The sequence below is a fragment of the Balaenoptera ricei genome, chromosome 3 (assembly GCF_028023285.1).
Source record: "Balaenoptera ricei isolate mBalRic1 chromosome 3, mBalRic1.hap2, whole genome shotgun sequence".
Classification (NCBI taxonomy): Eukaryota; Metazoa; Chordata; class Mammalia; order Artiodactyla; family Balaenopteridae; genus Balaenoptera; species Balaenoptera ricei.
In genome coordinates, this window is record NC_082641.1 from 141,316,861 (window position 1) to 141,461,039 (window position 144,179).

The window sequence follows — 144,179 nt, forward strand, 5'->3', positions numbered from 1 at the left end:
GAGACTATCCCCGTTGGCTGGTTGGAGGACCACTGGGCCTAACAGAAGGGCTGTGGGAAGCCTGGACTCCACTCATGAGGGGCCTACATGCTAGCTTGCCCCCGAGGCAGGGTGGAGAGAGGTCTGTTCTGAAGGCTACTGTATTTCCAGCAACTACTTCTCTGTGTATCCCAGTCTGAGCTGAGCAAACACTTCGGCCCCACTCACTCCACGTCACAGAGCAGCACTAGATCTGGGGTGGCTATGACAGGGGAAAAGACTGGACCATGGGACGCAGAGGTGACCCGGTCCTGAGACAGAGCCTGAGTGGGACAGTGGCCATGGTCGGTGCTTATTCAAGCAGTGTCTCAGAAGCAGCCCAGATCTCTGACGGCGGCCGCACAACCACAGCTCCCCTCCTGAGGCATGCTGAGAGCCCACGTGGGCCCTGCCCACACTGCAAAGCAGCTCTACAATGGGGCAGGGGCAGCAGAGGCTGGGGTCAGCGATCAGCTGTGCTGGACAAAGGGGACTTGCATCCAAGGACACATCTGAGAGAAGGCACCGGTGCCTGCACACTGAACCTCTGTCTGTGGCTGACACAAGCTGAGAACCTGCAGGGGCCCCACTTACTTCAGCACTACCCTCTCCGGGGCAAAGGTCCCGGTGCTGGGAGAGGGAAAAACACACAGTTCAAGGGAACAGAGCCTGCTTGGGCTTCAGACCGCACCCTGATAGTGTGGTGATAGTCACTGAGCAGAGAGGAAGTCTCACCTCACACCTGGCTCCAGCTCTAGCCCCGCCACCTCCAACGCCACCTCCTACCAAGGTGATAGCTCTAGCACACCCTGAGGAAAGATGTGACTTGCATCCGCATCAAATCCAGCTCTCCCACCAAAGGCACTGGGCACACATGGTCTGTACAGGAATGCTCCCACATAAGACACACATTCAAGACCACAGTAAGTAGCTGTTTCACTCAAATTCATAGATGCAGAGAAAGTTAAGCAAAATGAAAAGGCAGAGGAACTACTCTCAAGTGAACAAGTATGAGAAAACTCCTGGAAAAAATAAATAATGAAACAGAAATAAACAATTTACCAGATAAATAATTCAAAGCATTGGGAATTAAAATGTTAACTGAATTAGGGAAAATAAGCGATGTAATCAGGGAATACTTTAACAAGAAACTAGAAAATAAAAAGACCCAACCAGAAATGAAGAATTCAATAGTGGAAATAAAAAACACACTAGAAGGAATGAATAGCAGACCAAGTGATACACTTTGCTTGATTCCCAAAACAGCAACGCTGTAAAACGGTCTCAGTAACTACACATTTTAATCCGGGAGCACTCCAGTATTGTTTCTGGATTGGTGCTTGCTGACATTCTGTCTGCCCCTAATTTTACTTTACACCTAGTGTAAAGAGAAACATGGCATTGTTACTTTGCTAAAATGCCGTTTCTTAAGAAAGACAGAATTTTCTTGATCAAACTGTGGAAAACAGGCTCCACCCAAGTTATATCACTCCTGGAAATTGTAATATATACTTATAAACTGTAACTCCCATCGTCAATAATGTGGAGGTATTGTCTGCCTCAGGCACTGCTTAAACCCCAGTGTTTAGAACAGTGCCTGAATGAATGAATGAACCTGTGAATGCAAAACAGAATAAAGGAGGCTAAGATAAATGTATTTTTAAGGAATTTATCCAAAGACTCACAACTTATAAGTTGTACAACCAGAATTTTAACTACAGATTTCAGTCCAAACCCTGTGGGCATTCCACTGGGCCAACTGTTTCCGTCTTGCTTCCAACGGTTAATGTCACCATGTCCGTGGAGAGCAGCATAATGTAGTAGTAGTTTGAGCCATATGGAATTTCCTTTCTGAGTTGAGTGCCATTTAATCTATAACATGAAGTATATAAAGGAGTCACTCTGCTAATAGGTACGCTATGTTATGCAGAAGAATCAGTAAGTTCAAGGGCCCATATGTCAGGGAAGAGTACGGATTATTCTAGAAACTGACAAAAGGCCAACATAGTTGGAATTTGAGTGACTGACAAGGAAAGTGTTTGAAATGAGACTAAAGAGTAGGCAAAGTCTAGATCCTACATGGTCCTGTAGGTTATATAAAGGAATTCAGATTTTATTCTAAGCACAGCAGGAAGCCACTGCTTTTAAGTTAGAAGAGTGACATGATCTAATGTGAGTTTTTGAACAGTCACTCTGGCTATTGCATAGAGAAAGAACTAAGAATGGGTGAAATCTACACACATGAATACATCTTCACACCCCACATGCCACCTGTGGAAGGGTGTAAAGGATGGGGAAAGAGTATTTTGCACAGCATTAGGTACATGGTGACAGTGGAGTTTATGATAGCATTCCACGTCTCTGAACACCAGATATAGGTGTGTCTCCCTCTCTCTCTGTCCAAGCTGCCTGCCCCTGCAGCAGTATGAGAAACCTCACGGGGAACGGGACCCTACCCTACAGATGGCAACTCTGATATGAATGGAACACTAAACTAGATATAATTTCATATGCAAAACATTCAGTGCGTAACAACTTACATATTTTCTATTGTTAAGGTGCATTTTATTCCTGAATGCTATCCAATTGTTAACGATGGTTTTCTTTAATTTTTTTCTATGGCCAGGTAATTCTTACCTCTAATTTTTTTTCTTTTTTTTTTTTTTACCAGCTCTCTGTTTTCTTTTATTTTCTAGGATAAAATTCAGGCATTTAAAGTTGCTCATGGAAAAGGGAACCTTCCTACACCGTTGCTGGGAATGTAAATTGGTGCAGCCATTATGGAGAACAGTATGGAGGTTCCTTAAGAAACTAAAAATAGAGCTACCATATGACCCAGCAATCCCACCCCTGAGCATATATCCAGAGAAAACCATAATTCAAAAAGAAACATGCACCCCAATGTTCATAGCAGCCCTATTCACAACAGCCAAGACATGGAAGCAACCTAAATGCCCATCAACAGATGAATGGATAAAGAAGATGTGGTGCATATATACAATGGAATAATATTCAGCCATTAAAAAGAATGAAATATGCCATTTGCAGCTACATGGATGGACCTAGAGATTATCATACTAAGTGAAGTAATTCAGAGAAAGACAAATACCATATGATATCACTTATATGTAGAATCTAGAATATGACACTAATGAACTTATCTACGAAACAGAAACAGACTCATAGACGAAGAGAATAGACTTCTGTTTGCCAAGGGGTGGAGTGGGTGGGGAAGGGACCGACTGGGAATTTGGGATTAGCAGATGCAAACTATTATATATAGAATTGAGAAACAACAAGGTCCTACTGTGTAGCACAGGAAACTATATTCAATATCCTGTCATAAACCATAATGGAAAAGAATATGAAAAATAATATATATATGTATAACTAAATCAGTTTGCTGTACAGCAGAAATTAACACATTATAAATCAACTATACTTCAGTAAAATAATTTTTTTTAAAAAGTTCCTCATGATCTGGTCCCTGTACCTTTCTCTATCCTCACCTTTGTAAGCAATTCCCATTCATCCATCACACACATACAAACATGCATACACACATACTTTGTGCTGAAGCAGTAATGAATATAGTCATTGCATTCTATGATTTTTTCCCATGCTTTTATATCTTTTGGGATGTTTGCTTTTTGATTTGACAAACTTGTATTCAATCTTAAAAGCTCATTTGCTGTCGTATTCCCAGAAAGCCATCCCTGGTACTCCTTTAACTGGAGGCAGTTATACTTTTCTCTAAATTTTCTCTACACCTTATTTATGGATATATTAATGAATTCACTTATCAAATTGGTATTTATTTATTACCAGAATGAATTTCCTGTTAAGGGATTACTTTTCATTTGTTTTATGCTTCTTGTGTCTAGCAGCATTGGGCTTGAGGCAGTTTGGCCATTCAAGGAATATGTTCTAGATTGAATTCTACTTTTCATCTATACAGATTTTCTGAATAACTACTATGCATGTGCAAATAAAGTAAATTCAGATTATGAAGTAAAAGTGGAAACCAGGATAATTATTATTAGTCATTTGTCCAGTCCCCCTTGCAAAAAAGTATTGCAACTTGACAAAAGGAAACACAACATAAATTCTTAGTGAGATTGCAAACGTTCTTAGGCATTTTATTTTTTTTTCTTCGTGGTTTTGTAAGTCTATATTTATGAAAGAGATAATGAAGAATAAAGGATAAATTAAAAGTCCAAAACAAGCTTTACTATTTAAAAAAACTGAACTTGGAAGAAATATGTCAGTATACTGTGGATACCACCTTTTTATGGTTTTGATTTAAAGCACTTTAAAAATAATGTTTCCACTGAAGGCCTCTACCACAATTTATAAAGGTTTTTGGTCTTTACTCTTTTGTTCAGAATGCTGCTGACCTTTGAAATTCAAGGAACTGGGAGGGAATCAGTATTTATTATTTGAGGTGGCAGTGCACAACCCGGCTGATTTTAGCTCTGACAAAAGAGATCAGAGCTTGTGAAGGTACAGGAAAAGTTAAAAAAACAACCAAACCAAACAAACAAACAAAAAACCTCATCCATTCATAATCCTGGTAATAATAGAATATAACATACTTTCTAGACTCAAGATCCCAGAAATTAAAAAAGAGAATACGTTTGCCATAAAGAAGAGGTTTAGGTGGATAGAGTTTTCTGTTGAATGTTATTTCTTCCTCAGATTTCCTCATCTCCTTTCACAAGGCCACTGGAATGTCTAAAAATAATATAAATAAAAATAATGTTCTAATGAATTAATTACTTCAGAAAAAGAATCACAGACCTCACATGGTTATGTGAATTCCACTAGATTCTAGATATTTGTGGGCGGGATCTTTGTTTATATCTTGTTCCCCCTATAGATCCTGTACCTAAAATAGCGGAACAAAGTGGAATCTCAGTATTTGTTGGACTAATGAATGATATATTGAACACCCAACTTAAATATAAATGGAGATAACTCTATTCTTTCCAATGGTCATGCAAATATATACATATATATGTATACATATATATTTTTTAAAGTTTTTTTGTTTTGTTTTTTAAATTTATTTTATTGAAGTATAGCTAATTTACAATGCTGTCTTAATTTATATTGCACAGCAAAGTGATTCAGTTATATATATTTATACATTCTTTTTCATATTCTTTTCCATTAAGGTTTATCACAGAATACTGAATAGAACTCCCTGTGCTATACAGTACGACCTTGTTGTTTATCCATGCTATATATTCATAATAGTTTGCATCTGCTAATTCCAAACTCCCAGTCCATCCCCCCACCATCAGTTGAATGATTCTTATCTCATCCCCCACATCTACTTTGTCACCAAATCTTGACTATGTCTTCCCGTTTCCATTGCTACCTTCTTAACTCATCATCTCTCCACTGTAGGTCCTCCAACTGAACCTTTTCTTCCTACTGCTGAAAGAGTGTTTTTATTGAAAACAGCTCGGATATTTCTCTTACCCAATCCTCTGATTGTTAAGTTTTGCCACATTTTGTTCTATCGCCCAACCTATATATAAATATATAGCTATTATCGTTCATCTTTTCCTAAACTTTTCAAGAGTAAGATGTAGGCAGAATGTCCCCTCACTCCAAACAATACAGTATTTATGTTCCCTAAACAAGGATACTTTCTCGAATAAAAATCATATAACCCTCCCTCAATTTAAGTTCCTCAATCAGGAACCTAAAATTGGTACAAAATTCAAGCCCACATTCCCATTCAAATTTTATCAGCTGCCACAATTATGACTCCTTTCCCATTCTGGTTCTCATTCTTATCCAAGACACCATAGTGCACTAAATTGTCAGGTCTCTTCTGATTCCTCCATCCTGAATCAGTTCCTCAGTATTTTCATGTCTTTTTGTCTTTGATGGGTTTAAAGGGGACAGGTCTTAAACTCTATAGCATGACCCTCAACCTGGGTCCACCTGATGATTCTTCATGTCCTGACGGAGGTCATGCATTTTTGGTAGGAATTCCACAGAAATGATGTTACACACTTCTTGGTGCATCACTTCAGGAGACACTTGATGTGTAACAATCCTTCCTTTGGTCACTTTAACTACCTGGTAATACTGGCCTCTGCCAAGTTCTTCCCCTTTACAGTCATCATTTCCCCAGTTTAATTGATTAGTAGTATATTGTAGGAAAGTATTTAAAAATAATTCCATAAACCCATTCATCAAACTACCACCAAATAATTTTGGTATCCATTAACAGCATCTTCTTAATTAACCATGATTTCTGATGTTTGCCAAATGGCAATTCTCTATTTCCATTATCCCTACAAAATTTGTTGGCAATCTATTGTAAGGAAGAATTTTATCTCTACATAGGTTTATTTATATAGCTATAACATAATATATAGGCTATCTATAATAGAACCCACAATTCTATTCATTCATTCATTCGTTCATATATTCTATCAGTATAATATCATGAGTTAACATCTGATTCAATGGGGTTGCAATCTATCATTATTGTTATTTATTTTGATGCCAAAATCATCCCAAACTGTCTCCTATGTGCTTTGACATGTCCCAACATTCACTGAGCATTACATTAATTTCAGGTACAATATGATGTTCAAGGCTTATCTCATCCTTTCCCTGCCTAGTCCTACGAATAGTTAGTTCTCCAGGAAGCCCTGGCTCCTTTTAGTAAAGACATCATTGAGATGTCTTGGCACTCACTGTATTCATTGTTATAAGATTGCTGTTGCCCTATTAATTAATGGGCAGAGCTTGGAAATATATGTATATGACTCCATATAAAACTACAATTACTTATATGTATAGTTGTATGTATATGTTACAAAATCATGAGTCCATAGTGAAATCTCCAGTTTTAGTCTAACACGTCATGCTTCTTTTCATGCTTTACTTTTCTTTGTTAATATCTTCTTTTGCTTCCAGAGGCTTCATATTATTCTCAATGCATGTATTTATTTGCTCAACGTAACCACACTCTAGCCATGCAGGTCATCTCTTCTGTCATCTCCAACCTTCTCACATCACTCTCATTCTTGGTCATCAAGTCTTCCAGTCTGCTGAGCAATGTGTATCTCTAGCCCTTCCCCAGTGCCCTGCCTCCCTGGTCACCATCAATCCTACCATCCCACAGCTCCATGCAGTTTTGCAACTCCCTCTCCCCTCACCACCTCACATGCTAGGTGACATATGTTCTCCTTTACACAGGGAAGAGAAGGAAAAGAAAAACTACACATGAATTTTTAATAGCATTTTTGTCCACTAATGAGTACTTCACAAAAGATTCATCATAGCTCACACTGTACATTCTTATAATACCAACAGAAAGAGAAAGGAAAAGAAGAGGGAAAAAAAACATAGCTCTTTCTGTTTGCTTTTGGGGTTATATACATAAATTTGAGTCAACTAAAGAAATAATTCTACAGTGGTACCTAAGACTTTGTCTCTTTGCAGTTCTATCCCCAGGGGAAAAAATTAAGTTAAATTAAAAGGTGTTTATTTTAGAATTCAAGAACTCTATCACTTGTAAACCCTGAAATTAGAATAAAAAAGGTTGTGGTGCAACACTAATTATATAAACAATTCTAAGTTTCTTTATAGAGAATACTCACGTAAAATCTTATGATTTTAATTCAATAAAGGCAACTATATATATTATATGCAAAGTACAGCCCTTATATAAGACCATACGTAGGTAGGTCATATTTACTGTCACTATTCAACAGTAGTTTTATAAGTTCTCAGAAGTATCAAATTCTCCCACTTTCACTATACCACGCAACTGACTTTAAGACAACGTAAAATTACACTTAGAGTATTTTGCTCCTCTCTTCCAAAAATACACAGTATTGTGATAATATCTTGATGGATGACTTGAGCCATAAACAATAAAATATCCCATGTCTAGAAAACATCCTGACTACAGACCTACAAAATTAGTAAGAATCATGAAATCTCACAGATCCTGAGATGAATCAGTTTATGGAATGATGATTCTTAGAGGGCATTTAATCCAATGCCTGAAATTCACAATAAGGGGTAATCATCGGGGGATTATACTACTTCACACAGCAGGAAGCTTACTGTCAATAACTGTAAAGGGTCTGAGATTTTGCTCTACCTGTAAAAAAACTGGCCTGTAACAGTTTCATGAATGCAAGTGAACACAAGACTCTGGGTCAGAAACAGAAGGCTTTATTAATCACAGCAATAACACGGGCCACAGTATCAGCTTTTGCACCACTCCCATGAGTCCCACTTCCACAGGGAAAATCAAAGGGCTGGGTGATGCCTGTTCATAAAGTTGGTTGCATTACAGGAGAGAAATTCTAAGCTTAGGAAACCAGAATCTTTTTTAACAGGCTGTAATCTTGCCTAAGCTTTATCTTAGAGGTAAATATTATCTTCATCATACTGAAAAGTAAACAAACCAGCTCTTTGTTGCAGAAGGAGACTCAATTTCTATCTTCCAAGCCTGTTCATTATACAAACATCCTTGAAAAATTAATAAGAAACAAAGGCTGTCAGTACCACTGCTTGCAAGATAGGCAGAAATGCAGGAGACCCATGGGAAATTGTCTCTCAAAGCTTAGCTTCAGGTTGATTCCAGGATGGCTTTAGCAAGTCAGCAATAGCATCATGGACCCAGGGCCCAGAGAACTTTGGTTCTCTGTTATCCTTAGCAAGTTGATGTTTTTACTCATGGTTGTAAGATGTTTACAGCAGTTTCTTGGTATCATATTGATGTCTGGCCTGATATAGTGAAAAAGAGATGTTTCTACTCTTGCTTCTCTTTTACTGGTGAAGCCACATTGACAGATTTACATGCCTGTTCTTTTGGTCAAGATTGGGTCGCTCATTCATGCCTAATTAATGACTGCCAAGGGGTAGAAGACCATCAGAATTCTTCCCCTCTATTTTCTTTTGAGTCATATGAAGGGGAACATCCAATCAAATGGAGATTCTGCAGCAAAGAAATAGGCAGATGGGGCAACCAACTGAGACTGCCAGGCTCCTGGATTCCGGGAACATTTCTACTTCTCTGCTTTATAAATTTTAAACTTTTTTTTTTTCAGTGCAAAGGAGGAATGTGGTCTTTCTCTTCCATATAGAATAATAGGATATAAGCAATTGCAAAGTTTTTACATTTTGGGAAAATCATAATGGTGGAGCTAAGCAGAACACACACTTTCATCCTATTATCTGAGAGTCTGTGATTCTTACTCAATTTATGAGATTGTAGTTCAGAGATTTCCTTTTTTTTACCCTGAGGATTAGAGACAATGAATATCAATGTTACTACACCTTTAAGGAACCCTTCTCAAGCTTCTATTCCGAAGTGTTTCTTCTTATTTACAACTTGAAAAAAATATGAGTAGGATTGCTCTTAAAAATTGAATTTTCTTAAATTCCTTTGAGAGCTTATCATTATTATCTTCATCAAGAAGTCATCTCCTGAATTACCAGAGAGCCAATTAGCATGATTATGAGAGCAATTTATATTTGAATGGTACCTAAATATGTATTTTATGGAAGGAAAGTGAAAAATATCTATTTGATTAATTTAATTACTAAAGGTGAAATTCAAGAAAAGAGAGTACTTTCCTTCCACTAGATTGGCTTTTTTTTTCCCCTAGGCTAAACTTTTACATCCAAGAGCTCTCAAACATGCATCCTGCTGTGATGTAATGGAATCTTATGAAACTGGATTACCAAGTACTTCTAGAAACCTAGGGAAGATTCTTTAATCTTTTAACTGGTGGAAGCTTAACTGAATATAATAAAGGCCTTTTTTAAATTATTATTATTTGAAGGAATGTGTTCTCATGTCTCCCTTCTTTAAGAGAAGTAATTACATACAGTGTTCTACCTAGTTTTTAAAATCTGATTTGAAATATGTCACATTTAGTTTCTAAACGGAGGACGCTTCAGTCTTTGATTTCTGACACTGGTTCAAATGTTGTTTCTTTAGTTGGTTTTAGTTAGTTTTTTTTTTCTTTTTTTAAACCAGGATTGTACCTTCTATCAAAAATTCAGGAAAATAAATGTATCCTAGTTCATACATACACCAGTCTACATGGTAGAAGGGGCAAAACTAGAGTCCTGGACCAGGGCTTTCCCCCTAGAATAAGTTGCCTGGGAGCACTTCACATAGTAATAAATTTGAAGTAAGGTTCAGGAAGCCCTAGTTAGCCTCTATTACTCTGTGACATTGGAAAATTTGCTTAACTGCCCTGGGATCTTTGTTTCCTTATTGTGAAGTTCAGGTACTGGATTAAATGCTCTCTAAGAATCATCATTGCATAAGCTGATTCATCTCAAGATCTGTGGGATTTCATGATTTTTACTAATTTTATAAAACTGTAGTCAGGATGTTTTCTAGACACAGGGAAATGCCTTTAATCCTTGAAAATTTTTGTTTTATAAATGTTTTAAAGGTTCAGTTCCATGATTTTTTATCTCATTGTTTTTCCATTTGTGAAAAACAAACACTAAGCTTCCTGGCTCTTTATCTTCCTAATTTCCAAATTATCTAAATATTATTGTCTTTTTTTCTCATTGAATATATTTCTCTCATGGAAATAAAGAGATGAATTTAATTGATATAAAAAAGAAGCTTCTACCATGTGCAATAATGTCCTCTTCTTCTGAATTTGTGCTCTAGGACATCAGTAAAACTTTTAACAGAATAATGATAATAAAGCAGAGGCAGTGAACACCACAAGCCATGCCATATTCTCTTTGAGAACTAGGTGGAGTCCATATAAAAATAAACAAAACATAAGTAGACTATGTTCTTATATTATGTTCAATAAGTAGGCTACTTTCTTGAAATATATGTCTAATCTACCTAATCATTATTTTCTAGTTAAACTATTTATTTATTTATTAAGTCCACTGGGTATGCAACAGCATGATGCAATTTTCCACTCACTCAGCCTCTGCCATAATCTGATGGAGGTTAGTGTTGCTTTCTGCCAAAAGCTTTGTGAGTAGTGGTTCTTGGATACATACTCTTGCATGAGGGTATGTATTTCATGAACTCAAAAGGAAAAAGTTTCCTAAGGGAATAATGTCAGAGGTAGAACTCTTTTTAAAGGAAGATAGATGGTAGGCGAAAGCAGCATTGATGAACTTGAGTTCTACTTCTTCATATGCGGACTGATTTCTCCCAGAAATCTAGCTGGCAGGGTGGATGGAGGTGATGAGAGTTGTGGATGGGATATAAATAATTGCAACATTGTTGTTTTAATTTTAGAAAGGCTAAGGGATCCTAAAAATGTTATTGTCTCCCAAGGAAATAATCATTTTCTCTGAAATTGGGACTGTGCAGATTTTTGTTGATGCTGTGGTCACTGGTTCATTAGCTTAAATGGTACTACTTCAGTGGAAAAAACCCTGGCTTCAGTCACAATGCTCAAATGCCACAGTGGCCTGTTTCTCAGCATCTTCTCAATACCAGGAATGGTGAGCCCTGGAAAAATGGAAGTCTCCTTGACTACAGATATGAAGAGATGCGTAGATTCTGTGCTCCTATCCTGGGATCATGGGAGGTCTGCAAAGTGGCAGAGAAATCAAACCCATCTTCAGCATGGAGCAAGCTGAGTGTTAGTGGGAGAACCAGTTTAGATCAAATAAGCATCAGCATTTTGTGCTCTTAAAAAAGAAAAAAAAAAGTGGTTTTTTAAAAAATTGGAGAATGGAATTTTTTTAAAACTTTTATTTCATAGAATCAGTTTCCTCAAACATGGGATTTCTATTGGTAAAATGAGTCAGCATGCCTTTTTCTCCTATGACTGTTGGTTAGGTTCATGGAACTGGCATTGCTCCATGAATAAATACTAGTGGCCTGTTACTAGCCCGTCAAAGAAGTTACTACTGCAGCGGTTTGTCCCCTCTTGATATCTGCTCTGGACCATTCCAGTAGATTCCAACTTGGCTTTCTAATATCTAGTTTCGTACCCCACCTCACTTACCTCCTCAAATTAGCCTCTCTTATGCATTCTTCACAGTGACGTCAGAGAGGTCTTTCAAGAACACAAATTTGATCATGTTTGTTTTGCCTAAAATTGCTTAAGAGTGCCACATTGCCTAGAATATAAAGCCTAAGTTCCTTAGATTTGCATTAAAAGTCTTTCACAGTTTTGCCTTTGTCTACCTCTCTAAATGTGTAATTCTGTCCCAGGACCAGGTATCTACTTAAAGACCAACTCACTTTTATTCTCTAGCTACAGCAAAGATGCTGAAGTTCTTGGGAAACACCATACTGCTGTCTCTTTTCACTTACTACATTTTCTACCCATCCTGTATTTCCATTTCTTCTCTACTTGCAAAATTCCTATTCAACCCTCAAAACTTAAGTGAGCTTCTTTTGGAAAAACTTCCACGACATACTCAGAGTCAAACATTCTCTCTTTTCCCACATCCTCAACATTCGCACAGTAGCCGGTACAGGGTAATTTCTTTTTTTTTTTTTTTTTTTTTAATTTTTATTTATTTATTTATTTTTGGCTGTGTTGGGTCTTCGTTTCTGTGCGAGGGTTTTCTCTAGTTGCGGCGAGCGGGGGCCACTCTTCATCGCGGTGCGCGGGCCTCTCATTATCGCGGCCTCTCTTGTTGCGGAGCACAGGCTCCAGACGCGCAGGCTCAGTAGTTGTGGCTCACGGGCCCAGTTGCTCCACGGCATGTGGGATCTTCCCAGACCAGGGCTCGAACCCGTGTCCCCTGCATTGGCAGGCAGATTCTCAACCACTGCGCCACCAGGGAAGCCTGGTAATTTCTTAATAGTTGTTTTATTTATGTATGTAATGTTTATGACAGTAATTTTCAGGATCTTTAATAAACAAATGTGCCTGCAATCCTTTAAGAGGAGTGTGGAACGTACAGGGTGTATCAGGAATTGCATCCAATTGCTGGTAACAGAGACCTGGTTGGAATGGCTTAAACACATTAGGGTTTTATATTCTCACTGAAATCAAGATAAGAGGTAGGGCTGATGTGGTAGTGTCACAAAGTAAACTGAAGTTTCATTTATAGAGTTTTGTAGAAAAGAAAAAACTCCGGCAGTTTTCCTTTTTGTAATGCAAGTGCGTGATTTAAAATCTGCCTAGGCATCCACTTCAATGATGGCTATCTGGAATGAACACAATGCCACCCACAGGGCCAGATAAAGAGCCAGGCCATGCCCCCTACCCGCTTTGTTTTAGAGGTATTGGTTAATTTCAATAACCGACTATTTGGGACATTGTTTTTCTCTTCCTGTGCCTTAAATTTCCACATTTAGGTTTTAAATTCACCAATACAGAATGAGCCTTTGAAACCATAGGCCCTCACCCTAGACCCCAATCAAGCTGAACTCCAAGTGTGCTGGCGCTCTCTCTCTCTCTCTCTCTCTCTGAGACCTGCCGTGGGGCCCTAAATGTGCCATGTAATTTCCATGACTTGTAAGTAACAAACATTTTTTTCCCCCTAAAGTTTCCTGATGGTTATTGCTGGGGGTGTCTTGCGTAGGGAAGCAAAAGTGGCACCCCAGCGTGTGTCTCTTTGACATGAGGATGATTTTAGGTTGATTATTTTTAAGAGAAAGAAGACTCAGGAAGTCTTTCTTTCTACTTCACCCTTAGCTGCCTAAAGAATTAGATAAAAGGGGCTGCAACAGGAATGGAACTATCACCAAAGATATCTACCAAGAACCGGGCTATGTGGGGAGAAGGAACTTGGCAGGGCCTGGAGAGTCCTTGGCAAAGTCCTGCCTGTGTCCCATTGTCTCTGCGTGGCCCAGCAAACATTTGTTTATCAAACATTTGTTTTTCCATCTCCATGTGAATCGCCTTCCTTCCCTTTGAAGTCCCAATCCAATACCCCCAAAGTTCCCTTTTGTCTTTAGCTGTAAATAGATGGTGTTTAAGGTGAGGGCTTTGGCCATTTTAGTGAGTTACTTGGTTTTCCTGGGTCTCTTGCATGTGAGAGACCCAGGAAATGAAATTAAAATTATTAAATTTTTTGCTCATTTTTCTCCTGTTAATCTGTCCCATGTCAATTTAATTCTTAGATCAGCCAGAAGAACCTGGAAGGGTAGAGGAAAGTTTTTTCCTCCCGCAAACTTGCAGTCATAATAAGAACCACAAGGGCTGGTCCAGCCACAACCCTGGTTATCAGTAGGCTGATACTGGCACAAAACAGTGCTATCATGCTAACTTCTTGGATTTTATCCTAAAAACAACCCAATGTCACACGAGTGTGAACTACTGGAACTCCAGCCATCACATATAACTACCAACCAGAAAAGTAAAACAAGAAAATGGCAAAATGGATCCCTTCCAATCTTACTTACAGCCCTCTCTAAAGAACTTTTCTCAAACACAATCCAGAATTAGATTTACATTTCATTGGCCTCCTCAGTGAAACAGAGGCTGGGAAATATAGTCACCTGGTTTTAATATATATATATATATTACCCTAGTTCTACTCCTTCTTCAACTAAAACATAAAAAACAGTGTTCTGTTACTAAGAAGGAAGAGATGTGGATAAATAAATTCTGCTAGAGGTGTTTCAAACTATGAAACCCTAATTTCATAAAACACTAGCATTTCTAGAAACGTGCATTCTTTGCAACACAGTTTCAGAAACAATGGTCTAGATAATCTCTTTTAAACATTTTTCCCAGTGTAAAAATATGTCATTAATTACTAGGTACCCTAGGAGTGAATTTCAGATCCCCTCAGATTTGATATTCTACTCTTCTATTAGATCAAAACCTGCCTTTTTAGTTAAGATAAATTTTTGTGTTTCCTTTGGCTCTGTGCATTTGTGAAGCATTTTCTCTAGGATGATAATCTTTTCTCTTTAGAGATATCTTCCAGAAATGCATCATTTTTCTTCCAAAGGACCATAGTCTAGAAGCACCTGGAATAAAGCATGGGTCAGCTATTTTCTTATGCTAGATGATCAGTTTTGGCACTTCTGCCCATCTTATTATGTAGACAATCTGTTGTCTGCTATGGCATCCACTGGAAGAAAAAATGTTATGTGCTGTATTTCAGCTGCTGTATAGAGCCAGGCTTTTCAAACAATGCAGATAAAAACCACCAATCATCTTGTCCCATGACTGAACCTAACAATCGTTGGGATACTACAATTCTCTACCAACTGATGACAAAGCTGCCTGCTTTATAAGGGAAGAAACATCTGCAGCATAAAAGATGCTGCATTAAAATACAGGCTGCTTATTCTGCAAATATCCTGGCTCTGGAGCCAGATTGTTCCAAGGTTCAAATCCTGGCTCAGGCATTGGGTAGATGGAAAAATCTCAGGCAAAGAGCTTTACCTCTATGAGCCTGAATTTCCATCTCTGAAAGGAGCATCAAAGCATTTTGCAGAGTAATTTCAAGGTTTAGAAAAAAGCCAGTAAAGCATTGAGCATGGTTCTTGGCACACGTGCTCCTCCATAATTTGTTGTTTTCCTTGTCTTCTTGTTCATTCCCCATCCCTTCTCATCCTTTTCCTCATCTTTAGATTATTTTTAGTAGCAGTAGAAGTATTAGTGTTTTAGTAGTAATAGAAAGTTAGTTGCAAATACACTTCATCCTGTTCTACAAACATTTCCAGGTAAAGGCATTTTTTTTCTCATTTTTTTTCACACTCCGTACACCTGCATTCCACTGTGCAAATGTATTCCTTATTTTCAGAAAACTCATGGCATCAATAGACTTTGTGCCTTTTTAAAAATAATGAGGAACGTGAGCAAATTTAACTTCACAAAGGAACAGAGACAGCATCTATCCCACCTGACTGCCTACTGTAGTCTATAATTTTCAACAAGATCTGTCTCCTGCACAAATGGCTCAGTTCATCCCGTATCCCTTTTCTAATCACTCATCATGTTCCAGCCACACTGCCTTTCCTTCTCTCTTTCAAGCTTCAGTGTTTACTCTTGCTGCTTCTCGCTCTCTCCCTCTATCTCTTTTTCCCTCCTTCTCACTCTCTCTCCCTGTCCTTTTCCCTGTCCTCCCGGAATGTTCTTTCCCCAAAACTCTACATGGCAGATCTTATCCTAAATGCTATCACTTCAGAAAGGCCTTCCCTGACCTCCCTAATTAAAGAAGCTGTCCTAGTGACATTATCCTTTTCATTTAGCTTCATAACATTTATAACCATCTGGGATTTTAAAATCTATTTATTCACCTATTTATATTTGTCCCTGCTCACTAGTAGGCATGCAGCGAGAGGAGGGATATTGTTAGCCATGGTTAGTGCTCTATTCCTGGTACCTAGAATAATACCTGTTACCCGCAATGTGCTTGATATATGCTTGAATCAATGAATTAATGCTAAGTAAACATTTATTAAGCATGAAGAAAGGGAATCACAGGGTATTGTTTGCTCTTTTATCCTGCCACAGTTCTTTTATATGCCGTATCTCTTTATTTTTCTATGTTCTGTCAAGAACCATGAAGTATCTAATACTTTATCCTACTTGTAAGCTAACACTTTATTCTGCTGCAGTTTCATGGATGCTGGCAGAAGACATAAGACTCCTAAATCAAAGATGAAGGACTTTATTATTCCAGGCACAGCAAGCAGCACGACCATCACGTTTGCATCAGTGCTCCATGCCCCAATTTCCACAGGGTGACACGAAGAGGGCCAGGTAACATCTGCAAATGGAATGGGGTGCATTATGGGAGAAGATCTTTCAACTTAGGGAACCCACATCTCTTACTATGAGAAGTGAGCATGCTTGCCCTTTGTTCCAGATGGAAACACTATCTCTACCTTCCAAGGGTATAAGAAAATATGCTTTTTGCTCTGAAGAGAGACACTCTCTTATAAGGATGTTTACTAAAGAAACATCCATGAAAAAATAATTTGGAATAAAGCAACGATTGTCCTCTGCTCATAAGATGTGCAGAAATGTTAGAAAACAACAGAGGATTGTCTCCCAACAAGTCCGTCTAACTCGTACTCACATTTCACCCCAATGTCTATTTTGCTCTTCTAGCTTCTATCTTATACATGACTTGTTCAATCCACTTGTCTACTCTGAAAGCTTCTGGTTCTCAGGGAGCTTATAGTCTAATATTAGTGAGTAAGGAAACCCAGGTTTTCCAGCTCCAAAACCAGTATTACCTACCCCACCTCATGAGTACAGCCCCCTAAATAGTTGAAGTGGCGGCCACTGTTTCTCAGGGCTATCTCCCTAGGTATACTAGACAAAAAGTAGTCATGTAATGCTTTTCAGTGAGAATAGAAGGCTGGCTATCTTCTGAAGCACTTAGAAATATTAAACTCAGCAGGAGAAGTTTAAGAATGATTGCACTGAGGGAATTCCCTGGCAGTCCAGTGGTTGGGACTTCGCCTTCCAATGCACGGGGTGTGGGTTCGATCCCTGGTTGAGGAGCTAAGACCCCACATGCCTTGTGGCCAAAAAACCAAAACAGAAAACAGAAGCAATATTGTTAACAAATTCAATAAAGACTTTAAAAATGGTCCACATCAAAAAAAAAAAAAAAAAATGACAAAAAAGAACTGCTTCATTAAAAAAAATAATAATAATTGCACTGAGAAAAATCCCCTCATGTGAATTGTTGATATTTGTAATAATCAGAATATCCCTAATCAGCATGGCTCCAATACTTTGGAGCTGGAAATATGCCTGTCATAGTTTGCAATGTAATCTGTCTGTATTTGTAAGGACAGGATTAGGGGAGGGAAGTTTTTAGTCCAGTAGAAGCCTAGGCACCAATACCTGAGTGTCAAGTTTTTGAAAATGCTCAGTAAGGTCTTTTGCCTTATACATAAGGGATACATGGGCTGATATATAGGAAAACAATCTTCTTGCCTAATAATTGCAATGAGGGACATAGCCTTTAGAATTCAAAAAGTAGAGAAGGGGATGGGGGCATATACAACTTGAAAACTGCAACATTAACATACTTTTACTTATGCACAGATTCATGGAGCCAAGGAGAAGTAATTGTGCATTCTGACTGATCTAACTTCAGTGTTCGTATGATCTTGATCTTTCTAAACATTTATCACTAGAGTGTAGTCTTTAAAATAGGGTTATCTAAAGCCTATGACTGCCCATGCTGATATACATTAGCATCACTTCTAGGAATCTTGAATTCATCCATTAAATCCTAAATTGTACAGTGCATTCAGAGACATGTGTTCCTTGATGTGTGGCATTTTCATGCTTATTTTGTAAATTCTCAAGCGATGGTGACACAGCTGTGTTCCTTAAATAAAAATCTTATAGTGTCAGTGTCTCCAGTAATGGTACCTATGGTGAAATTTCCCTCAGATTATTGATTTCTAACCTCACTGTGAAGAACAAATATTAATCTCAGTCTACAGAGAAACTGAGTCTCAGAAAGGTTTCTTATAGTAGTGATAATAATAATATTAATAAGAATAGAAATAATATCAGTTACCTCTTTTAAAATGTTTATTGAGCATTTATTATGTGCTAGGCACTGTGCTAAGCACTTTATCTATCCAATCTAGGCCTCATAGGAAAAAATTTGAAGTGGCTCTTATTCCTAATTATCAGGCAAATAATCAGAGACACAGGAAGGTTCAGTGACTTAGCTCAGTAATTAGCTGAGCCAAGACATGACCCCTGTTTCCCTGAAACTGCTCTGCTGTACCTCTACTTGGACATTTATTTCATGGAGTTTATTTTGAACAAAACCTCTAAGCCACCTTTATGCCCCTCCAAGATTGGACATGTAGCCCCTACCTGCAAACTCTACTCTATCTTCATCTGAAGAGCAGAAGGGAAGTCCTCTTTATAACCAGTCTGGAGACTGATGCACGCCTTACTTTCCTGGACCATGCTATTGTTGACTATCAAGCTAAGCTTTACTCACTTAAACTCTTTTGAAATGTAAATTTATTTAAGTTGGGTGGGAAATAAGAAATGCTAGTCTCATCTACCACGATGCAATAGTAAAATGTAATAGAGTTTTAAACTTAGAAGTGTTTCAATAAAATCCTGCAGATATATTTATCAATGATTAAGCCTGATCCTTTCATCCTTTAGACAGAAAGCTATGCTTTCAATCCATAGAAAATAGATGCCCAAAATGTAATGTATATGCATTATGGAAGAATTGTTTTCTTTCCTTGTACCAAGATGCAAAGCAGAATTATACTTTTCTCTTGACCATGAGGTTAACTTTTTTAAAATTTCCATAAGAAATGAACTTATGATGGTACATATTTTAGGAGTGAAAACAAAGAAACTTGAGACATTTAAATTTACTCTCTGTTTTAAAGCTTACTCTCTTTGCTGAGGCTATGTGAAAACAAAAACAAAAACAAAAATAAAACCTTCCATATGAGGGAAAAGAACATGCTTGATAGGGATTTGGAGTTGTTTACTCACATACCTGTTATGCAAAACCACAGAACCAAACTTACACATCTTTCAAAGTAAGGGATAAAAGGGGATTTATTTAACAATAAGCCTATGAGAATTACATACTAGTGAAGAGTTCCAAAGTCTGCAGACAGAGAACTAGGCGAAGAACTCTGGTTCCCATCAATGTGATGCTAACATATTTAAACATAATGCTCTCTAGGGTAAGTGGCAAGCACAAAATAAATTCTGCCTGAAACCCTGAAACCAAAAAAAAAAAAAAAAAGAAAGAAAGGCTGGGGGGCTGTAAGTCTCCATATTGGTGACACTGTAAACTGATCTGGTATTTATAGCATGAACCCCAGCATCTTTCCTACTCAACCATGTCTGTTGGTTGATTGACAGCCTCTATCTTTCCATCATTTGTTATGGAGTTTACAGTAAACCTATAAGCACATTATTTGGAGCAGTGCCTAAGATTCTGAACAGGTTATCTTATTTCTGAAGGGAAGTGTTACTCCTGGATAACTAGGTAATTAGGAAAACGGAGAAAGTGAGTTTGAGCTTCTAGCACTAGACTGCCACTTCCTCCTCAACTTCTAAGAGAAGTGAATGAAATCTCAGCAATTCTGAGAATCCAACTCTTTCTGGGTGATAATTATAATAACAAACCTGTCTCTGTAAACACATAAGAGTCAGACTTCTGGGGTTTTAAGTGAACTCAGGTGTTGTTGATTTATTTCTTCTGTATCCAGGCATTTGTCTTACCCTTTTTCTTTTGGTTATTGTTTTATTAAAAATTTTACAAAAGATGTACACACTTACTTAAAAATTGTACTATGTGGAAAGGACAAAATAAAAAGGTGTGATCTCTGTTGATGGTTTTAGGTATCTGAAATGTGTGCCATTTCAGACCTATATTTTATCTTGTTTTTATACGTATTTTGCAAAACAGAAATCATACTATTTACATGTTTGCTTTTTGATTCAGCAATACATTGCAAGTATCTTTCTGTGTCAATGGGTAAAGATTTACTTAGTCCTTTTTAAACATTGCATATAATTTCATGATGTGAATACACCAAAATTTATTCAACCATTCCCCTATTTTTGAACTTTTAAGATGCTTCTAATTTCAGAGGTATTTACAGATGATTCTACATTAAATCTCCATCTACATATACCCTTTCCCACTTGCACTAAAATATCTAAAGAATGAATTCCTAGAAATAGTATTATTTAAATTTTGTATATATGTACTTATCATTTGATATATACTAACAGAATGCTTCCAATTTTATTACCAGCAACGTTTCAGATGAACATTAAATAAGAACATCAAATTCTTTAAAACATTTTTATTAATCTGGTAACCAGGACATTATCTTGCTTTAGTTTGTATTTTCTTGATCACAATTGCAGTTAAATATCTGCTCTCATGTTTCTATTAGCAGAATTTCCATACTGATGTACCATTTCATCCTCTGTACTCATTTTTCTGAGGTGTTTGTGTTTTATTATTGATTTAATTGATTTATAGGATTTGTAGATTCCTCCCTTCACCAGGAATCCATTTTTATTTACAGTTGGAGGTGTAAATCTAATTTAAAGGTTTTTGTTTGATTTTAATGTATGATTCATAATCCTGTTCATGTATTAAATAATAAACGATTTCACTGATTAGGAATACTACCTTTTCATATAAAATTTCTCATATGTGCATGAATCTGTTTCTGGGCCAGACATTTTGAGTTTATTTACTATAGCTATTCATGTATATTTTTCTATGTGGTAGAACAATCTCTATGCCTAGACTTTTTCTCCCCCCCAAAATTCTTGATGATTTTGTTCACATATACTCCTTCAGAAGAACTTGTGAATTGACTTCACCAGTTCTAAAAATAATCTGACTAACTATTTAGTACATTTGTGAAGATTTTATATGAAATAAACTCTGGAAAGTCCAAGGCAGTAATATATATAGATTGAATTCTGCAAATGGGCATGAGAAAGCGAAACTAGTAGTCCTAAGCAGATGTGTCCTTCAACAGAGTATGCTGTTAAATAAAGAATCCTCAAATTTGAATTTGGAAACTAAATAGAAATTATGATTTGTAAAAAGGGTGGTTACTGAAGCCTCTTCAGATAAAAATGGCATGAACAAGTCACTACTTAATATTGTCCAGGTGTCATTTTTTAAAATTTTATATAAAATTTTATTTTTCCATATATTTGATGTGTTTAGCTCTGAAGACATTACTTATCTTTATGTCTTAATCACTGTTTCAAAAGAGAAGGGATTTTAGCAACTTTAGAGTAAGAATGATATTTGAAAGGGCTACATTTTCAAATTTTACAAACACTTTCTCTACCTGTATCCCTGCATTATAGTAGAGGAGTTACTATAAGGTTTAAACAAATTTAGTCCTAAAATGTTTGGGTCTTTTTCCTCCTACATTTTCCTGGTGCCTCACAAGCACTTCTCAAGGAAGGTATTAGCCTGTCTCCTGTTTTTATTTTTTATTTTCCTTTGTTCTTATATATTGCTCAGGGCCAAGTTATACACTGATGTGGAGAAATGTGAGGGGAGGAGGCCACAGTTTGTAATGGATTTTTTTTCATAATTTATGGGGCCTCCCATGAGCATATATATGGGCTATAGATGCCACTCTGTCTGAGAACAGGGCTTGTATTTGCATCCTCCTTAAGCCTTTGACAAAGGCTTTCTGAACCCTGACTGACCTTCCCCAGCCCTCTTCTTCCAATGCCACGGGGCAGTTCTGAATTCGCTGACTTGCTTGGGAGCCTGACAAAAATTTCTCTAGGCAATGAAATCATGATTTAAACATATGGCTGTCAGACTAACTTAGGACAGTTCAATCCCTGAAATAGCTAGTTTTCCTAGAGGTATGGAGTCTCTCAAGGTCACCTAAAGTGTAACTATAGTATTTTTTTTTTAATTATTTATTTATTTTTGGCTGTGTTGGGTTTTCGTTTCTGTGCGAGGGCTTTCTCTAGTTGCGGCAAGCGGGGGCCACTCTTCATCGCGGTGCGCGGGCCTCTCACTATCGCGGCCTCTCTTGTTGCGGAGCACAGGCTCCAGACGCGCAGGCTCAGTAGTTGTGGCTCACGGGCCCAGTTGCTCCGCGGCATGTGGGATCTTCCCAGACCAGGGCCCGAACCCGTGTCCCCTGCATTGGCAGGCAGATTCTCAACCACTGTGCCACCACAGAAGCCCATAACTATAGTATTTTAACCTGGTTCACCGAACTAATAATGAAGGATAAGAACAGAACATCTGTCTAGTAAGCTGCTTTTCAGACACTGTTTCTATGTTCTGGCTTTATACCACTTGGCTCGTTTAGAAGCAATATAAGCACGCTTTTAATTCAGATGGATCTATTGAAAATTGTGAAACAAAACAAAATGTTTTGCATGATTTTCAATTCAATAATAGTTGATATTTGTGTTTAACTTGAATTTCAGAACATCGATATGATTTGTTTGGTTTATCAAGGAATGAACTTCCCTGCTGAAAGATTCCCACACACATAAATAAAAGAAAAAGCATGGTATAAAAATAGATCTTCATAAGAGTTTTCCCTGATTCCTTATTTGCCTAGTAAAGGTTGCTTTTCAATTTCAGAATTTGCTGAATCCATAATAGATGGCTTGTCCTTCAATGTTTCCTTCTAGAGTTTCTGAACTGCTTCCTACTTCAGCAGCATCTACTCCAATTATCAGACAAGAGTAAAACATAGCAAGAATAGATAATTTTCCTCAACCTTTTATTCATTAATTTTCACCCCATTTATTTTGTATTCCATTTCATCTAATTTCAATATTAAGCCATCTTATATTTTCACTAAACGTACATTGTCTTACTGGCAAAATAGTTGAGCAGAAGTTGGATGGGGAAGAATTTTTCATCTCCTGTTGTGGGGTTATGGCTGAGTCTTGCAGATGCTTCAGCCTTAAGCATTTTATGTCTCATGTCCTACCACCTACTGAGTCTAATTTCTCTGAAATAATGAATTCACTTTCCTTGCAAAGGCCAATGGTTTCTTACTACAGCCTCCAACTATATGAGGAAAAAGACTGAATGGTCAATCTGGTATTTGATACACTTTGGCTGTACTGGTTCAACTGCAAAGCTTCCACTTAATTGTTTGCCATGTGCAAAACCTTAATTTCAATATTTGAAAAACTACGTTACTGGAAAAGTCATATGTTATCACAGATTATTACATTGCAAAGACTGTGTTAACTACAACTACCAATTGTTGAAAATATTTTGTAGGTATTATATCATGAATGTTCCATGTAAAATAAAGTTATTAATCATTAATACAATACAAATAAAGAAACTGAAGTTTAGAGAAGTTAGGTGACCAAACAGTAAGTCATTGACAGGGAAGGAAAATGTCCGACTCCAAATTCTACTTTCTTTATATTATTCTGCTTCTCTATACCAAACATTTAAACATTTTACTTCATAAGAACTACATTTCACTGTCACAAACATTTGTGGTCAGAAATATTTTCATCAGTCTCTCATGACAGTTCTACCCCCAAGCTACACAGAAGGGACCTACCTTCATTGCCTTATAATTACGAATTTTTGGAAGCCACAAAATCTATGCCTCGGTTCAAATCCAGGCTCTGATTTATACCCCATGTGTCTCTGGGAAAGTCCCTTATTCTTTTTGAACCTAGGTTCTCTATCTGTAAACAGCATTATTGTGAGAATGCAGTTGCAAAGATTATGTTGAGGGGGGAGAAATTAGTACAGTGTCTTATATATTATAGCTATTAAATAGGCGATAATCTCTATTGTGAGGGGAGAGAATAGTATTGTGGAGCTCATTATCTCATCTCCTTAAATGAAATTTATGAAAGGTCTACTTTATGTTGAAATTCTAACACTGAATATGAGTAGTGACAAACAGTAAGCCCACTCAACTGCTTTCAGAATCACACTTTACATCTTTCAAAGGCAATTAGGAGCTGTCATCTTTATAAGCAGTTGAAGTGTAAGACAAATAAATATTTCTTCATTTGTCATCTTGAGTCTTTAAGTTGGTATTGGACTATATGGTTTCTGATGTATCTTTTCACTCATCAAGAGCAATGCTCACTGGGCCAAGTTTCTAGTTCTCATGGTGAACAGCCTATATTTACAAGATTTGCATGGGTTTTTTGTTTCATAAATACAATTACTCAAAAGTGTTTATCATTCTCCTTTAAAACTCTTTAGTTCCTCCCTACCCCTGCCCAAGCTCATATGTATACATGTGTATATACATACATATAACTGAATATATATAATTGAATATATGTATAATACAATATATATAACTGAATATATATTATATTACAAGAATACATATAATTAAAGGAGGTTTTGAAATATTCTCTTAGAAAAAGCTTGGTGAATGTTATTTTAAGCAAAATGGAAATGGGTTAGGTTGAGATTCTTTAGTTGTAAACGATAGAAAAAAAAAGTCTAATTAGTTCTATTTTCTACATTTAATACAAGGACATAAGTTACATTTGGATACATTTATTAACAACCTAATAAAAATGCGTTCATATCTACAGACTCGTTTTCATTTCACTGTACAGAGCACAATTATTATAAACATCAAGAATTGGGAGCTATTGAACAGATGGGGCATTAGTGTCTTAATTCTTGATCTTTGTTTTAGTAAATCCTTCCGTTTCATATCCTTTCCACAAATCCTATGGCCATTCAGGGCATGATGAATGATTTTTTAAATGCTGCTTTAATGTTCATGTCACTTTTTGTGTTTTACAATTTCAAACAAATATGTAAACACAGGTGATCAAACAGGATAATGAGGACACATTAAAATTTTCAAATATTCCAAACTAGGCATATCCTAATCCTGCCTGAAGATTCTGCATAAACTAAATGCAGTTTCTTGGCACCAACATGTCTAATGTTTTTTATTATTTCTGATAACTAATACCTGAAAATTGATTCCTGACTCAGATCTTTATTTTTCCATGCTGCATGCTAGATACTTAATAAATGATACTGATTATCTATTCATTATGTTTATCTTAAAGAAAAATAGGAATATATGAACATACTAATGGTTTATAGGACATTACACAGAGACCCTGTGCACACATGCACACTCTCAAAGCTTACTGAAGGAAACAGATAGACATCGCAAATGCCTTAATTTTGCCATAAAAATAGAGAATGCATGTTTCCTCAAGCAAGTCACATAGGATATAACATTTAAAAATATCGAATCTAGGGTTGTGACAGTATTTTAACAAACTATGTTTGTTTTCTTACCTCCCTCCTGGCTTACATTGCAATCTTCAAGCTGCAAATGGAATCTACAGACGCCAAAACCCTTGTTCAAAGTTTTAGAAATTATTGATACTTATATGACATTTGAAAATAATTTCTTTCAACTATCAGCATACTATAATTCCTCTTAACTTTGAATAAAACTGCAGTTTCCTGCTTGGATTGATGGGATTGACATCTATGCAAAGAAAAGACTTTGAAAGAAAATGAGTGAACCTGTTACACATGAGTTGCTGATAACTGAAAACTGCCACAGAAGAAAACTGGACAATGGTCGGTTCTATCTTGGACCATATTCTCTTCAAATCCTTCTGGTTTGGGTGAGAGCAGCCAGGATGATGGGGAAAGACTCTGAGCTCACCTCCTCTCACAAGCACACCAAAATCACAACTATCTGCAGAACAACCATCAATGAAAAAGACTGGAACCTACCAGAAAAGACCTTCTCCAACATAAAGAAGGAGCCACAATGCGAAGGCAGGAGGAGCAGACTCGCAAAGTAATCAAATCCCATCCCCCGCCCCCCAGCTGGGCGACACACACACTGGAGAATAATTACATTGCAGAAGTTCTCCCACAGGAGTGAGAGTTCTGAGCCCCACGTCAGGCTCCCCAGCCCGGGGGTCCAGCACCGGGAAGGCGAGCTCCCAGAGCATTTGGCTTTGCAGGCCAGCGGGGCTTCATTGCAGGAGCCCACACGACTGAGGGAAACAAGAGACTTCACTCTTAAAGGCACACATAAAATCCGGGGGCAAAAGCAGTCATTTGATAGGAGCCTGGGACCTACCTGCTGGTCTGGGAGAGTCCCCTGGAGAGGCGGGGTGGCTGTCCCTCACCCTGGGGCCGTTCATCCACGTGAACATGGCGGCTGCGTGTTGGCCTCGTCAGCACCGATACCGCACCTGGTCCCACGCAACAGCCTACAGGCGCCGGAGCTGGGAAGCCTCGGGGCCAAACAAGTAACGCGGGAACAGAGCCCAACCCATCAGCAGGCAGGCTGCTTAAAGACTGAAGAGCCCCCAGCTGTCTCTACAGGCGTCCCTAGACACGGCCCAGCCCACGTGAGGGCCAGGGCCCGGCTCCACCCACCAGGGGGCAGACACCGGCCCCTCCCACCCGGAAGCCCGCGCAAACCTCAAAGCAGCCTCGCCCACCAGGCGGCAGACACCAGAAGCAAAAATTCTACACTCTTGCAATGCAGGTTAGACCCTACCCTGGGACCACCTGGGTCCTCGCTCTGTCCACGATAAGACCAACGCAACCTTCGGGACACCCCCTACCCCTTACCCAACTGTGCAGGAACCATCTCCCACCACCAATTATCTGAATCGAGCTCTGGGATCCCTGAGCCCTGCAGCCAGACTCCAGGAAGCAGCTCTGCCTGCCAGTAGACTGGCACTAACCCCAGGACCTGGCTCTACCTGCCACTGGGTGTGCAACAGCCTGAGTCTTCAGGACCCTGACTCTGCCCACCAGTGTGCCAGCACTAGCCCTGGGACTCCTAGGGTTCCTCAACTGGCCCCCTTGTGACCAGGCCCCACTAAACAGCAGCCACACAAGGCAGGGCCTGGCAACCAACCAGACTAGGGGCCAAGCAAGCCTACCAGACAGCCCACATAGTCAGCCCCACAATAGAAGGACTCGTGCAGCCCTCTTAGGGGGAACCCCCAGAGCATAGAGCTTGGGTGACTGCTGGGACTCATAGAACGCCTCCTACAGAGGGCCACTTCTCCAAGGCCGAGAAACATAACTAACCTACCACAGACATGAAAATACAAATAGCAACTTAGACAAAATGAGGTGGCAGAGGAACATGTTCCAGATGAAGGAATAAGATAAAACCCCAGAAGAAGAACTAAGTGAGAGACTTCCCTGGTGGCACAGTGATTAAGAGTCCGCCTGCCAATGAAGGGGACACAGGTTCGACCCCTGGTCCGGGAAGATCCCACATGCCGCGGAGCAACTAAGCCCGTGTGGCACAACTACTGAGCCTGTGCTCTGAAGCCCACGAGGCACAACTACTGAAGCCCGTGTGCCTAGAGCCCATGCTCTGCAACAAGAGAAGCCACCGCAGTGAGAAGCCAGCACCGCAGTGAAGAGTTGCCCCGGCTCTCGCAATTAGAGAAAGCCCACGCACAGCAACGAAGACCCAATGCAGCCAAAAATAAATAAATTGATTAATTAAAAGAAATAAAGAAAAGAACTAAGTGATGGGGAGACAGGCAATCTACCCGAGAAAGAGTTCAGAGCAATGATAAGAAAAATGATCGAAGAACATGGAAGGAGAATGGATGCACAGAGTGGGAAGTCAGAAGTTTTTAACAGAGAGAAAATAAGAACAACTGAGATGTATGGTTTGGATTGTGTATAAAATCCTCTATGCCTAGGGCAGGAGTAGCGAGAAGCATTCTTTTTCTCGGAATACCTTAGAATTAAGAATATGGGCCTAGGATTTAAGGTGGCATGTGAGCTAGCTTGCCATAGTAGCTTGTCTGATAACTGAGAATTTTATGGTTCCGTTAAAGCTTATGGAAAATGTGGATAAAATAATCAGTATTGCGAGTTATATGAACATGCTGTAGATAATGCACTAAAATGTTTGATAAATAATAAATTTGTGTTGAGACAAAAAAGAGAAGGAAACTGGCATTCACTGGATACCTACTAGATGCTATGCAAGAGGACTATGTGATTTGCATTTGTTTTCCCATATTATGCCACAACCAGCTAATAATAGTACCTCATTTTAAAACTTCAGAAAATGAGATTCAGGAAAGTTGAGTAACATACCAATGGTCACACATCTATTAGGGGTCAGTGACTTCAGATCTATATCCATGTATGAGCACTCACGGTGCCATCCTAACCTGGGTTCTTCTTCTGCAAAAATCTTGGGGGAAATTACATAATCTTTTGGATTTGTCAGAGAGGTTGGAACAAACAATCTCTACATTCCTTTAGAATGTCAAACATTTATGACTTAAGTATGAGAAAAGTTTGGTTTTCTTTTTACTGTACTCACCAAGTCTCTCACTATGCTGAGATGTCAAACTAGCTTTCCAGCCTGGGAAAAAGAATTTGTCTAACTAACCTGATGACAAAGAAGTCTCGCTTAAGGAACAAAAATTACTCTATTACTTATCGCAGTTCTTTTCTTTTTATGAACTGAACTATTAGTTCAACATCAATTATAAGAGAAGGGCTAGCCCTCTGGACACATGTATAGTTCATTAACAAGATGGTCTGTATTATATACAGGGAAATTAGAAAAAGGGGAGCTAGTTTAGTGGGTGAAAATATTCCATATAAATATCCAAATATATATATATATATATATATATATATATATATATATATATATATACACACACATAAATTGGGGTGAAATCATATTTAACTGCCACGTGTACATTTCTTGTTACAGATTGATAACCATTAAAATGTTAGCATTAAAATATATTTTCAGCATATATATCTGAGCCATGCAAACACATTTAAAAAGACCACTTTATCCTAGATTTCAGCAGAAGCTTATTTGGTATTTTATCATTTTACTTATCTCTTCTCCCTCATCTCAAATTATTTTGTAAATGTTAAAAAGCCACACTGAATTAATGAGAACATGCTTGCTATTTTTTTCTCATTTGGTTCACATTTAGTTGGATAAAGTAAAAACATTTCTGTTGAAAAGAATCAGTACACTTCTTCAATTAGGTCAGGGCTTCCTGCCATTTAAAATTGACAGAAAAAGCAAAATGTACCAGTCTGCAACACTGGAAATAGAGCTATGAGGCCTCCCCAGGATCCCTGGTCCTAGGTTTGACCTCAAATCCCTTCTGCCCAAAACTAGTGACTGTTCAAAGGGCCTTCAAAACTGGCCTCATGAGACTGAAGGAAAACAGCAGGAAATTCCAAAATACTAAAGTCAGCCTGACACCCTGTTACAGTTGGATGCACTAGATCATCAAATGGAAGAATCTCATCATGAATAAATACCTTTTTTAAAAACTCAGAGGTAGGTTTTATGTGACTGCTATTAAGATAGTCAAACATAGATATAAGAAGAATAAAACAGATCTTAACATGAGCTCACAACCACATAGTAAGGAAATAAAGTAAGGTAGAAACATGGTTAAGAGAATAAGCTTTGAAGTCAGAAGATCCGAGTTTGCATTCTAGCATAAACACTCACTTGCTGTGTCACCTTGACCAAATCTCTCGCTCTCTCTAATCCACAAATTATTGAGTGATTTGTAAAAGAGGGATATAAGACTATCACAGACTTGTTTTGAGAATTAAATGGAATGATTTATGCAAATTGTTAGCACATTACTTGGCACTCAGTAAATATTTTAAGAATATTAAACATCATGGTTATTGTGATTTCAAAAACTTAATTCAATCAGATGCACACTTACTTTGAAGAGATTTATCAAGAATTTCAACAATTATATAAAAGAGTCAATTTAATAAGAAAATATAAAAAAGTGATTTCCTTGCCATTAATTTCTTATGGTTTATTCCCTAGTGTTATGTGCATATGTTAATGATACCTTAGATGGAAAATAATAAGCATACTCATAATTTAGATTTGCAATTGCTGTTTTTGGAATAGTCAAATTACAATATTTTAAACACCCACAATTTATTTATTAAATTTATTTATTAAAAACATACATGTCCCAAAACAAATTATATATACATCATCTAGCAAAAACTACCTTGTGAATATTGTATCTTAAATAAAGAATCAGAATATGGAATTTCCATTTCCATATTTGTACCATAGTTTTAAGATAAACCCATAACTATTTATAAATATTCATTTGTTTTAAAATGTATGGAAATGCTGTGCAATTGTATCCTGTTGGATAGTCACATAACACTTTTAGTCTCAAGTAAGATGTGACTGGCATTGTTTTCAGAGATTATTGTTCAAATGATAAAGTTTCAGCGATTGTGCTCGAAAAAACAATCAGTAGAGTGATTTAGTTGTATGTCATTAGGTATAGGATATAAAGTCATTCTCAATTTGTAAAGGGAAGTCAAATGAGCTGTGAGAATTTAGTCAGGAGGAAAAAAAAGTCTAAAAGGTCACTTTTAGGACTATTAGTCTTTGTTGAATCAAAACAAAACTATGGAATTGCATTTTATATTGCCAGGTAAGAAAATAATGTTTTCTAATTAACTCAGGGTTTCAAAACCTTACCAATGTGAGCTTTATTCTCAGAACTGCTCAATAAATAAGTAAATTAATGGATAAGCACATAAATAAATAAAAATTGGGTAATGTCACATAAGGAAGCTCTGATGTTCCTTCAATGGCTATCGTTAAGACTATATTACATGGGCTTCCCTGGTGGTGCAGTGGTTGGGAATCTGCCTGCCAGTGCAGGGGACATGGGTTCAAGCCCTGGTCCGGAAAGATTCCACATGCCCCGGAGCAACTAAGCCCGGGTGCCACAACTACTGAGCCTGCGCTCTAGAGCTTGCAAGCCACAACTACTGAGCCCACGAACCACAGCTACTGAAGCCCGTGTGCCTAGAGCCCTGCTCCACAACAAGAGAAGCCAGGACAATGAGAAGCCCGTGCACGGCAACGAAGAGTAGCCCCCCGCTCGCCTCAACTAGAGAAAGCCCATGCCCAGCAACAAAGACCCAACACAGCCAAATATAAAAACAAACAAATAAATAAATTTATTTTAAAACAATACATTACATTTGTTGTGTCTGAATAGAGTAGGCGACTAACCAAGGATATTATAAAATGATCTTCAAATCTCCCTTCCTTGAAGATTTATTTCTAAAATAATTTCCCAATGACACTTCCCTTTCAAAACTCAGAAAAAACAAGCCCAATTCTAAATGTGATCTTCAATTATATATTCCTTATTATTTCATTCACCTGTCTTAAGTTTTATTCATGTAAGCTGACTTCATTGCAGCACAAAGTCAACGAACACTTGTAGAATCAAAAACGCATGAGTGGTATGGACTGGCCATTTAGATTGTTTTCTTCCCTTAGCCAAGATCTGACCCTATCTGAAATGTCTCCTCTGGTAGAAATCCACGGAAAATGACTAGGGAGCTCACCACAGTTCAGCCCTTATTCACCAGAAGCACTGCACAGAGGCACCCCATCTTTTCTTTTCAGCACCTGCTACGTAGTCCAGGGGAAAGTGCTAAAGGGACAATTCCCAGAGCCTCAGGTCATTTCAGTAAGCGCTCGCAGGAACACAGTACCCATCTCCTCTCTGCTACAAACACCCATTCACAAAATCTGAGGAGAGAACTACAGTCGTCCCTGATTCCTTGGAAATTTAGTTAGACTGATGTTGAAACACACCCTCCTTCCCTCAGTGTATAATTATTCGTGGGTGAAGAGCCACCAGGGAGGGTAACAGAAGAGGAAAGAGGGGGAAAAAAGTAGAAGCGGGTTTTGACCTGACTTCTAAACGGCTTTCTGTTAATCTCTCGTCCCCCTCTCTCATTTTCCTAATCCTGAGGATGATGGAGTTATAGGCAACGGAATGATTCCGGAAATGCAGATATGACTCTCAAACCTAGAAATGATCTGGGCGATTTATTTAAAGTTAAACCCTCCTCGTCCTAGGAACCCAGCACAAGTCATATTTAAAGGAGGCCGTGTTTTCTGCATCATGACATAAACAAACAAACAGTTGCCTCCAAAGATGAAAAACCCGGTTCCGGAGCGCGTTCTTGCTGTCCTCTAAACTGCAGACTGAGGGCCGGTGGAGAGCGCTCACAACCTGTGAAAGTGCCGAAGACTCTCTCAACCCGGTGGCCAATTCCCCACCGGCCAGAACTCTTCCCTACCAGCCCTCATCATTCGTGACTCTGCAAGACGCAGGGACTCAGACGTGTGTGGGAGTGCGTGTGAGGGAGACAGGCGACAGGAGAGTGCGCTTTCCACATGTGGAACCCTGCATCTCCCTGTTTCATAGCTTGCGCCCGTTCATATGCGTGCAGTGGTTAAATATTTGATCAAAGGTGGAATAGTTACACTCATCAGTTGTATTTTTAATAGGCACGCCTTAAAATAGAGGGTTCATCAATTGAAAGCGTGAAAAGATTCTGAGTATCGTCCCTATGTCTCTAACCCTTTTCTACTCTTCCCTCCCCCATGTCTACTCCCCCCCCCCAAAAAAAAGGAAAGCTTGCAGCAGATTGTAGAAGGATTTGAGTCTGCAGCTAGAGAGAAGGGGATTAGGGCCAGAGCGGTGCAAGTTAAATTGTGCTGCCTATAAAAAATGGGCGGATTGGTCTCCAGATCCAGAGGCTGGTACCACCTTCCTTTCTAAAATAAAATCTCTCTGGCATGAAGTCACCGCCTATTTCACATCCGGTTTGCCCTGGGACGTATTACTACTGTCTTGGTAAAGAAAAATCTTTTGTTGTATAGCTGCAGATTGGATACTGGGAAGCAAATTTGGGTGTGAAATCTTCAGCAAAGGAGCACGCAGAGTCCATGATGGCTCTGACCGCTCAGAGCGAGTGAGCGAGCGGCAGAGCGAGGACGCCCCTGCGCTGCCGGCGCGCCGGGACTCGCGGACTCGCGCTGGCTCCCAGCTCTCCACGATTTTCTCTCGCAGACTTTTCTCGGGTCTTGAGCGATCCTCTGCCCAGAGGGGGCCCGAGGTAAGTGCGGCATCGGACCGCCACACACAAGCTTTGAACGTGCCTTTTCCTTGCTGGAGGGACAGGAATGCAATAGAAAAAAAGAGAAGGAGGGAACAGGACAAGAGCCTGATCCCACAGCAGGTAGAAAGAACGAATGTTTTTCTTTCAGGGTGAAAACCGCAGCGATCTAGGAGCATTATTATTATTACTATTATTATTTTCTCCGTCTCTCTTCTTTCCCTCTTTCTTAGGCAGATTTGAATGTATTCCGCGGGGTCGGTGGTGACATGTTGTTTTGGTCTTTTTTTGTTTTTTTTGTTTTTTTGTTTTTTGCAAGAGGGAGCTGGGGTGAGGTGGGGAGGGGCGTTGGGTGCATGGTCTAAAGTTAAGACGCTGGGATAGAAAACCTATCTCAATGTTCCATCGTAGGGAAGGCACTCTCTCTTTCTGGCTGCAAAAATGCTTCTTTTCTCCTTTCCAGTAGACGCTGCTGTAATGCCGTCTGGTGTAGGGGTCTCTCTCATTCCGAACACGAAAAACTCAAGTTATCATTTGCTGTGGGTGGCACAGATATGGGTGTTCGGAGTGTGTGTTTGATGGGGCGAGGTTGAAGGTGGAAAGGGGTAAGGAGACAGCTTAGCGTTTCTTTTAAACTATTAGGTTTGCATTTGCAAGAAACTTTCTTACTCAACAACTCAAGTGCCATGATAGGCTTGTTTTTCTCTTTTTAAAATGTCAGAGGAGGACAAAAAGCTATGGTATCTTGCTTTGGGGTTTTGTTTTGTTTCATTTACCCCTTTGGGAATTACCCTTTTTTATAAAGACCAACAAATATTAAAACGGTACGAGAAGTTGTCTTTCCTTCATAACGGATGTTGAAGGTTAATAAAAGGGTGAATTATAATTATGCAATTTAGGTGCAATATTTTAACATAAGGATATTTACCCAATATTTCTTGTCGTATTCAACTCATCTACGTCAAAAGCAGTCACTAAATTAGGGAAAAACTATGAAGCTCACAGTTCTTACCTCTAGGTCTAGACCATTTCACTCTAAACACTTTATGTTTCATTGCTTACATGCCTGTTTGGAATGGTTTTTACTGATATAAATGATCCTGGAGAGTGCGGAAAGCATTTGTGTAGATGTATTTAAAGGCATACCACATTAAACTATAGAGTGCCTAATGAAAAATATGCTTTAAAAGACTTGCAATCCATTAATCACTGACCCAACTAAGGAGTACAGATTCAGGGAAGTGCTAACAAATTTTACCTTGAACATTTCTCATATTATGACTGGAATCAGTTATAGCACATTCAAATAGTGTTACCATGTCTGCTCTTTCACCAGGTAGTGCTCTGATTTTTAAGAAGTAATTACACAAATAGATTATAATTTTAAAAATTCTCTAAGCTTTCCATGCTCCTCCATTCCTCCAACATCCCACTACCAAGTCTAAATTCAACAGAGGGTGATTGATTGCACTTTACCTAAGAGGGAAAAAAGATTCCCTTTTTCATGCATAGCAAAGCACTCCAGCTTCCATCTGTTTGAGATAAAACATTTTCTAGCAGCAACCTGGCAGAACTGGGAGGGCTTAAAAGACATGTGTGGGCATGCTTGTGTGCATTTATGTGAGTGTGGTTTGTGTGTGAGAGATCAGCACATGGCTTGACTATAAAGTGTGTCCTTTAGCCTCACAGAAGCATTAGCGAGCATATTTAACAAGGCAATCACAGGCAGAGAATTACAAGCATGATTTCGGCATTCAACTGAGTGTTTCCTATGATTTTATTTTAAAAAAAAAAAGATAAATAGCAGTTGCTTCTGAAATCAAGGTGCATCCAGAATCCAAAGATGAATTCAGTCATCAAAGCATATTAACCTACCCCCTCAACAGCCTCCAAACATGCTCTCCCTGTTGTAGACACCAGCTGAAAATTTTCAGTGCACAGTTCAGTTGTGGGAACTCAAATCAGAAAGGTCAAATTTTTCAGATGATAACAAGAAGAGAGTAATTCAAACTATATTGTAAATATAAAACCTAGAGAAAGAACAACTCACAGTTTTTATGTTGAGCAATATTGTCACCTGAGAGAATTTCAACTTGTATTCTTTTACAGGAGAAATTTAGACACTGATATTTCTGAATGGAGAAATGGAAGTGAAAGTGGAGAATGGATGGTCCAGGTTTCCATTGCTTCCAGTGAGGTGTCATATCCCAGTGAGGTCATTTCCTGACTTCAAAGCATTTATCTGAACTGCCTCAGTCAGCCCTAGTGGTTATAACCTGATGTTTCTTGCAAGAGACATTGATCTCTACTTGTTCTACTTTTCAGCTGCACAAGCCCGCAATGAAGAAAAGTCCGGGTCTCTCTGACTACATTTGGGGCTGGACCCTCCTTCTGAGCACATTGACTGGAAGAAGGTGGGGACCTTTATTTTAAATCTGCATGAGAATTTCTGTAACTTTTCATTTATTCTTTCAGGGGGAAGAAAATTGTCCTTGGATGAATTCATGACTAAGGGAATTCAAAAAACTTAACTGCAATAAAATTCCAGCTCATAAAGAAGAACAATATGAAAAAATAATCAACTTATTTGCATGTTGGTTAGAATACACTTAACACGCTTTTGTTAAGGAACATATTAATTCAACATTTAATTCTTAAATTGAACTTTTCACTGCTCAGTTGTAACTGAACAAAACATGTGGTTTCCTAATTTACAGAAAAAGTTACCCCAATTAATGTCAGCATACTATGTGAGTTGACTTTCCAACAAGAAAATTTCTAACCAGTTGCAAAGATCATAGAGTAACTTCTAACTATGTAGAAGTGGAAAGGTTAGAATAATATTTGTAATTTGAAAGTCATAAGTTTTTATAAATGCATGTGCATTATGTTTTGAAACTGTTATTTATATAACCAATAGAAGTAGAATATACTAGACACATATTTAAGAACGTTAGATAAAACTGAACTTCTCTATTTAAGTTTAACTACTGTGGAGACAAGTTATGAGAAAAAATGTAATAATATGATTAACCATATTCAAAATATTTGCTAATGATCCCATCAAATGTATAGACATATTATACTAGCAAAGATATAAATAACCAAATATTTCAGATTCTCCTTTATCTGCTTTTATATTTTTTTGTGTAGTCCACTCCTGTAGCCCCAAAGAAAGTCTTAGACATATTACAAAAATCTAAGATTCTCCATAATGTAATGAAAAGTGAACCCTTATGAGTTAAGGCAGAGAGATGGAATAGTCTGGAAAGATAAGGACTAAGGAGGATTTTTTAAATTGAGAAGTTGTCTATTTTTATTGTTTGTTATTGTGTATGGTAAATAATGACTGCCAGATGAACAGAAAATGCATTACTGCCAGATACTCTTAATCTGAGGAGTTAAATGTTCTTCACCGCTCTTGAAAAATTATATGAAGTGTTGCTATTGTAATGACCTGTAGATGGAGTTAGTGCACAATGTTTTATTATATAGTGGTTCATATGGAATCAAAATCACGTACTGTAACTGACATTTCTCTACAAATTATATATTCAGTTTAGGAAACATTACATTGGCATGAGTGTTTAATAGCAAATAAATAATCTTGATCTTTATCCTAGGGTCATTGTCTGACAATTACATAGTAAATTAGAATTAAAGATGAAGCATAACCTGATTAAGAAAAGCACATAAAAGAAAGATTATCATTCCAATTGGCAGAGCAGAACTGGTTCTCTGGGAGGGAGGGAAAAGTCTCTTTTGGCATTTGTATTCCAACGCAAACAATTGGTGAGTACAACATTTATAAATAAAACCAGGGGGAAAAAAAGCATTTCCTGAATTTGACATAAGCTATGAAAACAAAGAGAATGCAGGTAAAGGTAGTAGATCACCCCATATTTTGGGAATCATATCAACAATCTAGTTTGCTCTGTCATGTCACCCCACCTCAACTTTTTCGCCCTTCTTATTTTAGTGATTCTTCCTTAGACTACTTGGTCAGGCTCTCTTCACAACTCAAAGTGTGTTAGCATTTCTTTTCCATCTTTATCAAGATGACCTTCCAGTATCCTTGAAAGATGCATGCATGGCAGTAGGTTTTGTGACAAGGTGTTTTTATAAATAATTGTATTCAGAAAACTATTTTTGCTTTGCTGCTATCATCTGCTAGCAAGACATCCTGGAAGACACAGCGCTCGCTGAAAATTTGATTTCAAAAACTAGTAAGATCTTTAATTCTGCCAAAGGAGAGTAAACCCTCAATCTGCACAGTATTAATGTTGAATTTAGGAGAATGGAGAACTGTTTCATAGAGGTACATTTCATATATTTCATATCATGAATAACTTTTAGTTATAATAGCTATTAAATTAAAATTTTATCAGAAAAGTTTTGCATTTTGCCAGTATAACATTATTACCCAAACAATAGTGTTTGTTTTTGAATTGATACTTTGATTATATTTCTTGCTTCTGTCAAATCAGTGAACCCTGGTTTCAAATGCTATTATCTTTCTTAGATTGATCAGTAATATAAACACACAAGAGAGATGCCAAAAGCATATTAAATTGAAAGTATGAAAGTGACACTTTTGTGTCAGTTTTTTAGTTTACACTCTATATTCTTTTTTTTTTTTTTTTTCTTTTTTTTGCTCAAGGTCAGAGCTATCATTGAAATATATCAGTAAGTGTGATCCCTCCTAAGATAGAAGACTCTTCTCTCAAAGGATTTTGGAGCTGTCATTCTAATCATTACATAAATATGATTTAAGGAGCATAGATAATAATGTGATTGATGTAATAAATACATAATATGTGAACTGCAGTCATTATGTGGTCAAAATTCAAAGACTAGTAATGATTGGTAAGGGATAAAAACTAGACCTTCACATAGAAAGACTTAAATAGGAACAATTACTCTGATATAGAAGAATGAAAATAAAGTTTTAAACTAAAAGTTAAAGAAAGCTGGATTCTAGTTCAAACTCTACAAATGGCTGTGTTTTCTTAAAACGCTAATCCTACATTAGTTTAGTAAAACCATAAATTAAGAATACTGGACCATATTTTTTCCAAGGTATCTTTTACTTCTAAGACCAGAAATGACAAAATTCAATTAATTAGAGGTTTGAATAGACAAATTATAAAAATTGGTTCATAAACCTTAAGAAGAATGGAAATTACACACTGATGTGAACATGTAATTATCCTCAGAAACAAGTTTTATCTATTTTTCTCATCTAAATACCAGAAAGAACATCAAAAACACAAAACATAGATATATATGAAGTGGATAAAGGGATGGTTGTTGGTAGGTGAAATCTTAGGATTATGCTACGTGTTAAATTAAATGAAAACAAAGCTATTAAGTATTTTGGTAGCTCAGAAATACATTTTTTTTTTAATTTGGGAAGAAGTTTCCCAGATTTAGGTTTTTTACTAAAGTACATTAATGTTCTTGCTTGCCCAGAGAAAACATTCATTACAACATTGTATACACGCTGAGAATTATAAATGTAAAGAGACAACTCATTTCCTGTAATTTTCCTTCCATAGTTAGAAATATTAGAATAAAGAGCATATCATCTATGAGAACAAATATGAGAAAATGGTAAGAATTAAACTATGACTTTTTTTTTACTTTACCAGAAGAAATTTTCAAATTAAGATTCAATAGAAAGGAAGTTGGAAAATTGTGGAAGGTTTTATTTGGAAAAAGGTTTTAGTAGAAATGTATAATTTAGATATTGCCTCCCTTTACTTTTTTTTTCAGCTATGGACAACCCTCATTACAAGATGAACTTAAAGACAACACCACTGTCTTCACTAGGATTTTGGACCGACTCCTAGATGGTTATGACAATCGCCTGAGACCAGGATTGGGAGGTGGGTAGCATTATTGTGTTTTTATTTTACAGAACAATATTAAACATTTACTATTAAAGTATTGCTTCCCTCTACATGTTAAAGTAATAAGAATGGAAGCATGTAGTGTAATGACATCCTATTTTTAGTATATTGCTCAACATTAATCCAATTTTCCACAGTCATCCCATGCACATACCCATACGTAGTAGAAGCCAGATTCAAACTTCTCATAATGTCATGAAATAAATGTTACATTTACTTGACAATCAATCTTTTCCATGTATGATTTGATTTTACGAGGGAAAAAGGGGGGTAATATTATCTCTTCCAGCCCAAATACTGCATCTCTGTTTCATTAGGCATAGCTATGTTTGCATTGAATTCAAGTAGAATATCTCTGAATCTATTGCTCTAAACATTTATTTTGGAATATTACATATTGATCCACTATTTTGTGTTAGATTACCCCCACCTCTAGGATAAAAGGTGAATGAGATAGATGATAGTGTGTTTTTTTTTTTTGATTGTGAATTTAAAATTAAACCCTAATTTTCTATAGTTAAAATGTATTTTTTTTTTTTTTTTGTATGTCAGTTCATTGGTTTTACTAATGAATTTCTACTCAGGGAGAAGTTAGCACTTAATAATACAGTATTTATAACAATAAGAGTAAATAGTGCAAGGCATTACACACTTGTTTAAATAATCCTTGAGTAAGATAATCAACCTATCTTATTTAGTTAAACAAAGACTAATGAAGCCAAAACAAAATATTGATCTCAGAGTAAAACAAGTGAAGCAAGGGAATAAATTATTGTTCAAAGTCACATAGGAAACCAAGGATAGAATCTATGACTCCCAACTATAACTTATGCTGCACTTTCTCCAGAGCATTTGTTGAAACTATTTAATAGCAATATTTAAATTACAATGAAATAACAATATTAAGAAATTTATCTCTTCTTCATCTAGACAGCAAAGTTATGCAAAGAATAAGAAGGTTAAGAATTCAATTTTTGATTTTAAAACAGGATGGTAACATGGATTTAGGGTCTTCCTGTTAATACTCTGGGCAGTGTAATGACACAGATATGGATCATAGGTCTGTTTTGAGGCTGCCAAATGTCATTAGTGTCTCAGAGGTTTAAGGGAAACTCCCTTATCGAAGACATGACTCAGATATATGTCAACGGTCTTACCAGGTGTCCTTTCCTATCAATCTCAAGCATTCGTTCTAGGACACACTATACAAATTCCTCCAGGTTTGTATTCCACTTGGTTTCCTTTTACTAAGTTCTTTGAAAAAATATTAAGGAACAAAATGCATTGGTCACAAAATGGAGTGCATAAATGTGTATGTGATGTATTAATATAAGGTCTGTGTATATCTAAATCTCTGGAGTGGTTTCAGGAAAATTGTTCTTGGTTCATAAAATTTGAAATAAATTACAAAGACTGCAGGTAGGGGAGGAACGTACAAAAAGAAGAATTTCAGGACAGTGGTAATAACTTTTAAAAAGAAGACTTTTAAAGTACTAATGGGCATGCATCTGATTTCTTTACTTATTCTTCTTCCTTCTCCATGATATCAATCCTTAGAAAATCAGCAGAATTGTATAACACATCTAGAAAATCTTATCTTCATCCTAGTTTAGGAAATCCCATTTAATACTTTACCTTGTGAATGTGAGTACCCTCTATAAGTTCTGTGCATAGTTTTCAGTTTGTTAAACAATTTTACACACACACACACACACACACACCCCTTCTTTAATAATCAGCTGTTTGGTCGTATTGTTATTTGGAGTACAAATAACAAGCCCATGACTGCTCATTTACATTTAATTATGTGTAATAACTCTTTAATAAATGTATATATTAACTCTTTAATCAAATATTGTGTAAGCAGGAAGCATTTCACCTACTCCTCATATGCATACCTATGTCTTGGAGAGCCACAGACCTTGAGGATGTATAATATAGACTAAGAATGGGTCGAAAAGCTAATTTTCAAGACTCAAGATAATGGTGGATTTATTAACAGAAACAACTACATTAATTCAGGCTGCAGTTTTGGTGGAGTCTACTTTATTACCTACTTAATCCCTCAAAATAACAAAAATAGATATTTAAAGAACAGAAATAGTAGTTGGCTAAATATAGACAGGATATATTCTTTTTAATTGAAATGGATATAATATGCTACAGTAATAGAGAATTCAAGGGCTCAGGAAAATCAAAGAGAATGGATATGCTTTAATTTTTGCTAAAGATGATTTTTCTGATATTTATGATTTCTGGAAACAGTGATTTTGAGATTATGATAGACATGAAAACAAATTAAAAAGTAGCCCAAATAGTTTCCTCTATTTCTATTTTATGTATCATCCTGGAGCATACTGCAATTAAATCTGATGGATTTGAGATTTATGAAAAAACTTTAATACTAACTAAATGTTTGTCATTTTTTTGGCATGCTTTTTCAGTCTTAAGGGATATAATGGCATGTGTTTATTACATATATAGCATGTGTTTACTACATATATCTCCAGAATCATTAACACGTTTAAATACATTTTGAGAATGTTTATCTGTCTTCAGAAAACATCTTAAATATTAAGCACAGATTTTAGATGTTTTATAAAACATAATCAGCTACAGAATAGAGAAAAATGTTAACACCATGATTTTTGGATGCTATAAATTGAAATTATCTAATATATATATTTCTGCAAAATTATTTAATTTTATTTCTTTATCATAGATTTCTGGTAAGCTAAGTATGACATGCATTCTAGTAGCTCTCCATTATAAAATGGATTTTTTACATGATCCGTTTGCTTTCAGATGTAAAAACTATGTAGAGGCAATACGTGAAAGATTATCATTAGCTTATAAGGTTCATGATCACAGCTGGGATAATCTTCTCTCACAAGAGATAGGAGCCCACTCTCTTCTTTATTGTGATAAAAGTCTGGTTTTATAAAAATAACAACATTGTGCAGAAGGCAGGGATATTTTGTTCTGAATGTCTTGAGAAAATATAGAAATGTGATAAGCTAAGACTTGAGACTAATGTAAGAAACTCTTGTACATGCAGATTCATCATGACCTGTTTTTCAGAAACACAGCATCCAAAAGTGTAACATTATTCTTTGGAGATGTACACCCTGGATCCAATAACTAAGAAAACAGATATATAACATGGTTCATCCAGATGATAGGAATCAGTTGCAGATATTGTAACACTATTTAAAAAGGCTATCTTTTCAGGGTCAAGAGCAATCCTGAGAAAGTAGAAAGAAAAGGGCAACATAAAGAGAGATATCCTGGAAGACACTTATCTTTTTAAATGAGATAAAAGAACTAAAAAGGATAGACTGTGTGGAATTCTAATAATATACTCTATTCAGGGATGTAAACAGAAAAATATGTTGGCAAGTTCATATTTTAAGTATAAAATTAATGAAGAAACCTTTAAATAGACTTGAATTGAAATAGTCAGTACTCAGAAAATACAAATCGAAACTGTCAGTGATTGTTGGATTCATTCTCATTTAATATCTCTTTCTTTGAGGGCAAGATGTGGAGGGCTGGTTCTTCCTTGCAACCAGGGCCTGAAGAATTTGAAAAGCTCTTGCCTAAAGCATGGTCACTAGAGAAGAATAAAATGGTTGAGAGAGGGGAGGAGGTAAAATCCAGAAAAAAAAAAAAAAAAAGTGGCAAGAGAAGAAAGAAAAGGTTACAGAAGAAAGGAGAGCAAAAGAGGGTATTGAAAATAAGGAGAAAGAACAGAGAAAAGTGAGAGGGCTGGAGAAGGCGAAGGAGAGCAACTTAGAGAAAATGGAAAAGGCAGCTGTGGTAGGAGGATGGGTAGGCTCGGGTGTTCCTTGGTTAATCAAGATTCCTCTTTTCGTTTTAAATCAAGACCAAACCAACCACCTTCTGAGAAAATCCATTTCCTCAAGGTTTCTCCTTATTGACTCTGAATCTAATAAACGAAAGAAGCCTGAATTTTCTCCAACTTCCTAAAAAATTAAATGATGCTCCCCCTGAATTGCACCTATCTGGGTAAAATTTCAGCCACCATCATTTTGGCTTTCCCTGCACTCTGGGAGAGGGAGTAAGAAAAATCCAGAAACATAGATCCAAAACTACATTCTGAAGAAAGTTTTCAGATTTTTAAGAAGTAATGCCCTTCCAGTGACATCTTTCCCTTCCGTTCTGCCACACCATATATACAGGCTACATCTCTCTTTCTTTTGAAAGAGTGCACGTGTGTACTCATCATGTGACAAACCCAGATGGATGGGGGGAGAAGTAAATAAGTAAACAGGTAGGTAGGAATGTAGGTAGAGAATGGGCTTTATTCCTACTAGATGCTTAACACATTTAGTTAAGATTTTCTTCTTTCTCCTAGAAGTGTTATAGAATTGGGGGGAATTTTTTTGTTTGTTTTAGATTTTACTTAATTGAAGCTATCAGTTAGGTGAGTATTTGTGACTGGAATGTAGCTGGGATTTTTCTCTCAAGGTATTTTAGCAAGACATACTATTTAACAAACAATCTATGCTTCAAAGCAGACTTCTTAATTTTCCCAATTTTTGATTTTTTATGCCTGTATGCGACCTTTTAGACTTCATTTAGCCCAATTATTGCCAGAAATCTTAGCTTTAAGATATAAGCATCTCCAACAAGGCAAGGAGACTGGGTTGGATATGAGTGCTACTGGCAAGGCGGTACGGGCTCCTTGGGGAATTAGCTTGGGATATTGGGTTATGTTTCTTTAGGTCAAAATAAGTAAAGGTGGGAAACTAAGAGTGTTCTGGAGAAAAAAAATCAGATTAACTTGTGAAATTTTGTGCAACTCTAAACTTTAGGTGACTAGACTTTGTTCTATCTCAAGATGATATCTGATATTCATGTGATCTTTCATTATGTTTTTGTATCCTGTGTGATGTTGAGATCAGAGGCAACCATTTTATTCATGTTCACCTAACTTAAAACACACATTTTGTATTTATATTAAAAAGCCAGAATTTCTAAAATTTACAGGGCAAGATATCTGTGTCACAATGTGTTTGCCTTCAATAAAATAAAAAGATTCTAAATTACTGACAATACGCCCACCCAAATTTAAAAAGGTTAGATTTATCCAATATTTTTTTATTGTTGTTGTTACATTTTCTTTACCAGATAATGGCTTTTTGTATCAGCTTTTGAAATTCTACTCTGGAACTCTTCTTTTTGAATTTTCTATAGGTGTATCTGGTGCTTTTAATGCAAGGTGTGGAGCAGATGCTCAGACTTTGGCATAATGCAATCTATTTCCACTGAAATACTATATCTAGACATTCTATAATTCAGTTGAATTTTAGAGAAAAAGCAGTTACCAAAAACCCAAGAGGAATTGTTAAAATGAACAGAGAACACCTTTTAACCTTTACTGGCTGAGAAATCCAGTCAGCTCATGAAGCCAGCTCATCTAATGAATCCAACTGAGATGCCCAGAGGAATGTTCTAGCATATTTAGAAACTTTCTCCTTCCATCTTTTCCTATTGTATATAAATCATCTTGCCAAGCATTTCCTAAGATAAAATGTAGCCACTGAGATTTTGCTGAAGTTATAAAGGCCAAATTATTAGTAAACAGCTGCAGTTTATATTTTGTGCAGTTACTTTTGGACTTTTTATATAGTTTCCATTTCCTATCTTGATTCTAGAACCAATGTGAAATATTAAAAAATATACATATATATTTTTTCTGTATATGATTTTTTTTTGCAACCTGAACTTGAGTTCTTTATTTGAAAAAGAGTGTTTGTAATGTTTCTGAGGTAAGAATCTCATTGTTAATAGTCATGGACTCTGCCATTTTGAAAAACTTAAAACCGAGTCCTAAGTGGATGCCATATCCCTCCATAATATATATATAATATATAATGATATTATATTATTATTCTCATATAATTAAAATTCAATAATAGGAACAGAAAGTAGGATACCTTAAAGCTACTGCAGGTTAGGCAATTTTGATCAAGACTTCTACAGACCAAAAGAAACCTATTCCTCCAACACAGCAATCACATTCTTCTCTACAGCTTTGCTCTCTCCCAATAGAAAATGCCATGATATAAGGAGGGAAGGAGGCAAATTCTCAATCGAGATGAAATAAATGTCTCCTGTAATAAACTTTACCTTTTTTTCCCTGGGAGATTCTTGTATCATCTGAGTTCTTGGAATCTGAAAACACAAAGGACCAGGAATTGGTTAGACACCTCGAAATGTGATTTTCTACCCCATATCCAGGTTTAGTAGCTGAATATCACCAACATTAAGTTGCTCTACGTTATCAGGGAGGGGAAAATTGCCAACTATTCTAAAGAATTAAGGGAATGGAAATGAAGGACAAGGAGCAAAAAATGTTGCTCCAGGCAGACTGGCAGGGAGCTGAGACATTGTCCCATCCAGGAGTATAAACTGATGGTTATGTAGGGAGCTCAGGATATTTTCAATTTCCAAACAGGACCATTTCAAAGCAGGGTTTTAAGAAATACTTTATTATGATGACTAATGTTAGCCAATTCATTCTCCATATAGTGACTGCCTCTGTGAATTAATAGAAGCAAAGTAGTTTGAAGGAGGCAATAAACCTCCTTCATAAGTTCTGAGTACACGGAACTGGGCCCAGTGAATATTATTCTGAGTTCCTCAATAGACAGCATTTCCAGTGAAAATAGGGCCAATGCCATATTAAATAAATTGTTGTAATAGGGATTCCTAAGAAAACACCACCTACCATTCTTCACTATTGATTCCCTCTTCCATTATTTTTAAAATTACAGTCACTCTTAAAATCCACTCTTCACACATCAGCTGTCCTCTTAAACTGCAAGTAACATTCCTTTGCTTCATTACCCAAAGACTTCTTATTGCATTAGAACAAAGGTCAGCTGCTTCTATAAGAAGCTCTTTAGGTGTGACCCCTCTTTCCTCTAGAGTGTCATCTTGTACCGTGATCATCAGGATCACCAAGCTCCAGATGTACTGGACTTTCTGTTTCTTAAGTCAAGCGCATCTATTCTCACCTCAGATCTTTGCCTTATTCTTTCCTCTCCCTGAAATGTCTTTCCCTGTCTCTGTTCATCCTTGAATTTTTCTCACCTTTTAGGTTGCAGTTCAAATGTCATCTCTTCAAAGACACTCTTTCAGAACATTTATAATGATCTGACATTAACTAGTATAGTTTGTGCATATGTGTTCGTACACAACTACGTATGTAATTCTTCCTATCTATCTACCTACCTACCTATCTATCTATGTTTCTAACCTATTTACCTAAAATATGTTTTACCTAAGATTGTGAGATATGCTACAGAAGAAAAGGAGCAATTGTACTTTTGCTCACCAATGTATCAATATTACTATTACCTAGAACAGTGCCTTCCTGGCACATAGAAAATGCTCAGTAAACATTTGTTGACTAAATTAATGTACCCAGTAAATACATCTCAAAGTGTTTTTCGCATTACAATCTTATTTGACCCTCACTCTAATGCAATGGAGTTGGCTTTGCGGGTATTATTTCTTCATTGAAGAAGTGATGAAACAGTCTCAGGGACATTAAAGGACTGTACCTAAAGTCACACAGCTTGTTCTCTAGGAAAATCAAAGTTAAAATCCAAGTGTTTTGACTCTTAATCCAATGTGCTTATTACTCACTATACTGCACTGCTTTTCTCATTTCTGCCTCAAGCACTAATCATCTTTTTGAATTATCACTTCAAAACATCTGTTACTTCAATACTTATCAGCAGGATATCAACATTGTAGGAAATCCCCAGTAAAAACAGATTTACTGCTGTCTAGCTGTTATAGAGGGATATAATATAGTGTGTATATATATGTATACATATATGTGTGTTTGTGTACATATATGTGTGTGTGCTCATATATGTTATATAAATTATATATATATATGTTGTATGTAAAACATGTCTTTGAAGAGTGTGCTTGTTCAAAGACTGATTTTAATTAATTTATCATCATAAACTTCATTTACATTGATGTACTATCTTAAGATATTCTTAGTCACTGCAATAACAACCATCATCATCATAATCTCATTTTATATAATTCCATCCTATCTTTATCCTTTGAAAACTTGAACATGTGTATTCAGTTATACTAATTTGAAAGAATCTTGATTTTTTTACATTGGACAGAGAAGGATTATTGTGATGAAAATATTTGATTGAAAAAAATTATTTGCTGATTAATCTACTCTCTGAACATTTCTTCCAACTGAGTTATTTTAATTGATTTCCACTTGCATACAATTTCCTCATTACATAAGAGGTTCATTCATGTTTAACTTTGGCTAGGTGTATAATCTTCCTAGCTGAACTTCATCAGAAGTTCCTGACTCATGCTGTATGCTCTTAAATAGAATATATCGAAGCATAAAAATATTTTGACTTTTCCTCATGTGACCCATAGAAAGGCCTTGAGTACTTTATAGGTATTTCTAATAACACTTCAGAGTCTAATGCTAAGTCAATAAAGTCTAGTATTAGAGCACGTGATTTAAATTCTGTTTCAATGTTCCTTAAATAATAAATTATATATGTATATTATATATATATATCCCCCTACAACAGGGATTTCATGTTGGCGGGGGGGATGACAAAGTTTTTCTGGAATTGGGAAAAAATAAGTTTCCTCAGCAATTGCCCTAGCTCTCAGCCAAAGCACATAGGTATGAGCTCATCTTCCATTTAAGCCTGGTACACCTGAAGAGCACTTGATTTCAAACCAACATTTCTTTGTCAAAAAAGCAAGTTAACCATGCCTCTATTTACAGTTTGGTTGAAGTTGATTCACAACAACCCTCTATCTTGAACCTTTGCACTCCAGATTATAAACTTTCTATCTTAAAGCAGAACGACTTCACATGCCACTCACGGACTCCCTGGTGAGCTGGAGTGAAAGACACACTTTGGTCAAAGGATCCTATTCCTTGTCTCTGAGACTGTACTCAACTGAGTGAGAATGTGGTTTGAGGATAATCATTAAGTATATATTTGAATAGAAAAAAATATGTAAGGGAATACATCAAGATATTAACAGTGGATTTATGTGGAAGGTGGTATTTCAGGGAATTTAAATTTTTAAAAATATTTTTCTGAAGTTTCTGAACTTATACTATGAACTTTTAAAATTTTTTATAAACAACATAATATGTTATATGGGCCTCATGCTTACCCTAAAGCTTTTGCAATGTTTTAGAGTAGCATTCCCAAGTAAGTTTGGGAAACACAGGGGTAGATGATGTTGACCACATTTATTTAAAACATGGTTTCTTAGAGACATTAGCATGCTAATGTCCAAGACAAATCTTTCGGAGGCATACGTAATAAGCAGAGTTTTACAGCAATGGAAACTTCTTGCTCCACTGCATACTTACTAACAGCTGATGACAAATCAAAGAAAACTGTTTGGATGTGTGACAAGGGAAATATATTAGAAGGGAAAATATAGAAAGTGAGTGTTCTCCTCTTCTGATTATCTTACCCCCACAAGTTAAAGATGGAATCATCTGCTAACAATCTAAAATCAGCAGAGGGAAATAGTCCATATATTTGGCAAGTGGATAGCTCACTTCTTCAGAGCATTTTATCATGCTAGATAAAACAGATTTGTGGTGTGTATGTGTCAATCACAATCTCCCAATTTGTCCCTCCCCCACCTTACCCCCTGGTAACCATAAGTTTGTTTTCTACATCTGTAACTCTATTTCTGTTTTGTAAATAAGTTTGTACCCTATTTTTTAGATTCCACATATAGGTGATATATGGTATTTGTCTTTTTCTGTCTGACTTACTTCACTCAGTATGACAATCTGTAGGTCCATCCATGTTGCTGCAAATGGCATTATTTCATTCTTTTCATGGCTGAGTAATATTCCATTGTATATATGTACCACATCTTCTTTATCCACTCCTCTATTGATGGGCATTTATGTTGCTTCCATGTCCTGGCTATTATAAATAGTGCTGCTATGAACATTGGGGTGCATGTATATTTTTGAATTATGGATTTCTCTGCTGGATCATATGGTAGCTCTATTTTTAGTTTTTTAAGGAACCTCCATACTGTTCTCCATAGTGGCTGTACCAATTTACATTCCCACCAACAGTGTAGGAGGGTTCCCTTTTCTTCACACCCTCTCCAGCATTTAAAAAAAAAAAAAGATTGGTTGCCCCTAAAACATCTGGTAAGCCAAGTTTTGTAAAGCTAGCTACCTTGGGGAGTTACCTTAAAGTGCAGAAATTATACCCTCCTCACACCCCTGAAATGGATAATAGTGATAAAGGAGTCCAAGAGAACCATCCCGCACCACCAAGCACTTGCAAGTGTGCAAACTGAGATTCGTGTATATTTCCCAAATGATTATGCATTTAATGACAGATCTCTGCCGTAAAAATAAAAATGAAAGAAAGGACATAATTTTAATTCCATAAGTGTCACTCAAATCTGTAAGATATTCACCATAAATCTTATAGTTTATAATCTGGAGAGAACCAAAACTCAAACTTGGGAACAAAATGAGGTTTTTTGCTTGATCTAGAAGGGGAAATCTTGAAAGAGAAAGATGAAAGTGAGCTCAATTAATAAGATAGATTCTAGCTTTTGTGACTAGATAGCATATATTTTCTTTTCATTATGGTTTTTAATTGAAAGTCATTCCTGACATTCTAATAAAGTGTGAGCTCTTGATGGAGTCTTAAGAAATAACAGATATTTAAACTAAGAAAAGAATCAGTCTAGTAAAAAATATATATATATGGAAAGAGAGTGTGCAGTAGAGAGATGTATACACTGGGGAAGTGACTGCTGGAAGGGGTGAGAAGGGGGACTGGTATGAGAGGCAAGTGGTTATTACAGCTGAGACTTATTGCTGACAGCTGCTCTTCTTAAGCGACGCAGTTGCTGCAGGATGTTGGATGTTAAAGCTGAGGCTGGAAATGAGTTCTAAAAACATATCTCTATTCTCTTTGTCTCAAACTACCTCCTCTATTTCGAAGCGTTAAACAGTAAACCCCACATAACTATTATGTCAGGGGGCTCATTTAAGCATTTTGGAGCCAGTCAAATTGTTGGGGGGGAAATGGCCTAAAAATATTAGATTGGTTATTGAGGCGACTATCTCCACCTCAAAATTATTATATCATTTGTTGAGCCAAATTTATATTGAAAGTATTAACTGTTTAAAAGTGAATTGCTAAGGGATAAAAGTTTTGATTTTCAAAAGAATTCTTATTGCATGTATTGGATCACCTTTTTAATGTCCTATACCAAAGATACAAATGTCCTGATAAATGAAAGGAATTGCTTAAAATACTGGACTGTTATATCTCAGAGCTAAAGTTGAAAATTACGGAGTCATCTTTTTTCATTTTCACCTCTTAACAAAGTGTTTCCTTTTATACAGGCAAAATTTTTTTCTTTTTTTTTTTTGGTGAGTGACTGTATTTCCTTGAAAATATCTGTGTTGAGTTGTCACCAAACTATAATACATATGTTTTATTGGTTGAAATATATGCCTCAGAGACCAATAACATAAAATCTCATTGAGCTTGAAATGGAATCTATTAAATGAACTTTTGCTGTACCGTAATATGTTCTTCTCATCCTCAAAACTGAAGAAACTTATATAGGTTGTCAGATTTTTTTTTCCCAGGGAGTAATTTGGATAATTAAGTTATGATTTAGTGCCAGAAAGCAATCATTTATAAAACATACCCTTGAGTCCTTAAACAGTTAATAAAGCTCACTACAGTACACTATATACTTCCCAAGAGTAGCCGAAGTACCTGGAGCATCTGGAGAGCTGTATAAGACTATTTAAGCTCAAACCATATCCATACGCTAACATATTTTTATTATAATATGAAATGGCTTGGTATCATTCAGGAAAGTGTGTCTATTCTTAAAGAATTCATTAAGCATCATCTGACCTCTCCATAAAATCTGTCTCCCAAAGTGGCATATTTAGGCTCCGTTTTTTCATTGAAAGATATTCACTGTGAAATTTCATGTGTAAGCAGTAAATTATCAGGACTACACAGTGGACTAATTTTAGAAATAGCTAATCAAAGCCTATAAATTTCCCATTTGGGTGTGAGTTTGCGGTGGTGAGATCTAATAAGGGCTGTTGATAGACATTCACTGTCCCAATTTCCTGCTTCATTAGAGCGTGTAACTGAAGTGAAGACTGACATCTTCGTCACCAGTTTCGGACCCGTTTCGGACCATGATATGGTAAGTGACTGCATTTTTGGTTTTTCTGGGGTATTTTCTAAATTTAACTTTTGAAAGAAAAAATATAGATTAGGTATTTAGGAAGCAGCTCGCGATGCCTTGGCTATATCTTTGTGTCTCTCTGTGTGCACAATATGTAACATGTAATACATATAATATTTATGTAATAGAAAATACCCATTTACTTTCCAGACCAGGCCTATTATGGTTATCAACCACTGCAGTCTTCTTTTGTTCCATCCCTGAAATTATTCCTTTGCCTTGGTTTATGTTCTGCGAGACAAGTACTGTGAATTACCTTATATTTTAGTTAGGAGGACATACTGATTGAAGGATGCTAGGTTTCTGGCTAGCCACAGCTATTATAAAACAGCCATAAACACTGCAATTGCTGAATTATTTTTGGTTAAAAAGGAGAAATGTGTTTAAAAGCTGAATGAATACTTGACCAGAATTAGACAGAGAATGAAATAACACCTGTGGGAAAGGTTCAGCTTCATTGCAAAAGGCAATCGTTAAATTATTACCAAGAGTGAGAATAAAATGAATACATACCTGTTCTCTCTTTTCCCAACCCAAATGAACTAACATGAATTTCTCTTCTGTCTGATGGGAGTTGGTAAATCCGTAGAGCTCTGCAGATATTGTATAATATTTCTGAACTCAGAACAGCCAAGCTCCTGTATAAGCAAAAAATCATAAAGAGGCCGTGAAGATACATCGTTATGGATATTTTGAAGATATATTAATTAAATACTATTTTTGAAATGCCTTTTTGTTGATACCACCTTAACATTAAAGTCTTCTGATTTCATAGTAGCTCAGATGATTCAGAATAAAAGTTACAGAAAATATCAATTTAGACCAGCATTTCCCAAAGGGTGGAAATTCACAGGGCACCCAGCTTGGCAGGGTTAAAGCTCTGACCAGCCCTGAGGTAAGGTAAACCGTTTAACTGCATTTAATCTAGTGTGTTCCAATCGTATTTGTCCAAAACCCTTTCCTTCAAGTGATACTTGTTGACAGTCTGTGAGTCATACATTGGGAAATGCTGGCTTAGGATAAGAGAGGTTATGAAATGCACCAACTGTACAAATTAGAGTCAGTGGAGCATATGAGAGACAGCAGAGTGCTAGGTAAGAAGACAGATCTCTGAACCAGAATGCCTGGGTTTATAATCCCAGCTCCTCCACTTATAAGAGTGTATCCTTGGGGAAGTTGCTTAATATGTCTCTGCCTCAGTTTCTTCAGATGTAAAATGGGAGTAATCATAATAATACTTCATGGGGTTATCACAAGTATTAAACAAATTAATACATGAAAAGCACTTAAAAATCATTGGCGTATCATGAGCACTCAACAAATGTCAGCCATTATTATTATGTAAGAAATAGAAATATAAAAGTTAGCCATAATTGTGGATTTATTCCTCTGGCAATTCATTTTGTCAGTGTGGTCAGTCTGTAGACCACATTTATTGAAATACTGTGTGATACAATTATTTTTGCTAGATTGATTGCGGTCTGAGGACCTATTGTGATTCTCCCATATTGGAACTCAGTCTTTCCACCACCCTATTCTCTCATGCTACTTTTCTAATCAAGAACATTTAATAGATCCTAGTCAAGTTTAAAGTCAAATTTAAACTCCTCTTCCTGTATCCCATACAATCCATACACGATTTACCACTAGACCTCACTTGTTCCCAATATTTACTATTTAGTCATTTACGTTAGTACTACTTTCTGTGAGGCATAACACTGGGGGTTAGCAGGATTGGCTCTAGGATTCAGGCTGGCTGAATTCAAATTCATCACTAACAGCAGCATGACCTTGGGCAAATCAGTTAAGGTTGTAAGGCTCAAAGTCTCTAAAGTGGGTATATTATTATAATTACCTATCCTTGTAAGACTGTTAGGAATTTTAAATGAGATATGTAAATAATGGTCTATTGATGGCGCTCAATAAATAGTAGCTATTATTATTTTGCCTCTGAACCCTTTATCATGCCATGCACTCTTTGTGGAAATTTCCTCTATTCTCCACCCATCTAAATTCTGTATTTCCACAAAAGCCCTAATCAGGACCCAAATGCTTGATGAAAACTTTTTTTTTAATTAATCCAATAACAAGTTAACTTTTCCTTTCTGCATTATAATCACATTTATTGACTGTAAAGTACAATTTAGCTTTTGCACACTGCTTTGTAAAGTTATTTATCTTACATAAATATCTTATTTTCCTAAAGTGATGCCAAAAAACATAAAGGCACTCTTGTTTTGCATCCCTCACAGTAACAGTGCATTGCTGTTTTACAGTAAGTGTTGAATTTCTACTTATTTGGTGAAAGGCTTAGGAGTCTATATTATCTTTTAAAAATTAAGGTCTTCTGAAACTCAGTAAATAACACCCTCTTTCTTACCTGAATCCTGAACCTTTTGAGAAATAAGGCCACAGTGTAAGGGATATGGAAAATGAGAATATCATCTTTATTACTAATAATGATGGTATTGCAAAAGGTGGCTCATATCTGCAGACAAGTGAGTTTCCAGAGTGTAAACACCAGTCAGATTAACCCACCCCATCAGCAGGCAGTGTTGGCTTCCCTCTGCGAGGGTGTAGACTGTCCATGTAAAACTTCTAGCATAGAGGAACACAGCTGCATTTGTGAGCCTAATGGACAGCCAGCATCCAAAATGCAGAAGACAAGAGGAAGAGGCTGAGATAGGCAAGATTGATTTCTCCTTCCAAATTCTCCTGTCAAATTAAATTATTCCTCCTCTCTCCCCTCCCCAAATAGAAGAGTGTGAGATAAAGGAGAACTTTCGGAAGTTTTACACTGGTGAAGCTCTCTTCTCATAGATGGAAACACTGAGAGAGGGGATGAAGCATTACAAAGAGCACATACTGATAATGATATTACTCCTAATAATAATAATAAATAACTTTTCTCTCTCTATCTCTGGCACCTAGCATGATGTCTCACAAAGAGTAGATGCTTGATAGAAGTTGTTAGGGACAGTGCCCAAATAAAGCCACATGCAATCAAAAAGTTTTCTCTTAAAAATATTTGGCATACCTTTGAGTTATTGGTTCAGATTAAGTATGATCTTAGGAACCAATGATGTCTTTTGTCTTAGAGAAAAGATGCACTCTAGGATTTTGGATACACCATTAACCCTAAGATTATCATGAATTACTTTTTATTTACGGCCTTTGATCAAATATCAGGTAGGAAGAAGGGAACAGAGTCTAAACCAGTGATACTGTTTTGCCTAAAACTCTTGAACAAGACAATATTTGAATTGTTCTATCAAGGGATCAAATTAGCCATAGGTCTGCAACTGGTTTCCTAAGTGACAAGCAGAAACTGTACCTTACCACTTTGAGAAGATTAATCATTTAAACTACATTACTGGGGAATTATCCGTAAGAAAGAGCAGTACGATTTAGAGGCTATCAAAATTAAAAGGCAGAATGACAAAGCTATTTTTCAAGACATGAAATGTAGTTTTTAAACTGAGTGCTAATAAAATATCTAATTAATAATAATAACCATAACAACATTCAACACTATTGAATGCTTACAATATGTTAGGCACTGTGCTAAGGGTTTTATTGATCATATTTCTTCTAATCCTCCTGCCAACATTTTAGCTAAGTGTTATTATTACCCACATTTTCCAGAGGAGAAAAGTGACCCAGCTAGGTAGCAACTTGAACTCGCCTTGTCCGTCCTTAGAGACTCCACAGCTCCCAAGGCATTTGACTTTATCTGGAATAGAAAACAAAATTAGGACAACTCCTTAACTTTATTTTAAAAACCATTAATTGGCAATCAAACCTCACATTCCCAGGGCACTAGGTTCTGACAGAAATATCCAGGCAGCACAGTCATACAGCCCTGTTTTCCATAGCGCTTAAAATGTATTAAATCAAAGCACACACAGACGGTAATAAATGGTGCAAGCGGGAACGCTTCAGTACAATATTTATTTAGGAATATAACGGATGTTTTGTCCCAGTCTTCAGAAAAAGGCTCATATTCTCTAGGGTCCTACTCTATTGAACAGGGTAACTTGGAGAGAATTTTCACTCAAGTGGTGTGGGCTAGAACACTGAACCCTGAACAAAGTGTTCACCAGAGCTTCTTATTTGTTCAGGCACTTTTCTGTGGAGTCTTCTGTTTTGCCTTCTTCTTTTGTTTTGCTTAGTTATGACCACTTTCTCACTTTCTTCAGGTTTTCTGTCCTACCAGCCTTCCAAAGAAATAGCACTTTTTCCATTCCCAGCTACCTAGAAATCTAATATAAATTTGTGTTGATAAAAAAAAAAAAAAAAGGGAGACAATAACTTTTAATGTTTACTGAGAACTTCTGTGCTCTAGACTAGGGGTCCCCAACCCCCGGGCAGCGGACCGATACCAGTCCGCGGCCTGTTAGGAACTAGGCCGCACAGCAGGAGGTGAGCAGCGGGCAAGCGAGCGAAACTTCATCTGCCACTCCCCATCGCTCCCATTCCCGCCTGAACCATCGCTTGCATTACCGCCTAAACTATCCCCCTGCCCCTCACCCGCCATGGTCCGTGGAAAAATTGTCTTCCACGAAACCGGTCCCTGGGTGCCAAAAAGTTTGGAGACCGCTGCTCTAGACATCTTGTAAGCTGTTCACTTGTGTTGACATTTCTCACAACAGGAAAGTGAAATAAGTATTTCCATGATCCCCACTTTATAAATTGGCAACTAGGGCATTAGAGAAAATAAGAAAATGACCTAAGGCCATTCATCTGGCAGAGGGACGATTCAGTTCTGGTTAGCAGACTTAGAATTTACATTTGTAACCATTATGCTCTGGCTCTACCCTCTCCTTCTTGTTCCAGCTTCCTAAAGAACGGGCTCTGGCCCATCTTGGTCTAATGAATTTCGACCATGGGGAGAGGTCACACTATACAAGGAACTGCTGGGAGCTGCATGCTGCTACCATGGCAATATTGCAGGGGCCATTCTCAGAATATGGGAGACCAAATACACTCTTTTTTAGGCAAGAGGTGATCATGATCAACTGCTTTATATCAGTTTTCATTTCCACTTCTAACAGAGGAAATCATGGAAATGGAAGCTAATCTAGTTAATTTTGCCCCTTGTACTTGTGTATGTGTGTGTGTGCACATGCATGCTTGTGTAACTAGGACAGTATTCGAAAAGAGAGCATCTTAAATGAATTTGGGGATTTCATTGTCCACCATTATCACAGGTAAATAAAGCTAGCTGTAAATATGATAAACTTGTAAACCTTAGGACCTTGGCAAGTTTTGACATAAGTTTTTGGAATCTTTGCCTTTGGGATATATCTTGTCAAACACTTGATGATAAATATATTTTAAGTTTATTTTATATGTAACATTTATTTTATATTCAAAAATCTCCTTGGAGCAAGCAACAAGGGAACAAATGTTTCAGATTCATGGGAATATGGTCAGTTTAGACATCCTTGGAACCTTGGTTTACGAGAGACTGTTGTCTCCACTGCTGACCAGGCTAAAGTTGTTCAGTTGGATAAACTATAGAGCGCTGATTCCTGAGTAACAGAAATAGCATCATTATCATAGCCCTATCTCAGAAGCTTCTCTACTGTCCAGAGAAGAGAACATGCACAGCCCAGAGTAAACCCATCCGCTCTGCTTCCCTAGCAAGCACTGCTACTCTGGATCTTTTCCTGATAAAATCCACAGGCACTCCCCTCATTTCTCTCCTCATGGAAAATACTATTCTAAACCCATTTTACTCCTCCACAAGTTTTTCCTATAGCTTCCAAGTCCAAACAGTTTCTCCCTCTGCCGAATTTAACAGATGCATAATAAATGTTTCTAAGTAAATTCCTGTGCCAGGTATCCCAGTGCCTCTCATCTGACACTTCCAGACAGAAAAAACAAACAAAGTAACTTCTCTTGCCTGCAAAGATAGACTGGTGTCCTGTTACACTTTTTTGTTTCTATCTCAATTGCAATTACCACTACGCCTGGTACATTACAGACTAACCAATAATAATTCTTAGTTACCTGATCAGTAAGGGCTCATCAATGTCAAATGTGTGCTTTGAAAATCTTCATTCAGTCTTTACCCAAACTTGCATTAACCCTGGGAAAGAGACAGGTAGTAAAATTCGTGCACAAAAAGTCTGAACACAGACACTATTGTGCATGTGCTAAAGACGATGTGTATAAAAGATTTTAAAAAACAGCTTTCTGATGCATCAGGGTTCAGGGGATTAAGAAAACGGAGCATGATGTTTTCAAGTTAGTCTTCCTTCCAGTTTGGAGCATTCTAAGATTAATGGAGAATGTGGTAATCTTTATTTCAAACCACTGACTTCCAATTTTAGTGTCAGTGTAGCAAGTCCTGCAAGGAAGATGGATATTATTACCCCTTTCAATTTTAGGAGCTGGTAAATCACATTGCTTGTTTTCAGATTAGCAGATGTTTGTCTCTGGGTCTTGCCATGAGGAATGCTGTGCTTATTCAAATAAATAGATTCCCTGGCTGTGAATGATGATGAGCTTCACACATTTCTCCTGTGTCTCATACACACACACATATATATATATATATACTCACAAACACACACTCACACACACCCGCGTATTCTGCATTCTTTTCTTTTTTTCTTGGAAAGTATGCAAATTACCAGTGAAACAATTTCTTATTTTCATAATCTTCTTCACTGTGTAGAATTGAAAATCTATATACATTATTTGTGGAAAAAAATGTTCACTTAGCCAAAAAGAAGATGGGATTATCACATCCACATTAGCACCATGGATGTCTTGGGACTGGGTGTGGGGTTTTCAGACTGTGAGAGGGCCCCCACAAATGCTTTATTTTTATAACTACAATTGCCTAACTTAAACATTTTCCTGTATGTAATAATCTGTAACATGAGTTTTGTTTTCACTTGCAATATATTTTATCTCTTCGAGTACTGATGTGGTGGAGGTGGTGGTGGGAATAGGGTGCTAGTTTCCTTTCACATGTCTGAGGAGATACTCAGCAGAAGTTTTCTCACCAAAAAGTAATTCAGGCATTTAGATATGTTTAAAGTGATTATGTCAACCAACGATTCACCTGATACCATTATGTACAGGCCCCCAGAAGTTTACTTCTAGGAACATCATCTAGGTCAAAATTTTGCTTCTAAAGTTGCAAAAATTATGCATCGTCTGTGTAAGCCATTTGCATTGCAAAATACAGCACCGTGAACTCTTTGCCATTTTCCAAAATTACCTAGGAATATACAATAGATGTATTCTTCCGTCAAAGCTGGAAGGATGAAAGGTTAAAATTTAAAGGACCCATGACGGTACTCCGGTTAAATAACCTAATGGCAAGTAAAATCTGGACTCCGGATACCTTTTTCCACAATGGAAAGAAATCAGTGGCACACAACATGACCATGCCCAACAAGCTCCTACGGATCACGGAGGATGGGACCTTGTTGTACACCATGAGGTAAGGATGACTGTGCTTCCATTCGTGAATTTTCTAGACCTTCTCTGCCATGTGTAGGCAATCATCAAGCTGATGGGCCATTGTAGAGCATCTGGTTTCCTGTTTTCCCTGGTTTTCAACTTTAATAATTACTCTACTATGAAAACTAAACTGGCTGAAATATTATGCAAGTATTAAAGTGTTAAGTAAAATGATTAGACAAAGTGAAAAAAAATGTTTACAATGTATAAGTAATGCAATATATATATATATATATATATATATATATATATATATATATCTCCAATATGTTCTAATTCAATAGAGGAACTTCTCCCTACTATTAACCTCGTGGATTCCTGCATTCCAGTAAGGTCTAGATTAAATTTCTAGAAGCTATCTCATGGTATATATCTGAAAATGTTTCTATTTAAAAAGGAGAAAAAACCCAGAACATAGAAAAAGTTCAAAATTTTTAAACATAAATTCATGTGGAAGTATACATTTTGAGGAAGTATATTAATTCACAATGATGTTAACTAGACTGAGAGTATAAATATTCTTAATTTTGCTTAAGTTGAAGACTACATATATATTTTTGCTCCATAAACATTTCCCCCATTTTGAGATTACTGTAAGCCCAGAATCTGGATACCAATCATTCATTTATGGATGAATGAAAGAAACATGAATTGAATAAAGGTTTGAATATTTTTAGAAAAAAAGTTGTTTAAAAATATTCCTAATTTATGAGAAATTAAGAATTATCCACGACTTGGGACTTCCCTGGTGGTCCAGTGGTAGAGAATCCGCCTTCCAATGCAGCGGACATGGGTTCGATCCCTGGTCGGAGAACTAACATCCCACATGCTGCAGGGCAACTAAACCCGTGCGCCACAACTACTGAGCTCGCGCACCTCAGCTAGAGAGCCTGTGTGTCGCAAACTACAGAGCCCGCACGCCGCAACTAGAGAGAAGCCCACGGACCGCAGCGAAAGATCCCACATGCCGCAACGAAGATCCTGTGTACCACAACTAAGACCTGACACGGCCAAAATATAAAATAAATAAATAAAATAAATATTGAAAAAAATTATGTAGGACTCATTCTGAAGAGCAGTTTTTTCATATCCAGATGACTTGTTGGAATGTTGTTTTTGTAGATCTGGCCAGCATTTGGTAATTTAGACCATCCAATTATTCCTTTGTTATGAAAAGGTAATGAAGGCAACCCCCAGACTTGGTGGATTGTGTTTCGAGTGGGCGTAGAGTGATATTTTGACTTTGGAGAAAGCTGCCAGAATTCCTAGCTTTTTATACCCAAATGAAAGAAAAACTGCTTTAAGGGCCACTTTAGATAGATGTTGGACTCAACTAGTAAAAGTGTAATAGGACTGAAAGAATGAAAAATCCAGGAAAGAGAGAAAGCAGAGGATCAGTGGACAGATGTGTTGAGAACGTTCCAGATCATCTAAGCAGGATTTATTTATATTTGAAATTTGAAATATTCTCCCCTTGTAAAATAACCTACACTTGTTTTTGAGCCTAAATCTAGTATCCTTCCTGCCAGCTGGTAATTATCTAAGGAGGGATTTGTGTATACTGAAAAGTTTATCAGTTAATAGTTCCTGATATATGTAATATTCTTCATCAGTAACTAACCTATATCCCCCTTCTCCTACATTTCTCATCACCTTTGCTAATGTGTTACCACTTCCCTGAATAGTTTGACTTAAGTATATGAGTTTAATCATTAATTTACACATTTCATATTTACTTTAATTAATATTGTAATCACTTCATGATTTTGTTATAAAGCCATCTTGCCACATTAGAGTTACTTAATAGTATGGGTAAATATATTTTCTGAAAATTATGTGAGGAATTTGGGTGTAAATTCTCCATAGTTCCACCAAATGAGATCAAATATATTCCAGTGAATTCCTTTCTTGACTACCCTTTTTAAAACATAAATAGAATTCACATTCCCATTCCCATAACATAGGGACTAAAAAGAAGCTCAGCAGAGTCCTGGCTTCAATTAGGCAGTAGATTTGTAGGTAAAACTAAATGGTTGGAATATAGTGAAATCACTTATAAAGGAGACTTTAAGCGAATGTCAGCTTCACAGAACCTGAGGACAGTTCCTCCCTTACCTACTCCTTTGCTGTCTTATGCATTTGGTGCTATATTAGGGAAGGAGGTGGGGAGAGATGCACTTAGGAATGGAGAAATTTGCCTCTCTTCCTTGTTATCCATGTCTTCTCAACCAAGGGTGAATTAGTATTATTGCAAGTATTTATTTGCTTACATCCCATTTTATTCTCAAAGGATTTGCTCTGGTAGGTGGATTAGTTGATGATGCCTATTTTGGAAAACTTGGGCAATGCTTGCCCATCATACGAAATCAGGTGTCACCTATTTTCTCAAAACAGACCAAAAAATGGATAGAATCCAGTCATTGTTGTAAATAATTCTTTTTATTTTTTATTTTATTTTTAAAAATTTATTTATTTATTTTTGGCTGCATTGGGTCTTCGTTGCTGCGCACAGGCTTTCTCTTGTCGCGGTGAGCGGGGTCTACTCTTCATTGTGGTGCTGAGGCTTCTCATTGTGGTGGCTTGTCTTTGTTGCAGAGCATGGGCTCTAGGTGCGCGGGCTTCAGTAGTCGTGGCTCATGGGCTCCGTAGGTGTGGCTCGTGGGCTCTAGAGCGCAGGCTCAGTACTTGTGGTGCACGGGCTTAGTTGCTCCGCGGCATGTGGGATCTTCCCGGACCAGGGCTCGAACCCATATCCCCTGCATTGGCAGGTGGATTCTTAACCACTGCACCACCAGGGAAGTCCAATAATTCTTTTTAGATCGTTTGATTATTAACAGCTCGGTATAGCATTGCCATTTGTGTTTGTCTCTCCTGCTTTCTTAATATATTTGCTATAGTTAATAACATCCCACTTGTATTTATCAGAAAGTATCTAATCTATAGGACTTTTGTCTGTATCCCATATTTCCCTTAATCGATAAGGCTGACCGTGAGAGCTGAATGTCCAATGCATTTGGAGGATTTCCCTATGGATGCCCATGCTTGCCCACTAAAATTTGGGAGCTGTGAGTAAATTTATTTTATTTTTATTTTTATGAGAGGCATGTCTTTAAGCAAGAAACCTCCAGTTAGTTATGAATGTTCAAGAGACAGATAAAGAACATCAAGAAAGTTTAAACAGTGATTTACTGCAAGTGCTTTCTATAAGTAATAATCTTTTACTTCACTTTTTAATATTTTTTTTAGGAAGGGGTTATTCCCTATCTGTTGAACTAGAAAGAATGGATTTAACTATTTAGTGGAAAAATTCTATTTTTGTTCAAGTAGTATTCATAAAAAACCAAATGGAGTATGAATGCTTATACCTCATAGATAATATCTTCTTTCCAATAAATGGAGATCACTGTGTTTATTTTATATCATTACTGACATTTGTTTGTTCTTAAGAATAATTTGACTTGTTGATCAAATGGAAATATTGGTAGGTGGCAAAGGACAATAATTAGGTTTTCTTAATAATGAAGCCTACACCCAAAGATGATGCTAGAAAAGAATTTACTCTAATTATTGTCTTAAAACAGTTCTAGATATATTTGAGTATCTCATGAAGTTCATGTATATATTAATGCTTTTGAAGCTATCTTAGAAATCACCTTTATGATAACTTCCAGGGTTTCTGCTACTTGAAAATATGCAGGCACACACGTTAGAGGAGCCCAGAGAACAGTGGTCAGCAGAGTTAGGTTCTCTTGTCTTCCTCTACTTTTCTGCTTTTGATTACTGTGCATGCATAAAGTGAGGAGGAATAATGTATTCCTGGTTTCCTGCAGGGGAGTTACGTATAAGGACTGAGTCAACCTCTGGACTAACCTAACCAGCTTTCTGTTCTCACTAGACACGCAATCTGAGCAACTATTTTGGTGAAGGTATGATTCACAGAAGAAAAATAGTGGTAGTGTAGGAAGGCAGCAAGCAAAGAAAATAGCAAAGGGCCTTCGGGTCCCTAGCAGCGCTAGTCATGGAAAGACAACTTTCTCTATTTATAAATCTCATTCTATACTGAAACCCAAGGGTAAACTACTTTTAAAAATGTCAGCTAAACAGGCCTTTGATGATAACTCCCTCCTCTCCATTTTTTTTCCCCAATTTAACGTATGTTCTATGCCATGAACTATTATTTTTTTTCTGATTACCAGTTCCATTTTTAACAATAATATTATGTATTATGTGTTACTTGTATGCCAGGCAGTGTACTAAATATTTGTATATGCATCAGCTCATCTAATCCACAAAATAATCTTATAGTTAGGGATATCATACATCATAGTTTGCCTGAAACAGTACTGATTCATGCCTAAAATCTTGGTATAACTAATAGTGCCTCCTTTTGGCTTCAAAAATATCTTGTTTTAGACAATTAATTTTATGTTTAGTATATTAGTTAGCTCACTCACTTTTAAGCAGTGAGTATAGCTTAAAAAAGAGGAGTTTATATTTTTATATAAGATATATGAAGGTAAGTGATGGTTAATTGCTGGTTAGTTCAGCATCTTAACAAGGATGCTGTCTTAAGATGTCCTTAGAAGTTCTTCCTGATGACAGAATGTTTGTTGCAACTCCAGCCATTGCCTCTGCTTTCAAGATGAAGAGGAATAGTGGGAAAAGAAGAAAAGAGTAGTGCCTGTGTCAAAAAAGTAAAATCTTTCCCTAAAATCCTAACAGGTATCTTCTCACATCTTATTAATTAAAGTTGTGTCACATGACCAATGCTAACTGCAAAGGAGGCTGGGGAAAAATATTTTTAACTAGGCACATTGTCTTCCTGAAGAAAATGGACAGTGAGGAGAAAACAAATAATGTCTCATATAAGAAAACTGAAATTTAAAGAAAAACATGTAAGCTGTTTTCCACCTCAGAGCCTTTGCACATGCTCTTTTCTCTGCCTGGGTTACTCTCCCCTTGGTTCTTAGCAGAGCTGGTTTTATTTTTTAAATATAGGATTTTTATTTATTTATTTTTTTGGCCATGCCTCGCAGCTTGTGGGATCTTAGTTCCCCAACCAGGGATTGAACCCTGGCCCTCGGCACTGAAAGTGCCGAGTCCTAACCACTGGACCGCCAGGGAATTCCCCGTGCCTGGTTTTATTTATCCCCTACATCTCAGCATAAATATCGGTTCCGAGGGCCTTCCTTGAAGCCCTTATCAAAATTGTAGGTGCTCCCATCAGTCTTCTTGATCACAATACACATTTATTTTATACTATTTATCACAGAAATAATTATTAGTTTTGTTAACAGTGTTATTGTCTGGAGACTGTAAACTCCATGACAGCAGAATCTATTTTGTTCTACATTTCCTAGCACAGAGCCTAATACAATGTAGGCACTCAATAAATATTTATTGAATGGATAAAGATGATAATAATCAGGTTTTAAATGCCCCTTCAGTGTTTAAGCCTCAGAAATGATGGCCTCAGAAAAGAGGGTTTAAGGACTGTGGGGAATGAAACCTCAACATCAAAGACTTAATATTGAAGGACAGGCTCAGAAGGCACATGCTCAGTGGAAGGGAACACCATGGCGAATTACTGTTGCCTGCCAGTGGCATGGGAAGATGCAGCAGTGGTCCATTTATTGTACAGTCATTTCTCAAACGTGGCCTAACTAGTGTATTTCAGAGATAAAGAAACTGAGGCAAAAGTGAGATAAAAATGCTTTGACCCAACTTTTAAAGCAAACACCTTGCCACAGTATCAGAGAGAATAAGGAAAACATAAGCATGATGATTTTGCAATAATTTAGTAAAGCACTATGTAATAAATGTTTATGAGGTACGGAAGCAACTTCATCCATATGTTGATAAGAACCAAACCTGGAAAAGCAGATGTTTTCCTTACCACTCGCCATTAGATTCTGATTGTCAGTGCTATGTTATACTTTCTGCTTGTTAGGGATAACACCCTCTGTATAAGGCCAGATAACTCAAACACAGTATGCATAAGGCAGCTGACATCTTTTAACTGCTTTCTGAGGAATTTACAAAATAAGGCTTTGATTCTAGAAGAAGAGATTCAGACTATATTCTGACAATAAGATCTAGGCAAGTGCTAGATGTAGTCAGGATTTAATAAATGATCATTTCCTGACTGATTATCAAGCAGTGTCTTATAAACAAGGAAAAAGGGATAAATAGAGATGTAAACAATGAGTAATCTCTACCTTCACAACAATAGCATATTTATAGTAGATTTCATACACAATGGAGTTTCTAAGAAATTGCAAGAAATGAGACACTGAATTATATTAAATGAGAAATCGATGGTAACACATTTTTCTTTTCCCTCTACAAGTAAATTAGCAGCCCATTGGCAACACATGACAAGGTATAAAAGATAGGGTCCAGGCACTGTTGCTAATGACAGTGTGATAAAGTGGCAAGAATTCTAATTTGTTATGAAATGACACAAGATCTAGAATTGGTTTCATCAATAGTTACATGACCACCAGTTATCTTTGCTTGGCTTTTGAGCATATATTAGAGAGTCTTTGCCTAGAAAATTCTTACTAACAGCAGTGGAATAGAATGAATGGCATTCTATGTTCTTATCTTGGTTTTCCCACTAAGTAACTATGCACCCTTAAACAAGTCATTTAATGTACCTGTGCCCCAGCTTGCCACTTGTAAAATGAAATAAACTATGTGACTCTAAAAGTTCTTCCACATTAACATTCAGTGATTCCAGGTCACCATAAACCCAGTATGTCCTCTTTGGTAAGACCCTTCCACTTGACAAACAAGGGTTTATCATGACCAGAAAAACATTTTACTGAATATAGGTACCTACAAATTTTAAGTGATATGGTTCTTTTCAAATGTGTGCTCTGGCCTCTCCAAAGGGATTTTCTTTTTTAATAAATAAAGTTTTAGACCCTCCTAACAAATGCAGTCATGCCACTATATACAATTCTGAAATGCTTAGTTTTGTTTGTTTGTTTTTTTTTTAAGTCAATGAGTTGTGTTAAGTCAGTGGGAGAAATCCTTTCACAATGTATATGTATAATAAATCCTCACGTTGTATACTTTAAATATCTTACAGTTTTGTTAATTATACCTCAATAAAGCTGAAAATAAATTAATAAAAGATTACTGCAGTTAAAAAAATTTCATTGAGGACCACCACAATAAAATAAAAAAGGCAATGATGATAAACTCTAAAATTATCCACTGTCACTCTTACATGTTTCTGAAAGAAGCCATAACCACTAAATTAATTCCTAGTATATTCTCTCAAACTTCTGAAAAAATTTGTTGAAAAAGCTATCTGACTGTAAGTTGGTTCAGGAATGATGCTGGAGCAGACAGGATACCCACATAAAATCTGGGGAATACTAGCTACATTTTTCTGCATCAATCACCCAGAAACAAGTGGTCACTCTAAAGAGAATGTGGTTCAGAGAATGAGGGGCACGGGCTCACATCTGGTTTTAGGCAGCCTGATGTTTGTGTGAAAAGGCCACCATTATTTTACATCTCATAGTATTGTAGCTTGGACAAATACAGATTTGGACAAAGTACCCAAGCCAGGTTACCATGGGGTGAGGGTTGTGTTGAGCAGGGACTCATTATGACTTCTGAGCCACAGGCATGTTTGCCTTTGAGGGCCGTTCCTCCAAACATATATATTAAAAATGTATTTTAATTTTTATTTTCTCTTTTAAATTTTTATATTTTATGATGATGTTAATAAAAAGTTGGATTATATTCATTTTTCCTTCTGATTTTAAAAGAAAGTGAAACATGTCTGTGCCTCCTAAAAGCATTGTAGGCCCCAGGTACGGAGCCTACTGTCCCTAATGGAGAAGTTGGCCAAGGGGTAAAGCTTTCACCATAGGGCTAACTTTTGCTATCATATCTCCCACTCAGAAGCCCTGGAAATTGTTTTTGCTGATGCAACATCCCTTCCATGTTTCTCTCTCTACATCTAAACAGAGGAGAATAGGTACCATCATTACAACCTAAATGACATGGGTGTTCTGTGACTAGAGATCACAAAAGCTATGGAATTCCTTCTCTTTCTCCTTCTCTGTCTCTCTCACTCTGTACATCTCCTCTTCTAACCTTCCTGAATTAAAGATCAGGATTATGACCTAACCTCTCCTATAGGAGGATGACTAGGTTAAAGTGTTACATGACAAATAAGAATGATTGAGAAGTGGAAAGAGCTATATGGTACTCCTCCTCCTCCTCTTCCTCATCATCATGATAGCAAATATCTATGAGAAGGATAATTAATTAAAAAGAAAGTAAAATCACACTTTCTTTAAAAATGGAGGTATCACCTCACACCAGTCAGAATGGCCATCAACTAAAAATCTACAAACAATAAATGCTGGAGAGGGTGTGGAGAAAAGGGAACCCTCTTGCACTGTTGGTGGGAATGTAAATTGATACAGCCACTATGGAGAACAGTATGGAAGTTCCTTAAAAAACTAAAAATAGAACTACCATATGACCCAGCAATCCCACTCCTGGGCATATACCCTGAGAAAACCATAATTCAAAAAGAGTCATGTACCACAGTGTTCTTTGCAACACTATTTACAGTAGCCAGGACATCGAAGCAACCTAAGTATCCATCGACAGATGAATGGATAAAGAAGATGTGGCACATATATACAATGGAATATTACTCAGCCATAAAAAGAAACGAAATTGAGTTATTTGTAGTGAGGTGGATGGACCTAGAGTCTGTCATACAGAGTGAAGTCAGAAAGAGAAACCAACAAATACCGTATGCTAACACATATATATGGAATCAAAAAAAAAATGGTTCTGAAGAACCTAGGGGCAGGACAGGAATAAAGATGCAGATGTAGAGAATGGACTTGAGGACATGGGGAGGGGGAAGGGTAAGCTGGGACGAAGCGAGAGAGTGGCATGGACATATATACACTACCAAATGTAAAATCGAGAGCTAGTGGGAAGCAGCCACATAGCACAGGGAGATCAGCTCGGTGCTTTGTGACCACCTAGAGGGGTGGGATAGGGAGGGTGGGAGGGAAACGCAAGAGGGAGGAGATATGGGGATATATGTATATGTATAGCTGATTCACTTTGTTATAAAGCAGAAACTAACACACCATTGTAAAGCAATTATATTCCAATAAAGATGTTAAAAAAAAAAAAGGATGCTTAGTAAAATTTCCAGTGTTATCACATTTATCATGACCTTCCCCTGGCCTGATATAATCTGGACCCAGGCTACTGCCTCTAACCTCATTTCAACTCTTCATTCTGGCCACATTGGTCTTCTTGTTCTTCGTTAAATATGTCAAGCTTTTACCTGCCCTGGAGGAAGAAACTTGTTAGCTCATCTATCCAGCGTACTCTTCCCCAAGACTTACATGGCTCCCTCTCACATTTCTGTCATGTATTTGTATAAATATCATTTGCTCAGTGAACCTCTTTGAGTCCCTTACCTAGAATAGGCCCCATCCCCTTCATTCTCTATTCTCATATCTGTTGTATATGGCTTTACTGCATTTAACACTACTTGAATTATGTATTCATTAGCTTCTCTGCTTTTGTCCCCACTACTGCAATGCATGTTCCACAAGATCAGGTGTTTGTTATGTTCACTGCTGTATCCTCAGCAAAGTACTTAGTCCTTTGTAGATGCTTAAATACCATTTGTTATGAGTGAACAGATAACTGAATGAATCAGGAAAATGTGTCTCAGTTTTCCTAAACTAAGGGATATGGGCTCTCCTTTCCTAGGCTGACCTCTGGAACCATGTGTTAGAAAATATGAAACTGATAGAACACACCAACTAACTAGGAGAAGCAAAGTGGCAAAACACATGGACCATCTTCCATTCTTTCCTTTTAGATGCTTACACGAGAGCGGAAGTTGTTTATGAGTGGACCAGAGAGCCAGCACGCTCAGTGGTTGTAGCAGAAGATGGGTCACGCCTAAACCAGTACGATCTTCTTGGACAAACAGTAGACTCTGGGATTGTTCAGTCTAGCACAGGTAAGTGCCATTTAGTTACTTTAGATAGGGGAGAAGGACCAGAAGAAGTTTTTGTAAGAATGTGCAAATTCAGTTTAGTCCTTCAATGACACAAGTAGAGAGAGTGAAAACTGCACTAAACTGGGAAACAGTTGGACTGGGAGCTAGTGTAAACTCTATAGACCCATGACCCTGAATTTGACATTTAATGCCTTTTGGTCTCTGGGGGGTTTTGTTGTTGTTGTTGTTTGTTTGTTTACAAAATGAAGAAGTAGTTCCATGTGATCAGGGTAGCATTGTATTTAGACATGTGAACTTCTGGAGAAGAATATATGGGTTAAATCCTTATTCCTCCAGCTTGCCAGTTAATTGTGGTCACCTCACAGCGTTGTTGGAAGGAATGAACTAAATCCATGAAGAGTAATCATCACACTTCCTGGCACATAGAAAACTCTTAATAAATGTTAGCTATTAATATCATCTAGGCCCCATTTATTGTCATGATTCAATAAATCTTGGTAAATTTCTAGCGGCAATCATTACACATAGGATACCAAAAAGCCTTTTTTTCCCCACAAATCCATTTGTAACTCTAGCCAAGGATCTTCCACAGCTAAAATCTACACTGATCACTCCATACTGGAATTAAAAGTAGATGGACCACCATCCTTCTTGGTACTGTAACTGTTTTACCAATGAAATACTCAGAATTAGATCAGATACTATCAAGCAGCTGGATCTAAAATTTTAAACTTTTGAAGTTGTTTCAAGAAATAAGATGAGTTTAGTTATGCAGGTATCCCTTTTGTGACTAAGGGATATGTGATCATAGGGTCAGATAATTATAAATAAAATTTGGATTCTAACAATTAGGAAAATGTACTCCCTTAATCCCAATATTTTTAATTATGTTCAATTACTGAAAGCTTAGCAAGGATCAACAATTTTATGACTGTATTTAAAATTTGAAATTAGTTCATTCACTTTGATTTGTAATTCCTAAAAAAAAGACAAGTGATATGTAAAGGCAGAACTGCTCTTTTTCTCAGGAAAATTCCTTCCTTACATTTCAGACTTTATATTAGTACCACGATCATTATAATCTGACCATTCTAAATTCAAGTAATAGGTCAATATATCTTACTCTGATTATTGGATAATCGCTGCTTAACAGGATCTGTCTTTTGCTTACTTTATAGCATCCATGGCTACTATAGAAGTTGAAATATTTATGTTTCTTGTTTTGAAAAATGGAGAAGATTTTCTCTCAGCTTTGCCTACCTTAGAAATGCACATGGCGTAGTGGGAATGTCTTAGGCTTTGCAGTGAGAAAGATGTGGGCTCAAGTCCTAGTCCTGCCACTTAGAAGCCTGGTGACTTTGGGAAGGTCATTTATCCAATTAGAAACTCTGTTCTCTTCTAAGAATGGTGAGTCTGTAATTTTGCATTAAAGATGAGATAGTATAAAACACGAAGCAGAGTGTTATACAGCAGATGCTCAAAATGGTGTGCAGTAGCTGTTGTTATTGTCCTGAAAACATCCCAGAGCATGGAAAATACCGAAAATTTTTCTTCTTCACCAAGTTATGTTGGAAAAGATACTAAAATGAGCAGTGCTTACTTTTTAAAACTTGAATGCTATCATAAACTGGATATTGTGGCAGGCACTACAGTCAATGATAGACAAGACACATATCTTGCTCTCATGAAATCTGAAGTCTAAAGGAAGACAAACACAAACTATAGTTATCAAAATGGGTGGTAAGTGTTGTGATTAACATTTTTGGGAGGGCAAGTACGTGTCTGTCTTCCGTATCCCTATGATTTACTACAGTAGATGAAACAGGAGGCACTAAATAAATATTTTGAATTAATGAATAAAAAATAAATGAATCCAGCCTGGGTAATCAAGGAAGGATTGCTGCAGGGGTTGACTTTCATTTTGTCAATCTGTATTTATTGGGATCCAAGTAATCACTATTCTAGGCCATGACATTCAGAATAATAGACAAAGAACTTTCCCTCAAGAAATTCTCTCCCTACTATCATTAGAATGGAGGTTGGAGGATGTCAGGGAAATAGTATTTCAAGTGCAATAGCATGCATGCAATAGGACAAATATATACGATGGTTGCTGGGAGGAAGGAGTGCTTCCATTCTATTCTAATGCTAGTGACCTTGGTGTGTCACTGTATCCCTCTTTATATTCTAGTTCCCATGTCTGCAAAATGAGTGGCTTAGTTTGATGAACTTGGAGACCTTTTTCACTTTTGGTTTCCTAAATCAGCCTACCTACATTCTTGTTACTCAGAAAAGATATACAGTCCCAAAAGGGCAATAGGTGAGAAAGAGTGGTCCAACCCACCACCACCAAGCTAGCTGGACCTCATAAGTTGGGTTTATTAAAAGTCATCATTTCATGTTAGAGCTGCAAGTTTATCTGTACAAAATAAGATCTTTTCCTTGTCATTCCAATAATGGATATGGGGGGAGGGGGGAGGAGAATAAAGAGCAAATTCTCAAATGTGGGAGCTCAGTTTGATGTATGTTTTCCCCTCCACACTAAAACCCTGAACTACCCTTCCTCTGGGTCTCCTTTAGCTCATCAAAAATCCACCTTGATACATTTCTATGAGAAGAAACAAAGATCTTTTGTAAGGTCTTCAATCCCATATTTCACATCTCCTATAGAGCCTTGAAAACATTAAGATAAATGACATTGAGTGCTATTATCTCCCTGTTTCTGCCAGAAGACTAGGAATGGTGGCAGAAAAGTACACACACATTGAGAATGATTAGATAAAAAGCATCTTCTCCTACCTTAAAATTCTCTGTGGGAGAGAAGCAATTCAGATCACCTTCTAGAAGGTTAGAAGGTGTTTCCTCACTTGCATGTAACCAGCACATGTGTGGATACTCACTCACACACACTACCAGTGACCTCTTTCAGGTCAAATACCTCTAGATCACTTCAGTGCCATAGGAGGGAAGATATGAGGCTCAATCCAATACTTGGATTTTTCTCAGTGCAAACATATTAGAGGGACAGTCCCTTCATTGGAATCTGCCATCAGTTTGGGGGGAAAAATGAGTTGGAGACTTAGTTTGAAGTGGACTTATTCACCTGGCAGAGCAAACTTGTTACAAGGACACAGAAGGATGAGTCTAGTCAGCTTTCACATCCGATGCAATTCTCTGTTGTCCATTCATTTATTCACTTATTCCTTCAACCATTTGCTCATTTACTCTGTTTGACACTGTGATTGGGCCTGGAGAAGAGAGATGAAGGACCCATAGTTCCTGAACTCAAGAAGCTCATGGTTGAGTGATATAAGTAGCTAATATGCATTGTGTTGTTCTAATCCTTACAACAGTCCGAGGTTGTAGGTATTATCATTATCTCCATTTTACAGGTGGGACGTAATTGAGGCCTAGAGAGGTTTAATAATTTTTCCAAGGTCACACAGCTAGGCAGTGGCAGAGCTGGGATTTGAACTTGGGAAGTCTAGCTATAGAGTGTGTGCTCTCAACCATATGACACACTAGTAATAGGCAAGATAGACATGTGAAAATGCAACAATGTGGTATAGCACAAAGCTTAAGGGGTGGATCCTGGAGATATACTGTGAGGTTTTGAATGCTGGTTTTACCACTTATTAACTGTGTGACCTTTATCTATTCATCCTTTCTCTTGTACTATTTGGAGATGATCAGAGGATCTACTTCATGAGTTACTGCGAAATTGAAATGAGAAAAATGCATGTAAACTGCTTACCAGAGTATCTGACATGTAAAAATTATATAATAAATATTAGATATTACTATTAATAATAATGATGAAGTTAGTACAAGAAAGCTACATGATGACACCTAAGAAGAAGTCATTTCTTCTTGAAGTATGAGGGAGGGCGGTTTGAAACTAGACCGCAGCCATGGCCCCCTGACTCATTCTAATATACCACATTATGCTTCCTAAGGAATTCTTTAAGGAAAGCCCACACAAAAATTATAATTGTAATTAAGGGCCATGACAATGTGACTTATACAGAGATGCAAAGTTGTTAAATTTGGCATTAGGTATAAGAATTATATCATGGCTATAAAATAAGAAGAATGTAATATAAAATGCTTTTTTAAAACACAACAATGATGACTGGAAAGTCGTCATATTTACCTAAGTCAATAGACAGGTGTGATCAAAGGAAACGTAGGTGAGTTTTGTCTAATAAGAATGTCTCTTTGTGAATGACTATTGTTTATTCTTAGAATGGATGACCAGGGAAAATTATAAGATCCTCTTTCCTAGAAACAGTCTTCTCTGGATGAGTTAAGGATGACTCTGCAGGGTTGAAATGAATGAGGAAAGCAACTGTTTTCACTGACCAGGGAGCAACAGTGGTGATAGACATTCACCAAAGGAGCCTCAGGACTTCTATTTTTGCAGCCTAATACATGATCTCCAGAGAAATAATATAACCATAAGATGTGAAAACAGGTTTGTAGGGTGGAAGGTGGAGAGGGAGATTTACATAGTCATCTGGTCAACCTAATCATATTTCAGATGAGGAGATAGGTCCAGAGGGGTTAAGTGGCCTAGAACTATAACCATTGTTTCCTTATTTCTATTTCAGTATTCTCTGAAGCAGATATTAAAATACCAGCCCCTCCCTCAATGACATTTTTTATTCCTCATTCCTTTGAAAAAGGTAGCATCTTAGAAAACACAAAATTTAGAATACTTGAAAGGAAAGTGATAGCTTTACATGGAATCAGTATCCACTACAATTTTGTTAAAGAAATGAATGGAGCTAGAGAATACATTTCTATCCTTTCTACTTTTACACTGTAAATCTGTATGTGACTCAGACTTTTTTAGAAGAACTTTCATATCTGTTATTTCGTATTATCCTCACAGCATCCCAGGAAACAGTTAAGTAGCACACTATCCTTTTTACTGAATAAATGAGAAAACTGAAGTCAGATAAAGTTAAGCAAGGAATTTACTCTAAGTAACCAACATTTAAGAAAGTAAAGGATGAAAGCCAGATCTAAAGAAACCCTCAATGCTGCTTTACAAAATTATATTCCTACTTCTTTTCTTCTCTCTCTTTAATTTTGCATTGTGATGTATAAGAAATATTGTCACATCTAATTTACAAGCTTCCCTCAGGGTTACATGATGTGCAAGGATATTTGAATTACAATTCTTCTAGACTGTTAAATCAGAGGGAAATAATTTGACATGCTTAGTGCATAAGCACTTGATGTCTAGAGATACTCTTTCAATCCAATTTACATGACTTCTTTGTTGTGTTTTTCTTTCATTTTTAAACGATTAAAATGTGATTCTGATTTTGCCACCTTTTGCTTTCCTTATTTAAATGTTATTGATGGAAATAATCAATAAATAATATATAATAAGAATACATAAAAGTTTTATTTGAGCCAAACTGTGGACTATAGCCTGGGAGACACAGATTCAAGAAGTGCTCAAATTGTGCTCTGCCAGACTACAAAAATGGGAGAGGCTTATAAAGGCAAAAACTGCAAAATTACATAAGTTGTTTGTCAGAAATTATAGATGTAGCTGGCAAGAAGTAAGGATGTTTATTAAGCAAGGGTTGGTTGGGGTCCGAAATGGATGCATAGTTACATGGGGAGAACTTGAGACCATAAGGTTGCAGCCGGCAGCTGCTAGCAGATATTATTTTGAGAATGGCTAGAGGTGTCCTTGAGTCTGGTAGAGTTCAGAAAATTGAAATTCTCAGTGATACAGGAATATATCTGAAACCACATCCACAATGGCCACCCAGATCCATTTTGGATGCCTGAACCTCAGTTATTCCATTTAGATTTTTAAATGCATTCTTTTCTTTAATGGTTAAAGTAGACGTACAATGCATGCTTGATAGGCCACAAGACAGGCTGTTCTGGTTAGCAATAAGTATCAACCAAATCATGTATAAGCCAGAATGACTTCCCCATACCTCAACATATGAAAATTTCTTCCATCAACATTTTGTACCAAAACTTCTTAGATTTTGTTTAATTCAGGAAGGCGACGTCAAAAGATTTGAAGTTTTCCTCTACTTTTTCTAATTTGTTAGTGAGGAAGCGGTTTATAAAACAAATATAATGTCACATGATAGCTTCTCCAAAAAAATAATCTTTGCAGAATCTTCCTAAAATGTCACATTGTGAACAACAAAAGATGATAATGGAATATATATAGACACTCACCTTTCTGGCATTATATGAGAGATGGAATTTTTTCTTTGAGCTGATGACATTTTGCAGGCTACAATTGAATGAATGGTTAGGAATAATAATGTGTACTCCTGGGAGGTGAGATGTAACCTGACTATGTCTACCCAAGGCTACATTTTAGCAGAGTCCCAGGAAAAAATGTGTTTTTTTGCATTTTTCTCAAATTTGAATCACTTGTTTATTTCAGATGACCTTGGAGACATTATCCAATTTATCTACAGAAAATAGAAAAAAATTAGATAACATTTTATTTACCTTTCAAAAAAGAGATACTAGTGGATGTTAATTGCAATGAGTATTCTTAAGCCTCATTCATCCCTTTTTACCATAGGCAGGTGCTGAATATTTAGGATATGTAAAGCCATGCTATACTCAAAGAACTATCTCTCTTCTTAATTAGCTTTCAGTTTGGTGGAGGGGTATAAGTACATAAATAACTAAAATTAAAAGTATACAATATATTTATAAGTGTAAACAGAAGCTGTAAATAAATTTGAAGTTACTTAATATTGATCAGTAAATGGCAAGTGTTATTAATAACAATCATGAAAACATAAATGAATATATCGATGATTTCCTACTATAGAGAGTATAGGGGGCATTTCTTCTACCAATAATTCTACCAATTCTGACTGGAGAAATGAGAGAAAAAAATGGAGAAAGGAACTAAAATTTATTTTAAAACTCTTATGTAGAATGATCTTAACTAGAGCCCTTATTCTTTATTCTCCCCACAATATACTTATCACTATTTTATAATGAGGAAACTGAGGATCAGAGAGTTTAAGAGAGTTTAAGGCTACACAGCAAGAAAATAGCATATCTGGTTTTTGAACCCAAATTCATTTGCTTCTAAAGCTAATAAAGTCTCCCCATACAGTACATTTCTTCCTCTTCTACTATGGACTGAGCCCAACCCATATATGAACAAAATATTCGGCTATAGAAGAGGTCAAGTAGGGAATTTTGTTGATCAGATTACTGAGATATGAAAATGTGTGGTGAGACATGAGATGTGATACTGAAACGCGTATCCGAGCTAGGATGTGGAGAGTGTTGAATACTGGTTAGGGAGTTTGCTTGTTAGTATGTAACACTGGAGACATTGTTGATTATCACATTGTGGGAAAGGAGAGTGGCTACTAGTGGCATCTAGTGGGCAAGAGGCAAGGTATGTGGCTAAATATCCTACATTACACAAGACAGCTCCCACAATAAACAATTCTCTGTTCTGAAATGTCAGTAGTACTGAGGTTGAGAAACCCTGATGTGGATAATGGGAATCCATTAAGGTGTTTTAAGGTATGTACGTATGCTTTAAAACAATCACTCTGACCTCAAATTTAGGGAAAATTGTAGTTTAGGACCTGACTGGAGACAAACAAGACAGTTCATAGATTATGGTAGATTTACACTGTAAATCTGCAAAGGAGATAAGAGCAATGACCATGAGATAAGAGATAAACTGAAAGATACTGCACAGGTGAAATTAAAATTGTGATGATCAACTGACTCCTTTCTCTCTCTTTTGGAAGTCCTACTTAACATCCAAGGATTAATTCCAGGTTTTTATCAATAGCCTGAGTGAATAGACAGATGAGAGTGCCATGAATTTAGAAATGGACGCTAAGTGGAAAAGAAGCCCTGCTATATGCTAGTCATTATTTTTTATGGAAAAGTTTAAGTAATATCACTTTTGAACATATTTAGTTGGTGATATCAATGAAAAATCAGTAGCTATGAAATGTCTAGTAGATATTTGGAAATACAGTGGTTTTTGAGAGCAATGTCACTTAGAGATGTAGATTCCCGCAGCCATCTGGATAAAAATGACATTAAGAGCAGGGGTGAGAAGGAAAATTCCTCATTAGAGTCAAGAAAAAAAAAATAGAGATGACAGCTAAAGACAGAACTATACCAGGAACCTCTACATTTGCTTTGCAGAAAGATGAATATTAGTGCCCAAGAGACAGGAAGAACTCATAACTCTCTGACTGAAATATCCAGTGAGTTAGCAAAAGAAACTGAAAATGAGAGCTAAAAGGAGAATGTGAGTTTAGAGAGTGCTATCAAGATGGTAGGGGCAGTCAGCATTGCTTAATTTTTAGTGCTACAAAGAAGGTGGTCAGTGGGCTTGAAGATTGAGATCTCCTTTAAGACTGAGATGTTCAGTTATGGATATTAAGAGATCATGAGCACTTTTAACCACATTATAGGGGCTGAAGCTGGATGGCCATGAGCTGAGACATAAATCACAGGTTGAAGAGAGAAAAGTTTGGAGTTGAAGGGAAGGAGGAAGATAGAGAAATGTGAATACCACAGAAAGCAATATTTTCTTAGTAAGAATACACCTATTTTTCTCTTACCCACACACAGATAACTAAGTATATATTCAGAGTGAGTAAAGCTAAAAACTTCTAAGACTTGCAATTAAGAAATAACATCAACTAAAAACAAAAAACACCTCCTACAATTTGGGTTGTGTGTTTATTTCTTTGGGCCTCTAATCAAATCAGACTTTGACATATATAAAGACCATGGAGAGTTCCTAGCTACTCCATTATTTCCCAGACTGGTCTAGGAATTGGGACAAGTTCAAAAGCTAGTGACAAATAGGATTTTTCTGCCCTCACCTTAAAGAATGGTTTGTGTGTACAGGTGGGACCTGAAGAGCTGCATGTTTCGAAATCTTCCCAGGTGATTGTGATGAAGGTGCTCCTCAAAACAAATTTTGAGAGTTCTATCACACTCTTCTCATTTTGATAATCAGGGTAAGCCAAATCCCAGGTCCGAGAGCTACCAAAAGAAAGTGCAGGGGCTGGAATTCAACTCCCCTGACTTGGACACCAAAGCTCCTCCATTAGACAGCCTGACTCTTTTCTGCAGAGGACAAACTGGGGATCTGGTGTCTTCTAATCCACGGGTGGTACATCATCAGGATCTAGCACATTGCCTTCAGGGTTATTAAAGCCAATCTGTAAATATATGCTCAGATTTGTCTCTTAAATGTATCAGGTACCGGGATTAGGACATAAGAAAATCGATGATATCTCTGGCACATCAATCTCATCCTCAGTGCCATTTTGGTGTTTGGTTTTTTTAAAAATTTTTATTGGAGTATAGTTGATTTACAATGTTGTGTTAGTTTCAGGTGTACAGCAAAGTGAATCAGTTATACATATACATATATCCACTCTTTATTTTTTTTTTAGATTCTTTTCCCATACAGGCCATTACAGAGTATTGAGTAGAGTTCCCTGTGCTGTACAGCAGGTTCTTATTAGTTATCTATTTTATATACAGTAATGTGTTATGGTGTGTTTTTTAAATGTCTCTTTTCTTCCCTGGATAAAAGCTTACCAGATGTCACGTGGAGAAAGGCTATGTCTAACCTCCAGGTTCTTGCTGCTGATGGAAAAACTCAGAGATAATTTCTTTTCAAAGTCAAATTGCTCACCTTACTGTCTGTTTCACCCTCCAGGAGAATATGTTGTTATGACCACTCATTTCCACCTGAAGAGAAAGATTGGCTATTTTGTTATTCAAACATACCTGCCATGCATAATGACGGTTATTCTCTCCCAAGTCTCGTTCTGGCTCAACAGAGAGTCTGTACCAGCAAGGACTGTCTTTGGTAAGTGCCAATCAAGACGCCCATGCAAGGGTCTGGAGGGCAAGTTGTATCATATCTGTGATATTGCAGATAGAATGAAAAAAATAATAATACATTGAAATCTGAAGTTAGTACAATAGGAATGTTCAAGGAATTACCATTCTCATTATGACATGATTGTAAAAAAATTCTTTTTTAAAAATAGCAAGCTGTTTTAGTGCATGTTAATCGATGGGATTAATGAACACTTGATTTGCTATTTTAGGAGAAAAATGGAATGAAGCAGGCATAAAATGCATGTGATAGATTAAAATGCACACATAGAAACATTAATACTTAAATCATACATTTAGAATCATTTAGAATCTAATGATTCTAAAACATTAATACTTAAATCATACATTTAGAATCATGTGTCAGTGTATTTTTTGAGAATCTGAGAAAATATAGTATCAGCAGAACTACTTCCTTACATATATGAAAGCAAGTGGTCCTTATGTAGAAAGAACTCATTGATGACCATGATACCAGTACAGGAATATCTCATTTTACCCAATGTGTGCACTTCTGAAGAGTTACAAATATTTTTTTCTATGAAAATATTTTAAATGCCTTAGATGCTTTAAGTCAGTCTAATGGAAAAATGTTTAAAGGGTAATAACTTTTTACTAATAGGAAAACTCACTCCCTAATTTATAATTTTAGAAGTTTGTATTTCATATAAACAGGTATTTCCTGCCTGTATCATAGTACACTGTCTTAAGTGTACTTTTCAGACTGATGAAAACAAGATTTCATCACCAAAAACTTACTGATTCATTCATTCACTCATTCAATCACTGACTTTTTCTTTGAAATCTACTATGAGGTCCTACTATGTTCTATGCATGGAATGTAGCTGTTACCCTAATATAAACCATTCTTTTCATGAATGTTAAATTCTGGAGCTTAAAATTTGAATAACAATAAAATCATGCAGAATACTTATTGAATGCTTTTATATCAGGCTTTGTTCTATGAAACAACCCTATATTATCTTATTTAACACTAAAAGAATCCTCTCTAATATTATCCCTGTGGTGTAGACAAGAAAGCTAAGGAGCGAGATATTAAGTAACTTGCCCAAGTTCAGAAGCTATGAGGTGAAGAAGTCTGGAGTAAGACCCAGCCTCTTAGCTCTAGAGTCTGTGCGCTTAATGATGATGAGGTACAACTACCCATGTACTGCCTGCTGCAATGACAAGGCATGGAACAGGGTTGTCGTGGGCAACATAATTCATCTGGAAATTATAACCACATATATAATTGGTGAAAGGTACAACTGTCAAGGTTCATTCCAAAAATATCAACTAGGCACATGCTATGTTTAAAACCCTTTACTACAAAACAGAAGACTTCAGGTGCTTACAATCTAAACTGAGGATTATTCTTGTGCAGAGAATATGCACAATATGCCATGTGGCATCAGTCATCTCAGGAAAAAAAAGCAAGACTCTGTTACAAGGGCCCAGAAAAACATCTTTTCTTCTGAACTTAGCAAGGTGCTTCTGGGTTGGAAACCACGAAATCTTTGCTGTGACATTAGCCTAAGAACACAGCTAAATCAAGACCCAGAATGATTCCACCTGCAGAGCAATAGAGTAGTTCATTTAAAACTCTTTTTTTCCCTTAACACAATTTGTAAATATTAACTAGTGTTTACGCCACTTATTAGAACTGAAGATTGAACTCTTGTCAGATGCTCACTTCTGTATGTGTATGTAGTTTGAGCCCTTTATTCACTTGAATTTTTTTTAAATGAGAACAAAAGACATGGACTTTATGTTTTATGTTTATTTTTGTAGAATGAGCCCAGCACTATAGTGAAAATGATTTTTTAAAATGCTCACTTACCCCGCCTCGGTCCCCAACAAATCCTACCCTTCCTGTTCGGAAATCCCCTAAAGCACTTTGGAATGTTTTATAAGTCAAAAACCTTGTTCTTAACATTTTCAAAAGTCTGCTATCTCAGATGACTCATGCCCTTTTGGTAAACATAACTGCATATCTGTAAACTCAACCATGGCAAGTGTTTCTGTGTATCAAGTTATATATTTCTAATGTTTTAAGTTCAATAAAATCACAAATACAATTTTCTGAGACCTTCAGCCTTCTAACATTTATTTAGTACACGTCTCTATTCCTTCTAGTGTGCGCTCAGCACATTCCTCTGAGCTGTGGGGAATGCCTGAGAGGGTCATGGGTATTTAAAGAAAAAATACCAAAGGGAAAAAATAAAGCAAAAGTTGTACCTTATAACAGTTTATTAAATGGCATCCAAAATGCAACAAAGCTGGAGCCATTTCATGTCTTAAAACATCATCTTCTTGAACTTCCATGCTCTTTCTCATTTGGAGGCTGTGGTCATGTAATTTTGCTGCCAGATAGACCCAAGTTTTAGGTTCAATCTTCAGTCTTCTAAGTGTCAGTTGCCTATAAAATGCGAGTACAATTAAAATAAAATAGTGCCATTTAAAAGATTAGGTGAGAAAAATAAAATAAAATAAAATTTGGAAATTGTCGGGCTCAATACTTGAAACTTAATAGATACTCAACATATTTTTGGTTTTTTCCTTTTCCCTATAGCAGGAATTGTAAGACAACACACACACACACACACACACACACACACACACACACACACATACACACACACCTCTCTTTATGTTATTCTTAACTGTTTTTAATTTATGGATACATTTTTTTTAAGAACACTCATTCCCCAATTACTTTTAACAGTTGGTTGCCCACATAAACCAAAATTCAAATAAAAAATGGAATTCACTTTAGCGGGGATTTATCCAAAAGGACTGAAGTTGTCAATAATAAGTTATTAACTTTGGGGCTTCCCTGGTGGCACAGTGGTTAAGAATCCGCCTGCCAATGCAGGCGACACGCGTTCGAGCCCTGGTCCGGGAAGATCCCACATGCCACGGAGCAACTAAGCCCATGCGCCACAACTACTGAGCCTGTGCTCTAGAGCCCGCGAGTCACAACTACTGAGCCCACGCTCTAGAGCCCGTAATCTGCAACAAGAGAAGCCACCGCAATGAGAAGCCCATGCACCGTAACGAAGAGTAGCCCCTCTCACCGCAACTAGAGAAAGCCTGAGTGCAGCAGCGAAGACCCAAAACAGCCAAAAACTTAAAAAATGTTATTAACTTTGTCCTTAGTAAGTATCAGGCTAAGTGCTAAACACTTTATTACATTATTTTATTTAATACTCACAATAGCCCTCTGAGTTAGACTTATTAAAATTAATTTATAAGGGAATAATTACAAAAAATCCAGAAGCTCAGAACTGTGAGGCAATTTTCCCAACATCACTCAGCAGTTACAGAGCTGGGATTTGAAACTGGGTTGCTCTGTTCTCCAAATACTGACATTTAATTACCTTGCTCTTTGCTCAAGTTAATATTGATATGTAAATTTGGGGGCTATTTTCCCGCCAATATTCCTTAAACCATTTGTTGGTTACATAATATGGTTAATGCCCCAGAACTTTCTGCAACACCTCCAATGTTCATAGTAAGTCTATTTCCTACAACTGTGACCATGTATCAAAAATATGTTAATAAAAATCTCAGTGTTTCTTCTTAGTCCTATCACTTTCTAATAGACTTACAAAGATCATCTATCTTGATAATCGCGGAAACTAGGGAATATTGGATGGTTTAAAACAGCTTAGAAAAATTAGCCACCTACCAGCTGTGTAACCCTGCTGATTCTCTAAAATTAATCAAAAGGGGGAATCATAGGTATGAGTTTTAGACACATGGGATGACAATATCTTCTGTGGCAATAATTTACTTATCTTTAAAATGCTTTCACATATTATTATATTTAATCCTCAAATAATCTTGTAAATGTGCAGAACTTTTCCTCTCTTAGAATTTCAACAATGATGTAGACAATCAAGAGAATGAAGTTTAAATCATCACTTTTACAGTTATGGAGACTGAGGGCCCTAGAAGTTAACTCGCTTACTCAAGGCTATAGAGCTAAGAAGTAGTGAGGAACTAGTTACTGGAAGAGGTTAAGATTTTTTTCAACACCATGCAACCTAAGCCACCCCCACTGGGTTCCTGTGATTTTTTTTCATACATTTTCAAATGGCTTAAAAGGGAACTTACAGTATTCTAACTAGTTTAGTGCATTACATATAGTAGGTTGATAATATTAATTTGTTAAATGAACATTAATGGATGTCATCATTCACATACCAACTCATATAATAATCTAAGTAAACTAAAAGCAACTGACTTGAAAATTGCTTTGAATATAGGTGATTTTAATCAGTAGGGATAGATTCACAGAATAGGGAAGATAGGGCAGAGAGAGTAAGACTGTGGACATTTGAATCAGATGAATGTGTTCAAATTTGGTTTTGCTACTTCTGAGCTATGTGACCTCAAGCAAGTTACATGCAACTTATTTCAGGAACATCTTCAAAAGAGTAGCTATTTGAAGAATCAGGAAAATATAGTATAAAGGCCAAAGAGTTAATAATGTAACAAGATATTATCCTAAAATAATTTAATTATCTATCAATGATGAATTATCAAAAAGTTATTGGTTTCTTGGATTGTATATTCAAAGTACACAGGTAGAATATTAAACAGAGCTGAGGATCCTGAGATTACTTATGGATCAAGGACAGTGAAGATACCTGCTTTCCTTTTTCTAGAGTTGGGGACAGTGAAGGAATATTATTTCCTTTCCTACCCAGGACACCATGTTCAAGACGCCTATTTACAGGAGTTCACTATCTTATTAACAGCTTCTCAACAGCAGAGGAGTTTATCCCTCCAAAAGCTCTCCATCAATACTGCCATATCATGAACTGCAAACTACACTGGGGTTAAATTAAAACTCATCCATCCCAAACCAAAATGGGATGAACTTGAAAACACACTCTGTCTGTGTTTCCCTTTACATAAGTAGGCTGACCTCAGTGATGAAAGTTTGTAGTATGAACCTACAAATTCACTTTCTTTCTTTACAGGAGTAACAACTGTGCTCACCATGACAACTTTGAGTATCAGTGCCAGAAATTCCCTCCCTAAGGTGGCTTATGCAACTGCTATGGATTGGTTTATTGCAGTGTGCTATGCCTTTGTATTCTCAGCTCTAATTGAGTTTGCCACAGTAAACTATTTCACCAAAAGAGGTTATGCATGGGATGGCAAAAGTGTGGTTCCAGAAAAGGTAAATGCTTTAATATTTCCTGTGATATAGCACTATTATGTCTTTTTAAACATATAGGATGGGATGTTTGGACTTGGAGGAATGGATGAAGAATGCAGAGAGAGGGTAAAGAGGATTCTTTGTTTCTTATGTCACAAATGATTAAGTGCTGTGAGAATTTTGTTATTGCTAAGGAAAGGTTGTTTCAGTGGATAGATGTTCAGAGTAGAAGGAATGAGATAAAGGAGAAACACAAAGGTAAACATCTCTCCTCAAATATGCTTTCCTATGGTCCCCATTGATGTGAGAACAGTTTTAACAAACCTGACATTAGGAGCAATTATGCCATTATAATTTTTGTAACTTGAAAATTATAGTCTTCTGGTTGTTTTCCAAGCCTAATAACTTTGGTCATAAATGTTATTACTTTAATGGCTCAATTGAATTGAGCTTGCAAAATGCATTATCTCTAATTTTCACTAAAGGGTAGGAAACACATTTTCTTTTTCCAAAATAGAGGTTTGCTTTAAGAAACGTAACACACAGAATTCACAGAAAAATTCTTCACTGTAGAAAATTATCAAGTCAAGAATATCACTGTTCTTCTCAATTAGAACCTACTTTAGAGTGGATTTTAAAGCATAGTTGGGAGGGACTTCCCCCATGGTCCGGTGGTTAAGACTCTTCCTTCCAATTCAGGTGGTGAGGGTTCCATCCCTGGTCAGGGAACTAAGGTCCTGCATGCTGCAGGGTGCAGCCAAAATAAATAAGTAAATAAATAAAGCACAGCTGGGGAGGATATTTCTACTTCTGGGGTTTGAAGGAAAAATATGTCAAAATGCAAGGGAGCCTTGGGATGGTGGAAAGAAGGGCAAAGTCAGAGACAAAGAGATTCTAAGACATCTAGAAGTAATCTAGGAGGAATCACTCTACAGCAAATATAGAATTCTAGTGTCTTGAGTCAGTCCCTAAATATACAGTTCTGTGGTCAAATACACTTGAATAATTCTGCATACTGTCACCAAGTCACAGTATATTAAAGTCTGAGAGGGTGTATAGTAAAGAAATCCATTTAATGATGTTTTTCCCATAGCTCCACAAATATACTAGAAAAGAGGATCCTTTGTGTTGGAAACATCTACCACATTTAATAGAATCTAAAGTGTTACTGATTATATGATGTACCACTAATATACGTATACATAAGAAAGAAAATATGCTGCCAAGCAAAAGCTCTTTGAGCTTTACCTTTCAGCCACAGGTGAATCAGTTGAACACCTCAATGATCTTGTACACAAGCAACAGCATAGAAGGTTCTGTATCAGATGCACTATCACAACCAAAATGGGCCAGAACCAGTCCTCAAAATTCACCTTGCCTTGAAACATCCTTGCCCAGTATAAAAAAATCTCTGAATTTTCAAATCAAGAGCCTTGGCTCAGGTTCAGTAAAGAGGAGACAAGACAAAAGGGACTGCATTTACCAGCTGGAGAAAGGGGTGAGAGAGTGGAGACAGCGTTTTGTCTAATACTTACCTTAGCCATTGATGGCCTCCATTTGTCCTAGAACAGAAGGGCAGTCCCAAAGGAAAGAGCACCAAAACTGAAGATGAGTGATCATAAGACACTACCAATTGTAAGACATAGCCCAAAGTCATAGATGTGGACATTTAAAAAATGCACATCTTAGAATCACTGGCATACTCTATTAAAGTTCTTCAGAATTAATTATATGCAAACGTCGGTGACATGCAACTGAAAAATGAAATGCAAGCACTGGGAAAAGTTGCTTTTCTATCTTAATCCTTTCTTTCCATGCTGCAAGAGGCCAATGTCTTTCTGATTGTGGCTCATCAGTATCAGTTGTCAATGACTTGTTAGATGAATTGAACTTGATCTGGAAAGCATAGAATTTGGGTTGAGGCATTGGTGAGCTCATAGTTGAGTTTGTATTTCTCTCTTTCTGACCGTATGTTAGTCTTTCAAGTGCTGTGTCTCAAATAACATATTTCAATCTCTATCAATCTACAGTCCGTGTTATTCAGTGTACATATATAGATATAGGTATGGTCATATCTACATCTCTCTCTCTATATATATATATTTTTATGTATATATATATATATAGATAGATAGATAGATAGATAGATGCATATACATAATGCCCATATCTGTCATCCTAATGAGAAAGAGAATATTTTTTATAATTTATCTATGTCTCTGTAAAAATCTTCCCCAGGGCTTTGCCAGTTTAATTAGCTTATAATAAGGAGATTGATCACAGTGTGATCCAGGTCTCATTTTGACATTCAGAGAGAATAAATAACATATTTCTCCTGTGACCAGGTGAGTGTTTTCAGGAGAGGTAAAATTTCAATCTCTGACATGGTATAACTTCAACAACAAAAAAAGAAAATCCCCATAGGGCATCATGTTTTCAAGCAAGCATATAGTAGCCTTCTTAAGATCCATCCTCATATGTTTAATTGCTGAAAGAAATACCAACTTCTTGATGAATATGGGGGAGCTCAATATTTTCAGAAATGAAAAAAACTATATTATTTCCTGAGAAACCAACCAGATATTTCTAAATATCCTTTTCAACATGATGCTGCAAAAAGAAAGAAAGAAATAAAACACTGAAGTTGAGAAAACTTAGTATTAGGGTACTATGATAAATTGGCAGTGGGAGAGACGAAATCTACCAATAATACAAACTCTTCTCCAAGAATTGTTCCTGTGGCAGATTATTCATTTCAGTTTATCTAATAAGGTATCTGTCACTCAACAAATTTTGTTTAGATTAGAACCCATTGCCTCTCTTAAACATCAGAGTGCATATACATTTTATCTAAAGGACATACATGCTTTTCAATGTATCCTTTAATATTAGATCTGCTATTTTCTAAGCAGTGGACTCAATACAAGTTCAGTCTGGCTGTTTGTGTTGAAATAATTCATATAAATTTTTGACTTGTAGTCATTTGGACCACATTCAGAGAGAATCAATTTTACTCATTTTATTTTTATACAAATAATTATAGAAATTTCTGTCAATCCTCCTAAAGCTTAAGCAAATCTGCCTTTACTATGAAATGGGTGTATACTTGGACTAAGTGACCTTACTTTTAATGGTGTAATACTAGGAGAAAAAATAATCTGGGCTTTTTTTTTTTTTTAAGTCCCAGTGAATGTACGCTTAAGGATTTGGAGAGGAGAAAAGGTAGCAGATAGGTCATGGAGTTGGATAATAAAGAAATTAACCTGTTAAAATTGCACCTTGTGAGTGAGAAGTATCAGCTCTTCTAGAAGTAATATTTTATTCTGATTTGATATTAAAAATACAGATTGTCCAGAGTATATCGAGGCTGGTTGGTCAAGTTTAGCTGCTCATGAACATTCTCTGTGTAGTTTTTTCACAATGTCAATAATCAGGCTTCACTTCCCTAGGAGTTCTGATTCAAAATGCAAGATTGTGCCCAAGACATTTACACTTAAAAAAATTTTAACTGGTGATTTAGTGTGCACAAAAAAACAAGGCTCACTCTTCTAGACTAGTGCTATCCAGCAGGAATATAAGTGAGCCACAAATGTGAGCCATATATATAATTAACATATTTCTGGTAGCCTTATTTAAAAAGTACAAACCAGTAAAATTAAGTTTAATAATGTACTTTAGCCAATATATCAAAAATATCCTCTTTAAATGTAAATAATTCTAAACATTATTTAGGAGAAATATTGCACTTTTTAAAAATTCTTCATACTAAGCCTTCAAAATCCTATGTGTACTTTATACTTCCAGAACATCTCAAATTAGACTAGCCACATTACAAGTGCTCAATAGTCACAAGTTACTAATGGCAACTGTATCAGAGCACATAGCTCTAAACAATGATACACTTTATTTTTGAGAAATGTCTGTATGACAGAAACTCTAAGAAATACTGCACTTGTCAATTACTGCACAGATAACATGGATAAGCAGCTAACTCTGAGCAAGAATTGAATTCAGGTATCCTGACTACCCCTGCTTTGTCATTTCCCCATGGGAAACATGGGGAGAAGGAGCAAATAATAATTAGCTCAGCAATTTTTCACTGCAAAACAAACTACCCCAAAACTTAGTGACCTAAAACAACCACCAAGCATTTTGGGCTGGGAAAAACCTGATGGTATTTCTATTAGTCTGACCTGGGCTCATGCCAAAAAGTCCTTGATACGTGGTCATACTTGGTCCTGCCCAAAACATCCATAAGACGTTTGGTCCACACCAAAGGACTTTGTTATTTGATCCTGTCCAAAACCATTTGGCATGGATCCGATATGCTCATGGACATTTTGGATAGGAGCACATTTCAAGGACTTGGCGTAAACCAAATGTCTTACGGACCAACTGTCTTATGGACATTTTGGACAGGAACAAATGTCCTGCAAGGTCACTTGTCAATCTTATAACTAGATGTTTGTATCTGCGTTTTTCATTTTTCCCCAAAATGCAGTCGTAAATTACATTCCTTAAATTTTAAATAAAGCACATGTTTGAGTTCTAAAGTAAAGGTCACTTTGCTCAGCAACTTATAAACGTGCTTCCCACCATTTACTAAACAAAATACTTTTACTCTTTCCTTCTACAGCCAAAGAAAATGAAGGATCCTCTCATTAAGAAAAATAACACTTACGCTCCGACAGCAACCAGCTACACACCTAATTTGGCCAGGGGTGACCCAGGCTTAGCCACCATTGCTAAAAGTGCAACCATAGAACCAAAAGAAGTCAAGACGGAAACAAAACCACCAGAACCGAAGAAAACCTTTAACAGTGTCAGCAAAATTGACCGACTGTCAAGAATAGCCTTCCCGCTGTTATTCGGAATCTTTAACTTGGTCTATTGGGCTACATATTTAAACAGAGAGCCTCAGCTAAAAGCCCCTACCCCACATCAATAGGTCCTGTCATTCACATTCTGTTGTTCAGTCCTCTGCACTGGGAATTGCTTTCTGTTCTCAATGCAGTAATTCCCATCTGCTTTATTGCCTCTGTCTTAAAGAATTTGAAGATTTCCTTATTTCCATAATTCATATAAGAACAACAGACCCCTGTCTGGCAGTCCAGAGCAGAGCATACAGCTGAGAGACAGGATTCTGAAAGAGGGAGCAAGAGAGAAAAATCATGACAGAAGGAGACAGAAGGGAAGAGAGAGGAAAGGTGGGGGAAGTAGGTCCAAAAACATGAGGAAAAGTAGAAGAAAAATCAAACTTAACTCTATAACTCTGGGTCATTTGTAGATATATATTTCCAAATATTCTAGAAAAAAAGATACTGTATATGTCAAAAATATTTTTATGTGAAGGTGTTTAAAAGAATAAATTATAAATGTTTAATGAAGAAGCATTTTTAAAAATCTATGTCTTTATTACACAAACTACAATGTGCTTCTTACATTTCTGTTTTGTTTTTTAAACCGATGTATAGCTTTAACATTCTGTTTCCACAGCTAAAGATCCCCATTCTTTCTCCTTTTAAGAAATGCCTAATGCATTATTTTGTTGTTAAGTGCTATTTTAAAATTTATGGAAATTGCATTGGCAAATGTGCAGTTCCTCACTGTAAAGCACATTTAATCCAATGGAGACAAATGCTTTAAATAGGCTGCTTAACTATCATCTGAGCTTTTACCACTAGACTCAATGAGGAGTCATTTTAACAGATACACACTCAATAAAACTAAAAAAAGAAATAATAAATTTAAATAGAACAATTTTAAAAGATTTATTTTCCATCCTGTCTATATCCAGATAGCACATGCATCCAATAATCACTGGATTTTCATTCTGAAGATGTTTTTAGAGGGGCAAAAATATTTTGCAAGCTCTAGAATTGTTGAATGTATTATTTTATATAACAGTACATTAAAAGCTTTAGATTGAAATTTATGACTAGTAAACAAATATAGAATATATAAATTATATATGTAAATATACGGCATGAGATTGTACATTTTTTTACTTTTTTAAAGGTTGTGTTCTTAAAATATTGTGTAGGACTCACCGCTCTTAGCTGTTAGAATGTTGCTAAATGCTATGGAAATCCTTTTAGAGCCTGCATTTAAGACCAGAACAGCCTGAAGGAATCAGATGGAAGTTCCAATATATGGGTATAAAATCTACTTATGGAGAGAAAGCTTGTAATTCAAACTGTTGTCCAGTGTACAGCAGTAAATCAGTTGCTATCTGCTCAAGTCATCCCACATTTCCCTATTTTAGGCTCTTGTGATATAGAAAGAAAATGGAAAAGCATTAGTGGGAGCTAGAAAATCAACTGTATGTTATTGCTATCTTTGCTTATACCAACTATTTCAATAAGTGTTGTACCATATGTAGCATTAAATATAAAAATAAATGAAAGAATGTACAGGAAATAGCTTTTATTGAGTAATATTACATTTCATTTATACTGTAGCAATATATTTGTAGGCATACTACGTAAGGGCTTTAATGACAAGAGGTCCATTAATACTCCCTATGAAAATTCTAGTCTGTTTCATTACTTCCCAGATGTTTTAGAAATAAATATTTATGCAGAAGGTATTTTTGAAGCCTCCTTTTGTCTGACAGAATTTCAGAGATATTTAAAATTAGTGTCCAGAATCCACAGGTTATGGTCTAACCACATTTAGAATACTATGACATAAACCTGTCGTCATAATTACCAAATAAGACAGTTGGGATCCATACCCAAGTTTTGAGCAATGTTTGTCTCAAAAAGCTGCTATCCAATGATGCAGGAAAATACAGTTTGTGTTTTCCTAAACAAACTCTGGTTTTCTTTTTAAATGTGCTTTATTGTTTGATATGGTCCTGCCTAAATTCAATGAGCTAGCCCAATAAAGGCTGAACCAAGGATATTTCATCCTTCGGTAACATGTGTAGATATCATGTATAGAGATAAAGTAAAATATGGCTCTAACTTCTGTGTTGCTGTTAATCTTGTTATTTTGGGGCGTTAATCTAATGTGTTTATTAAGAGCATTTTATCTTCCAGACTCCTCATAGCAAACATTTGGTCTGTATTTTACTCATTAGATGTGAATATTTCTTATTAGTCTGCTTTCTGCTATGCAATGACTGCATTTCTATCATTTCTTAGTTTGTTAGTATATGTGGACAGTATTCTATTGTATAAATTGATTGCACAACTTATCAAAGACAAATGATTCTATGTAGCTTTTCTACCGTGCTTTGCTAAACCATGTAATACTAGTTAAGTCTTCCTTGAAAATAAAGATACACTCTTATAGAGGACAGTTCCTGTAAACTCCCAGGAAAAATTTTTTAAAGATGACACTGAATGTTTATTGCACCTTAGTGCAGTGAAGTGGCAATAAAACATAACATGAATCGAGGTTGTTTATGGCAGATGCATGTATTGCTTTACAGAGTTTAGCAAAAGCTCTTAATTTTATGTCATACTGTATTCTATTATAATAATAAAGCTAACATTATTCAGTAAAAAATGGAATGCTTGACTTTCTTTTCATGTTATCAATATGACCTACCGTTGCCTTGTTTTAAAATATTTTCAAGTAGGAGCACCTAAAAGTGCCAAGTGCTAATAAGAATCTAGGCTACTCAGAAGATTTTTGAAGATGCATCAATAGTATGATCCTAAACTATGATTTTAAATGAATCACTTTCAAAAAGAGGAATTGTTAAACACCTGGTATCTGGTGCTGCCAGTAGCACCTCAACTCAAGATTTATAAAGCATAAATAGAAAAGAGTCAACATACTGAAACAATAGTAGTTTGTTCATCTCTATTGTTAATACAGTCGATTTGTTTTCTGATCTACTCCCGGGAGACTGGTTTAATTGTTTTAGAGGAAGAGTCTGAGCATTATACTTTTAAAAGCTCCCGCAGAGCTATTACATTCCTTAATGTTTCTATAAGCACAAAGTTAAAGTACAAAACACTGAGAGGGACCTTCAAGATGGTGGAAGACTAAGACATGGAGATCACCTTCCTCCCCACAAATACATCAAAAATACATCTACATGTGGAACAACTCCTACAGAACACCTACTGAATGCTGGCAGAAGACCTCAGCCTTCCTAAAAGGCAAGAAACTCCCACATACTTGGATAGCGCAAAAGAAAAAAGGAAAAACAGAGAAAAAAGAATAGGGACGGGACCTGCACCTCTGAGAGGGAGCTGTGACGTAGGAAAAGTTTCCACACACTAGGAAGCCCCTTCGTGGGCAGAGACTGGGGTGTGGGCGACAGGGAAACTTTGGAGCCACCGAAGAGAGTGCAGCAACGGGGGTGCAGAGGGCAAAGCAGAGAGATTCCTGCACAGAGGATCGGTGCCGACCAGCACTCACCAGCCCAAGAGGCTTGTCTGCTCACCCGCCGGGGTGGGTGGGGGCTGGGATCTGAGGCTTGTGCTTCGGTCGGATCGCAGGGAGAGAACTGGGGTTGGCTGCGTGAGCACAGCCTGAAGGGGGCTAGAGCACCACAGCTGGCTGGGAGGGAGTCCGGGAGAAGGTCTGGAGCTGCCGAAGAGGCAAGAGACCATTGTTTCAGGGTGCACGAGGAGGGGGGATTCAGAGAGCCGCTTAAACGTGTTCCAGAGATGGGCGCCAGCCGTGGCTATCAGCGCGGACCCCAGAGATGGGCATGAAACGCTAAGGCTGCTGCTGCTGCCACCAAGAAGCCTGTGTGCAAGCACAGGTCACTATCCACACCTCCCCTCCTGGGAGCCTGTGCAGCCCGCCACTGCCAGGCTCCCGTGATCCAGGGACAACTTCCCTGGAGAACGCGTGGCGCGCCTCAGGCTGCTGCAACGTCACGCCGGCCTCTGCCGCCACAGGCTCGTCCTGCATCCGTACTCCTCCCTCCCCCCGGCCTGAGTGAGCCGGAGCACCGAATCAGCTGCTCCTTTAACCCCGTCCTGTCTGGGTGGGGAACAGACGCCCTCAGGCAACCTACACGCAGAGGCGGGGCCAAATCCAAAGCTGATCCCCGGGAGCTGTGCGAACAAAGAAGAGAAAGGGAAATTTCTCCCAGCAGCCTCAGAAGCAGTGGATTAAATCTCCACAATCAACTTGAGGTACCCTGCATCTGTGGAATACCTGAATAGACAACGAATCATCCCAAATCTGAGGTGGTGGACTTTGGGAGCAACTGTAGACTTGGGGTTTGCTTTCTGCATCTAATTTGTTTCTGGTTTTATGTTTATCTGAGTTTAGAATTTAGAGTTTATAATCATTGGTAGATTTGTTTATTGATTTGGTTGCTCTCTTCCTTTTTTAAATTTTTATATATATATATATTTTTTTCCTTTTTCTCTTTTTGTGAGTATGTACATGTATGCTTCCTTGTTTGATTTTGTCTGTATAGCTTTGCTTTTACCATTTGTCCTAGGGTTCTCTCTGTTCATTTTTGTTTTTTGGTTTTTTTTTAAAATAGTTTTAAGCACTTCTAATCATTGGTGGATTTGGTTTTTGGTTTGGTTGCTCTCATCCTTCATTCTTTGTTTCTTTTCTTTTTATTACTTTTCTATTTTTAACAATTTTTTTATTTTAATAACTTTATTTTATTTTATTTATTTATTTTCTTTCTGTTTTTTCTCCCTTTTGTTCTGATCCATGAGGCTGACAGGGTCTTGGTGCTCCAGCCAGGTGTCAGGCCTGAGCCTCTGAGGTGGAAGAGCCGAGTTCAGGACGTTGGTCCACCAGAGAACTCCCAGCAACATGTAATAACAAATGGTGAAAGCTCTCCCAGAGATCTCCATCTCAACACTAAAACCCAGCTCCACTCAAAGAGCAGCAAGCTACAGTGCTGGACACCCTATGCCAAAAAAACTAGCAAGACAGGAATACAACCTCACCCATTAGCAGAGAGGCTGCCTAAAATCAAAATAAGTTCACGGTCACCCCAAAACACACTACCAGACGCGATCCTGCTAACAGAAAGACAAGATTCAGCCTTATTCACCAGAACACAGGCACCAGTCCCCTCCACCATGAAGCCTACACAACCCACTAAACCAAACTTAGCCACTGGGGGCAGACAGCAAAACAATAGGAATTACGAACCTGCAGCCTGCGAAAAGGAGACCCTAAACACAGTAAGTTAAGGAAAATGAGAAGACAGAGAAATACACAGCAGATGAAGGAGCAAGGGAAAAACCCACAAGGCCAAACAAACAAACAGGAAATAGGCAGTCTACCTGAAAAAGAATTCAGAGTAATGATAGTAAAGGTGATCCCAAATCTTGGGAATACAATGGAGAAAATACAAGAAAAGTTTAACAAGGACCTAGAAGAATTAAAGAGCAAACAAACAATGATGGGCAACACAATAAATGAAATTAAAAATCCTCTAGAAGGAATCAATAACAGAAAACTGAGGCAAAAGAACTGATAAGTGACCTGGAAGATAAAATAGTGGAAATAACTACTACAAGCAGAATAAAGAAAGAAGAATGAAAAGAATTGAGGACAGTCTCAGAGACCTCTAGGACAACATTAAACACACCAACATTCGAATTATAGGGGTCCCAGAAGATGAAGAGAAAAAGAAAGGGACTGAGAAAATATTTGAAGAGATTATAGTTGAAAACTTCCCTAATATGGAAAAGGAAATAATCAAGTCCAGGAAGCACAGAGAGTCCCATACAGGATAAATCCAAGGAGAAACACACCAAGACACGTATTAATCAAACTATCAAAAATTAAATACAAAGAAAAAATATTAAAGGCAACAAGGGAAAAACAACAAATAACATACAATGGAATCCCCATAAGGTTAACAGCTGATCTTTCAGCAGAAACTCTGCAAGCCAGAAGGGTGTGGCAGGACATACTTAAAGTGATGAAACAGAAAAACCTTACAACCAAGATTACTCTACCAGCAAGGATCTCATTCAGATTCGACAGAGAAATTAAAACCTTTACAGACAAGCAAAAGCTAAGAGAATTCAGCATCACCAAACCAGCTTTACAGCAAATGCTAAAGGAACTTCTCTAGGCAGGAAACACAAGAGAAGGAAAACACATACAATAACAAACCCAAAACAATTAAGAAAATGGTAATAGGAACATACATATTGATAATTACCTTAAATGTAAATGGATGAAATGCTCCAACCAAAAGACATAGACCGGCTGAATGGATACATAAACAGACCCATATATTTGCTGTCTGCAAGAGACCCACTTCAGACCTAGGGACACATGCAGACTGAAAGTGAGGGGACGGAGAAAGATATTCCATGCAAATGGAAATAAAAGAAAGCTGGAGTAGCAATTCTCATATCAGATAAGACAGACTTTAAAATAAAGACTATTACAAGAGACAAAGAAGGACACCACATAATGATCAAGGGATCAAGCCAAGAAGAAGATATAGCAATTGCAAACATTTATGTTACCAAAATAGGAGCACCTCAATACATAAGGCAACTGCTAACAGCCATAAAAGGGGAAATCGACAGTAACACAATCATAGTAGGGAACTTTAACACCCCACTTTCACCAATGGACAGATCATCCAAAATGCAAATAAATAAGGAAACACAAGCATTAAATGATACATTAAACAAGATGGACTTAATTGATATTTCTAGGACATTCCATCAAAAAACAACAGAATACACTTTCTTCTCAAATGCTCATGGAACATTGTCCAGGATAGATCACATCTTGGGTCACAAATCAAGCCTTGGTAAATTTAAGAATATTGAAATCGTATCAAATATCTTTTCCGACCACAACGCTATCAGACTAGATATCAATTACAGGAAAAAATCTGTAAGAAATAAAAACACATGGATGCTAAACAACACACTACTAAAAAACCAAGAGATCACTGAAGAAATCAAAGAGAAAATCAAAAATACCTAGAAACAAATGACAATGAAAACACAACGACCCAAAACCTATGAGATGCAGCAAAAGCAGTCCTAAGAGGGAAGTTTATAGCAATACAATCCTACCTCATGAAACAAGAAACATCTCAAATAAACCACGTACCTTACACCTAAACCAGTTAGAGAAAGAAGAACAAAAAAACCCAAAAGTTAGCAGAAGGAAAGAAATCATAAAGATCAGATCAGAAATAAATGAAATAGAAACAAAGAAAAAAAGAGCAAAGATCAATAAAACTAAAAGCTGGTTCTTTGAGAAGATAAACAAAAGTGATAAACAATTAGCCTGACTCATCAAGAAAAAAGGGGGAAAACTCAAATCAATAGAATTAGAAATGAAAAAGGAGAAGTAACAACTGACACGGCAGAAATACAAAGGATCATGAGAGATTACTACAAGCAACTCTATGCCAATAAAATGGACAACCTGGAAGAAATGGACAAATTCTTAGAAAAGCACAACCTTCCCACACTGAACCAGGAAGAAACAGAAAATATAAACAGACCAATCACAAGCACTGAAATTGAGACTGTGATTAAAAATCTTCCATCAAACAAAAGCCCAGGACCAGATGGCTTCACAGGCGAATTCTATCACACATTTAGAGAAGAGCTAACACCTATCCTTCTCAAACTCTTCCAAAATATAGCAGAGGGAGGAACACTCCCAAACTCATTCTACACAGCCACCATCACCCTGATACCAAAACCAGACAAAGATGTCACATAAAAAGAAAACTACAGGCCAATATCACTGATGAACATAGATGTAAAATCTTCAACAAAATACTAGCAAACAGAATCCAATAGCACATTAAAAAGATCATACACCATGATCAAGTGGGGTTTATCCCAGGAATGCAAGGATTCTTCAGTATACACAAATCAATCAGTGTGAAAAACCATATTAAAAGCTGAAGGAGAAAAACCATATGATCATCTCAATAGATGCAGAAAAATCTTTCAACAAAATTCAACTCCCATTTATGATAAACACTCTCCAGAAAGTAGGCATAGAGGGAACTTACCTCAACATAATAAAGGCCATATATGATAAACCCACAGCCAGCATCATTCTCAATGGTGAAAAACTGAAACCATTTCCACTAAGATCAGGAACAAGACAATGGTGCCCACTCTCACCACTACTATTCAACATAGTTTTGGGAGTTTTAGCCACAGCAATCAGAGAAGAAAAAGAAATAAAAGGAATCCAAATTGGAAAAGAAAAAGTAAAACTGTCACTGTTTACAGATGACATGATACTATACATAGAGAATCCTAAAGATGCTACCAGAAAACTACTAGAGCAAATCAATGAATTTGGTAAAGTAGCAGGATACACAATTAATGCACAGAAATCTCTTGCATTCCTAACATTAATGATGAAAAATCTGAAAGAGAAATTAAGGAAACACTCCCATTTACCATTGCAACAAAAGAATAAAATACCTAGGAATAGACCTACCTAAGGAGACAAAATATCTGTATGCAGAAAACTATAAGACACTGATGAAAGAAATTAAATATTATAGAAACAGATGGAGAGATATACCATGTTCTTGGATTGGAAGAATCAACATTGTGAAAATGACTATACTACCCAAGGCAATCTACAGATTCAATACAATCCCTATCAAACTACCAACGGCATTTTTTGCAGAACTAGAACAAAAAATTTCACAATTTGTATGGAAACACAAAAGATCCCGAATAGCCAATGCAATCTTGAGAAAGAAAAACGGAGCTGGAGGAATCAGGCCTGGCTTTAGGCTATACTTACAAAGCTACAGCAATCAAGACAGTATGGTACTGGCACAAAAACAGAAATATAAATCAATGGAACAGGATAGAAAGCCCAGAGATAAACCCACACACATATGGTCACCTTATCTTTGATAAAGGATGCAAGAATATACAATGGAGAGAAGACAGCCACTTCAATATGTGGTGCTGGGAAAACTGGACAGCTACATGTAAAAGAATGAAATTAGAACACTTTCTAACACCATACACAAAAATACACTCAAAATGGATTATAAATCTAAATGTAAGGCCAGACACTATAAAACTCTTAGAGGAAAATATAGGGAGAACACTCTATGACATAAATCACAGCAAGATCCTTTTTGACCCACCTCCTAGAGAAATGGAAATAAAAACAAAAATTAAAAATGGGACCTAATGAAACTTAAAAGCATTTGCACAGCAAAGGAAACCATAAACAAGACGAAAAGAAAACCCTCAGAATGGGAGAAAATATTTGGAAATGAAGCAACAGACAAAGGATTAATCTCCAAAATATACAAGTAGTTCATGCAGCTCAATATCGAAGAAACAAACATCCCAGTCCAAAAATGGGCAAAAGATCTAAATAGTCATTTCTCCAAAGAAGATATACAGATTGCCAACAAGCACATGAAAGGATGCTCAACATCACTAATCATTAGAGAAATGAAAATCAAAACTACAGTGAGGCATCACATCACACAAGTCACAGTGGTCATCATCAAAAAATCTACAAACAATAAATGCTGGAGAGGGTGTGGAGAAATGGGAACCCTTTTGCAATGTTGGTGGGAATGTAAATTGATACAGCCACATGGAGAACAATATGGAGGTTCCTTAAAAAACTAAAAATAGTACTACCATATGACCCATCCATCCCACTACTGGGCATATACCCTGAGAAAACCATAACTCAAAAAGAGTCATGTACCACAATGTTCATTGCAGCTCTATTTACAATAGCCAGGACATGGAAGCAACCTAAGTGTCCATCAACAGATGAATGGATAAAGAAGATGTGGCACATATATACAATGGAATATTACTCAGTCATAAAAAGAAACGAGTTTGAGTTATTTGTAGTGAGGTGGATGGACCTAGGCACTGTCATACAGAATGAAGTAAGTCAGAAAGAGAAAAACAAATACCGTATGCTAACACATATATATGGAATGTAAAAAAAAAAAAAAAAAAAAAAGTATGGTTCTGAAGAATCTAGGGGCAGGGAAGGAGTAAAGACGCAGACATATAGAATGGCCTTCAGCCCACAGGGATGGGGAAGGGGAAGCTGAGATGAAGTGACAGAGTGGCATGGACATATGTACACTACCAAATGTAAAATAGATAGCTATTGGAAAGCAGCCGCATAGCACATGGAGATCAGCTCGGCGCTTTGTGTTCACCTAGAGGGGTGGGATAGGGAGCGTGGGAGGGAGACACAAGAGGGAGGAGATATGGGGATATATGTATACATATAGCTGATTCACTTTGTTATACAGCAGAAACTAACACACCATTGTAAAGCAATTATACTCCAATAAAGTTGTTAAAAAAATAAAAATTACCTTTATAAAAAATAAAAGTACATAATACTTGTAATCGCTTGAAAGACAATGGAGAAATTTCAACAATAGGCACAAAACTGTACCTGCCTCCTACAGACAAGACCATGTGAGGCCAAATCTTTCTATGTCAGATGGTTGCCAGGTGAAAACAAAGTAAATTATATTTCTACAATAAAACATGCATCTTCTTAAAAAATGATTCAGGACTTAGGAAAATTAATACTTTTAAAATCCTCCAGTGAAATGACTTATTCAAGCCAAATAAAACTACCCATGTAAACTAGGTGAACCATAACATTCATTGATTTCTTGGCTTTCATAAAAATGAACGTAGTGAATGATGATTATTTTGGCTATCAAACTACATCCATGTCAAGGCTAACCATAACAATTATCAAAGGAATCAGAATAAGAATGGACTTGGCATTATAACCGACCATCTGTTTGAATTTAATTATACCTGTTCGTTAATCTCTTCTGTTGGAGTTTTCTAACATCCATCCAGCTCTTGTGACCAACAAGAGCAGTCATCTGACTTGATTATGTTATAGCCATGATTTAGTCAAATAAATTAACTCCAAATGTTAATTTAATTAAACTAAATTCTACTAACATTTGCTGAGTCTCTACCCTGTGTTAAGTACTGTGCTAGTCAATAGGGATGTAGAGATAAATATTTCATGGCCTTTTTCCATCTGGAAATCAATGCTATCATTGGGGAGGAAAACAAAGAATTAGGCAAAAATAATGATAAAAATATTGTAAGAAAAGTATAGGATGCAATGAAACACATAACAGGGGTTCCTTGCCACTCTTCATAAGGTTAGGTTATTGAATCTGTAGGAACTAATAATGTCTAAGATGAAACTTGAAATACAAGGGGAAATGAAGTAGTCATGCACCACAGGACAGTGGCCTTGGGATTTAAGGCCAACCTATGAGGTGTTAGCCATTTAACCACTGACTAAACAGTTGGGACATCTTAGAACCCTTCCGGTACTATAGTAGTTACTGAGATTACAGAGATGAAAATAACAGTATGGTCTTGGAAAGCTCATAACTTCATAGACAATCCAAGTGAACCTAAAGTTATAACAGTAAAAAAAGATGTAAAGGGACAAAGTACAGGGCATTTATACTTGGGAAGTGGTATGAGGGACGTCTTCAGATGAAAGTGTTAGCTGAGCTACGTTTTGAAAGATGATTCAACATTTATCAGACACTTTAGTGTTGGGGAGGCTGCTGATGATAAGGGACATATTTTTTATTCAAAGATAATAACACGTTAAAACTTAACTCAGTCACAAAGTCTACTGCCAGGGAACTATCATGTATATGTAAAGCAGACAATATCACACCAAGGGAAGCTTTGGGGACTGTGAAAAACAGTACATGCCCCCAGTCTCTTTAGCCTCAGCTCCAGCTATTTGGTGCCATGTGGGGAAAGGGGCCTCATATTGCTATGTATTACAGTGTTACAATAAAAAAAACAAACAAACACTTGATTCTGAATTTCTTTTTAACTCCAGTTTTGAAACTATTGTTTGTCACATGTAATGTACCAGCCAGTTGAATTTGGCTAATTCAGCTGATTAGTGATCTCTGTTTTTCAGAATATCTATACAAATCCACACATTCATTTGGTAATCATTAATTGAACAGCTATACTATGTTCAGTGTTAAGATTATTTCACAGAGAAAGGGAAGGTTGTCCTCTGTATTAGTTAGCAAACATCAAAACTCTATTTGAAAGAATGCTGATTTACTGCATTTTCAAAAGCCACATTATTTTTCAATAAAACATTTATAGTCTAAAAAGAGATCAAAGTTTCCATAGGATTGTAAAATATTAAGATTCTTTTTGGTTTTGGTTGATAATTTACCTGTCTTTCTTTGTAACATGTAGCACATGTTATTATAGAAAAGATGATGTCCTAATTAATAGTCCATCAAAGTATAATTTATGCATATTACCTTCTCTGATCTTACCATAGAGTAGTTATAAAAGAAGAAATTCATATAGGTCTATTGATTCATTTAAAACACTGTGTAAGTGATTTTGCCAGATTAAAAAAATAATTTGTACTTAATATAAAGATACTTTCAAAACTCATCTTTAAAAATCTTACACTGGATCTCCTTGGTCTATGTTTTATTTGAAAAATTAATCATCATAAAAAGTATGAGAAACAACATGAAAAAAAGTGGCATTTCAGGTCAAAAAGAAAAGTCATCCTAAACAAACTAGAGATGATGAGGATGGCCAGCACAAACACTTTGGTATCCATTGAAGCAGAAAGAGCATGGCCACTGGAGTCAGAGATCCCACTTTAAATATTGACTTGACCCATTGTACAGTTCCTTCTGAGCCTCATTTATGCAGAAAACAGGAATAATAGTAGTTAATGTAGACATTTCTAGAGTGGCGCAGTGAGGACCTGAACAATTCCTCTCCCCAAAAGCAATAATAAAACTTGACAGGTTTTCTAAAAGCAATAATTTCCAGATTCTAGAAATCAACAACAATGTAAGGGGTATTTATTTAAAAAAAAAAAAAAAAAAAGCACTACTGAAACTTTCGTAAGAATGTTCATATGTAACATTTTAATTTGCAATTGCACTCGTGGCCTCTTCAGCTCCATTTTTGCAATAATGCTACCAGTGAAGCACAAGCTGTATAAATATGTATCTTCACCACTGGGGGGATGGGGGCTCTTACTTAAATTGGAGCAAAGTATGCAAAAATTCTATACCCATGGAAATAGTAGTAATCTTGTAGGCAAATGAATAGGAAGGCCAATACTGAAGGTAACCAGAAGTTACAATACTTATTAAAGCAAACAAAAGACTGGCAAAAGAGGCAGAAATGGAAATTTAACAGGAAGATAAGGAAAAAGAGTCATCTGTAGTGGGCTGATTTCAAATCAGTATAATATGCATGTTCAAAGGATGAAAAAAGTTATGTTCAAATAATAAAGAAAAGTATTATAGCAATGATACATTAAATATAGAATCTCAATAAAGAGAAGAAATCATTAAAAGAGTAAATCTACAGGGAGAATCTGGACTTGGAAATAAGAATAATTTAAGTGATTAAGTTACTAGAGGAGCTCAGAAGCAGATTTGAGATTTTATTTTATTATTTGCATATTGTATCAACATTACCCACAGCCTATGTTTACGGATTCATTGGTTTTATTTCAGAAACTAAAGTAACAATACTTGGGGGTGAGGAAGGAGGGAAGACTGGGGATTTAAGCAATAAAGTGTGGTGTTACTAAGGAAAATCTACACAGTTTGCTGTCAATGACAAGGAATTCAAAGTTTCATTAAAATAAATCTTGGAGATTTTGTCTCATTCAGTATAAAACCAGTAACTATAATAAATTCCCTCCATAAATGGAAGAGCGAGTATAAATTCAATGAAAAAATAAAATTCAATGGAACTGTTAAATCAGAGGGTTTTTTCTTTCATAATAAAACTCAAATATTTTTTGAAAATTAAATTGCTTTGTCCTTTAAAGAGGAAATTCAATTTCAGACATCATAAATAAGACTGTACTCTCCCCTCTACATTATAGCACAGTTATCTGTAGGTCAAGCAGAAACATTTGTTCCTGCTGTTTGTAGCTATCTTTATTTTGCCCATTAGCTCTCATTTTCAACTAATACAAGAGCAGGGAGAAGTCTGTGGATATTATTACAAATTTTTATAATCTTGAAAGATGAAGTATAGTTTATGCTCAGAATGATCTAGTTTTAGAGTTTGGCATGAAATAATGAAACACTGCCTAGATGTTTATAACACTGATGGTTACAAAACGACATTGTTGAATATAATTTGGATTTCTGGCATCACAATTATCTCAAGGCGAAGGGTGCAATAGGGTCTCTTCAAAATATTGTTGAGTACTTTTCTTTAACAAAGTTATTCAACTATTAAAAGGTAAACATTTAAAATTGTTTTTATTAATAGTGGTGAGTCTCTGTTCCTCAGAGCCCTATTTCCGCACAGACCACCACTGGGAGTTGGTGAATTAACATGTGGAAACTGAATCCACACATAGGTAGGTCAGTTGTCCACATAAATTCAGCTTTTTTCCTTCATGGCCACCGCAGAAAATAGAAAGAAACAGAAATATCAAAACTGTTTTTAAATTCAAGCCTTAGGTAGTATTCTCAGGAACATTTGTGATTCAAAAACTTTTTCTTGAGCAAAGGATTATTCAAAGGTTAAGATTAAAGTGATATGTGGCCCAAAGAAAAGGGACTTTTTCTCCCCAACAAATTTTGGCCAGGGCACCCTTGAAAAGTTGAATCTTGATATTCAGTCATGTCTGTGTATTCTATGGATCCTAAACAAAACTTTCCATAGGAAAATAAACCACTGTATGATATAACAGGGATAATCATCACTAATTTATAGCTCCCAATAATGTATTGCTTTCTTAGTGACAGGGATTACACTGCATCATTTTCATGTATTATTTTATTTAATTCTCATATCCCTGTGATGTTGTGATGGCAATCCCATTTTACAGATGAGAAAACTGAGGTTTAAAAAGATAAATGAACTAACCCACTGCTGTGTAGCTATAAAATGCCAAACCACAATTCGAAACAGGATTGGAACTAGGTCACTTTTTATGAGTTTAAATGGGCTTAAATTTTCTCTAAATTAATTCCTTTACTTTATAAATAAAAAATAATGAAAGCCATAATGGATAAACTCCCTGCTAGAGGTAGATTCAAGATTATAGTGCACATTTTTTGAATGCCAATAAAAAAAAAAATGACAAAAAAAACTATTTTTCCAATTGGAAAAATAGTTGAAAAAACCCAACAATGAGATTATTGGGCCTGCCAACGAAATCTAATTTTCCTGGAACAATAACTTAAACAGTATGTCTTCTGCTTAGGTATGTTTTAACATGTGAATTTTATTCATTTCCTATTGATTGCCTAATGCCAGGGGGTGATATAAGTGGTGGGGAAGGGAATGGAAATATGGAAAATTGTAAGTACAGATGGGAATTTGGTATAAGCTTTGTCTTTTTTAGTAAAGAAAGACTGCCACCAGTAAATTAGGAAGGGCCAGCTGTGGAGGTGAGATCAAGACGTTGGGCTAGAAAGATGCTGTGCTCACCTCACCCCACGAACACATCACAACTACCTCCACGTACGGAGCCACTTTCTCTGAGAACTACGATAGCTCTTCTACAACCAAGGTTGAGAGAGTCTGGTAGGAGGGAAGGAGACACAGTCTAGTCTAGACCCACACCCCTGGTGGGTGACCCAAAAGAGGAGGCGGGATATCACAGGCTAAAGAATCCTGCCTAAGGGATGAGGAGTGGCTGGTTTGAAAACCAGGGGGGCTTATCAGAGGGTTGTAGGTAATAGAGACTCAGCTTCATTCATTAATATTATCTTTTTCAGTTATGTAGGCATTTGGAGGCCCCTACCTAGTCTACAACACTGCACATGTCAGTGGAAGCAGAGCTGTTAGACTTTTTGATGCAGTGCCTTCTTCATATATTTGGGTTTTTAACTTTCTCTCTCTTTCTTATATTTGGGAAAATAACAACTACGTATGTGTACATATATGTGTCATGCAGTATGTGTGTCTATTTATATCTTTCCCTCTCTTTCTCCCTCTCTTTCCATACGTAGAGAGAAAAATACAGAAGTAGAGAGATAAAAACATAGGCACACACAGATACATACACACACATACATATGTAGTTACTATCTCCCCAAATATTTCCTCCTATTTGCAGAATTTGGTGAAGAGAGGGTAAAAAGTATAACAAAGATGGTAACCACATGTGGGGATTTTTTTTGGTCTAGAAATATAACAAGCACATAGGTGATCTAGATTCTAAATGAAATTTCTCAAGAGCTAATGCCTTCTTGTGGGGTCAATGACACCTGCACTTTTTAAAACAAAGAAAGGGCAAATTCTCTGTACTGGCATCCTTGGCTTTCAGGTACCTGTTTGCTTTTGTTTTGCCAAAGGTTATTGGGACAAAGCAGAAACGACAGATTGTCTGGAGACCATAAGGCTGCTAGCAGCCCACAGCGGTCCAGGCATTGCCAGGGAGCAGCCTTCACAGACTGCCAGGCCCTGTGCTCTTTAATGAGGACTGCTAAACAAGGCAGGTGGCATGGAGATTGGGGCATCCTAGTATGACATGGGAGAAATAAGTGAATATTCCCTTTCCACCTGTTCCATTTGGCTTCTCTTCATTCAATACAAATGTCCTTGGGAGCAAAAGGGACCTGCTTTTAAGGACAGGTCTGATACCATTTTTTTTTTTTTATTTGTAAGAATAAAAAATAAACACAAACCTAAGGGGAAAAATTTTAAAACAACAACAAAAAGATCCTGTTTGTCAGAAGCAGACAAGGGCAGAGAGCCACAAGGCCAAAGATTTCTACAGATATTACAGATAGAATGTGTGGTTTTCACCTCTGCCTGCCCTGGAGAGGATTGCCTCCTGCACGGGCTTGGTTAAGTCCCTGGGCTAAACCTAACTTCCCTGTGAATTTCTGCATTATGGGTTACACCTCAACCACCCCAAAGTCTTCTCTAACCTCTATGGCAGGGATTTTGTTTTAGATCAATCTCTAATTCTTATTTCCTCCCGTTTAGTTGCAGGTCTGTCTTCTGTTATTCTCCTTATTCTCTTCACCAGCAACCCAACCTTCATTCGCCTTGCCAGGCATCCACAGCCTCACTAGCCGCTCACCCCTCCACTTGTCCCTGGACCCTGAGACTCTTACCGGCCCAGAGACTGACCATGGAGGGATCCGACACGTAAAATCAGTATTAACCCAACGGCAAAGCTAGTCTGCTTTGAGTCACCTACAAACTCAGCTTCGATTGACTGCAAACACTCTCCTCTTAACCTCAACAGAATTTCACTAAAACCACAAGAAAAAGAGTAAATAGAAGAGACAAAATGCACTATGAGTTCAGAGGTGAGTATACCCATGCGAGCTCAAAACCATCAGGGAAGAATGCTCCTTCTTCCCAAGCGGCTAGGTTAGGTGTGAATAGGCAGATCAGAAGTTGAGAGCATCACGAAGAGGACTGCACAAGGACAAAGGTGCCAAGTCAGAAACAGCCTGGGCATACTGTGAGAACGATGAGAAAAATGGGAAAGCAAGAGTGGAAGCCTACATTGTAAGACCATGTTCTAAAGTCATGTGTATTGATGCTTGTGTTATTTCCATTCATGAAGGGATCTAATAAAGTGCAGTGCTTATGATTATGGATTCTACTTTAGAGAAAACAAAATCCAAATTTCCTCTGTCAGTGTCTGTGTGAACAAAGGTAAACCCCATATCCTATCTAGGCTTAGTTTTTCTGATTTAGGGTGGAAATATTATTTAGCTTCCAGATTGACTGAAAAAATTGAATGAGGTAATGCATGGAAAAACTAAGTACATTGCCCAGCACATAGAATTATTCAGGAATTATATGATTATTATTAATTTTTCAATCATGCAATACTCTTTTTGAGAATCTATTAGGTTCTCTTTGTTGTGTTGGGCACTAGGGATAGAATGAAAAGACAACCCACAGAACGGAAAAAAAATGTTTGCAAATGATGTGACTGACAAGGGATTAATCTCCAAAATATACAAACAGTTCATGCAGCTCAATATCAAAAAAACAAACAACCCAATCAAAAAATAGGCAGAAGATCTAAATAGATATTTCTCCAAAGAAGACATACAAATGGCCAAAAGGCACATGAAAAGATGCTCAACATCACTAATTATTAGAAAAATGAAAATCAAAACTACAATGAGGTATCACCTCACACCAGTCAGAATGGCCAACATCAAAATGTCTACTGATAATAAATGCTGGAGAGGGTGTGGAGAAAAAGGAACCCTCCTGCACTGTTGGTGGGAATGTAAATTGGTGCAGCCACTCTGGAGAATAGTATGGAGGTTCCTTAAAAACCTAAAAATAGAGCTATCATATGATCCTGCCATCCCACTCCTGAACATATAGCTGAAGAAAACCATAATTCGGAAAGATACATGCACCCCAGTGTTCATTGCAGCACAATTTACAATAGCCAAGACAAGGAAGCAAACTAAATGTCCATCAAAAGATGAATGAAAAAAGAAGATGTGGTATCTATCTATCTATCTATCTACCCACCTACCTATCTACACACCACATTATATATATATATATAAAATATATATATTTATATATAATATATATTTTACATATAATATACATAATGGAATATTACTCAGCCATAAAAAATGAAATAATGCCATTTGCAGAGACATGGGAGGACCTAGAGATTATCATACTAAGAGAAGTAAGTCAGATAGAGAAAGACAAATATATGCTATTGCTTATATGTGGAATCTAAAAAACTGATACAAATGAACTTACATACAAAACAGAAATAGACCCACAGACATAGAAAACAAACTTATGGTTACCAAAGGGGAAAGGGTGGGGGGAGGGATAAATTAGGAGTTTGGGATTAACATATACACACTACTATATATGAAATAGATAACCAACAAGGGCCTACTGTATAGCACAGACAACTATACTCAATATTTTATAATAACCTATAAGGGAAAAGAATCTGAAAATATAAATAAATAACTGAATTAGTTTGCTGTACACCTGAAACTAATACAACATTGTAAATCAACCGTACTTCAATTAAAAAAATGTAGAATAAAATTGAGTTCCTGTTCTAATTTCACTATCTATGGAAGAAAGTGGGAAGTTAGCCAACAAATTCAGTACCATATCATACATAGTGTGATTAAGGTAAGTACAAAGGCCCTGGATCTGCTGAGGTGGAGTAAGCAGCCCCTGGGGCTGAGGGGTTGAAGAGTTTACCTGATTCATACCTGGGAGGTCAGGTAAGCTTTCCAAGATATAGAAATAACAAGCTGTCAAGATGGAGGAGGGATCTTCCTGGCAGAAGGAACAGCAGGTGCCAAGGCTTCACATGGTTCATAACGGCCCAGCCAAATGACGCACCTGGAGCACACCCAGGCAGGACACGAGCTGGGACTGGAGAGCTTCCCAAGGATCTGCCTTTTGTTCCACCCTGATTGCCGTGGGGATGGTGCAGGCTCAGATGTTACCTTCTGTGTGCAAATCACAAGGAACGAGGAGGGAGGTAATGTGCTTCATACAATCTGCTGTGAGGGTTCAAAGCATGGACTTTGGAGACACGGCGGTTCTGTATTTTTATACTTGGTTGTTACCTTTGTGACTCTGGGCAAGTTAACTGCTGCAGATCTCATTTTCCTTATCCGTAAAATGGAGACAGTATTTCTCATAGAGTTACTATGGTGATTAACAATGATAATGTAAATAAGCAATTAGTACAGTGCCTGGCCTATAACCAGGACTCCATATTGGCTAGCTTTGCTTATCACAGACTATTTTATTAATGATAATAACTTTGGCTGCAGAATGTTAGAGTTCCAAAGCCATGCCTACTGCTGTCACCACCTCTGCTTGTACAAATAAAAGTATAATAATCCATAAAATTTATAGTGAGAAAAGGAAAACTTAACCTTGAAGGTGGAACTCCAGATTACAAAAGAGATGGAATTAGAGAAAACCCGGCTTAAAATATCATAACTCTGGTTTCTCTTTCACATTTCCTCTTTTTCCAGACTTGCTATCCTCCAGTTGTCTTCACCACTTGCTTCCGTGACCTAAGTCCTAGCTACACTTTCCTAGACTTTCTTCATCACTGTGCTCTATGAAGTAGAGGAAAAGGTTTCATAACGAAGTCATAGTGGAATGGGTAACCCTTTATAACATGGGGCCCTACTCCCTTAAACACAGCTGATTTTACCAAGACTTGAAAATCGATGCCAAGTTCTTTCAAGAAATTTGGAAGTTGAGTCACTTAAATATTATGTTTGAACTGAAATATCACAATGAAAATATCAGCTAGCACTTAATTTCTTACTCTGCGCCAGGTACTGGCTAATAACTTTACATGTGATATGGTGTGATCCAACTGTTGACAAATTGTTACTTATTTAAACATGGAGGAGCGAAAATAAATTGGGCAGGTCATCACAACTAATAAGTGAACTTTGTTAATTCAGAGTCTTTGAATTTAAAAGAAAACTTAAATTTGCTTATGTAACCTGAAAACTCCAAACCAAGAAATAGAAAAAATAATTTCTTGCTGATCAACGGAAGGGCATTCTTGGGCAAGCCCTCTTATCCTCTCCAAATCTTGACTTCCAAATCTGTAAAATGAATAGATAGGTTTGAGACATCTTAACAATTTTATGTTTCTATGATTTTACATGAGCCCTCAATACATTTCTCAAATGAGCATTTTCTACATCTCCATGGGAAATTTATGGGAACTTTTTTTCTTTTTTTTTTTTTACTTATTTATTTATTTTTTGGCTGTGTTGGGTCTTCGTTTCTGTGCTAGGGCTTTCTGCAGTTGCAGCGAGCATGGGCCACTCTTCATCGCGGTGTGCGGGCCTCTCACTATCGCGGCCTCTCTTGTTGCGGAGCACAGGCTCCAGACGCACAGGCTCAGTAGTTGTGGCTCACGGGCCTAGTTGCTCTGCGGCATGTGGGATCTTCCCAGACCAGGGCTCGAACCCATGTCCCCTGCATTGGCAAGCAAATTCTCAACCACTGCGCCACCAGGGAAGCCCTATGGGAACTTTTAATTCAAAAAGGTAACTAGATAATGGATTATACCAGCACATGAATGGAAAACACCTGTCACTCCTGTTCAAACTCCCTCATTCCTCTTCCAAGAGAGCTATTGCTATTCAATCACCATACTCATTCATGCCAAGACTGGCCTCATTATCCCACTAAAAATCAGAATTGACATGTGAAATAAAACTTATTTGTCAACACATCTACACAGTGATGAAAGGTTACCCTAGAAAAGTGCTGCAGGTTTCACAAACACCATTTTGAAGTACCAAGTCTGCAATGCTGGGGCCAAAATGTTCTCATTTTTTTCAACTCCTTGGATGCTATCTGTCTTCATGGACCATATCAAGCCCCATGTTGTTCCTGCATCCTTCCTTAGTAACCTCACCAGCACTAATTCATTCCTTCCTCTCCTTCCTTCCTTCCTTCCTTCCATCTGTTACCTTTTCCTTCTTTCTCTTTCTTCCTTTCTTTCTTTCTTTCCTTCTTTTCTTACTTTCTTTCTCTTTCTCTTTCTTTCTTTCCTTTTTCTTTCTTTCTTTTTCTTGAATTTTATTTTATTATTTATTTTATACAGCAGGTTCTTATTAGTTATCTATTTTATACATATTAGTGTATATATGTCAATCCCAATCTCCCAATTCATCCCACCACCCGCCCCCCCTTGCTTTACCCACTTGGTGTCCATAAGTTGGTTCTCTACATCTGTGTCTCTAATTCTGCCTTGCAAACCTGTTCATCTGTACCATTTTTCTAGATTCCACATATATACATTAATATACGATATTTGTTTTTCTCTTTCTGACTTACTTCACTCTGCATGACAGTCTCTAGGTCCAGCCACGTCTCTACAGATGACCCAATTTTGTTCCCTTCTATGGCTGAGTAATATTCCATTGTATATATATACCACATCTTCTTTATCCATTCGTCTGTCAATGGGCATTTAGGTTGCTTCCATGACCTGGCTATTGTAAATAGTGCTGCAATGAACACTGGGGTGCATGTGTCTTTCTGAATTATGGTTTTCTCTGGGTATATGCACAGTAGTGGGATTGCTGGGTCATATGGTAATTCTATTTTTAGCTTTTTAAGGAACCTCCATACTGTTCTCCATAGTGGCTGTATCAATTTACATTCTCACCAACAGTGCAAGAGGGTTCCCTTTTCTCCACACCCTCTCCAGCATTTGTTGTTTATAGATCTTCTGATGATGCCAATTCTAACTGGTGTGAGGTGACACCTCATTGTAGTTTTGATTTACATTTCTCTAATTATTAGTGACATTGAGCAGCTTTTCATGCATCTCTTGTCCATCTGTATACCTTGTTTGGAGAAATGTCTATTTAGGTCATCCACCCATTTTTTGATTGGGTTGTTTGTTTTTTTGATATTGAGCTGCATGAGCTGTTTATATATTTTGGAGATTAATCCTTTGTCAGTTGCTTCATTTGCAAATATTTTCTCCCATTCTGAGGGTTGTCTTTTGGTCTTGTTTATAGTTTCCTTTGCTGTGCAAAAGCTTTTAAGTTTCATTAGGTCCCATTTGTTTATTTGTGTTCTTATTTCCATTTCTCTGGGAGCTGGGTCAAAAAGAATCTTGCTGTGATGTATGTCATAGAATGTTCTGCCTATGTTTTCCTCTAAGAGTTTGATAGTGTCTGGTCTTACACTTAGGTCTTTAATCCATTTTGAGTTTATTTTTGTGCATGGTGTCAGGGAGTGTTCTAATTTCATACTTTTACATGTATCTGTCCAATTTTCCCAGCACCACTTATTGAAGAGGCTGTCTTTTCTCCACCGTATATGCTTGCCTCCTTTATCAAAGATAAGGTGACCATATGTGCGTGGGTTTATCTCTGGGCTTTCTATCCTGTTCCATTGATCAATATTTCTGTTTTTGTGCCAGTACCAAACTGTCTTGATTACTGTAGCTTTGTAATATAGTCTGAAGTCAGGGAGCCTGATTCCCCCAGCTCCATTTTTCGTTCTCAAGATTGCTTTGGCTATTCGGGGTCTTTTGTGTTTCCATACAAATTGTGAAATTTTTTGTTCTAGTTCTGTGAAAAATGCCAGTGGTAGTTTGATAGGGATTGCATTGAATCTGTAGATTGCTTTGGGTAGTAGAGTCATTTTCACAATGTTGATTCTTCCAATCCAGGAACATGGTATATCTTTCCATCTATTTGTATCATCTTTAATTTCTTTCATCAGTGTCTTATAATTTTCTGCATACAGGTCTTTTGTCTCCTTAGGTAGGTTTATTCCTAGATATTTTATTCTTTTTGTTGCAATGGTAAACGGGAGTGTTTTCTTAATTTCACTTTCAGATTTTTCGTCATTAGTGTATAGAAATGCAAGAGATTTCTGTGCATTAATTTTGTATCCTGCTACTTTACCAAATTCATTGATTAGCTCTAGGAGTTTTCTGGTAGCATCTTTAGGATTCTCTATGTATAGTATCATGTCATCTGCAAACAGTGACAGCTTTACTTCTTCTTTTCCGATTTGGATTCCTTTTATTTCTTTGTCTTCTCTGATTGCTGTGGCTAACACTTCCAAAACTATGTTGAATAATAGTGGTGAGAGTGGGCAACCTTGTCTTGTTCCTGATCTTAGTGGAAATGGTTTCAGTTTTTCACCATTTAGGACAATGTTGGCTGTGGGTTTGTCATATATGGCCTTTATTATGTTGAGGAAAGTTCCCTCTATGCCTAGTTTCTGCAGGACTTTTATCATAAATGGGTGTTGAATTTTGTCGAAAGCTTTCTCTGCATCTATTGAGATGATCATATGGTTTTTCTCCTTCAATTTGTTAATATGGTGTATCACATTGATTGATTTACGTATATTGAAGAATCCTTGCATTCCTGGGATAAACCCCACTTGATCATGCTGTATGATCCTTTTAATGTGCTGTTGGATTCTGTTTGCGAGTATTTTGTTGAGGATTTTTGCATCTATGTTCATCAGTGATATTGGCCTGTAGTTTTCTTTCTTTGTGACATCTTTGTCTGGTTTTGGTATCAGGGTGATGGTGGCCTCGTAGAATGAGTTTGGGAGTGTTCCTCCCTCTGCAATATTTTGGAAGAGTTTGAGAAGGATAGGTGTTAGCTCTTCTCTAAATGTTTGATAGAATTCACCTGTGAAGCCATCTGGTCCTGGGCTTTTGTTTGTTGGAAGGTTTTTAATCACAGTTTCAATTTCAGTGCTTGTGATTGGTCTGTTCATATTTTCTATTTCTTCCTGGTTCAGTCTCGGCAGTTTGTGCATTTCTAAGAATCTGTCCATTTCTTCCAGGTTGTCCATTTTATTGGCGTAGAGTTGCTTGTAGTAATCTCTCATGATCTTTTGTATTTCTGCAGTGTCAGTGGTTACTTCTCCTTTTTCATTTCTAATTCTATTGATTTGAGTCTTCTCCCTTTTTCTCTTGATGAGTCTGGCTAATGGTTTATCAATTTTGTTTATCTTCTCAAAGAACCAGCTTTTAGTTTTATTGATTTTTGCTATTGTTTCCTTCATTTCTTTTTCATTTATTTCTGACCTGATCTTTATGATTTCTTTCCTTCTGCTAGCTTTGGGATTTTTTTGTTCTTCTTTCTCTAATTGCTTTAGGTGCAAGGTTAGGTTGTTTATTCGAGATGTTTCCTGTTTCTTGAGGTAGGCTTGTATTGCTATAAACTTCCCTCTTAGCACTGCTTTTGCTGCGTCCCATAGGTTGTGGGTCGTCGTATCTCCATTGTCATTTGTTTCTAGGTATTTTTTGATTTCCCCTTTGATTTCTTCAGTGATCACTTCATTATTAAGTAGTGTATTGTGTAGCCTCCATGTGTTTGTATTTTTTACAGATCTTTTCCTGTAATTGATATCTAGTCTCATAGCGTTGTGGTCGGAAAAGATACTTGATACGATTTCAATTTTCTTAAATTTACCAAGGCTTGATTTGTGACCCAAGATATGATCTATCCTGGAGAATGTTCCATGCGCACTTGAGAAAAATGTGTATTCTGTTGTTTTTGGGTGGAATGTCCTATAAATATCAATTAAGTCCATCTTGTTTAATGTATCATTTAAAGCTTGTGTTTCCTTATTTATTTTCATTTTGGATGATCTGTCCATTGATGAAAGTGGGGTGTTAAAGTCCCCTACTATGATTGTGTTGCTGTCAATTTCCCCTTTTAGGGCTGTTAGTATTTGCCTTATGTATTGAGGTGCTCCTATGTTGGGTGCATAAATATTTACAATTGTTATACCTTCCTCTTGGATCGATCCCTTGATCATTATATAGTGTCCTTCTTTGTCTCTTATAATATTCTTTATTTTAAAGTCTATTTTGTCTGATATGAGAATTGCTACTCCAGCTTTCTTTTGATTTCCATTTGCATGGAATATCTTTTTCCATCCCCTCACTTTCAGTCTGTATGTGTCTCTAGGTCTGAAGTGGGTCTCTTGTAGACAGCATATATATGGGTCTTGTTTTTGTATCCATTCAACCAGTCTGTGTCTTTTGGTGGGAGCATTTAATCCATTTACATTCAAGGTAATTATTGATATGTATGTTCCCATTCCCATTTTCTTAAATGTTTTGGGTTTGTTATTGTAGGTGTTTTCCTTCTCTTGTGTTTCTTGCCTAGAGAAGTTCCTTTAGCATTTGTTGTAAAGCTGGTTTGGTGGTGCTGAACTCTCTCAGCTTTTGCTTGTCTGTAAAGGTTTTAATTTCTCCATCGAATCTGAATGAGATCCTTGCTGGGTAGAGTAATCTTGGTTGTAGGTTTTTCTCCTTCATCACTTTAAGTATATCCTGCCACTCCCTTCTGGCTTGCAGAGTTTCTGCTGAAAGATCAGATGTTAACCTTATGGGGATTCCCTTGTGTGTTATTTGTTGTTTTTCCCTTGCTGCTTTTAATATGTTTTCTTTATATTTAATTTTTGACAGTTTGATTAATATGTGTCTTGGCGTGTTTCTCCTTGGGTTTATCCTGTATGGGACTCTCTGTGCTTCCTGGACTTGATTAACTATTTCCTTTCCCATATTGGGGAAGTTTTCAACTATAATCTCTTCAAATATTTTCTCAGTCCCTTTCTTTTTCTCTTCTTCTTCTGGGACCCCTATAATTCGAATGTTGGTGCGTTTAATGTTGTCCCAGAGGTCTCTGAGACTGTCCTCAGTTCTTTTCATTCTTTTTTCTTTATCCTGCTCTGCAGTAGTTATTTCCACCATTTTATCTTCCAGGTCACTTATCCTTTCTTCTGCCTCAGTTATTCTGCTATTGATCCCATCTAGAGTATTTTTAATTTCATTTATTGTGTTTTTCATCGTTGCTTGGTTCCTCTTTAGTTCTTCTACGTCCTTGTTAAATGTTTCTTGCATTTTGTCTATTCTATTTCCAAGATTTTGGATCATCTTTACTATCATTATTCTGAATTCTTTTTCAGGTAGACTACCTATTTCCTCTTCATTTGTTAGGTCTGGTGTGTTTTGACCCTGCTCCTTCATCTGCTGTGTGTTTTTCTGTCGTCTCATTTTGCTTATCTTACTGTGTTTGGGGTCTCCTTTTCACAGGTTGCAGGTTCGTAGTTCCCGTTGTTTTTGGTATCTGTCCCCAGTGGGTAAGGTTGGTTCAGTGGGTTGTGTAGGCTTCCTGGTGGAGGGGACTATTGCCTGTGTTCTGGTGGATGAGGTTGAATCTTGTCTTTCTGGTGGGCTCGTCCACGTCTGGTGGTGTGTTTTGGGGTGTCTGTGGCCTTATGATTTTAGGCAGCCTCCCTGCTAATGGATGGGGCTGTGTTCCTGTCTTGCTAGTTGTTTGGCATAGGGTGTCCAGCCCTGTAGCTTGCTGTTCGTTGAGTGAAGCTGTGTCTTGATGTTGAGATGGAGACCTCTGAGAGATTTTTGCCGTTTGGTGTTACGTGGAGCTGGTAGGTCTCATGTGGACCAGTGTCCTGAGGTTGGCTCTCCCACCTCAGAGGCACAGCCCTGATGCCTGGCTGGAGCACCAAGAGCCTTTCATCCACACAGCTCAGAATATAAGGGAGAAAAAAATAGAAAGATAAAAAGAGGATAAAATAAAATAAAATAAAGCTATTATAATAAAAAATAAGAAAAAAAATTATTAAGAGTAAATGTATTCAGAAAAAATTTTTTTTTAATTTTTAAAAATAGATTTATTAATTTTTTTATAGTAAAAAAGAAAAAGATTTTTTTTAAAAAAATTTATTAAAAAAAAATTTTAATTTTTTAAAATAAAAAATATGAAAAAACTTATTAAAAAATTTTTTTAATTTCTAAAAATAGAAAATACGGAAAAAATTATTAAGAAAGCATATATTAGGAAAAAAAATTTTTTTTAAGTAAAAAAAAAAAAAAAAAAATGGACGGACATAACCCTAGGACTGATGGTGAAAGCAAAGCTATACAGACAAAATCTCACCCAGAAGCATACACATATACACTCACAAAAAAAGGAAAAGGGGAAATTAATATATCCTGCTCCTAAAGTCCACCTTTTGAATTTGGGATGATTCGTTGTCTATTCAGGTATTCAACAGATGCAGGCACATCAAGTTGTTTGTGGAGCTTTAATCCGCTGCTTCTGAGGCTGCTGGGGGAGATTTCCCTTTCTCTTCTTTGTTCGTACAGCTCCTGGGGTTCAGCTTTGGATTTGGACCCGCCTCTGCATGTAGGTCGCTTGAGGGCGGCTGTTCTTTGCTCACACAGGACGGGGTTAAAGGAGCAGCTGCTTCGGGGGCTCTGGCTCACTCAGGCCGGGGGAGGGAGCGGTACGGAGGAGGCGGGGCGAGCCTGCGGCGTCAGAGGCGTCGTGACGTTGCAGCAGCCCGAGGCGCTCTGTGTGTTCTCCCGGGGAAGTTGTCCCTGGATCACGGGAGCCTGGCAGTGGTGAGCTGCACCGGCTCCCGGGAGGGGCGGTGTGGAGAGTGACCTGGGCTCGCACACAGGCTTCTTGGTGGCGGCAGCAGCAGCCTTAGCGTTTCCTACCAGTCTCTGGGGTCCGCGCTGTTAGCCGCGGCTCGCGCCCGCCTCTGGAGTTCGTCTAGGCGGCGCTCTGAATCCCCTCTCCTTGCGCGCCGCGAAACAAAGAGGCAAGAAAAAGTCTCTTGCCTCTTCGGCGGCTGCAGACCTCCTCTCCGGCTCCCTCCCGGCTCGCCGCGGCACGCCAACCCCTTCAGGCTGTGTTCACGCAGCCAACCCCAGTCCTCTCCCTGCGATCCGACCGAAGCCCGCACCTCAGCTCCCAGCCCCGCCTGCCCCAGCGGGTGAGCAGACAAGCCTCTCGGGCTGGTGAGCGCTGCTCGGCGCTGAGCCTCTGTGCGGGAATCTCTCCATTTTTCCCTCTGCGCCCCTGTTGCTGTGGGATCCGCGCTGATAGCCGCGCGGCTCGCACCCGTCTCTGGATTTCGTTTAGGCAGCGCTCTGAATCCCCTCTCCTTGCGCGCCGCGAAACAAAGAGGCAAGAAAAAGTCTCTTGCCTCTTCGGCAGCTGCAGACTTTTTCCCGGACTCCCTCCCGGCTAGCACCAAAGCCAGAGCCTCAGCTCCCAGCCCCCGCCCGCCCCGGCGGGTGAGCAGACAAGCCTCTCGGGCTGGTGAGTGCTGGTTGGCGCCGAGCCTCTGTGCGGGAGTCTCTCCGCTTTGCCCTCCGCACCCCTGTGGCTGCGCTCTCCTCCGAAGCTTCCCCCCTCTGCCACCTGCAGTCTCTGCCCGCAAAGGGGCTTCCTAGTGCCTGGAAACCTTTCCTCCTTCACGGCTCCCTCCCACTGGCGCAGGTCCCGTCCCTATTCTTTTGTCTCTGTTATTTCTTTTTTCTTTTACCCTACCCAAGTACGTGGGGATTTTCTTGCCTTTTGGGAGGTCTGACGTCTTCTGCCAGCGTTCAGTGGGTGTTCTGTAGGAGCAGTTCCACGTGTAGATGTATTTCTGCTGTATCTGTGGGAAGGAAGGTGATCTCCGCGTCTTACTCTTCCGCCATCTTGCCCCCTCCTCCCCCATCTTGCCCCCTCCTCCCAATAACTTTATATGTTAAGTTAGTATAATGGCAACCCAAATTTCAGATAACTTTGTGTTTTGGGAACAGAGAGGGATGAACAAGGTAAAAAGAAAATCACCAAATTTCCAAAACAGAAGAAAAAGAAACATTCTAGAGAGAACGTTGCTGTAGCATACCAATGAGAGGAGGGATTTGGGAGTTACTCATGAAAATCTATAGTTATCACGTTATGCACCACTGTCACAAAAATGGAAAATGAGAAAGCAGATCCCAGGCTCAAGAGACATAGAATTGAAATGTAAATTAAATGTAATCATGCCATGTATTACCACCTCTGCTCCTGCACAGCTCAAAAACCTATTTCAGCATAAACATTGTGCTGTGCTGTTCCATCTTTAACAAGCTGACCTCAAAGGGGGAAAAAATGAGCTATTTTTACAACTGAAGCTTACTCTTGATTGAGGAAATCTGATTGTAAGGGCAGTTTTGACACACTGTTGCAATTTAAATGAACTCTTCAAATTTGAAAAAATATCATCTATCAATCTTCCAGTAAACCTCTCCTTTTCTTCCTCTCTTTGTCTCTCCTCCCCTCTCTCTATTTTCTTATTATTGAGATATAGTTAACATTTAACACAGTATAAGTTTAAAGCACACAATGGCTTATTTGATACATTTATATATTGTAATATGATTACCGCCATAGTGTTAATATCTCTATAAAGTCCCTTAGCATTTCTTTTGTGTGGTGAGAACATTTAAGATCTAGTCTCTTAGTAACTTTGAAGTATATAATTCAATGTTGTTGACTATAATCACTATGCTGTACACTAGATCACTAGAACTTAACTCATTTTCTAGTTGCAAGTTTGTACCCTTTGGCCAACATCTCCCCAATTTCCCCACCTCTTGGCCCCTGGTAACCAACATTCTATTCTGCTCTCTGTTCACAGTCAATCTACTGAATATTAAGGTTAACAACATGATCTTAAAACCCAAGAAAAAGATAAGACAGATAAGAAGATATCATCAGAAAAAATACAAGAAGGTAGGGAACTATTATCTTCAAAATACCAAAAAAAAAAAAATACCGATAAACTAAAATTTAATGTGCACATAAATTATCATTCTAAAGTGAGATGAAAACTAAATACATTTTCAGACTTATAAAGAATGTGAGAGTTTATCACCAAATTAAGTTTACAAAAGTAAGTACTGGGTCTGGGCAAGATGGCAGAAGAGTAAAATGCGGAGATCACCTTCCTTCCCACAGATACATTAGAAATACATCTACACGTGGAACTGCTCCTACAGAACACCCACTGAACGCTGGCAGAAGACGTCAGACCTCCCAAAAGGCAAGAAAATCCCCACGTACTCGGGTAGGGCAAAAGAAAAAAGAAATAACAGAGACAAAAGAATAGGGATGGGACCTGCACCAGTGGGAGGGAGCTGTGAAGGAAGAAAGGTTTCCACACACTAGGAAGTCCCTTCGTGGGCAGAGACTGCGGGTGGCGGAGGGGGGAAGCTTCGGAGCCACGGAGGAGAGCGCAGCCACAGGGGTGCGGAGGGCAAAGCGGAGAGATTCCCGCACGGAGGATCGGTGCCGACCAGCACTCACCAGCCCGAGAGGCTTGTCTGCTCAGCCGCCGGGGCGGGCGGGGGCTGGGAGCTGAGGCTCGGGCTTCGGTCGGATCGCAGGGAGCGGACTGGGGTTGGCAGCGTGAACACAGCCTGAAGGGGTTAGCGCACCACAGCTAGCCGGGAGGGAGTCCGGGAAAAAGTCTGCAGCTGCCGAAGAGGCAAGAAACATTTTCTTGCCTCTTTGTTTCGCGGCGCGCAAGGAGAGGGGATTCACAGCACTGCCTAAACGAACTCCAGAGACAGGCGCGAGCCGCGGCTATCAGCGCAGACCCCAGAGACGGGCATGAGAGGCTAAGGCTGCTGCTGCCGCCACCAAGAAGCCTGTGTGCGAGCACAGGTCACTCTCCACACCGCCCCTCCCAGGAGCCTGTGCAGCCCAACACGGCCAGGCTCCCGTGAGCCGGGGACAACTTCCCGGGGAGAACGCACGGCGCGCCCCAGGCTGCTGCAACGTCACGACGCCTCTGACGCCGCAGGCTCGCCCCGCCTCCTCCGTACCGCTCCCTCCCCCGGCCTGAGTGAGCCAGAGCCCCCGAAGCAGCTGCTCCTTTAACCCCGTCCTGTGTGAGCAAAGAACAGCCGCCCTCAAGCGACCTACATGCAGAGGCGGGTCCAAATCCAAAGCTGAACCCCAGGAGCTGTACGAACAAAGAAGAGAAAGGGAAATCTCTCCCAGCAGCCTCAGAAGCAGCGGATTAAAGCTCCACAAACAACTTGATGTACCTGCATCTGTTGAATACCTGAATAGACAACGAATCATCCCAAATTCAGGAGGTGGACTTTGGGAGCAGGATATATTAATTTTTCCCCTTTTCCTTTTTTTGTGAGTGTATATGTTTATGCTTCTGGGTGAGATATTGACTGTATAGCTTTGCCTTCACCATTTGTCCTAGGGTTCAGTCCGTCCGTTTTTGTTTTTGTTTTTTTCTTTTTTTTTACTTAAAAATTTTTTTTCTTAATAAATGTTTTCTTAATAATTTTTTCCTTATTTTCTATTTTTAAAAATTAAAAAATATTTTTTCTTAATAAGTTTTTTGTATTTTTTATTTTAAAAAATTAAACATTTTTTTCATGATAAATTTTTTTCTTAATTTTTTTTATTTTTTATTATAAAAAATTAATAAACTTAAAAAATTAAAAAAAATTTTTTTCTTAATAAATTTTTTCTTAATAATTTTTTTTCTTATTTTGTATTATAATAGCTTTGTTTTATTTTATTTTATTTTATTTTATTTTATTTTATTCTCTTTCTTTCTTTCTTTCTGTTTTTTCTCCCTTTTATTCTGAGCCGTGTGGATGAAAGGCTCTTGGTGCTCCAGCCAGGCATCAGGGCTGTGCCTCTGAGGTGGGAGAGCCAACTTCAGGACACTGGTCCACAAGAGACCTCCCAGCTCCACGTAATACCAAACGGCGAAAATCTCTCAGAGATCTCCATCTCAACATCAAGACCCAGCTTCACTCAACGACCAGCAACCTACAGTGCTGGACACCCTATGCCAAACAACTAGCAAGACAGGAATACAGCCCCATCCATTAGCAGAGAGGCTGCTTAAAATCATAATAAGGCCACAGACACCCCAAAACACACCACCAGACGTGGACGTGCCCAACAGAAAGGCAAGATCCAGCCTCATCCACCAGAACACAGGCACTAGTCCCCTTCACCAGTAAGCCTACACAACCCACTGAACCAACCTTAGACACTGGGGAAAGATACCAAAAACAACGGGAACTACAAACCTGCAGCCTGTGAAAAGGACACCCCAAACACAGTAAGATAAGCAAAATGAGACGACAGAAAAACACACAGCAGATGAAGGAGCAAGGTCAAAACACACCAGACCTAACAAATGAAGAGGAAATAGGCAGTCTACCTGAAAAAGAATTCAGAATAATGATAGTAAAGATGATCCAAAATCTTGGAAATAGAATAGACAAAAATGCAAGAAACATTTAACAAGGACGTAGAAGAACTAAAGAGGAACCAAGCAATGATGAAAAACACAATAAATGAAATTAAAGATACTCTAGATGGGATCAATAGCAGAATAACTAAGGCAGAAGAACGGATAAGTGACCTGGAAGATAAAATAGTGGAAATAACTACTGCAGAGCAGAATAAAGAAAAAAGAATGAAAAGAACTGAGAACAGTCTAAGAGACCTCTGGGACAACATTAAACGCACCAACATTCGAATTATAGGGGTCCCAGAAGAAGAAGAGAAAAAGAAAGGGACTGAGAAAATATTTGAAGAGATTATGGTTGAAAACTTCCCTAATATGGGAAAGGAAATAGTTAATCAAGTCCTGGAAGCACAGAGAGTCCCATACAGGATAAATCCAAGGAGAAACACGCCAAGACACATATTAATCAAAGTATCAAAAATTAAACATAAAGAAAACATATTAAAAGCAGCAAGGGAAAAACAACAAATAACACACAACGGAATCCCCATAAGGTTAACAGCTGATCTTTCAGCAGAAACTCTGCAAACCAGAAGGGAGTGGCAGGATATACTTAAAGTGATGAAGGAGAAAAACCTACAACCAAGATTACTCTACCCAGCAAGGATCTCATTCAGATTTGATGGAGAAATTAAAACCTTTACAGACAAGCAAAAGCTGAGAGAGGTCAGCACCACCAAACCAGCTTTACAACAAATGCTAAAGGAACTTCCCTAGGCAAGAAACACAAGAGAAGGAAAACACCTACAATAACAAACCCAAAACATTTAAGAAAATGGGAATAGGAACATACATATCGATAATTACCTTAAATGTAAATGGATTAAATGCTCCCATCAAAAGACACAGACTGGCTGAATGGATACAAAAACAAGACCCGTATATATGCTGTCTACAAGAGACCCACTTCAGACCTAGAGACACATACAGACTGAAAGTGAGGGGATGGAAAAAGATATTCCATGCAAATGGAAATCAAAAGAAAGCTGGAGTAGCAATTCTCATATCAGACAAAATAGACTTTAAAATAAAGACTATTACAAGAGACAAAGAAGGACACTATATAATGATCAAGGGATCGATCCAAGAGGAAGGTATAACAATTGTAAATATTTATGCACCCAACATAGGAGCACCTCAATACATAAGGCAAATACTAACAGCCATAAAAGGGGAAATCAACAGTAACACAATCATAGTAGGGGACGTTAACACCCCACTTTCACCAATGGACAGATCATCCAAAATGAAAATAAATAAGGAAACACAAGCTTTAAATGATACATTAAACAACATGGACTTAATTGATATTTATAGGACATTCCACCCAAAAACAACAGAATACACATTTTTCTCAAGTGTTCATGGAACATTATCCAGGATAGATCATATCTTGGGTCACAAGTCAAGCCTTGGTTTATTTAAGAAAATTGAAATCGTATCAAGTATCTTTTCCAACCACAATGCTATGAGACTAGATATCAATCACAGGAAGAGATCTCTAAAAAATACAAACACATGGAGGCTACATAATACACTACTTAATAACGAAGTGATCACTGAAGAAATCAAAGGGGAAATCAAAAAATACCTAGAAACAAATGACAATGGAGACACGGTGACCCAAAACCTATGGTATGCAGCAAAAGTAGTTCTAAGAGGGAAGTTTATAGCAATACAAGCCTACATCAAGAAATAGGAAACATCTCGAATAAACAACCTAACCTTGCACCTAAAGTAATTAGAGAAAGAAGAACAAAAAAACCCCAAAGCTAGCAGAAGGAAAGAAATCATAAAGATCAGATTAGAAATAAATGAAAAAGAAATGAAGGAGACAATAGCAAATATCAATAAAACTAAAAGCTGGTTCTTTGAGAAGATAAACAAAATTGATAAACCATTAGCCAGACTCATCAAGAGAAAAGGGGAGAAGACTCAAATCAATAGAATTAGAAATGAAAAAGGAGAAGTAACCACTGACACTGCAGAAATACAAACGATCATGAGAGATTACTACAAGCAACTCTATGCCAATAAAATGGACAACCTGGAAGAAATGGACAGATCCTTAGAAATGCACAACCTGCCGAGACTGAACCAGGAAGAAACAGAAAATATGAACAGACCAATCACAAGCACTGAAATTGAAACTGTGATTAAAAATATTCCAACAAGCAAAAGCCCAGGACCAGACGGCTTCACAGGAGAATTCTATCAAACATTTAGAGAAGAGCTAACACCTATCCTTCTCAAACTCTTCCAAAATGTTGCAGAGGGAGGAACACTCCCAAACTCATTCTACACAGCCACCATCACACTGATACCAAAACCAGACAAAGATGTCACAAAGAAAGAAAACTACAGGCCAATATCACTGATGAACATAGATGCAAAAATCCTCAACAAAATACTAGCAAACAGAATACAACAGCACATTAAAAGGATCATACACCATGATCAAGTGGGGTTTATTCCAGGAATGCAAGGATTCTTCAATATACGCAAATCAATCAACGTGATACATCATATTAACAAATTGAAGGAGAAAAACCATATGATCATCTCAATAGATGCAGAGAAAGCTTTCGACAAAATTCAACACCCATTTATGATAAAAGCCCTGCAGAAAGTAGGCATAGAGGGAACTTTCCTCAACATAATAAAGGCCATATAAGACAAACCCACAGCCAACATCGTCCTCAATGGTGAAAAACTGAAACCATTTCCACTAAGATCAGGAACAAGACAAGGTTGCCCACTCTCACCACTATTATTCAACATAGTTTTGGAAGTGTTAGCCACAGCAATCAGAGAAGACAAAGAAATAAAAGGAATCCAAATCGGAAAAGAAGAAGTAAAGCTGTCACTGTTTGCAGATGACATGATACTATACATAGAGAATCCTAAAGATGCTACCAGAAAACTACTAGAGCTAATCAATGAATTTGGTAAAGTAGCAGGATACAAAATTAATGCACAGAAATCTCTTGCATTTCTATACAGTAATGATGAGAAATCTGAAAGTGAAATTAAGAAAACACTCCCGTTTACCATTGCAACAAAAAGAATAAAATATCTAGGAATAAACCTACCTAAGGAGACAAAAGACCTGTATGCAGAAAATTATAAGACACTGATGAAAGAAATTAAAGATGATACAAATAGATGGAGAGATATACCATGTTCTTGGATTGGAAGAATCAACATTGTGAAAATGACTCTACTACCCAAAGCAATCTACAGATTCAATGCAATCCCTATCAAACTACCACTGGCATTTTTCACAGAACTAGAACAAAAAATTTCACAATTTGTATGGAAACACAAAAGACCCCGAATAGCCAAAGCAATCTTGAGAACGAAAAATGGAGCTGGAGGAATCAGGCTCCCTGACTTCAGACTATATTACAAAGCTACAGTAATCAAGACAGTTTGGTACTGGCACAAAAACAGAAACATAGATCAATGGAACAGGATAGAAAACCCAGAGATAAACCCACACACATATGGTCACCTTATCTCTGATAAAGGAGGCAAGCATATACAGTGGAGAAAAGACAGCCTCTTCAATAAGTGGTGCTGAGAATACTGGACAGGTACATGTAAAAGTATGAAATTAGAATACTCCCTGACACCATACACAAAAATAAACTCATAATGGATTAAAGACCTAAGTGTAAGGCCAGAAACTATCAAACTCTTAGAGGAAAACATAGGCAGAACACTGTATGACATAAATCACAGCAAGATCCTTTTTGACCCAGCTCCTAGAGAAATGGAAATAAAAACACAAATAAACAAATGGGACCTAATGAAACTTCAAAGCTTTTGCACAGCAAAGGAAACCATAAAGACCAAAAGACAACCCTCAGAATGGGAGAAAATATTTGCAAATGAAGCAACTGACAAAGGATTAATCTCCGAAATATACAAGCAGCTCATGCAGCTCAATAACAAAAAAACAAACAACCCAATCCAAAAATGGGCAGAAGACCTAAACAGACATTTCTCCAAAGAAGATATACAGATTGCCAACAGACATATGAAAGAATGCTCACATCATTAATCATTAGAGAAATGCAAATCAAAACTACAATGAGATATCATCTCACACCGGTCAGAATGGCCATCATCAAAAAATCTAGAAACAATAAATGCTGGAGAGGGTGTGGAGAAAAGGGAACACTCTTGCACTGTTGGTGGGAATGTAAATTGATACAGCCACTATGGAGAACAGTATGGAGGTTCCTTAAAAAACTACAAATAGAACTACCATACGACCCAGCAATCCAACTACTGGGCATATACCCTGAGAAAACCATAGTTCAAAAAGAGTCATGTACCAAAATGTTCATTGCAGCTCTATTTACAATAGCCAGGACATGGAAGCAACCTAAGTGCCCATCATTGGATGAATGGATAAAGAAGATGTGGCACATATATACAATCGAATATTACTCAGCCATAAAAAGAAATGAAATGGAGGTATTTGTAGTGAGGTGGATGGAGTTAGAATCTGTCATACAGAGTGAAGTAAGTCAGAAAGAGAAAAACAAATACAGTATGCTAACACATATATATGGAATCTAAGGAGAAAAAAAAAAAAAGGTCATGAAGAACCTAGTGGCAAGACGCGAATAAAGACACAGACCTACTAGAGAATGGACTTGAGGATATGGGGAGGGGGAGGGGTAAGATGTGACAGGGTGAGAGAGTGGCATGGACATATATACACTACCAAATGTAAAATAAATAGCTAGTGGGAAGCAGCCGCATAGCACAGGGAGATCAGCTCGGTGCTTTGTGATCGCCTGGAGGGGTGGGATGGGGAGGGGGGAGGGGGGGAGACACAGGAGGGAGGACATGTTGGAACGTATGTATATGTATGAGTGATTCACTTTGTTATGAAGCAGAAACTGGTGCACCATTGTAAAGCAATTATACTACAATAAAGATGTTTAAAAAAAAAAAAGTAAGTACTAATTAAGGTAATCTAGAATCCAGAAATATGCAATATAAATAATGAAAAAAACAGAAACTCCTAAACTCTTTATAATTAAATTAAATTTCATTAGCAATACTAAATTCAATTAACTACTAATTGTAGTTAATACTAAAAATTAGTATTTATTTTGAAAAAGAACAATAAAGAATCTTCAGCTTCTGGTCATAATGGAGTAACTGGGATCTAACTTCCCTTCTCATAGTAAACGACTAGAAAACTGGAAAAGCAGAAAAGTATGCAGCTTTTAGACGCTGGAGGAAAGACAACAAGGACCGTGATCACCGAGAAAAGGGAAACAAATAAGATGAGTCCTGTGATATCCCCAGATTTCTGTCTAGATTCAACTTCCTAATAGTCCAGAGAGGGTGATCATACACGGAGCATTGTGGTCTCCCTGAGAAGAATCATTAATCACGGAAATGCATATTACAACCACAGTGAATGGCTCTAATCACCCACCGAAGTGACTAAAATGAAAAGTATTGAAGGATGTGGACTCATCATATGATCTAGCAATTGCCCTCTTAGGTATTTGTCCAAGGGAAATGAAAACATATGTCCACGTGAAGACTTGTACCTGATGCTTATAGAAGGTTTATTCATAATAGCAAAAAACAAAACAAAAACAAAGAAAAAAGTTAGAAGCAATCCAAATGTCCTTCAACAAGTGAATGGATAAACAGTTTGTAATATATTTATTTAATAGAACACTATAAATAAAAGGAAGAAAGTACTAATACACATGACATCATACATGAAAGTCAAAAATATGTTGAGTGAAAAAAGCCAAACCGAATAGACTAGATACCGTATGATTTTTATTTACATGAGATTCTAGAAAAGAAAAATCTGATAGTGACAGAAAGCAAGTCAAGGTTTGTCTGGATCCAAGCATGTGAGATAATGATAGAAAATGAGCTTCACTGAGGTTAAACAGTTGAATAATTTGTCATAATTTGTTGAACCTATACATTTTTGTTATTTTTAAATTACACCTTAATATTGTTAGTTAAAATGTAATAATGAAAAATCTGGAAAAACATTATATAGCTAATAAGCATATGAAAAGATACTCAACTTTACTCAGATTTAGGGAAATGCAATGTACACCATAATCAAATTTACAAAAATTAAAATGTCTGAGAATACCAACTATGGACAAGAATGTGGAAAATCATAACCTCTCAAACCTGACTTTTGGGGGTGTTAATTAATACAACAATTGTGGACAATATCTGGTAGATTTTGAATGTGCTTGCCCCAATAAGCTATGTGTACAATGTCACATGCAGTTAGATAGCTGGGGTTCAAATCCTTCTCCTCTAACTATCATAAACTCTTGATTTGATTCCCTTATTTGTAAAATGAGGACGATGATTAAAGCTACTTCATAAAAATGTTATGAGCGTTTGATCAGTTAATATATGTAGTATATGTAAAGTCTTAGAACAATGCCTGGCTTGATTTGGGATGGTTACCCAGGGAATTTCAATTCTTTCAACATTTATTTAGTTTTTCTTTGAAATTTATTTAAAGCAAATTGACCATGTTAAATTTTGTAAAGCATGTGCTGAGTCATGTGTAGTTATTTAAATGGTTTAATATATTGGAGTTTTATCTTCAAATAAAACTTTATAGTTTTTCTTACACAACAACTAATCCTCATCTTATCTGCTGGCCCCAGTAGCCATTATGTTTATAGTTCCTCCTCTAAATTAATGAGACATTTTCAGCATAGATTTCAAGAATATTTCACACTTACAGACTCACTTTACATACATGTATAGCATATCCTTGTAGTTTTATCAGACATGAATACTAAAACTGAATTTGCATCACTTAAATATTAATATAAAATATTTAGTTCTTTAATCGTATTTAACATCAATTTCTTTTAGCAAGATTTTGCCTTCTTTTCTTGTAAACTTACTTGTTTTGCTTAATTCCTTTCTATTTTAGTCAGGTTTAATAATGGAGCGCCTACACTCAAGCATCTGGAGATCAACTGTTTCTTTTATATGAATTTAAATGTTGATTTTGCCAATTATTCATTGTATTATCAGCTGACCACTTCTTTTCATTCCTATCCTAGTGTCCCAGATTCCATCATTGGTTATGTTTTGAAAACGCATTTTATCATTATATCATAAATCATTTCTGAAGCATTTTCCAAAAATCAATACACAGAATCATGTAATTTCAACATTTTCCTTAAAGGTAAATTGAGTTGTCAGACTGAATGATCTGGGAATTAATAGAACAAAATTGAAAATTGTTCTTTGAGAAAGGGGGAGGGGGAGATGCAGAGGGAGGGGGAGGCAGAGACAGAATAGAATGAAACTAATAAAATATTAGTTTAAAAAAAAAGGTTTTCCTAGTGCAGCCTCTTCTAGTGCTGACTCTTTCATAAAATTGAGGTTTAGAGAGTTTAAAGGCATCACTAAAATGGAAGCAGCAAAAAAAAACCGGAACAAATATTTGTTGACAGATTTAAAATAAAAGTATGTTTGTTACTATTTGCTAAAATATGAACGCAGATTAAATGCTTTTTAGCTACTAGGAATTTATTTTGTTTAAAGTATTTTTTCACGCACAATTACAGAAAATTTTTTTATACGTGGTGGCATTAGTGGTATTGTATTTATCATTTTTGAGCTTTATATTCTAACAAAATATATTCCTTTGGGAAGTTTTATTGTTAAAAATTTATCTGGACATTTCAGAAAAGCACAAAGATTAGAATAAGAATTAGAATTTATTGTCATGGCATACTCAACACCTAGGATCATTTCAGTCCCGTCCCTGAAACTAACTAATTGTTAGAGTGAATAAAATGGTATATTACATTAAAAAAAAAAAAAACCACCTAATGAGAAAGATATAGATATAACTTATTTCCCTGAGTAGCTGCAACATACAATCCATCACAATTGTACAGCACCGTGGTTAAGAACGTGTTTTGTAATTTGCATTTCTGGTATAAGCTTTTCTATCTATGTGATCTAGGGTGAATTACTATACTTCTCTGTGTCTTAATTTCCTCATCTTCTCAAGGGGGATATTAAAAATTCTTAGTCCCATAGTTTTGGTAAGAGAATTAATAAATTAATACTGTAGAACACGTAATGTTATGGACCCAATGTATGTGTCCTCCCAACATTTTTATGTTGAAGCCCTAACCCCCAATGTGATAGTATTTGGTGGCGGGGCTTTTGGGTGGTAGCTAGGTTTAGATGACTGCATGACGGCGAAGGCACCTGAATGTGATTAGCATTCTCACAAAGAGAGGAAGAGAGCAGAGCTTGCCCTCTCCCCACCATGTGAGGACACAAGGAGAAGGTGCCCACCTGCAAGCCAGAAAGAAGGCCTTCATCAAGAACCCTACCATGCTGGCACCCTGATCTTGGACTACCCAAGACTCCAGAACTCTGAGAAATAAATGTCTGTTGTTTAAACCATCTTGTCTATGGTATTTTATTATTGCAGCCCAAGCAGACTAAGACACATAGAAAATTAGTACATAATAAGTAGGCACTAAATGTTACTTTATAATTTCGCCTTTTGTTTATTAATGACCATGTAATTTGCACTCAAACTTTTGATTTAGGCATGTTTACTAAAATGTTAAAAGGGAAGGAAACACAGAAATTTAAAACTAAATGTCAGCCCAAAGCCAGTCGGTTATAATCACCTTCCCACCTTCATTTGACAATTTACAGCACAATTATGGTTCAACATTTCACAGCTACACAAGTAGTCAGCGAACAGCACCAGGATGGAATCAGGGGTTTCTTACTCCAGGGTCAGCACTCTTTCCACAAAATTTCTCCTATTTATCTTAAATACCTTTTTTTAATGCATCATAAGTCACAACACTCGTCTCAGAATGTAAGTTTAGAGTGATAAATAAGAAATAACAATTCATCTGACCACCATTTCTATAGATATAAAGTACTTAAAATGATTGCTAAGATTTGTTATTAATTAAGGATTACCTGTAGAAGAATTTGATCCCTTCAGTTCTGGCTAGTTAACCACTCGGTAATGACACTTGGGGACTGCCGGCAAAATACGGCCAATTCAACACCGGGCTATCAACACCGCTTCCTCTCTACACCCCCATTAAAATGTCCATAAGCCAATAATACAGGCACATATCTAAAATGATGAAATGCATGGAGGAAAAACAACTATTGCATAGAGTTGTCAACAGAATATTGGGAGACAGAAATCAGATGGTCAAGTGGTAATTGACATGACAAAGCAGAGAAAGCTGAACATGTATGCCCATGACTTTTCTCAGCAAGAAGCAATGCCACGCACACAGGCCATATGGCTACTGGACAGCTTCATGTAAACGAATGAGATGAGAACATTTCCTCATACCATATACAAAAATAAACTCAAGATGGTTAAAGACCTAAATACAAGACCTGAAACCATAAAACTCTAGAAGAGAACATAGGCAGAACAGTCTTTGACATAAATCGTAGCAGTATTAGTTTGGATCTGTCTCTTAAGGCAAAGGAAATAAAAGCAAAAATAAACAAATGGGACCTAATTAAACTAAGAAGCTTTTGCACAGCAAAGAAAACCATCTACAAAAGGAAAAGACAACATGCTGAATGGGACAAAATATTTGCCAATAATATGACCAATAAGAGGTTAATATCCAAAATATACAAAGAAGTCATATGGCTCAGTATCAAAAGAAAAAAAACAACCTGATCAAAAAGTGGGCAGAGCACCTGAATAGGCATTTCCCCCAAAATGACATACAGGCACAATAAAAGATGCTCCATCTCACTAATCATCAGGGAAACACAAATCAAAACCACAGTATCACCTCACACCTGTCAGAACGGCTATCTTCAAAAAGTCTACAAATAACAAATGTTGGCGAGGATGTGACGATTGGTTGTGGAACCCTAGGGGGGCCCCGGGGCCAGTGCTGGCTCACTGGTGGGCAGGGTCAGGGTCCTGAATTCTCCGGGGCTGTTGTACACCCACTGGCAGGTGAAGCCAGACCCTGGGGTTAGCACCGGACCACCACTGGCAGGCAGAGCCAGGTTCTAGAGTCTGGCGGCAGGGCCCCAGAAGCCCAGAGCTCTTTTCAGATTGTTCCTCAGGGCGGAGGAGGGCTGGGGGTGGGGAGACGGCTCCTGACACAGTTGGGTATGGGGTGTGGGGTGTCCCGAAGGTTGGCTTGGCCTGCTAGTGGGCAGGGCCAACGCCCAGCCAGCCGGTCGCAGGGTAGGGTCTGACCTGGGTTGCTGATCCTAGTTTTCTTGCTTCCAGTGTCTGCCGCCTGGTGGGCGAGGCTGCTTTGAGGTTTGCGCGGGCTTCCGGGTGGGAGGGGCCGGTGTCTGCCCCCTGGTGGGTGGAGCCGGGCCCTGGCCCTCACGTGGGCTGGGCCGTGTCTAGGGACGCCTGTAGAGACAGCTGGGGGCTCTTCAGTCTTTAAGCAGCCTGCCTGCTGATGGGTTGGGCTCTGTTCCCGCGTTACTTGTTTGGCCCCGAGGCTTCGCAGCTCCGGCGCCTGTAGGCTGTTGGGTGGGACCAGGTGCGGTATCGGTGCTGACGAGGCCAACACGCAGCCGCCATGTTCACGTGGATGAACGGCCCCAGGGTGAGGGACAGCCACCCCGCCTCTCCAGGGGACTCTCCCAGACCAGCAGGTAGGTCCCAGGCTCCTATCAAATGACTGCTTTTGCCCCGGGATTTTATGTGTGCCTTTAAGAGTGAAGTCTCTGTTTCCCTCAGTCCTGTGGGCTCCTGCAGTGAAGCCCCGCTGGCCTTCAAAGCCAAATGCTCTGGGAGCTCGCCTTCCCGTTGCTGGACCCCCGGGCTGGGGAGCCTGACGTGGGGCTCAGAACTCTCACTCCTGTGGGAGAACTTCTGCAATGTAATTATTCTCCAGTGTGTGTGTCGCCCAGCTGGGGGGCGGGGGATGGGATTTGATTACTTTGCGAGTCTGCTCCTCCTGCCTTCGCATTGTGGCTCCTTCTTTATGTTGGAGAAGGTCTTTTCTGGTAGGTTCCAGTCTTTTTCATAGATGGTGTTCTGCAGATGTTAGTTTGATGTGCTTGTGAGAGGAGGTGAGCTCAGTGTCTTTCTCTGTCATCTTGGCTGCTCTCGAGGATGTGGAGAAAAGGGAACTCTTTTACCCTGTTGGTGGGAACATAAATTGGTGCAGCCACTATGGAAAATAATATGGAGTTCCCTCAAAAAACTAAAAATAGAACTACCATATGATCCAGCAATTCCACTGCTGGATATATATCCAAAGAAAATGAAAACACTAATTTGAAAAGATACATGCACCCCAAGGTTCATAGCAACATTATTTACAATAGTCAAGATATAGAAGCAACCTAAGTGCCCATCAATAGATGAATGGATAAAGAAGATGTGGCATACACACACACACCGACACACACACACACACACAGGAATATTACTCAGTCAAGAAAAGAATGAAATTCTTCCATTTGCAACAATGTGGATAGAGCTAGAGAGTATAATGCTAAGTTAAATGTCACATAGAGAAAGACTCTATGTTATCACCTATATGTGGAATCTAAAAAATAAAACAAACAAATGTATGTAACAAAACAAAGACTCACGGGTATAGAGAACCAGTAGTTCATAATAGGGAGAGGGAAGGGGGGAGGGGAGAGATAGAGGTATGGGATTAAGAGACACAAACTACTGTGTATAAAATAGATAAGCAACAAGGATATATTGTATAGCACAGGGAAATATAGCCATTCTTTTGTAACAACTTTAAATGGACTCTAATCTATAAAAATATTGAGTCACTATATTGTACACCTGAAACAAATACAATATGTTAAATCAACTACACTTCAATTTAAAGAAAAAAAGGTTCACCATTGGAAATACCAGATAGTTATGACCGTAGGACTTGAGGAAGGGACCTGAAAAGTTGAATGGCTTGGAAAGCTATTTAAGAAGTTTTAGACCTCCCCTCCACCCCGGATCTCATTACCCACATCCTCCCTCTCCCCCACTCACTTACATCTGCATGCAGCTAGAAGTCACCTCTCCAACCTGATGGCAGACAGCAGATTCATTCTCTGGATGAATTGAATCTGGTGAGCTCCACACGAGGGCACCAAGAAACAGGTGTGACAACATCCCAACAACAGCGGGTTGGGGATTTGAGAAGTCCTAATAAGTAACAACCTTCTTTCCTGTCTGAGTTTAGAATCATCGGAGATATAGACATATTTTTGATAGGCGGAAATCAAAATACAAGATTTTTGATGAGCAGAGACCACTTGGTAGGCTATGCCTTTAGATCTGAAACAAAAATAGACTTCCTAATTTTTCTTTGAAGAATTATATTGACTTATGTACTCTATCAAAATCAGAACTCTGAAGCTCTAGGTTTTCCCTGTAGACTTCACCATAACATCTAGAGCACAGAGAACGTGAGGTTGCTTGTGGTCATGCTGGCTTCCAAAAGGGCGGAGAAGAAGGGGTGGTGCTGAGCATAGCCAGTTCCCTCTGATATGTTCCCTAATCAGATAATGGAATTAGTGAGAGTTGGGGAGAGAAGACGGAAAACTCACCCTCTTTCTAGGGAAACCTATTAACCAACATTGTAAGTTACATAAAGTAAAAGTACTGTACCACGGACATCCCCAATCTCTTTCTACTGCTCATTTCCCAGAAGGCTGGCATCCAGGCATGGGGTGGCAGCCTCAACCTTCACTTCTAGCCAACTCCAGATGGATGGGATAACTTTTGTCTAGAGAAATCCATGTTTTCGAATGAAAATATCCAGAAACACTAAGAATTTTTTTCTATAGGATTCTTAACACATAACCATATATTTCTTCTTCTTCTTCTTCTTTTGTGTGTGTGTGTGTGTGTGTGTGTGTGTGTGTGTGTGTGTTTTATTTCTTGACATTGAGAACGAATTGAGAGCCTCAGGCTGAAACCCGTTCCCTTTGGACATTTGTTATTTCTTATTTCTACTGGGTGATGTCTTTCTCCTGCCATAGCTCTTTGTTATCTGCTAACTTTGCACCATCCCCATGCCCTGTTCAGTTCAAGGAGCCATCATTCCTCACCCGCAGTGCAATGACAGCCTGCTTAACTGGGCTCCCAGCCTCCAGAATGGTCCATTTTTGGGGACTTTGCACACATAGCTACTATCTTTTTCAAAACCTGAATCTGCCTCTGCAATTGTGATGTATTGACTGCCATTTACAAAACACCCAGAAGGCCTTTCTAAGTCTGTATATCATTTGTCTCTGCTTGTTTGCTTGCTTTCTTGCTTCATTTCTTTTCCGTATTTCAAAAGTAATACATGTTTATTACAGAAAATATAGAAAGACAGATTATCGAAAGGAAGAAAATAAAATTACCCATACTAGCACCACTCAGATCAAGGTGAATCACTTTGAGCACTTTGGCATGCATTTTTCCAGTAAAGCCAAGTCTTGAATTTGCCTTTCTATCTACATTAATTTGGTCATAAGAACCTGTTTACTAAGAAAGCATTTTGATCTTATCACTCATTTGCTTTTTGTTTTGAAAATAGCATGGATGTTTCAAGTACAGATTTAAACTGCTGAGAAATATACAGAAAAACTATTACAATGATAATATCTATCCATCTTGAATCATAGTTCACTGTTGAAATGTATGAGATAATTTGCTCTAAATTTTTTTAAATTAGCTGAGTAATAAAATACAAATCATAAATCTTTTATTCAGTTCATAGGCCATATCACTACAAAAGAACATCAACCTAAAATAAAATAGAGAGTAGCTAGCACTGCAGGCAGGAAACTTTGACAGAAATTTAAAAAATAATGTCAATACCATTTAAAAGTTACACTAACTGACCCAGTAAAAACTGACTTTGTAGACACAATCAACAGGGAGTAAAACTTACAGTTTCTAAAACTGCTTGGTAAATTTTTTACTGCCTAAAATTGTCACGAGAATCAATTCTTACTGACAAAACTTACGTCTGAAAAAAATTGTTTTTCTGTGGTTTGTTTCCTTATGAGACTGCTGTCTTATCAATTTCATTTTTGGAAAATATACTACAATGAAATGAAAAGAAACAAAACCACAGAAACTACAATCAACAAGATTCAAAATAAACAAAAATTCAGTAAATTAAGCAAATCTTCATTGTAAAATGTGTCGGAAAATAACTGTTCTTCTTTACAATCATGTTTAAACTGTCCTGTTCGTAATATTAAATCGAAGAATTATATTTGCTTAACTGGGATAATACCAGAAAAAACCTTTTGATAAAAATCCATCAATGTTGGTATAATTGGGTTAAAATATTCCCTAATAAACTGAGAGTTAAAAAGGTCTGGCTCAGGGCTTCCCTGGTGGTGCAGTGGTTGGGAATCTGCCTGCCAATGCAGGGGACACGGGTTCGAGCCCTGGTCTGGGAAGATCCCACATGCCGCGGAGCAACTAAGCCCGTGAGCCACAATTACTGAGCCTGCGCGTCTGGAGCCTGTGCTCCGCAACAAGAGAGGCTGCGATAGTGAGAGGCCCGCGCACCGCGATGAAGAGTGGCCCCCGCTTGCCGCAACTAGAGAAAGCCCTCGCACAGAAACGAAGACCCAACACAGCCATAAATAAATAAATAAATAAATTTTTTTTAAAAAAAGGTCTGACTCAAAAGAGCATGAACAAAATGATAGGGTCATAATTCCATGTGCTGTTTGTTTCCCACTCACACTGGATTAAATACATCATGCTATACATTTCCTTTGGTCGCCAATATTCATTAAAAATTATAAATAGTTTAAAATAAATACAATTATACAGCTAATATATTCCACCTCTAATCTTACTTATTCTAGCCTGGGAGATTTTTATTTAAAATACTGTTATAGATTTTTATCTTAAAAAAATAAGAACCCTTTATGGCTTAAGAAAGAAATGTTATTGAACTTCTATGTGTCCCTTATCCTCTCACATTCTCATCACTTGTTACAAACAAAAGCTCCATCATACTCCTGATACATTTCTTCCATTTATAAACCATTCAAATCTCCAGACACACCTGAGCTCAAGCTTGGCTCTGCCATTTATTAGTGGCAGGATCTTTTTTATTTTTTAATTTTTTTAAACATCTTTATTGGAGTATAATTGCTTTACAATGGTGTGTTAGTTTCTGCTTTATAACAAAGTGAATCAGTTATACATATACATATGTTCCCATATCTCTTCCCTCTTGCGTCTCCCTCCCTCCCACCCTCCCTATCCCACCCCTCTAGGTGGTCAGAAAGCACCGAGCTGATCTCCCTGTGCTATGCGGCTGCTTCCCACTAGCTAGGCGGGATCTTTTTTAAATTCCTAAATCCTTATAGTTCAAACTTCCCTCAATTTAAATTGGGGGAATAATCTTACCATGTCCTTTCTGCTGCCGTATGAGCCAAGGAGATTATTCATAAAACTACTTAGCACTATACTTGGTATATGGTACATAATGTAATAAATGTAGCATTATTCCTATTGTTGTTGTCCTTAATAAAATTAAGATTAGTTACTAAATCCATACAATGCCCTCCCTTTGAAATGGCTTTCAACTAGAAACTTAAGAGTAAAGCAGCTGAGGGGTTAGGATAAAATATAAAACTTAAAGTCACATTTTATAAAAGGCACTAAAATGGCCATGCAAATAATGAGTTATTTGTATAAAGGTACAATAATATTTGTCATATAATTTGTAGCTTTTTCAAAATGTATTAATAAAAAGTTAGCTCCATTTAAGACAGTACGGAAAAATGTCTTCTAAAAGATGATAGTGATAATGGAATAAAATACAACCTCCAATATGCTGATATATCATTCTCTATACCACTATAAGACAATTGATGGGAAAAGATATGTGCATGTGAGTACTATGACCCATATGTACAAAGAATAAGCGATATACTATCAAGATGTGTGCTCAGAATACCCATCCTATATTTGGGCTGCTAAGGATATTCCTGTTTATTTACTTATTTGTTGTTACACATTCTCCATGGTAACTAAATCTAATGAAATTTAATCATGCATATGTTTACTCAGATTCACACTAAAGAATAACTTTAATCAAAAAAGAATGACACATATTTTCAAGTTTAGAATAGGAACATTGAAAAATAACATTTTAAAGATTTCAAATGCAGAATAGGTAAATTATTCAGGAATTATTATTACATAATCTAAAATAAACTATGATTAAAATCAAGTGGAAAAAAGGTGGCAGAATACAAAGTTTTAAACGAATATAACAAGAAAAATCTTATTTTCTGCAGTATTTGGACTTCCCATGCAAAGACATAATGTTAAAATGTACTTTATCAGCAATTTATGATAAACCACATGTATTTATCATGAAAATTTTATGAACTAGAAATTGCTATTTAATTTCCAATTGGTTTGTCTTTAGGATTGCTTGAAGGAAAAAGTAGCAGAGAATCATCTAAAAAATGATATTCAATTTTCAGGATTATCTTCAAATGCAACCTCTAAAATTGGGTAGCTATAAGAAATATCAATCATATGCACAGATCTAATAAAAAATATCTCTCATATAAAGGTACAGCTCTAATCAGTGCTACCAATCAATGCTTATCTCTTACTGGGTAGAATGTCAACGAAATGGGGAAAAAAAGTAACAGAAAGTAAAATACTTTTTTTTCCAGCTAATATCTTTTCAAATAGCTGGTAGATATAGTACATTTAAGCCTAAATATATTTAATATTGCAATATTGTTATCTTTAAGTTGATTTTCATGGAATGACATTGCATATACTGGCTGACATAATGTTTATATAGCATTCGCAACCTCTTCATTTTGCATGTTTATTGATTCCAAAAGTCTCAATCTAGAAATCATTTAAAGTTTCAAAGTATTAAATATAGTTATAAAAGTAATATAGTTGTTTTGATATTTACAGTTGTAGCATAATTCCAAAGAAGTTCTCAGGCTCTAAATTTTCTCCCTGGCTCCAGACACATTTCAAAGAATATTTCCTAATTATTGCTGGTGCCTGTACATATGTCTTTGCCCAAGGGATCTCTCTCTATGTACGGATATCATATTTGGCATAATATTTAATGACATACTCTCATTCCTTCAAGTCAAGTTAGTAATAATATCAGAACATCCCTTTTATAAAATCATGTAGACTTTTGAATATCTCAGAGGTCACAATTGGATCAAACTCATCACTTTGGCTATTTTTTTGTACTTTGAAGAAATTTTGAGAAATACATGTAAATCAATTAGTGTTTTCTAAGCATCTGGTCAGGAAAAAGTAACATGTATTAGCCTTGTAGGGAATACAATGTGTACAAGTACATTCCCCATACTGATTGAGTTCTTAACCAAGGTGTGTGTTTGTCTGTGAGTGTACTGTGTGTACGTACATGTACATTTGTGTGTTATGGGGAGCATTGAGGGTAATGGTAAAATATGGGCATGAGAAAAATTAAGCTGCAGCAATCCAAGGTAGACTAGAAGGAAATGCCCAAAATGTGTGTTATCTTGGCCATATGTGCTCTGGGAATTCAACTAAGAAGGTGGGTAAGGAGGACCTTAAAGATGGCAGAGAGGGGGCTTCCCTGGTGGCGCAGTGGTTGAGAATCTGCCTGCTAATGCAGGGGACACGGGTTCGAGCCCTGGTCTGGGAGGATCCCACATGCCGCGGAGCAACTAGGCCCGTGAGCCACAATTACTGAGCCTGCGCGTCTGGAGCCTGTGCTCCGCAACAAGAAAGGCCACGATAGTGAGAGGCCCGCGCACCGCGATGAAGAGTGGCCCCCACTTGCCGCAACTAGAGAAAGCCCTTGCACAGAAACGAAAGACCCAACACAGCCAAAAATAAATAAATAAATTAATTAATTAATTAAAAAAAATGGCAGAGGAGTAAGATGTGGAGATCACCTTCCTCCCCACAAATACATCAAAAATATATCTACATGTGGAACAGCTCCTATAGAACACCTACTGAACTCTGGCAGAAGGCCTCAGACTTCCCAAAAGGCAAGAAACTCTCTCACGTACCTGGATAGGGCAAAAGAAAAAAGAAAAAACAGAGACAAAAGAATAGGGATGGGACCTGCACCTCTGGGAGGGAGCTGTGACGGAGGAAAAGTTTCCACACACTAGGAATTCCCTTCACTGGTGGAGATGGGGTGTGGGCGGGGTAGAAGCTTCAGAGCCACTGAGGAGAGCACAGCAACAGGGGTGCAGAGGGCAAAGCGGAGAGATTCTGCACAGAGGATCAGTGCTGACCAGCACTCACCAGCCTGAAAGGCTTGTCTGCTCACCCACCAGGGCAGGAAGGGGCTGGGAGCTAAGGCTTGGGCTTAGGAGGGCAGATCCCAGGGAGAGGACTGGAGTTGGCTGCGTGAACACAGCCTGAAGGGGGCTAGTGCACCACAGCTAGCCAGGAGGGAGTCCGGGAAAAAGTCTGGAACTGCCTAAGAGGCAACAGACCATTGTTTTGGGGTGCGCGAGGAGAGGGGATTCAGAGCACCGCCTAAACGAGCTCCAGAGATGGGTGCAAGCCACGGCTATCAGTGTGGACACCAGAGACGGGCATGAGACGCTAAGGCTGCTGCTGCAGCCACCAAAAAGCCTGTGTGCAAGCACAGGTCACTATCCACACCTCCCCCTCTGGGAGCCGGTGCAGCCCACCGCTGCCAGGGTTCCGTGATCCAGGGACAACTTCCCCATGAGAACACATGGCGCACCTCAGGCTGTTGCAACGTCATGCTGGCCTCTGCCACCACAGTCGCTCCCCGCATCCGTACCCCCCCTCCCCCCAGCCTGAGTGAGCCAGAGTCCCCTAATCAGCTGCTACTTTAACCTCGTCCTGTCTGGGTGGGGAACAGATGCCCTCAGGTGACCTACATGAGGAGGTGGGGCCAAATCCAAAGCTGAACCCCGGGAGCTGTGTGAACAAAGAAGAGAAAGGGAAATTTCTCCCAGCAGCCTCAGGAGCAGCAGATTAAATCTCCACAATCAACTTGATGTATCCTGCATCTGTGGAATACCTGAATAGACAATGAATCATCCCAAAACTGAGTCAGTGGACTTTGGGAGCAGCTGTAGACTTCGGGTTTCTTTGTGCATCTAATTTGTTTCTGGTTTTATGTTTATCTGAGTTTAGTATTTAGAGCTTATTATCATTTGGTAGATTTGTTTATTGATTTGGTTGCTCTCTTCCCTTTTATTTTTATGTATATATTATTTTCCTTTTTCTCTTTTTGTGAGTGTGTATGTGTATGCTTCTTTGTGTGATTTTGTCTATATAGCTTTGCTTTTACCATTTATCCTAGGGTTCGGTCTCTCTTTTTTTTTTTTTTTTAGTATAGTTTTTAGTACTTGTTATCTTTGGTGGATTTGTTTATTGGTTTGGTTGCTCTCTTCTTTCTTTTTTTTAATACCATTTTATTTTTAATTTTTTCTTATTTTTTATTTTAATAACTTTATTATATTTTATTTTATTCTTTCTTTCTTTCTTTCTTTTCTTTTCTCCCTTTTCTTCTGAGCCATATGGCTGACAGAGTCTTGGTGCTCTGGCCAGCTCACAGGCCTGAGCCTCTTAGGTGGGAGAGCTGAGTTCAGGACATTGGTCCAGCAGACACCTCCCGGGCCTACATAATATCATACAGCAAAAGCTCTCCCAGAGATCGCCATCTGAATGCTAAGACCCAGCTCCACTCAACGACCAGCAAGCTACAGTGCTGGACACGCCATGCCAAAAAACTAGCAAGAAAGGAACACAACCCCACCCGTTAGCAGAGAGGCTGCCTAAAATCATAATAAGGTCACAGACACCCCAAAACACACCACTGGACGTGGTCCTGCCCAACAGAAAGACAAGATCCAGCCTCATCCACCACAACACAGGCACTAGTCCCCTCCAGCAGGAAGCCTACACAACCCATTGAACCAACCTTACCCTCTAGGGGCAGACAGCAAAAACAATGGGAACTATGAACCTGAAGCCTGTGCAAAGGAGACCCCAAACACAGTAAGTTAAGCAAAACGAGAAGACAGAAAAATACACAGCAGATGAAGGAGCAAGGTAAAAACCCCCCAGACCAAACAAATGAAGAGGAAATAGGCAGTCTACCTGAAAAAGAATTCAGAGTAATGATAGTAAAGATGATCCAAAATCTTGGAAATAGAATGGAGAAAATACAAGAAACGTTTAACAAGGGCCTAGAAGAACTAAAGAGCAAACAAACAGTGATAACACAATAAATGAAATTAAAAATAGCAGAATAAATGAGGCAGAAGAACGGATAAGTGACCTGGAAGATAAAATAGTGGAAATAACTACCACAGATCAGAATAAAGAAAAAAGAATGAAAAGAATTGAGCACAGTCTCAGAGACCTCTGGGACAAAATTAAACACACCAACATTCGAATTATAGGGGTCCCAGAAAAAGAAGAGAAAAAAGAAAGGGACTGAGAAAAAATTTGAAGAGATTATAGTTTAAAACTTCCCTAATATGGGAAAGGAAATAGTCAATCAAGTCCGGGAAGTGCGGAGAGTCCCATACAGGATAAATCCAAGGTGAAACATGCCAAGACACATATAAATCAAAGTATGAAAAATTAAATACAAGGAAAAATTATTAAATGCAGGAAGGGAAAAGCAACAAATAACATACAGAGGAATATCGCCAAGGTTAACAGCTGATCTTTCAGCAGAAACTTTGCAAGCCAGAAGGCAGTGGCAGGACATATTTAAAGTGATGAAAGGGAAAAACCTACAACCAAGATTACTCTACCCAGCAAGGATCTCATTCAGATTTGATGGAGAAATTAAAACCTTTACAGACAAGCAAAAGCTAAGAGAATTCAGCACCACCAAATCAGCTTTAAAACAAATGCTAAAGGAACTTCTCTAAGCAGGAAACACAAGAGAAGGAAAAGACCCACAATAACAAACCCAAAACAATTAAGAAAATGGTAACAGGAACATATATATTGATAATTACCTTAACTGTAAACGGACTAAATGCTCCAACCAAAAGACAGACTGGCTGAATGGATACAAAAACAAGACCTGTATATATGCTGTCTACAAGAGGCCTACTTCAGACCTAGGGAAACATACAGACTGAAAGTGAGGGGATGGAGAAAAAGATATTCCATGCAAATGGAAATCAAAAGAAAGCTGGAGTAGCCATTCTCATAACAGACAAAATAGAATTTAAAATAAAGACTATTACAAGAGACAAAGAAGGACACCACATAATGATCAAGGGATCAAGCCAAGAAGAAGATACAACAATTGTAAATATTTATGCACCCAACATAGGAGCACCTCAGTACATAAGGCAAATGCTAACAGCCATAAAAGGGAAAATCGACAGTAACACAATCATAGTAGGGGACTTTAACACCCCACTTTCACCAATGGACGGATCATCCAAAATGAAAATAAATAAGGAAACACAAGCTTTAAATGATACATTAAACAAGATGGACTTAATTGATATTTCTAGGACATTCCAGCCAAAAACAACAGAGTACACTTTTTTCTCAAATGCTCATGGAGCATTCTCCAGGATCATATCTTGAGTCACAAATCAAGCGTTGGTAAATTTAAGAAAATTGAAGTTTTATCAACTATCTTTTCCAACCACAATATTATGAGACTAGATATCAATTACAGGAAAAAATCTGTAAAAAATACAAACATATGGAGGCTAAAGAATACAGTATTAAATAACCAAGAGATCCCTGAAGAAATCAAAGAGGAAATCAAAAAATACCTAGAAACAAATGACAATGAAAACACGATGACCCAAAACCTATGGGATGCATCAAAATCAGTTCTAAGAGGGAAGTTTATAGCAATACAATCCAACCTCAGAAAACAAGAAACATCCCAAATAAACAACTGAACCTTACACCTAAAGCAATTAGAGAAAGAGGAACAAAAACCCCCAAAGTTAGCAGAAGAAAAGAAATCGTAAAGATCAGATCAGAAATAAATGAAAAAGAAATGAAGGAACCAATAGCAAAGATCAATAAAACTAAAAGCTGGTTCTTTGAGGAGATAAACAAAATTGATAAACCATTAGCCAGACTAATCAAGAAAAAAAGGGAGAAGACTCAACTCAACAGAATTAAAAATGAAAAAGGAGAAGTAACAACTGACACTGCAGAAATACAAAGGATCATGTGAGATTACTACAAGAAACTCTATGCCAATAAAATGGACACGCTGGAAGAAATGGACACATTCTTAGAAAGGTATAATCTTCCAAGACTGAACAAGGAAGAAATAGAA

The 144,179-nt window shown here is 37.5% G+C and overlaps 1 protein-coding gene across 1 annotated transcript; it reads left to right on the top strand.

The window, feature by feature from the left end:
• The first annotated feature begins 35,751 nt into the window (after nt 1–35,751).
• GABRA1 (gamma-aminobutyric acid type A receptor subunit alpha1) lies at nt 35,752–89,518 on the top strand. The gene is made up of 9 exons (XM_059919606.1): nt 35,752–35,825; nt 39,187–39,299; nt 51,538–51,605; nt 58,889–59,109; nt 62,112–62,194; nt 69,019–69,162; nt 78,890–79,042; nt 84,066–84,268; nt 88,884–89,518. The coding sequence occupies exons 1-9, from the start codon at nt 35,752–35,754 to the stop codon at nt 89,193–89,195; spliced, it is 1,371 nt and encodes a 456-aa protein (XP_059775589.1). The 3' UTR covers nt 89,196–89,518.
• The last annotated feature ends 54,661 nt before the right edge of the window (nt 89,519–144,179 follow it).

What these genes read in the sequence shown, in the direction of transcription:
- GABRA1 (XM_059919606.1), top strand. Translation starts at nt 35,752, where the DNA reads ATGAAGAAAAGTCCGGGTCTCTCTGACTACATTTGGGGCTGGACCCTC. An exon ending in AGCACATTGACTGGAAGAAG is followed by an intron (nt 35,826 to 39,186) that starts GTGGGGACCTTT and finishes TTTTTTTTTCAG; the next exon opens with CTATGGACAACCCTCATTAC. An exon ending in ACCTTGTTGTACACCATGAG is followed by an intron (nt 59,110 to 62,111) that starts GTAAGGATGACT and finishes TTAATCGATAAG; the next exon opens with GCTGACCGTGAGAGCTGAAT.